A 144,179-nucleotide genomic window follows, 5' to 3' on the forward strand; every position below is an offset into this window, starting at 1 on the left:
ATCCTAGGAATTCATACCCCCAAAGTTACACATAAACATTCAAATTTTGCCTAGGGACAAGAAAAGCAAAGTGGCATGACAGTAATTGTTGCAAGGTAATTAGAAAGGAGAGGAAAGGTGGAAAGATGCAGGAAGAAGAGAATAGAAATGTTACCTTTGACCTCTCTCATCATCCCAAAAGCTAATCATTTACCAAGTCCATTCTATCTCCGCAACATCTCTCTCCTTTATCAGACACTCACACTGCCACCACTTCTGTTCAGATCTTCATCTTCTCTTGTCTAGTCTATTATAAAGGTTTCCTAACTCCTCCTGCTCTCCAATCCATCCTTCACACAACTAACAAAATAATCTTCCTTATGTGAATTTCTTACCATGTCACTTGTCTGCTCAATAACCTTTAGGGCTCCCTCTTCCTGCAAGGCAAAATGGACCTCTCTACAATCTGACTTCAATCTACCTCTCTAGCTTTATTTTACATTATGCTCCTTCATGTAAGTAACCTCCTTGGGCTGATGTTTCCTCATCTGTAAAATGAGGAGGTTGAACTAATCAGCCTTTGAGGTCCCTTCTGCCTATAAGTCAATGATCTTTATGCATACTACTTTTTTTTTTTTTTATTAATTTTTTTATTTTTTTTAATGTTTAACAATCACTGCCATACAATTGCGATTTTATCCCTCCCCACCCACCCCCCACTACCTCCCTCCCTCCCCATGACTGCATACAATTCTGTATAGATTCTACATAAACTTTCCTATTGAGTATATTTTCACTATCGTCATGCTGTGTAGTCAGACTAAGATAAATGAAAGAATCCGTATAACAAATCAGAACATGATACACAAACAGATACACATACACAAACATGATCTGCTACATTATGTGAGTGACTTCCATATTTCTCTCTCTGAGTGTGGAAGGCTTTTTGCCTTGAGGTCCACCATTGGGATTTTTTTTTTTTTTTCAGAAGTTCTTGTGTTATTACAAAAATCTAAGTCTACCAGAAAAAACTCTCACACACCGTGGTTGTTGCTGTGCATAAAGTTCTCCTGGTTCTGCTCCTTTCACTCAGCATCAGGTCATATAAGTCCTTCCAGGCCTCTCTGAAGTCTTCTTGTTCATCATTTCTTATGGCACAATAGTACTCCATTACATTCATATACCATAATTTATTCAGCCATTCCCCAATTGATGGACATCCCCTTGACTTCCAGTTTTTGGCAACTACATAGAGTGCTGCTATAAATATTTTTGTACATGTGGGACCCTTTCCCATTTTTATGATCTCTTGGGGATATAGTCCTAGTAGCAATATTGCTGGGTCAAAGGGTTATGCATACTACTTTTAAGCCAAACTGGATGGACTACTTTCAGTTCTCATTCTCTTCTTTCTCTGTGCATTTCCTCAGGCCACCGGCTCCCCATCTGATCTGCTGAAATCTTCTTACAAAACCCAGATCAAGAGAACCATGTCTTCATCTCTTCATTGTTTCTATCACATTTTATCTTGATCAAACTTATTTGTGTGCATGTTTTATTCCAGCAGTAGTATATAAGCTCTTCAAGAGCAGGTACTGTCATTTTTTCATCTCGTATCCCCAGTGCCCAGAGCAATATCCTACAATGTAGCAAGTACTTAATAAAGGGTTTTGGAAATAATTGATTTATTGAGTGCTTTCATGATTCAGCTAAGGGTATGATCTGTAAGGTTATTTTCAAGTGCAGGATTACATAATTTTATAATTCCACATTGTTATTCTTCTGCTATATTGGTGATATTAGAGTCATGAATTGAATTAGAACTGTATTGGATGCAATATGGTAACAGTGGTAACAGAAATTATGCTGGCTCTCAATCAGAGGACCTGAGTTTACATCCTGCCTCTAAATTTTACTGTCTGTGTCACCTTATGGTAACCTTCCTGGGCCTCAGTTTCTCCAACTGTAAAATGTGACTAGATGACCTCTGAGGTCCCTCCCAGTTCTTGATCTATGATCATATTAATTGAGACTTGAATCAAATTGCATTGAATTAAACCAGATGGTCAGTATATTAAATAAGGAGGGAAAGAGTGCCCTTAAGTTAGAGCAAAAAAAATGGAGAAAAGCTGAATATGGTTTGCACAGACAGGAGAGTCAAGCATCATCCCTAACAATAGTCAAACCTTGTGATCTCTGTTCATAAAAGAATCTGAGTGCTGCTGCTTTAGATAAATTTCATTCCTGCCAGCTTAAAGGATAGTTTCCCCAAGAAGGAATTTTTTTTTCAAAGTTTGCATTTGCCAGTTTTCAAAAGCATGAGAGTCTGAAAAAAAAAAACCCAGAATTTTTTCAGTTACTTATCTTGGCTAGTTTTGCCCAGAATCCACACACATCAAAGGAATCCCAACTCTGGGGAATGGAAACCAGGGTTATTTTCTCTCTTGTGTCATTAAGCCCCATGGATGGATCCTAGAGAATCAGTGGTGTGAAAAGAGGAAAACCAAAAGGCAATGGGAAAGATGCCAAGTTCCTTCTGCAGTGGATGGATAATCATTCCAAGTGAAAAGGCAGTGAGGGAAATAAACTTATTTGTCTTCAAGCCTAAGGTAAATACGTCAGAGCTGCCTGGTCTGCTTTATTTACACTTAGAAACAGTTATATCAGCCCTCTGGTAAAATAACATTGGAGAAAATGTGTGCAAAAGGGATATGTTTGCACTGCAATGTTCTGTTTGCTCAGATAAAAAGCATTCTCAGTACCAATTCCCCTTCGATGGCATCTCAAACCCTCCTTCTTTGGTTTTGTAGCATAACTTTCAAAGCCATAGAGACAAATAGCTGGTAAAACTTTTGGTAATTTTTCCAAATGATGCATTGGAGAAAGAAATCTGGGACTATTTGTTTGGTTGGTTTTTTTAATCCCCTGATTTTAGTAGTTGTAGAAACAATGTGTGCCAGAAAGAAACAAGGTGAGAAATGCAAGGATTTGGAGCCAAATGGTCTAAGTTCAAGTGCCAACCCCTATCCCTGTAGTCCCGAAGGTATAAGGATGAGCCAGTCCTTATCCAAGCTGTATTACCCAGGGCAAGCTAGGTTAATTTCTCTGTGCCTTACTTACCCTATATACAAAAACAGGCTAGTAATATTTACATTACCTATAGGGTTACTGTGAGGAAAGCATTTTATAACCTAAAAGTGTTCTAGAAATATGAATTATTATTATCAGTGGTTCAGATAACTCCAGATATGAAACATCCCTTTACTAAAGCTTCTCCCAGTCTGATATGATGCTCTGCATTTTATATGTAATAAACAAAATGGGAAGGTAATGCTACTAACCTACTGTCAAATGGACAGATCTTTGAAGATGTGTTTTCCAGTATTTTTGATGGATTTATAATGATCTATTTATAATGATCACTTTCTACTTCTTGATATCTTTTACTATTCAAATCAATAATAAGGCCATTCTGAATGAATTGAATGATTATTCAGTTCAATCCAATGAAAAGCAGTCAATCACATTAAGCTGCTTGAATCAATCTGTTCATAGACTCAGTATAAGGATAGTGTCTGGAATTCATGAAGGGCCCTGGAGCTGCAGCTGTCAACATGGGAGAAGCTGGTTGGTTTAGCAGGAGGGCATAGAACTCTGAGTGAGGAAACCTAGATATGAATCCTAAACCTATCACCTCCTAACATTGTGAGCAAGGGCAAGTAACAGAACCTTCTCAAGCTTTTCTCATCTCTAAAATTGTAACTATACATAGCAGTATTCCACTGCTACATTCAAGTTCCCAGTCCCAACCATTCAAATCCACTTTCCATGAGCTTCTGCTTTCCTATGAATGTTCCTCTTACCAGCCTTAATCAGATGTCATAAAGCAAGCATTTAATAAATGCTTATCCACTTGACTTGACTTGAAATGACACCATAGTAAGACAAAGGAGTATTTCCTTTAAAAACAATGCCAGTTAATGGCAAGAAATTGCAGTAACCAGCAAACAATCCATTATCTATTTCCTCAAACTACCTCCTCCTATATCTCTAGTCCTAGGATGATAATAGTCCATTTCCTCCCATTTCCCAGGTTATAATTCAATCTAACAAGCATGTCAAGCATCAGCTATGTCAAAGACACTATGCTAAACACAGGAAACACAAAAACAAAACAAACAACAAAAATCAGTCCCTGATCCCAAGGAGCTTACCTTCTACTGGAAGATACAACATGAAAATAAATCAACACAGTGCATGAAAAAAGAACACCAAGAACTAGCTCCACGAGAAAAGGGGACAGGGCCCCTGAGCTGGGTCTTGAAGAAAGACAAAGAGATGGAGATGATGCGTTTGTGAAATAGCGTTTTCAAATACATAGAGAAAAAAGATGGAGAATTAAGTTTGGGCAACAACTAGTAATCTATTTTGTCAGAAAGGTAGAGTTCATGAGGAGTAGTAATATGAAAAAAATCTAGAAAGCTAAGTGAGAGCCAAACTGTGGAGGGCCTTAAATGCCAAGCTATGAAATGTGTACTTTATCCTAGAAGCAACAGGAAGGATGAACACGTGGAACTCAGGAAGATTCATCACCATCCATGATTTGTTTCTTTTGTTTAGGACAACTTAATTAGTTTCCCCATAAAGTTAGCTGGGTCTATGTTTTGGGCAATTTCTTTCAGGGTCATTTAGAGATTCGATAAAAGGTGAATTCATTTCCTTACATTCAATGGCTTTGCATCATTATTTCCAGTGGACAGCTGTGACGTGGGTACTTCAAGGCCCATGGCTCTGGTCAGGAAGGCATACATAGAAAGGAAGACTTCCACCGTCATCTCTTTCCTGTCTTTCTTCTTCTGCCTGTCAGGAGTTACAAGCATGAGTTACACCTGTTGCAGGATTTTTGATACAGGATTTCTCACCTCAATCACCCTTGAGGTGAAAGAGGAGCATGCCCATTTTTTTCCTCTTTCATAATATTCAGGGGAAGATAAATCTGAGCCATATCAGCTTACAAACTGCCACAGCAAAGTAAGTTATACAGCAAAGGGAGAGTCATTTCCCTGTATTCTAAGTTTACTCGCTTTTTAAAATGATGATTTCCTTGTGCTGTTAGACTCCCACTAACGGAAGAAATTGGCTCTAGATTTTTCCCATTCATTTACAAAAGACTTAACATCTTAACAAGCCTTGCATTCTGTAAAACATATTTTACAGTGGGATCAAAAATGACATAACACATGTGGTCCTGGAACAAAAATATACGTATGCAAAAGTTAGAATCCAGAACCTATAAAATGTTGTGTCAAATAAATACATTTAGCTTTTATATCATGGCTAATAGAACACTAATTCCAAAGCAAAGCACCAGATGACTGCAATTACAGCTGAGCAGAGTGAGACTATAAGCAACCAGTGTAACTCATGTTTGTAACTCCTGGCAGGCAGAAGAAAGATGATGCTATTGAGGTTCTGCCATGATTTTGGAAAACAACCATTTTTGAGGCTTGTGACTGTCACACCTACTGCTCCTCAGTTCTTTATATGCCTCTCAACCGTAGAAGTACAAAACGATGTGAAATGGGAAACACATTGGCATATTAGATTCATTCAGTAATTCTCTTGTTTGTATCTTTATTTTTAAGAACAAAACAGTCCACTGGCCAAGCATTCTTCAATGGAATGAACTTCTACCAACTTCCTGTAAATAACATTCCCCAGCCATGGGTAGAACATGTCAGTACATTCCATGTTCAACGAACCATCTCTGATCTCTGTTTTCTCCCTATGATCCTGGAGGAGGAAAACAAAGAATTTATGTTCCCACAAAATCTTCTGTAGTATTTGTTGCCATCAAATATCTGCCACCTGACAAAGCAGCTGTCTGCTGATAGAGGGTTTCAGAAATCTGCTCCTTCCATCTGTGGTTGAACATGCAGACTGTTGAACAGCTCTCATGGTGACTATTGTGATCATTGAATCACAAGTAGGAGGAGTAGCCTGTTTCCTAGGACTTTATAAATGCATGACTGATGGTACTTTTCCCCCTCCCCCTACTCAGCATTCACAAGTTTACATGTTTGGTCCCCAAGGGAGTAACTGCTCTCCCAGGTTCCAGGGTACCTTGTGGGTCAAAACCCCATTAGTGAACTTGACTTTAATAATCTTTTAATAGACACAATTAGCTCAAAGCAAAGACATTTACCAAGATGGTATAATAAGAACAGGAGCTATAAAATATTCCCCCCTCAAACCTGGTGCACAAGATCTTCAAAAACACACAGTATCAGTGAGAAGAACAGGAATAAATGCAGGGCACATTAGTAATGAGGCACACATGTAGGGAACACATATTGCTAAGGAAAGTCATGCCTCCAGCTCCGCAATGCCATTCTCTCCTTAAAATGATCTCACCCTGCTCTCCACTGGCTACATCTCTGCTGGGCAGGTTGGTCAGCTAAGCTTCCTGGGTCTGCTCCTTTCCACAGGTAAGTTCCACATTTCCAAGGTTAATTGTCCTTTGGCTCTGTAGTTGATCTCTCTATTGCCAGGGATCATGCTCCTTGCCGCTGCTTCCTGCCTTGAATCATTCAACTGGCTCTCTTCGTCTATGTCTCCCTAAATAGTATGTCTCTGTTCCCTGGTGGATGTGCTGTCTCCTATTGGTTAAGTAGTTCTGCCGCAAGATGTCATGGCCACTGGGTGGGGATTTCTTGCCTTAAATGCCTCAACTGATGCTTAAGTCTGACAGGCTTGTCTTTTGAGGGCTATCTGGCCGTGGCCAAGCTCCAGTCAACCGAAGGAAAACATCCCATCAAATTCCATCAGAGAACTCTTTGATAATAAAGGGACAATAGGGCACAGTCCTATCTTTGCCCTTAGTTTAACACTTTAACACTCCATCTCCTCTGTTACATTTTCCTTACTTTCTGTGAAAACATCACCTAGTTTGGGAGAGGAGTGGGAAGGAACCAACTTCCCTCTCCTCCCTGGATATGAAATACCACCCTTGTTTAAGGCATAAGACAAGGGTGTGCTGCAAGATCCATTGGACTATGTTGCTCTCATCCACTTCCATACACACATACATACATACATATATGTATATATACATGTAAGTGTGTGTTACATGTGTGTACATTATATACACATATTTAATGGACTATTTGTACAGAATAATAACACAGGGTGTTTTCCTGAAACTGTTTGGCTTTCAGGTCTATTATGGAAGGTCCCTATGTTGATGACAAAATTCTACATATAACATCTGTGGGTATCTCTGTAGCTGTTGGATTGTAGCAGTCTTTCATCCTGAGAGCCTGCTGCCAGATATCCATTCGTTAAGAGAATGAGTTAATGGGTGTGGATGATTATAGGCAGTTAACAGGACTTTATGAGAGATTTCCCCTCTTGGAACAAACAGGAAGACAAGTCCAAGTCACCATTCAATGAAATTAATGAAATGCCGTTCTATGTCAAGCCAGAGCTAATGATGTAGGAAGTAGAATGCTCAACTTGGAGTTAGGATGATATATATTCAAATCCTCCCTCCAAATTTTACTTGTTGCTGGAACATAGGAAAGTAACTTAAAACCTCTTTGAAAATCAGCTTTCTCACCGTAAAATTGAATTGTTTTTGAGGCTCAAATGAGATAATTTATGCCTACTAACACTTTTTGAACTACCTAGGTTCAAAGTTCTATCATGGCATACTTTATACCATAGATCAAGCCCCTACCCATACTTCTATTTGCAAACTATGCCAAATAACACATGAATTCAAAAGTAAAAGGCATTTAATAAAACACAAAATATATAAAATTAATTGAATCAGATGACAAATAGTCTCTCCACTCACAAACAAGTGGCTATCATTTCCCATACCTCCAGAGGAGTACCATTAAACTTTCCATTTAATCTTTCTGTATCCCCAATTCAAAGCACACAAGTGAAGTTTAGAATTGAAGCCACTATGTTTAATTAACATGACATTTCATCTCAGTGTAGTAGATTAGAGAGTACTAATTTCTCCAGACTGGATGAATGCTGAAGCCCCTGGTCATAGCTCTCATAGCCATTATCATGGTGGTAACGGAATGCTGGAGGTGTACATACCGTACTATTCACTTACTCTTGAGGCAATTTCCTTTTTGCCTCTTCTTATATCTATACTGCTTCTGCCAGACTTTCTGCCACAACATTCTCACAGCATTTATTTTTAAATTCTCACAGCATGTCTAAAACCAGATTGCAGAGCGTCCTTTTCTAGTCAGAGTGGGTACCAAGTGAAATCACCATACTGCAGGCTAACACATAACCTTCTAGGAAACGTAGTCCTATGAATTCTCTCTGGGAATTCTCTCTCTTTTATATCCAAATGTCTTGAGAAACAGAACCTAAGAATACATCCTCTACATCTATAAAAAGCTTCAAAAATGATAAGGTGCTATATAATCTGGCCTCAGGCATTTACTAGCCACCCTGTGCCTCAATTTCCTCATCTGTAAAATAAGCTGGAAAAGGAAATGGCAAACCACTCCAGTATCTTTGCCAAGAAAATTCCAAATAGGGTCATGAAGATTCAGACATAACTGAAATGACTGAACAACATATAAATGTGATCTATTACCATTATTATTTATTATTATTATTATACTCCACAATTAAGGACTAAGCAAGAATAACAAGGATTTCATAGCAATTACCCAAAGCCAAGGAGGTCAACATGAAATGGATAAAGGGAATCTGCTGAGGTCTACTGCTATGAACAAAGCAGCAGACCTCAGGGAAATAATAGTTTATTTTACCCAGCTATTACCAAGACAGTATTTCTTTATGATGGTAACATTAGCCATAGCTCCTTCTTATTTGGCTGTGTTGGCAACACTGTTATCCTAGGTATATTTATGAGGTCCACCAGTCCATTATACCCAACAACATTCCTTTTAGAAGTTTTAAACTAGTTCTGAGTAAATGCTGTCATAAGCCATTCAAGGGTGGGGCGTTTTAACCAAAACCATAGTTGCAATATGACCAAAAGGCTGTATTTCTGTAAATAAACCACAAGTGAAGGAGCTGTGAATCAATCCAAATATTATGGAAAGAGTGACTTTTTACATAATTTGGAATTACACAAAGAAAGTGATTAAAGCGTCCATACTCTGACACAAAGACGTTGTTCCTAAGTATACACCCCAAAGAGGCCAATGACAAAAAGAAAAGCCTTACATAAATCAAAATACTTAGAGACATTTTGTAGTAGCTGAGGACTAGATACAAAAGAGATGCCCATTGATTGGGGGAATAGCTAAACAAATCATGGTATATGAATGTAATGGTACAGGCTTATATTGCAAGAAGTGATGAATATGACAAATATAGAGAAACACACTCTTATGCACTGATGCAAAGTGAAGTAAGCAGAACCAGGCAAACAACATATACAATCACTACCAAAAAATGGAAATAAAAAAAAAGAAACAAATGAAGCAAAACCGAATGCTGAAAAGTTTTAATGACCAAGGTAGATGCAAGATGCAAAATGAGACATACATTATTGGACCACGGCCAATGCCGAAACATGTTTTGCTTGACTTTGCATATTTGTTACAAGGATTTGTTTCTTTTTTTTTTTTTAATGGAGATGGAGGAGATGGTGGGAGGAATACAAAATGAATTTTTGTTCATTAAAAAAGTTAAACTAATTTTTTTTAAATATGGGTCTAGCATTGAGCCATAAGTTTGTTTTCTAAGGACCAGCCTGAATAAGATCAGAGAGTAACATCACTCAGGTGGCTACAGGGCAATGACATTTTCAGTCCCAACAAATCCCAAAGATCAACTGCTAAGTTATAAAGAGGTGGTGCTTTCCATCAGTGGAGGGCAGACCTTTACCAAAAGATATTGCAGGCCCTTAAAGTATTGGAGCAGTCTCTTCAGAAGTATTTGTTGAATTGATTTGAATTCAATTGATATTGAATTTCAATAAGAGAAAGAGCCAAATTTCATATCTTTTCCCTGCTTCCCTCTTCTACTACCCCACCTTACCCCTGCCCTCACATGCAGTTTCTCTGAAAGTTGGAATGAAAAATATTTTGCCCCAATTTCAACTGGCATTTCAACTGAAGGAACACTTTGCTTTTTCCAGCTTTGGGAGAACAGGCTACAACTACGTCAGACTCCCTGACAAAGTGCCCCTAGGGCTGGCTAGATTTCCCTACAACTGAGTGGTCAGCCCTCCTGATTTTTTGAGGATTATCTTGAGCAGGGTCTTAAATTGTATCAATTCTTATAAAAAATATATGAATAGTTTTTCTATGATCTTGGGGGAGGGAAATTAGAATCCTGTCTTCCCTAAGAAGAGTAATTGCCTATCTGTTGAAAAGAATGAATTATGATCTCTCTGTCTCTCTCTCTCTCTCTCTCTCTCTCTCTCTCTCTCTCTCTCTCTCTCTCTCTCTCTCTCTCTCTTTCTCTTTTTCTCTCTCTCTGTTTTTCTGTGTGTCTGTCTCTGTCTCTCCTCTTTTTCTTCCTCCCTCTTTCTTTCCCTCCCTCTCTCCTATCACTACTGTGCCAAAAAAAATAGATTTACAGGAGTCTTGGTCAACAGCTCAAACACAGTTCCTTTAAGGTCATTGAGATTAAAAAATTATTCCTCAATCCTTCATATCTCTTCTCACCAAATAGATCAAATGGCTTTGGTAAAACAATCTTCACTCTCAAACACCACTTCTTTGTCAAATCTTCTTTTCCAAGTTATTTTCTTCATGGATTCATGCCATCTTCTTAGCTAGGACCCAAAGTCCTAGGCCCTGTTGTCAAAGTCTTTAGACTTCAAACATTATCATCAGAAATCCATTGTGAATCCTTCCTTCACTCTTAATGCCATCCATTTGCCTTCCTCCATTAGCTGTTCAAAGTGCTTCCATATCTATCATAATATTACAATCTCACAACTCTTTTGTCTTTCCTACAGTTTCTGCCTGTTGCTTCTTGTCCTGTCTGCTTGCACCATGTAGAAAAAGTTAAACCCTTATTGACCCAATAGGTATCCTCTTCAAATTACTGAAAAGAGCAATCATGTCCTCCCCAAGCCATATCTTCTAAAATTGAACAATCCTTTTTTCTTTCAACAATTCTTTATATAGCTTGTTCTCCAGTCTCCTTCTCATCCTGATGACCCTGCTTTTGGTGTGGTCTGGCTTATCGATGCCTTTCTAAAGTGTGGTGTCCCAAACTGAAAATAATATTCAGGGTGTGATGTGACCAGGACAGAATATAGTGGCACTACCATCTCCCTTGTTATCTATGCTCTGCCTCTGAATAGAGCCCAGCATTAGCATTCTTTCCTATCATATCACACTGTGGACTTATTGAGCATATGGTCTACTAAAACCTCCAGATGTTTTCCATGCAAATATTTGTCTAATCATGTCTGTGTATTGTCTTCATGAAGTTGATTTCCATTTCTAGTTTACCTTTATCACTACTAAATTCTATCTTACTAGATTTGGCAACTGTTCCAAAAAAAAAACCAATTTTAAAAGGATTATCAAGTACTTACTACTATTATGGATAAGGCACAGTACAGAGGAGCAGATATTATCAAGTAGTAACAGTCCTGATAAAAAGTATCATAACTAGTGCTAGAACACAGCTAGAACATGACATTCTCCAACTGTGCCTTACTATATCCCACAGACAGCTGGAAAGTGTTGCCTTTTGTGTGCTACTTCCACCAGAGGCTTTGAATCTTCACTGTAACACAGCAACCTAACATCACAAAATGAATACCTACATGCCTTGGTTTAATGAAAACAAAAAAGTCCTATTAAAAAAGAAATCCTTCCTTTATCACCTCAGCTTATTTAGCCTCTACTCCTGTTTCTAGAAAAAAGAAGTAATTTAAGAATTATTGTATTCCCTGAAAACCATGATCACAGATATCATATTTCAAGAAATTATCAATTGAAACTGCCCCGATATCTTAGATCCAGAGGGTAAAGTAGAAATTGAAAGAATCCAACAATCACATCCTAAAAGAAATTCCAAAATGAAATCTCCCAAAAATATTATAAGCAAATTCCAGAGCTCCCATGTCAAGGAGAAAATACTTCAAGCAGCCAGAAAGAAATAAGTCAAATATTGTACAGCCACAGTCAGGATCACACAAGACTTAGTGACTTTCATGTTAGAAGAGCAGAGGGCTTGGAATATGACATTTGGGAAGGCAAAGGAGCTAGGATTACAACCATGATCTGCATCTGAATCCTCTCTGACATAGCTGTGGGGCACTGGACAAGTCACTTAACTTCCTCGTGTTTCCAGGCAGCTGTCTAAGTCTGTAAGTTGCAGCACTATGATTTCACTGTTGTATAGACTTTGTCACTGAATGGAAGTATGAAATTTGGTGCTTGCTTCTCAGTAGGGAACCCAAGCCTTACTATGACACATGAAACTATCAGCAGGTAAACAATTAGAAGGAAGCAATGTAACTTAATACTAAAGTGTTTGGTATGGGCAACCAAAGGAATTCACAGGAAACAAAAATAAACAAATTTCTGAAAATTGAACCTATGTGCATATATATATATATATATATATATATATACACACAATTTTCAGGAACTTGTTTATATACATGTATATGTATGTGCATATATGTGTATGTGTATTTCATTTTCAAAACTTGTTTATGCAAAGGAGTTTTATTGCTGTTATATTTGTTGGAAAAATATCCTCTTCATTCTGAGTCATCCTTGGACAGAAGTGTGGGAATCGAGATTTGACAGTGTCAGAAGGGATGATTCCCTTTTGTTGTTTAGTTGTTTTCAGTCATGAGATTCTTCATGACCCCATTTGGAGTTTTCTTGGCAAGATACTGGAATGTTTTTGCTCATTTTATAGATGAGGAAACTGAGGCAAACAGGGTTAAGTGACTTGCCCAGGGTCACACAGCTGGTAAATGTCTGAGGCCAAATTCAAACTCAGGAAGATAAATCTTCCTGACTGTAAGCCTAGTGCTCTAGCCATTGTACTACCTAACTGCCAGATAATTCCCTACCTCCTTCAATCATCTCTTTCATGACATAGTTTCCAGATCCTTTAACATCCAGACTCCTCTTCTCTGGATGTTCTTCTGTTTGCTAATATCTCTTTTAAAATGGGACAGCCAAAATCTAAAATGATTTTCCAGATGTGGTTTGCATAGTGGGGGCTCAGTATAGTGAAGGCACAACAGGCATCTAGAGAGTATAGAAGGAGAAGAAAAGAGGGCAAGGCCTTGGGGAATAGCAAACATTAGAATGTGTGATATGAATAATGTCCCAAATATGTGGTCAGATTTGTGTCTAGTATAGTATGGGCAATACAGACAATGCATTTCTCACACACACACACGTGTGTGTGTGACTTGTCTATGATCACACAGTTTTGTATGTATATAAATATATAGATAACAAATATGTGCATGCACGTACATGCATATGCATGTAGAATTATATCATGTTTTGTATAGATAATATACTAATTGTGTATAGATAACAATATATTATATGTGATATAATATATTATAGTAATATAATGTAATTACTATATTATATTGTATATAGATATGTGCATATATAGTATACACTCATAGTATATGTATCTTGCATATGTCAATCTAGATACATATACTTTATATGCGTATATGCCATACACAGATATACACACATATACAAACATAAACACTGCATGAACTCGTGAGTGTATATAAGCCTTATATCTATACATAGTATATATAGTCACATATATACATAAAGTATATTTGTATATATACATAGACATACATATGTGCTATATATAGTATGTATACTGTATTATAGTATATGTACATCTACATACCTGTATGTGTAGATGTGTACACACACACCACAAAACACTAGCTCTGTGATCCTGGGCAAGTCACTTACATACATAAACTGCATTGCCTACATACCTGCTACTGCACCACGTGCTGCTCAGACCACATCTAGGGCATCATCCATATCATACTTTCTAACTTCGGTAGTTCCCCAGGGTTCTCTTCTAGGCCCTTCTCTCTTTTCTCCCTGTGCTTTCTCTCAGTAGCCTTATCAGTTCCCACAGGCTTAGTGGTCACTTCTGTGCAGATGACACACAGGTCTATATTTCCAGCTCGTTTCTCCCCTGACCTTCAGTCCTATATCACCTATTGCCTATTGGGCATTTTAAATTGGATCTTCTGGAAACATCTCAAATCCAACTCATTATCTGTCCCCCAAGACCCCTACTCTCTTCCCAACTATCTTATTTCTGTCAGAGGTACCACCATCCTTGCAACTTCCCAGGTTACAAACCTCAACAGTATCCTGGACTCCTTGCTTTCACTCTACATATCCAATCAGTTCCCAAATTGCTCTGCCTTCTCCTTCTTCCTCTCCTTCTCCTCTTCTTCCTCCTTCATCTCTTTCTTCCTCATGCTTCTTTTCTCTCTCTTCCTCCCTCTCCTCTCCTCCCCCTTTTCCCTGTCTCCCTCTTTCTTTCTTCCTGTTCCTCTCTCTCTTTCTCTCACTTTCTGTCTCTTTCTCTCTCTCCCTCTCTCTTCCTCTCTCTCATCCTCTTCGCACCCCCTCTCTCTTCCCATCTTCTTTCTCTACACACAGTCAACCCCTTAATTCAGGTTCTCATCACCTATTGCCTAGGTTATTGCAACAACTACCTCATTAGTTTCCCTGCCTTGAGTTCCTTCCTCTCTAATCTGTCCTACACACTGATGATGCTAAAGTAGTTTTCTGACAGTGCAGATCCTTCTGTGTGACAATGCTACTCAATCAACTCTAGTCATTTCCTATCACTCCAGGATAAAACAAACTCCTCCTTTTAAAGCCTTTCACAATCTGGTCCCAACCTATCTTTTCAGACTGGCTGGATATAACTCCTGCTCTAATATTACCAAATTGGGGTTCTCTCAGTTCCTCACACGACAATCCATCTCCAGTTTCCATTCCTTTGCGCTGGCACTCCTACATGCATAGAATGCACCCCCTCTCTTCCTTTAAAACACAACTTACCTTTCCTGATCCCCTCCCCAACTGTTAGTGATCTCCCTGCCTCCAAAGTATCTTGTATTTAGCTATTTTTAATTTATTTGTAATAATTTGCTTTACACTCACACTGTATGTCCTTAAATATACTACTTGTCTCTTTTTTTAGAATTTAGACCAGTGGTAGGGAACCTGTGATCTTGAGGTCACATGAGGCCCTCTAGGTCCTCAAATGCAGTCCTTTGACTGAATCCAAACTTCACAGAACAAATCCCCTTAATAAAAAGTGAGAAATGAAGAGACGTTTGAAATGAGCTCTCCCCTTAAATGAAGGCTGGGAGTTCATGGCCCCAGTATCTACCTCTCTGATTGGAGGTTACCTCTCTGATACCAAGGCCAATGAAATCTTATAGAATGATGAGGTTACCCAAATAATGAGCTTCCCAGGGCATAGTGGAGAAGTTCCAAAGTAACATATTCACATAAGAATCAACTGTATAATATCCCTGACAAATGGGCATCTTGCTATTATTGGAAGACCTCCAACAAATCTTCCTTCAATGACAGCCAACTGATATAAAAACTGAGGTTTTCTGCTCCCCAAAATAACCTGATTATGCAACAATGCAATTGGCTAAAGAAACCAAAATCCCAATTTCTCATAATGTCCATTTGAATAGTAGGATCATGGGTTTCCAAAGCTCCTTTCTGCCTTCTCTATTACTAGCTCCTCTATTTGGCATTTAGAGTCATTTACAATATGGTGCCAGCCTATATTTCTTTATTTTTTTCTACCATTCTTTTTTTCTATTATATTTTATTTTATTTTGTTGCTCTGGGCTTAGCAAACATTAGGCAGAGTGGGCATGTCCATGTGCACTGCAAATGAACTATGAAAATAGAGGCTTGCTTTTCTTTTTTAAGTGTATAGTGAATTCAACATGTTGCTTTCAAAAAAATGTAAGTTTCTTGTGAGGAGGGATTGTTTCATTTTTTGGTACTTGTACTCCCACTGTCTAACAGAGTACCTGCCACATCATAGACTCTCAATAAAGGCTTGTTAACTGACTGACTGTTGACTTGGAGCATCATATTCAGTGCTAGCTGACACATTTTAAGAGGGATGTTAGCAATCAGGGGTATATCCAAGGAAGGGAAACTAGGATGCTGAAAGGCCTGGAAATCATGACATTTGAGGGATAATTGAAGGAGCTAGAAAAATCATCTTCAAAGCTGTCTGCCTCCCCCACAAAAGTTTCAAATCCCTATTCCCATACTTGTGTCAAAGGATGACTCAGCACAAAGGAAATCTTTGCCCATCTTTCCAATAAACATAAAAGTAGAAAACTTCCCCACCCTTAGGTGACTCACCAGATGAGGAAGTTTATTTGTGGACATTTCCAGGCACAGGCATCCTTCACAGCACCCACAGCATATCCAGAGGAGGCTCCCCAAGAAGATGGAATCTTCTTAACTTGTCACAAAACCTGGCAATGGTCACTGGGCATCAGAGTTTTGATTAGCACTTTTTATGCCCATGGCAAGTAGCATGAAACTTGTCTTCAAATAAGCTTTTTAAGATAAATTTAGTTCAGAGTAGAGACCATAAGACCCTGCCCTATGGGAAATTGGCAGGATACTGCTGAATAATCTACCTCAGTGGTAAGGTGATGATGGGCCTGAGCCATAGAGAAGATTAGGCAAATGGGAATATGAAGAGAAAAAGAGAAAAACTTTCCATTTGGAACCTTTCATAGCAATTAATTATTCTTGCTAATTGGATGCTAAACTCAGTTGTTCCTCTGTCACTGAAAGAATAGATGTGTTGCTCTAAATATCAGTGCCCTGGGGAAAACTCCCAGTCTCCCTATCCAAGTTAACAACACTGCCAGCAATGTCCAGGTTCATCTGAGGATTAAAGTGAGGGAAGGTGGACTACCTTAAGGCATCACAGTGAATAATGAAGAAAATTACTGCAAACCTCTTTACCTATTACACAGTACACAAGTTCCTGAACACCTGGTTATTTCCATAATGTTGCATGAAATATGATGCTTTCCCATAACAAAGCAGTCCATTTATTTTACCAGAAATTTCCTGAAACTTGCTTATCTTCATCTCCTATGAACTTCTCTGGGTTACCCATGCCACTTACTCAGCACTGAGTTGCATTGCTTACTTCAGATTATTTGACTTCTGGGAACTTTAGGCTTGAGGCCCCTCCTAAGAAGCTTTTTAAGAACAAAAACTAAGTTTTATAATTCAGTTCAGTAATAAATTCAATATTTATTCTAGTACCTCCTTTGTGAGAAACATCTAGCTAAGTGCTAAGGATATGAAGATAGATGTAACATTAGATCTATTCTTCAGGGGTTTATAATCTAATAGGGGAATGATGTGTATATAAATAACTATGATACAAGGGACAATGAGAGAAGTGAAAAGGAAGACAAGACAAAGGACTTGGAGAGTCATAAGAAATAGATCATTTTGGCCTGGGGTTTCTCAAGGAGAAGGCAGGATGTTAGGATGTGGAAGGAAGGGAGGGAAGGAATAAGGGAGGGAGGAAAGAAACGAAGGAGAGAAGGAAGGAGGGAGAGAGAAAATATGCATTTATTTAATACCTAGTATGTGCCAGACATTGTGCTAAGAACTTAATATTCATATTTGATCCTCACAACCATGAGGTGGGCGAGGCAGACAGGGATTAAGTGACTCAGCTAGTAAGTATCTGAGGTCAAATTTGAACTCACATTTTCCTGACTTCGGATCCAATATTCTATTTAATGGCCATCTAGATGTCTCTGACTTTACTGTCAGAAAAGACTACAGGAAGATACTGTATTTAAGTTGAGACTTCAAAAAAGAAAAGAGAGGGGAGAGAGAGAAAGGATTTCTTTATGTCTTCCCTTCCCCCCTCCCACAAGTACACAGCAAAATTCGAAGAACAGAGTATGAGCTCAGTAAAGACTTGCAGGTTATTTTATATTAACTGCTATTAATGTGATATTTAGCTGTTTTTTTATCCATCTTCTTTAAGAGTTTCTGCAATGTTCCATGGATCCCAGACATAATCAGTACCATGTTATCCACAAATAGGAGTACCTGGAAGTCCTAACCATCTAAAGGGAATCCCTCTTCCATTGAAACTTTGTGCTGAACACCCTATGAATGAAAAAAAATGCCTGTTGTCCAAGTTACGTTATGTAGTTCAATTCTTTCAAATCAATGAGCACTTATTAAGAATTCGTGCAAGCTGCTAGAGAATACAAAAATAAAAAATAAAACTGTCTTTGACCTCAGTTTACTTGTGGGAAACATACTGTATGTAGAAAAATACATCCAAGATATAGACAAAGAAATTGCTGGTTCATCAGTATATAGTTCATAAATAGACATTGAACATGGGACAATCTGAAGAGGAGGAATAGGATGAGCAGAATTGCCTTTGAGAAAATCCACCATGCTTTTAAAGAGCCCAAGTTGCTTCATGAGAAAAGGCCAACATTTTTTTAACATCAATACTCTTCTGTTATATGAATGTGAATCATGGAATACTGCAATTCCCAAAGAGTTAAAGTCACAGGCTATCCAAAGAGCTATAAAGAAATGTATTGTGAGTATGATTCGACTTCCCTTGACCAACAACAAAGAATTCAAGAGAAGTAGCTTCATAAAGGATATCACCAGAGATGTGTAACCAGAAAAGGAGTAGGGCTGGTCATGCAACAAGAACAGGAAATAACCAGTGAAAATTCTGCAGGATCCATCGGTATCTGCATGAGGTCAAGAGATCTATAGGAAGGTTCCCAGTATTCTGGGCAGATTCCCTGTGCAGGATTTTTGTGAAGATGAAGAGTTCCTAACAAAGATCCACCATAACCTCTCACAGGATGAGAACATGTAGATGTGTAGAGATCTAAATCATTCACTATCTTCCTTTCAGCCTTTGTCAACGGTCATTATAAATGCCAGCCCAGATTTCTAGAACGGGTTTATGAGTAGACAAAGAATTTTATATACATTTCAACATTTTTCCACAGAATTTCTTTTAAAGTGAACATATCCTTTGAGGCAAACTAATGTAGACATCGGTACTGAGGGTGAGCTGTCCATACTTTATGCTCATATGTGTAAGACAGTTGTTAAATACTAAAGAGCAAAGTTGGAGTATGTCAAGAAAAAAATAACACATTATTTAATGTGACCCTCCTCCTGACCTCTCAGGATAGAACTGTTTCTCTATCATATTTGACATCAGCTTTTCATAGAATTACAAAATTTCACATTTGAAAGTGAGGTCAGGGATAATCTTGTCCAACTCTTTTGTCACAAGAGTGAGAAAAATTGCATGTGGAGTAGAGGGAAAGCACTACAGACAATTAGAGGGAAGGCTGGATCACTGACTACCCATGTAATGACAAAAACAAAATCTTTTGATATCTCTGTCTCCCCCATTGGAAAAGTAGGCACAGTTCCACAGACTCCTCCCCACCCTGGACTCACAAAAATGACAAAGATTTAAAAGGATGTTATATGAAGTGTGAAATCCCTGGAAGTCAAGTCCTCAGTATGAACACATATGTAATTAGCTCTCAGTTCTGCATATGTGACCTTAGGCAAATCACTTAAATCTGGACCTCAACTCCTTCATCTGCAAAATCAGAGTAATAGATTAGAAGTTCATAGATAATTTTCCGACTAAAGCTATTATGTCCAGCACTGTCCAGCATGCTGTTAAATTTAGCTAATGCTAAAAGTCAATTTATCTTTGCTAAAGAAAAACAGAGTTAGGGAGATAAAGCTACTGATGCTTTCCAGGGTCAAATATAAATGATTTGAAAGAATTACCAATTATTTTCAGTTATCAACAATGCTTCTCAACTAGTGATAATAATAATAGCTCACATAGTGAGCTATAGTGCTTTTAAGGTCAAAGAATCCTACCCCTGCCACTAATTACCTGGGACCTTGGGTAATTCACTCCCTGGACCTCAGTTTCTTCATCTGTAAGATGAGAGAGTTGAACTAGAAAGCCTTTAAGGCTCCTTCTAGCATATCTACTTTCCTGTGATCATGGGCTTCAGAAACAGAAAGGACTTTAGAGATCAATTAATTCAATCCTCTCATTTTGTAGATTACGAAATGGAGTCCCAGAAAAATGTTCCTAAGGCTAGTGTTCATTTCATACCACTCTTACCTGTATTATTCTCTTTTTTATTACCTTAATTTTTAAAGGAAGTAGCAGAACCAATATTCAAAACCATGTCTTCTCATTCTAAATCCAGGGCTCTTTTCACTACATCACACAACTGATAAAGTGTTTTATTCATAACAATCCCATGAAGAGACTAATATAAGTATTCTAATCTCCACTTTACAAATTAAGAAACTGAGGTACAAAAAAGTTAAATGACTTACGCAGAATCCAGTTTCCAATTCAGGATTTCAGATTACAAGACCAGTGCCCTTTGCATGACATGCCTCTTCAACTAAGATTCAGCTATCATCAACAGTATATTTACTGTTAGAGGCACTCCTATCTAGCCAGGGAAATAACCCAGGTGAATGTTTTGGTGAAAGGAAGGATAAGATACTCCACCAGGCCCTGGCAGTCTGGAGTGCCTCCAGAGAACAAAAGCAAACCAGTATAGTCTTCTATCAGGATAAAAGACAAGACCCTCTTTGAAATGGGCAGATTGAAGGTTCTTATAGGAATGAGTTTGATTTCTTATTTCCAAGGAGAAAAAAAAAAGTAGAAAGGAATGAGATTCATTGAAAAGTTATCAAGCATGGAACTAAGTAAATAGCCTTGAGTGCTAGAGACAAAGCTCTCACCTAAGGAGCTATCCAGGGTACTAGACTACTTTTGTCTAAAGCTGGCTATCCCTTCTACGTCTGACTTTCTGCCCCCAGGTATTCAACTATTCCTATTATCAGCTACTTTTCCCCTCTTTGGGTTCCTTTTCTTCATCTGTAAAATGGAGTGATAGGACAAGATTATCTGTGAGGTTCCTTTTAATTTCGAAAGATTATGGCTCACTGGTTCTGTGGCTCTGTGACTTTAATTCATAAGTCAGTATTACTTTCCCCAGCCATAGCTCAAACTGGTAACATGGCTAATTCTTAAGTGGTGAATTCTTTAATGTAATTTATCATCATCATTATCATCATGCAATACTTGTTTCTACTTATTCTCCAGTAAAAACCTACTCCAATGCATCATGTGGGGGAAAAAATAACTCTGGGTCCCTGCAGGCTATGACAGTGAAACATAAATTCTGTCAGGTTCTTCCAAGATGAGAAGACTTCAAGCATAGGTCTAGCAAAGGACTACATACCTCTTGTCTGAAAACCAATTTAGCTAAGATCAGAAGATTGGTCGCCAAACAAAGAATTTTTTTTCAGCCACAATAATACAGGAACAGCATGGGGAGGTTAACAACCTGCATTAGTGTATAGAGTATATACAGTGACAATCACAGATCCCTGAAGTATTGAAATACTTACTCTTCAATGGTCAAGAAACAAACAAATTGTTCCATGGTAGGGGTGATTACATCAACTCTCTTCTTTTGATAGCTTATCTCTTGGTGCCAACTCTCAATCCCTAAACCCAGACAACTATCTGATCTAGGATTAGAAAATTTCTTTTAACTCTTGTTAAATTCCTGGTTTCAGCTGCACCCCCAAAACTATTTCATGAACTCACCTAACAAAACAAAATGGAGCCATGTAGAAGGGGCTCCCTTCTTCTCCCATGATGCTCCCTGGCTGGCATCTAAATAAGTCTGAGGCAAAAACAAAAGGGCTAGTTGGACATGCAAGGCCATCAGGTCTCAGCCTTTCATTCCATATGTTTGCATTTATTTTGTATGTCTGCAAGGATCAAAAGACCCAACTTTCAAGCTAGATTCTAATCAGTGCAAATCTCAGTGATCTTTCTACACAGTTATGTGTTAAAACTATGCACAGAAACTTTCCAAATAATTGGTCTATCTGCATGGTGCCCAGATAGTGAGAAAAGGCAACAATTAATCTAGATTTTAAACACTTTCATTCATTTCAAATGGGAACAGAAAATAGTAATAAAGAATAGACTGTGGTTCCACTGGTATAAGAACTCCCAGAAGAAGAAACTCCCTCTGCCAAGGGAGGTTTTTGAGAATTGCCTGGGGCATTGAGAGGTTAAGTCATTTTCCCAGAGTTATACAGACATTATATGTTAGGAGAGGTGTGTGTGTGTGTGTGTGTGTGTGTGTGTGTGTGTGTGTGGGTGTGGGTGTGGGTGTGTGGGTGTGTGTGCGTGCGAGTGTGTTAAAACAGAAAATAGTTTTATAATGCCTCACACAAATATGAGATATTCTTTTTAAAAAAAAAGTATTCGGCCTTCCCTGAGGAATACAGATAAATGACATTAGAAAAATTCAAAAGTGAAAATAACAATAGCACACATTTCAAAAGTACTTTATGGCTTACAAATCACTTTCCCAACTAGCACCTTGAGGAGGAGGTAGAGCTAGTTCTTATCCTTATTATAAAGGAGGGGATTATAGAGAGGCTGTGATTTAACCCACGGTCACAAAGCTAGTAAACTGCTAAGCTATAACTCAAATCCAAGTCTTCTAAATCCAAAGTCCAGTGTACTTTCCAATATACTACACTTACTCTCAAAAATCTTAATTATTATCTCATTTTTTTAAAAAAATGAAGAATCCAAGTACATATCCAGTGTCTTTTAGGGAGGGAGGGACAGGGCAAAGGGATGCAGATTTCCCAATTTTCTTCAAATTTAAAATACTTCTACAGCTGTAATTACATAACAAATTCACAGTTTAATGGTTTTAAATTAGTTGAAACATTTCTTTAAGAAGAAAATTTTTCCCCCCATTTCTGGAAAAAAGAAATCAAGAATAATAATATTGCCATCTGGTGGTAGCATCAAGTTTTATAATGATACTGCTGAGAAATCCAATTAATAAAGCACCCAATCAGCCATGCTCACTATATACCAAATATATTTATGTTTACTGCTAAAACAGCAAGAGGGTCTTATTAGCTGTCTGTAATCTGACACAATTTTTCAAAACCAAACTAAAACTTTTAGTAGCAGTAAGAGGATGGAATAAAAGTAATTCTCTATAAATGCAGAATCTTACCATAGCTTACTGCAAAAGACATTCAGTACTACTCCTCCCACACAGCTCACTTTTCTTCTCCTTAAAATTCAGGAACATTAATTGACCTGATATAAAGGATATTATTGAAAATACAGATGAGGTCTTTTTAGCCATGCTATAGGGGACAAGAAGAGCCCCGCCAGGCTGAAGCAGCAGCTGAAGCCGTCCTCTGATGGGGGATACCGGGATTGTACTGTCTGTACCTTCTGGTACAACCCTGAAGCTTTTGAAAGCATCATGTGCAATGTGAGAAAGGCTACCTCCACCAGAAAACAGCCTGTCTCCCAGGTGGTTAGACAGCATGTTACCCAACAATGTTTACCTCCCCCAACAAAGAAAGAGGGGATTAAAAAAAAAGATAAATTTAAAAAGGAAAAAAGTGAAGAAGAAACAACTAGTCAAAAGCACAGTCATAAGAAAACCAGACTACAACTGAAAAATGTGAATAAGAGTGGTACTCAGCATTTATAAGTGATTGCTGGAGAACTGTCACTATTACAGACTTTAAGGAGAATATTAAGTGATCCCTTGCATCTAAAGCTGCTTCGACACATCAGCATAGTCAGAGCGGCTCTGCCTCTGGTAATAGAGAGGAATGCTCACGTCATCTTCACCCAGAGAAGGTCTCTTCATTAAATGAAGAATCTCATTAAAGTTCACTTTTTTTTCTAGTTTCTTTAGTACCTTCTCTGTAACATGCCAATACAAAGATTTTGCAAGCACATGCTACATTTTCATGATAAACATTCGTGCACAGTCCACATGTTTTACATAAAATATAAGTATATTAGAATTAATAATTTTGTTGGAATCTACACTGAAGATCACATTTTCTGAATCAATATTTTGATCTCTGGAGTTAAAAGTGCTATGAAAACGTGGTAGAGCATTCATTATGCAGTGTTATGGATAACTTTTTATCATTTTTAGTGAATTCCAATATTTGCTTCTTGATTTAACTACTATTGGCATGTACCAAATTAAAATTTTTATAGCATGGTTGAAACTGCTTAGCTAGGCATTATTTGAGGATTATGAGTTTATATGTGTGTATACACATAAATGTATATGTGTATGCATATATACACATGTGTGTATGTATATGTCTATGTATACTTATGTGTATATGTACATATATGTATATATACAAGTCAGATCACTTTAATCAATTATTAGTGCAGCCAGATTTTCATAATTATTATCTTCTTAAACTTGCTGGTATTGATGTGAATAAATAGGAAAACTGTTATTAAAGGATTTGCATTAACTTTGGCCAATGTTTTTTGACACATTTTACTAGATTACTGTTTCTGAATTATGTTTCTAGTTTTATCAAGTTTTTTTTGACTTTTTAAAACATTGATTTATTATGTTCATTAGCAAAATACTAAACATTTTAAAGTACTGATTGTTTAGTTTTATACTTCAGATACATATTGTTATCGTAATATGCTGGTATTTTCCATATATACACATTTTCTATTTCAGAGGATTGTACATATTTGTCACACACAAAAAAAAAGGCAACACAGATTTCCACGTTTAAAAAGTTGCACTCCTGAAAAAGTTTTAATAAAAAAATAATTTTATTATTCCTTCTTGCCCCAGACTCCTTCTGTGCCATCAACATTTATAATTACTAGGAAAATGTGAAGAGCTGCACAGAACTAGGGAATAACTAATAATTTATCCAATTTATTCTCGTCAGTTTTTGTTATCTTAATTGGCCCTTGATTAAATATTTTTAACAATTCCTATAGAAAACAGGCAGTTTTCTATTTTCAGGCACAATTGTCATTTATGGATGTATCAATAAACAAATACAAACAAAAATATTCAGTCATCCAGAATTATGTGATATTACCAAAAAGTATTTTATGCTAAAAAAAATATACAGATGAATAGAAAAAGAAAATGAACCATTCTATTGTCTGGAATGAGAGAATTCATTATTGTTCGATTGAAAGATGTTAGAAGAAGGGAACCAGATCAGCTTAGACCAGCGTTCTTCACTTTTTTTGGCATAGATCCCTTTTGCAGTCTGGTGGAGCCTATGGATACCTCTCAAAATATGATTCTTAAAAGCATAAAATAAAATATATAGAATTATATCAAAATAAAGCTATCAAAATATTTTTAAAACTAAATTCATAGATCCTGGGTTGAAAATGTTTGGCTTAGATACCTAGCTCTATAACAAACTGAGCACAGATCCAAACACAGGAGGTACACAAGGCTAATAAGGAAATGCTTTTATCTGCACATCACATAGCATAGTATTTTGGTGGGCTAGTTGTTGTTTAAGCTGGTGGTAAGGAGGGCACAATAAATTGATACTTTACTGACTTTGTGATCATGAAACTCTTTCCAGAAGAGGATCCAGTGGCCATTCCATCCTTGCCTTCTCATTTTGGGTGATTCCTGTCTTTGTCACTCCACAAATTCCCTACAGGGGATCCACTCAGGGTGTGGCAGCCTTCCTGCATGGATATACCAAAAATGCCCACAGACTCTCCATTGACTTTCCCTTACTCCTGTTTACATGACCAACCCCCCTTTCTTCAGTGATACATCTCACTGACAATAAACTTTACTTCTCCAGAGTGACTCTTAGCTAATGATGTATTGCAGCCTACTAACATCCCACAAGGTGGCTCCCCAGTATCCTTTGAGTGATCTAACTTTAATTCTTTGGAGACTGTGACATTTCATGACCTGCCATCTATATAGCATCAACAGGTTGGTATTTAGGCAAACAAAGGTGGCCTTCTGTGGCAGGAAGAAGCTTGGGGATCATTAAAACCATGATATAAATGTCTCAATACAGTACAGTCTGTTTTCTTCCTCCTTTTCAATTCTAGGCACTCTTTATTGATGATTCAGTGCATATCAAAATAAATAAACTAATTAATGGATTAGCAACACAGGATGTCCATGGTATGGAAAAATAAGCATTTATCCTTTTGTTTTTTCCTATATGTGGATTATGGGATTAGATTACAGATAAACATTTTTATGCACTTACTACATGCCAAGTACATGCCACCACAGCGGTAAGGCTAAGAATATAAACACAAGCAAATATAAATACTAACAAAAAGAAAGATAATTCCTACCCTCAAGGAGCTTACGTTCTAATGGAGGAAAACAGCACATAAAAGAGAACTAAAATTCTAGGTGGGTAGGGGGTAGAGCAAGGTACCTATGTATGGGCAAATGGGAAAATTAATTTGGAGAATCAGGAGCTGAGCCGGGTTGGTAGTGAGCATAGCTGGAATGGGTACCTCCTCAAATGGAGGGTCTGGGGAAAAAATTCACCAATCAGAGGTTGTATTAGGATTGGAGGTATCTCCACTATGAGAAAACTAATAGAAAGGAGGTAGAAAAGTAGTCTAGGGAACCCGGAGTTGAGTTAGGTTAGGAGTGAACATGGATAGTATGGGTGCTTCCTCGGACTGAAGTTACAGAAAGGAACAAACTTTTAAATCATCATCATCATCATTATTGAAAATGACTATCAAGAAAGTATCAATAACTGCTGAGCTACGTACCTATCTTCCTATCTCTTATAACACATTTAAGGGTAATCTATGAATATAGCAAGGGCATCCTAAATGAAAGCATGAGAAAGTTTGTAAAAATGTGATCTTACAGCAGACTTTATCTTTCCAATCACACAGTCGATTGAAAAACATAGAGAATACAAGAACTTACTGTGCTTAATTTTTTTTGTTGTCGATTATAAAACTCATTTGATTTAGTAGAGCAAAATGCTGCCCTGAAGGCTCTCCTTCAACAAGGTAGCTCCCGTGTGTGTTAAAATCATGTAAGGTACCCTGAAGTTTAACAACAGAGAACACTTTGACTATTAACATCAAGTTAGACAAAACAGAAATATACACTCAAATGTGTTGGCCACGGTCATGGAAGATACTCAACATATAATCCAATGGAAGGATGATGCCCCATACATTATGAGTTTCTTCTGAAGGTCCAGTTTATAGATGACACTGTATTCTCTAAATCAGATCACATCAGATTCAAATTTAATTCAAGTTCCAGAACACTTAGAAGAAGAATGACATGGAATAAAAAGTTGTTCAACAGGAAACTCAGATGTTTAGGATCATGGCCAGTCCCACGGACTGTGATTAGAATGCAAAAGGTTTGCATAAATACAATGCTACTTTCCCCAAGGTCTGGACCTAATATTTTTACATTTAGTCTTGTTCCTTTGCATTAAATCAATGCTTCAGATCTCCTTTTACTGTGGACTCTGAATTGGACCACAATAAAACTTTTCTATGCTGAGGTTTAAAATAAAACTTAGAGAGACTGAACATAGTTCTCAGAACTCATGAAAACCACATCTCCTGATGACTATTATAATATAGAAACTGCCTTCTCACCTGTAGGCTGCACAAATGGCAAGTCCCAGGTTTGACTCACCTATGTATGTCATGAGTCAAGACAAAAAGCTACTACAACAGCAATAAATGTTACTTCTGTGGAACTAGTAAACAGCTGACACATCTTCCAGGTGTAATTGCAATAGTAGGAGGTCCCTCTGCTGACATCAGTGCTGCTGCGTGTGGGTGAAGGTTTGGTCCTGGAACCACCCTTTCCTCCTGGCTCTCTCTTTTGCCATTAAAAACATTTTTTTAAAAGCCTTCTTATCCACTTACCACTTTCCACTTACTTACTACAACAGCAGGACCTGGATAAACATGTAGTGATACTTCACTTGAAGCCAGAAGACTGGGACTGTTTCTGAGGCCTTTAATAGCTGTGTATTCTTAGCAAGTCACTTAAACTCTCTGAGCTTTGATTTCCTCCCTTGTAAAATAGGGGTATAAACTACCTCAAAGGGCTATTGTGAGAATCAAATAGAATATTAAATGATTTACAGAACTGGGTCATAGGATTTTTAGAACTGAAAGGAGAGTGTCTAGGTCAACCCCACCCCCTCCCTTGTTTTACATGTTGCCTTTGTGTCAGGGACTCTGGATTAAAATGAAAGGCCGAAGCATACTTTTGGGGCCCTCATAATTTCTCTAATTGATATGCTATCACCTAGCTGAAACCTAGGCATGTCAATATCTGACACTCCCCAAAAGGGTGGTCACCAGCTCCTCTTCTAAGTGTTCAAGCAAAGGAGTATCAAACACTAGACTGGTTTTATTTACACAATACAGAACACTAAAAGGATTCACACCGAAGCCTACTTGAAAATCAAGAATCCCTTCCCAAGGGTCTTGCCCTATCCAGGATCCTATACAGTCAGTCCTCTGAACTGAGCAGAATTCCAACAAAAGGTTAAGAGGGGCTTTCTCCTCTAATTCTCCCTTTTCCTTTTTCCCTCTTGACTTTCCCCCCACCCCATTCCTTATTCCTTACAGATTCAGACCAGAATCCTCAGCACATTCTGACCCCTGGGCCTTTCCCTCCCTCATAATGGAGGTTAGCCAGTCCCTTCCAGGCTCTCAACTTGTGGGGCAGATCTCCCAATGAACCCTTGACATCTGTCCTATCACTGACATCTTTAGGAACTCTAGTTTTCACATCTGCCTTGCAACTAAACCTTCCTATAAGTATTCTTCTCCCTCAATTAGTGTGAATTCCTTGAGACCAGGGACTATTCCAAGTGTTTACAACAGATCTTGGCACAAAGTGCTTAACAAATGCTTTTTCATTTATTTATTCATTCATTCTATGATGCACTGTTATTTATGGACCACATTCTTTCCTCCTTCCTTCCACTGTCTATATGGCTCCTGTCACCTGCTGTTTAGCTCTCTTCCCCCCATTACTAGCCAGAAGATTCTTCTCCCTAGGAAAAGGATGAGGAGGAGAAAGAGGAAGAAGAGGAAGAGAAGGAAGATGATGATGATGATATGTTATATAGCAGATACATTACATAGTGGATAAGTGACAGTAGATGTTACATAGTAGATATATAAATTCTTATTTTCTCCATCCAATCTTCTTATACCTTACTCCTCTCCACCATGATACAGTGACTCTGACCTCCCTGCTATTCCTCAAACAACATATGCCATCTCTCCTTACTCTATATATTTTCACTGACTGTTCTTCATGCTTGAAATTCTCTCCCTCCAGGCTTCCCTTCAAGGCTTAGCTAAAATCCCACCTTCTGCAAATAGCTTTTCTTGATCATACTTATCAACAGTGCCTTCCATCTCAGATTATCTCCAACTTATCTTTTACATGTCATGTTTCTACATAATTGTTTGCATATCTGTCCCCTACTTTAAATGACTGTAATCTCTTTGAGGACAGGGACTGCTTTTGCCTTTCTTTGTATCCCTAGCACTAGTGTCTAGCACACAGAAGGCATCTAATAAAGACTTGTTGGACTGACTTGCAATATAATACCATGCCCTCACAGATCCACGCTACAAACAATTTCTTCAAGTGCAGTGACAACCTTTATATATACTCCATTCAGTCAAAAGTCTCTATTTCCCTCTCCTAGTCATACTGGGTGAATTTTCCATGCACCTGAGTTCTTTCTCTATCCTGTGCAGTACTATAAGCCTGCGAGATTGTGTAAGTCATTGTGGAAAGCTGAAAGATTTCTGTAAATGTAATGATGGGGAAACAGGTTTCTGTAAATGTAATGATGGGGAAATAGGAAGTTCTTCATTATCTATATAGGCTTAGGTATCAGTCCTTTCTATGGTCTTTACAGTGTTGTTTAGAGGCAGTATACAGAGCACTGGATGTGGATACAGGAAGACTGAAGTTCAAGTCTAGTAGCAGATACTTATCAGCATATTGACCCTGGCAAGTCACTTAACCTTTGTCTGCCTCAGTTTTCTCAACTACAAAATGGGGATGATAAATAGCACCTACTTCACAGGCTTATTACAAGAATCAAATGAAATCATACTTGTACAGTGCTTTGGCATAGTTCCTAGCACATGGTAGGTGCTTTAAAAATGCTTGTTCCCTTTCCACTTTACTGTGTCAAAAAAAAAAAAAAAAAGGTTCTGTGTCTGATGCTTTGTGAGCCTGACTACTTGTAAGGGAGAACTGATAATACCAGGCATTGCCATTCTCAGAGTTTATGTGGGCTGTCCAGATGAGCCAAAGAAAAAAGGGGTCCCCAAAGTGCATCCATACTTTTGCATCAAGAAGAAGCCTATCACCCCAAACTACGCACAGATGAGGAAACTGAACAGTAATTTGCCCAAAGTCAAATAGGTAGTATTAGGCAAAATTCTAATCTTGATTTTCCAACACCAAATCCAGCTTTCTTTCTACTTCACTATGACTGTGTAAGCTACCCAACTTCTCAATTACCTAATCTTCCCCAAAGTGTGCTGCAGTGTCATCATCTGGCCCTGAATCAGCTCTACAAAATTTGTATATAAGCAACCTCCCTGAAAAGTTTTATTTATAATATTGCTCAAAAATATTCTGACTAAAAGAGAAGCAAAACAAATCATCTGAATTCAATTAAACGGACTCCTCAAAAACTAGACATTTCTTCCCTTCATTCTTCATTCTGATTTTAAGGGGGGGGAAAAGCAATCCAAGAGATAGAAAGTTCATATCAAGGGGTTATTTTAAAAAATCAGCTCCCTGTGGTGAGTGCAAATTCAGACTAATTTCCTAACCCTACAGTATATTCATAAAGTGGATCTTCATGGGGTAGCCTGGTGTGGTGGAGAAAATTTGGAATTAAAAGACCTATGTTCAAATTCTGCCATCACTTACAACCTGTGTCATATATCATTTCACGACTCTGGGCCTCAAAATACTAATTTGCAGAATGACAGTATTAGTCTAGATAATCGTTAGGTCCCTTCCAGACTGAACAAGACTCCTGTGATGCCCTACCACAGAGTACAAGGGACTTTGAGAATCTGGGTTCCTGTCTCAGTTCTGACATTCACTAGCTATGTTACTCTGAGCAACTCATAACCTGTCAGTCGTTGTTTTCTCATCCGGAAAATGAGTGTGTGGAGCTATATGATAATTCCTCAAGTCCCTTTCATCTCAAATAGTAGCCTAGGTTTAGGATGTATTCTCCATTCTCTGTGTACTCCCTCTCTTCTAGTCTCCCTCTTTGTTTCCAGGTGGAAAGCAGCTTGGTAGGGAGAAAAAGATTTTAAAGCCTAATAATTTGAAGTGGTTAGCATAGCAGTTAACATAATCAATACAATGTGATGATACTAGTAAAGTATCACTAAAAAGAGCTATCAAGTTGAAAACAATACCTATAAAAGAGACTGAAACTAAGAATACAGAAATATGTAGTTGAAGTAGGTTTATTCAGCAATCAACTGGTACTGTATGGATTTAAAATGAAATCAGTTATCATTATTTATGAATATTCCATTAAAATCCAAACAGATCTACTTCTAGGGATCTTAACAGGCTCATGAAAGCTATACATCAGGCCTTGATTTATTTTATGCTCTGGACTTGTGTTAATAATGCAGAATTAAATGTAAAAGTGTGTGTATGCATTTTTCCTCTCAGAGAGACAGGTTGTTAAATATTTACCAGCACATCCCCATACTGCCCTACAAACACTGCTCAAGTTCAGCAGGAGTGCAGTATAAGGCTTATAGAATGAAGTCATTGCCCGGCTAGTGACAGTAGGCTCATAACATTATCAATTATATAAAGTCATAAGGTATGCAGAATATTTTCTATTATCTCCTTTGGGCCTCACAATACCCTTGTGCCTACACCTCTACTATCTTATTTGATAAACTACAAATTAAGAATAGATTTATCTTAATCCATCTTTTCCAAGAAATCTCCACGGATAGTATAGTACGCAAGGTTATGAAGTTGGACACGACTGAACTGGGTAATAAAACTGTATACATTCACTGAGGTTTTTTTTTGTGTCATTCCTTTCTGCCTTCTTTGTAGAGGTGGGAGACTAATGGTATGGAACTACACTTGTGTCAGGCTTCTGACGTTGGTTAGTTTTGATAAACTTTTTTTTTTACTCTTTGTTACAAGAGATGGCTTTCTCAGGGATATGAGGGATACATCAGGAAATGTATGTGGCATAAAAATAAAAGATATTCAAAAAAGTCTTCAAAGAAGTACACTGTGATGGAGAGGTATGCATTTAGTCAAAAGGCCTGGATTTGGCCCTAGATTCTGCCATTTACTCAATTTATGACCTTCACTAAGTCACTGAACTTCCCTGAGCCTGTTTCCATTTCAATAAAATGAAGAGATTAGATGAATTCTAACGTCCCTGCTAATATTCTGTGATCCTGGTTAAGAAAACTCAAATTGCCCTGCCTCATGTGGACATTCACACAAAGGAAATTAAGCGGATCATTACAAATCACATTTGTTCCAACAACCTGTTTATAGGATCATGAGATATTCCATGTGATCTTTTATGAACAGTTTGGATGACTGCTCGATTTCACATGTTCAACAAAGTCTTAGTGACAAGAGTTCTCTATGACAATGAAATCACAGGTCAAGTGTTACACAGTAACTGGATTAAGGATAAACAAGAATTGCCTGTTAGAAGTTCAGTACAGGTCTACTAGTGATACTATTAATTAGTAAGATCAACTGTATGCAAAGGTTTTAGACAAACCAAAGGAGAGAAAAGGAAGCAGTGTTTTCTTAAAGGCATTCTGCCTTTTTTATGCTCTTCCATTTGTTTAGTAAGCTTTCTAAATGTATAAGTAAATTCAATTTCTTACATGATTAACTTTGCTCTATAAGAGACAGCTCTTCCTCTCATGTTGTACTGAGATTTTTACTACATTAAGCATTATAATGGTTCTTGGCTAATCTAACTTGCTATTATTTCATATTGAGAATTTCACTTTGAAGTTTTCCCAATCTCCATCTCTCTCAAGCTGACACTGAATCATCTACTCAACTTGTAACAGGACTACTTTAAACCAATTTACAAATGGGTTCTTACTATGGAGCCACATCACCTGTGAATACAAAATCTTGATGCTCAAACATGAGAGGAAGGAGAGGGGAGGGGAGACAAACCAGTATCTTAAATGCTAAAACCAATTACCTTTTTTAAGCCGCCTTCTACCTTTTTTCAGCCTTCTTCCTTGACTTCTCTGCCACATTTAACAGTACACTCTATTTGGGTTTTCAAGAAACTGCTCTGTGATCCCTGTTCTGGCCCTTGCTCCCTACCTGTAGGTTTAGCCTACGACTCTTATCTGGATACTCTATATAATCTTGATGATCTCATCAGTTCTCATGGGTTCCATCCATCTCCAAGCAGATGACTCCCAAATCTACATTACCTTGCCTCCTCTCTCCTGAGCTCGTCCCACATCTCCAAATACCTACTGGAAATCTCCACCTAGATGGCAGCTCAAATTCAACATGTCCAAAGAAAAGAACTCTTCCCTAAACCCATTCGTTGCTCACTTCCCCATACCTGTGAAAAGCACCACTATTCTTCCAGTTAACCAACTTAGGAATCATCTATCCCTCACCCTCCCAAATTGTAGACTCTACACCATCTCTCATCCATCATTCAATGCCAAATTACAATCACTTTAATGCATATCACCTCTACTGCAACTCGAGTACACAATTACTAAGTACTTAATCTCCCCTTTCCAACCCATCCTGTTCAAGACTAACAAATACTCCTAAAGGACCATCACTTTAAGAAGTTTCAGCTTTTCCCTCCTGCCTCACAGATAAAATACAAATTCCTCTAGCTGGCATTTAAAGCCTATCTTACGCCAGCACATCTTTTAGACTTACCACCTGCATCATTCTTTCACATTCTACATTCAGCCAACTTCGTCTTCTTGCTGAGCCTCACATGACGTTCAATCTTTATGGTTCCATATGCTCTCCCATTTTACCTCTCTTAGAATCCCAACCTCCCTTCAAGGTTTAACTGAGAACGCCCTACTACAAGAGGCCTGACTCCCCCAACTATTAGTACTCTTCTCCTCTAAAACTACAAGTGTATACATATATACGCATACGCACATGTATGTGTACATTGCATTTACTTATACATTTCCCTCAGTAGATACGTTTCTCTCAGTAGGATGTAGAAGCTTCAGTTGTCTTTGCATCCCCCATTACCTACAGTAGTATCAAGTATGTAGTGTCCTTAATGGTTTTTAACTGAATGGAAATGGGGGGAGTGATTTCTGGTTCTGCAGTCCACCATTTGACCTTTGATTTCCTCATTCACAAAAGAAGAATATTGCATTAGTATAGCACTGAGCAAAGTGCTTTATAAATCTTAAAAGTATTTCAATAATCATTTACTTGCAGTCACTTCCTAGTGCTGTTTTTAGGTCACATTACTAATCATGAGAAAAAAAATTAGTACAAATGATCATAAAATCATCAAATGTTTTATGGAGAGACCTTCAAAAGATTACCTAATCCAGTGATATGAAACAAATAGAAAGAGGCCACTATATAAGTATCCCTGCTGGCTACATACTGATTTAGAAAACTACACACACATAACACAAGCACATACACATCTTATTAACATCAGTTAAGAACTACATTCTAATCTAGTTTAGGACACACTTGGGGCAGTGCGGGAGCCATATGTGACCACTCTGGATTAGATTCCAACCCTTCTTTTCCTTCCTCTCCATTATTTAAAAGTGTTTCCAGAGATTCCATATCCTTCTTTGGTAACACATGGTACTTCATAAGTTAAGATTTTTTCTTTGGGATTGTTCTTCAGCATGTAGGGCTATTTGTTAATTTTTAAAGGGGGAGGGGGGAGAAGAGGGGAAGCAGACAGATAGAATGACAATTAGGGCCCAGTGTTCTCACAAGGCGAGAAAAATTATTCCTGCCTTTAGTTTGGAACCTATTGGAACCTAAAAGCATCAGAAAAACATGATAACTTGCTGCAAAAGTGAAAACTGATTTGAAACTAGAATGAAAAAAAAAATGCCATTTTAACAGAACCCAACATGCTATGGGTTAGCTTTAAAATCTTAAGTACCAAGTTTTAAGAAATATACAGTTGAGGAAAGAAACCTCATAAAAGAAAATAGACCCTGGCAACCACTTCAGTTTGCTTTTAGATTATAAGTAATAGTAAAAACAGTATTTACTGTTTTTTAAGTACAAAATACGGACTAGTATAGTTTATAGTATAAGTCACGAGTTTAAACCAAACTATCATTAACAGAAGAGCCTCGAATTTCTAACAGCCATCAGTGGTCACGTGGACATGATTTTCAGACAAGAAGCTCTTGAAAATGCAGCTGAGGATAGGAGTTCAGGTTGTGGATGGGGAATAAATGACAGGGGATCATCAGATCTGATGGCCTGAAGAGTGCAGTGGCGTAAAAAACTCTATAACAAGCCAATTTACTGGCTAAGTAAATTACCTGGGAGACCAAAACTAAGACTGGCCCTGAGTCACTCAGTATCATTAGAACTTGAACCCATGTCTTCCTGACTCCAGACACCTCCATATTAAATGAAAAGCTTTTATCCAAAACTTGCGCAGTGTCATCACTGAGAGGAGTAAAACCTTAAAAATATCTCTTAAAATGTCTTAAACATCAAAACTTACAAAAACTACATTTGAGTGTTTTGCCAAGTCTTACACAATTATTTTAGTAAGTTTCCTATGTTAACAACACAAAAGTGTCTCAACCAAAAATTGACCACATTCATCTCTATTAAAGCAAGGGAACACTGCTGATAAATGGAGGCCACTAAAGTTTTGCTGATGAAACAGTATCATTACACACTTGCACTAAATTCAAGCATCCTCTTCTCAGACCAACAATCACCATACTATCTTCATGAAGAGACTAAGCATTCCCAAAACATAAGATCATCGAATAGAAAAATATTCTCACAAGGTTTTCCTAAGACTAAAAATGTCCTCCATTCTCTTCTTTAAAATGCTCCGTCTTTCTCTCTCTCCCTTTGTCTCTCTCTCTCTCCCTCTTTCACACACACACGCGCGCGCGCACACACACACACACACACACACACACACACACACACACACACTCACCCTTTCCTCACTGGAAGATGTAAAATACTATCCAAACAATGGACACAAGCTATTCTTTACAGGAATGCACCTAACCAAACACCTTGTGCAGAACTGTATAATCAGGTTTTGTTCCATTTTTTCTCCAAAAAAGGAAAATGAGACTCCACCACTATTTTTAATACTTTATTTATTCACTCAGTTGTTTGATACCCCCTGGAAGCTAGAAAATAAAGATTCATTATCTATTTTGTTGTTTTTCCATCTGGTAAGCATTTATCTTTACCTATAATTCTGACAAAGGGCAATTTTGTTTTTTAAACTGCACACACCAAGATCACTTAATAGGTGTGAAAAGCTCTGGGCATACTATTAACTGAATGCATCTAAAATCATGAAGAGTACAATTTGCAGTGAATCTCACAAGAATATGATTTCTGTCTTGTCAAAACCTGTTTTTCTAAGTGGCACATTTCCAAAGATCACATTCTAAAAACATCCCCTTCACCAGATAATACCAATTTTAATGACAAGGTAAATACTGATCTAAACTACTTCAGGGATTAAGAATATATTTTTCATTTTTCCAAGATTTCTGAACCTTTTACACTACATTTTTTTCTAAGTGCCATTTCATCTTTAAAAAACTTTTAAAACATACTACACACTCAGAATACAAATCATATGTTTCTTGCAAATACAAGAAAATGGGCAAAGTTAGGGTACATTAGTTATAGAAAGAAAGTAGTGCATTTAGCATAACATGAACTTAAGGCCTTAAGTCACTTGGTTGTAAGTCTACCTATTAGCAATGATGTATTTCCCCATGCTTACATACACAAGTAAGCAGGCAAAGCAAAATAAAAATCTAAACATGTAAGGAACAAAGACAAACAATTTAATCCATATTTCATAATTCACTAAACAGTTGGACTTCTGCAAGTTAACTCCTGATAGCAAAATAAATGAGCATTACATTTTTTATACAGCTATGAAGAGTTTACTAGAAACTGAGACAGTCCCCCCCACATTATTAAAGCACCCTATGGTATATAAACTGGGTTAAGATGCCCATGTGCATTTATTTTGTTGATGCTTCCTAAACCACATAATAGTGCACGATCACTCACTGTGTAATTAATCTTATATAATAACCATTTAAAAATAGATTCAATTTCATGTTTTGATACCATGTCAGGTAGCCATTCCTAAGACTAAGCATTGAGGTCAAACCTTTATCTGAGACTGTTAAACACAAAGGTATCTGTAATACAATCCCACCATTAATGTGAAACTACACATATATCCATTAAAATAGAATCTCACACTAATTATTTTAGTTCTTCTCTCCCATTATGATGAAACCACTGTTTACTAAAGTACTGAAAACAGCACTGGCCTGGGAATCAAGAGACAGCGTCTTAAACACAGAATCCACCCCATTCAGGTGGATCTGATGTATGACCTTGGCAAGATTGCTTAACCTCCCATTGGTCTCAGTTGTCCCACCATAAAATGAAGGGATTGTGTTGTCCTAAATGATTTCTCTCTTCAAAAATATAATTGTATTCCATAACCGATAGAATTTCATTGCATTCTTTGTGACATTAATTTTTAAGGGGGGCTTGTGAGATATCAGGTGTTAGTATATAAATATCACCAATTTAAAGTTAAAAACAAAGAACTTTAGGCCAAGGGATTATGCTTTCAAATTTATATAATGAAAATGTAAGCCTCTTCAGCATGCTTTTCTAGTTATCAGAATGGGAGGAAACTTCTACAAAGACAGTAGAGCATACACCATGGAAGTATCTTGTGGTTGCATGCTAATGGTGAAAGGTAAGCATTACTTGTACGTTTCACAGTTGTCTTTGCACACAGTCAAGAAGTTACCAGAGAGAGCAGTAACATAATACAGGTGATCTATCCATTAAAGAAAACTAGAAATCAAAGGCAACCAAATACTGTCTTCTCTAGAACATTTCAGTCAACTTATAAAATGTGCATTTAGAATCAGGTCTAATATACTTCAATGTACCACTTCAAGTCCCAAAGGCCAGGAAGACTAAGATGCTTCACTTTCACTTAGGCACATTTTTAAAAAATCATCAAATATTCATTTAAGATTCAGATTTGCTATCTCACATTCAGTTCCAATTACTGTTCTCTTGCTCTATTATTACTTACAATGAGTATAAATGAAATGAAGCAAGACAGAAGACTAGGTGCAGAAAAGTATCAGACCTTATAAATGCATTCTTAAATTGAAAATGATTTTTACATGGTTAAGAAATAAATTTGCAAGGACTTGTTAACTCATTTTCAGGAAGAATATTTAAGACTTGCTCAGTAACATCAATTTTCCACCATGGAAATTAATTAAATTTGTAAAACTGGAGGGGAAATACACCTAGTTTTTAATATTTTAAAATAAGTTATAAAGTTGATTAAAAAAATGATTATCTTGGTTTAAAAGTATTTGAATAAAGGAGAATTAGTCTCCTTCAGGAAGACACCAGGAGAAACTGATAAGACAGTGGCACATTCAGTGCAATACAGACATTTAAACATATGCACAATTTTACTATAATTAAAATGCTTTTATCTCCACAGTTTTTATGCTTCAAATGATCATGGTAAAGATAATTCTGATTTATCATCACCCATAACACTGAAAGCAGCATCAAAATTTATAAACACTTTTCTTTCCTTATAAGAACAGGTTTCATTTTGTGGTTTTTTTTCCTTCAGATTTAATTACAAGTATCAGAATAAGCCAAATAATAAGGTTGAGTGCAGATAGAAGGCATTACTAATCTCAAATTATTATACACAAAAGACTTCTTAGGTATCCCCTTCTAATGATACAAGAGACACAAACAGGCTACCCAGCAAGAATCTGTTAACAGTTTTATTTTTTTTATGTTAAATACCATGGGAGAGGATTGTAAGGATGAAAAACTCGGTCAACAACTGCCTCACAAGGGATAAGAAAAATTCTGCCATGATATTAGCAAAGGTAAAGGAGAAAATTTACACTGTAAGAGGCACCATTTCCCCACAGAATACCTCTTGGCAAATTCCTGAATGAGTGGGATTAGCAATCTAAATAAATCATATTTCAAGAGGTAACAGCAACAGATAAAATTTAAAGGGATTATTAAAATAACATTTACAAGACTCTGAACAATTCTTGAACTCTTATTAAAACCACAAAGAAAGAACAATTCTTTATTTATGAATTTCATAAAGGACTGAATGTGCAACTGACACCTGCTATTGATGATCTGATAATATACAATTTGTCCAGTAGCCGAACAGTTTGTTTTTATTGTGTTTTCTAACCGTGAGAGATCATTAAAGGCAAAGCCTATTATGACGCTGTACACAAAAAAATGGTCACCGTGGGCCATACTACCAATGAAATGGTAGGTAAACAAATCTTTTCTGGTCAAGAAAAAAAAAGGAAACAGCACTCTGCATGCTTCACTCTACAAGATGAATTTCCCTAGAAAGAATCCAATGAAAATGGCTGCAATTACAACAAGAAGTGAAGGAAGAGGACTGGTGACATTCTCTCTGAAAGACATGGCTGAGCTTGATCCAGACTTATCCGCATGTGCTACCTTTCTGAGCCTTAAACCTTCATCCTGCAAAAAAAATACATTAAAAAGATGTTCATTAATTTACTATCAAACAACACCTAAACATTTTAGAGAAGTAATAAATGACAAGCAATTGGAAGAAAACTCAGTGCGTATTAATGGACCACGCCAAAATAATGAAAATAATACTATCTAAATAAATTTACAGGTTTGGTGCTATATCAAATCTAACTACTAAGGAAGTACTTTATACAGAGATAAAATAATAGAACTGATTTGAAGGAACAAAAGCTCTAGTGAAATGCTAAAAGAAATGAAGGGAGAATTGAACCGCAAATTATACTATAAAGCAGTAATTATCAGTGAATTAGACTAGACAAGAACAAATCATAAACAAATGGACCAGATGATCCAATGTCTGATAAACCTAGGAACATAAATTATATGGGGAAGAACATCCTATTTGAAAAGAACTGTTGTGAAAATTGAAAAGTAATTTGGCAGAAATTAGGATTAAACCAACATCTTACCCCTCATACCATAAGAAGCTCACAATAAATATAGTGTCATAACAAAGTGCCATAACAAAGATAGGTACTGTGGAGGAATGACTAGAGGATGAATTCTTAACTAAACATAGAAGAGAGGTAATGAGAAAAAATTATAAGTATTCATTTTGATCACACTGAAAATCTTTTTCAAAAACAAAAGCAATACAGACAGGATAAGAAGGAAAACTATCAAACTGGGGGGGAGAGAGAAAATCTACCTCAGTTATGTCTGATGAAGGTCTGATAAACAAGCTATTGGAGAACTAACTAAAATACTAAGCAATAATAATATTTCTCAATATTTAAATGAAAAAAAAATTTCCCAAAATTGAAAAATATCAAACTGTTAGTAACCAAGAGTCCTACAAACAACTTTTGAGGTTTAATGTCAAAACCAACAAACTGGCAAAAATGATACCAAGGGAATACCCACTGTTAAAAAAGGTTTGTGGAGTCAGGAATAGTAATTACATTGTTTGAGTTCATAAAGTGATTCAAGCAACTCTGGAAAACAATCTAAAATTATGTTAAGAAATCACTGATACTTTCATCCAAACTGCTAGAAATTTAAGTCCATTTACAATAAAGATACAAAGAGAGGTTCTTCGTGCACTAAGGTATGATATTACAGCTGTTACTTTATTAATAGCAAAAGAACTAGAAAACAAAGATTTCCATCACTTAGGGAATGGCTAAACATGTTATGGCATATGAATGTGGCAGAACTGTATTACGCTGTAAGAAATGATGAAGATGAAGAACAAACAGAAGCAGTGAAACTGAATGGTATATAATTATAATATAAGCCTAATCCCAAAGAATGAGAAAATATACTTCCTGCCACTGAAACTTTTTTTTTAAAGTACACAGAAAAGAAGAAAAACCAGACAAGAAGGGTTGGAGTTTTAAAAGTAATGGGTTCAATTTATTATATTATTTTATTAAGAAGCAAGCAGTATGGAAGATTCTTTTTAGGTTCTACTGTGTATATGGAAATCTCCCTTTTTTGGTATTTTAAGTTTAAATTTTAAAATTAAAGTTAAAAAATTCTCTCTCCTCTACCTTCTTAGCAGAGGTAGGAAAGGTAGACAGAGATATACAGATAGAGACAGACACACAGATACACATAATGTCAGACTCAGTTGACATATCAATTTAATTCTAGTTGAACTGCTTTCTTTCCTTCTTTTTAAATTTTTTAAAACTATTATAAGGTTGGCTCTCTGGAAGAGAATATATGTAGTTTCCCAAGAGTCTTAATGTAATTTTAAGTTTTAATAAATTCATAAGTATAAATGCTTACAAAGCTAAAAAAAGACTTGAAAATGAAGATGATTATGAAAAGATGTTTCATCAATATTAAATAATTTTTTAAAATTTACTACCAAAAATCCCTTTGACAAATTTCTTGAGCCTCAAGTCAAGTTGGAATTGAAATACATTTTGAAAGATCATGTCTTACATATAATCAAAAAAATCCTATTAAATGAACACACTACACTGCCCACCCACCGCCCAAAAGTTTCTTATATAAAGTTATTTCCCCGTCAATAGAAAGGTAAACATAACAAAGTATCCTAGCCAGTATTATCTTTAATTTTGCACTACAGATGAAAAGTTCTGTATCTTCTGAGTTGTGTTCTATCAGGAATTCTTTAACTTCCTTCAACCTTTACTGCAACAAAAATCTTTAGCCGTTCCAGAAAAAATGCACCTGAACCCCTAAATTACTCATCAGCTAAGTAAAGTGCTTTGAATACTTATTTAAGAGCTACCTAACTGGTAGCTATTATCAAAAAATAGAAAAATGATACAATAACTAACAACTACGTAGCTCTTTATAGTTAGAGTTTTATACCATTATCTAACTTGTTCTTCACAACAGCCCATGAGTAGGTATTATTATCCCTATGAATTGATTATGAATCTTCCTTTATGTGTCATTGCCCCCAATTAGAACATGAGCAATCTTAGAGCAGAGATTGTCTAGATTCTCTATTTGTATCTTCAGTAATTATTAGCACAGTGCTTCTCACATAGTAAGTATTTAATAAATGTTTTTCCTTTTCATTCCATTCCTCTCCCTTTTAGATATAGGAATACCAGCTCACTGAGCACCCCCCAAGATCTGAATTTCATTTTGTGATACGAATTAGGATTCACTGAGACCAACTATACAGAAAGGCAGACAAAGTCAAAGGAAATGAACAGGCAGTTCTGATGGAGAAATCAAAATTCTATATTCATATGAAGAAATGCTCTAAACTATTTTTGATTAGAGAAATGAAAACTGAAACACCTCACACTTAAGTACCACCTCACACTAATCACAGGGTTATAATATGACAGAAAAGGAAAATGATAAATGTTGCAGAGGATGTGGGAAAATTGAGACACATTAATGCATTGTTGGTGGAGGTGTAAATTGATCCAACCATTCTAAAGCAATTTGGAAGTATGAACTAAGGGCAACCAAACTGCGCATACCACTTTGATCCAGCAATACCACTAGAAGATCTACATACCAAAGAGATCATAAAAGAGGGGAAAGGACATACACATAAAAAAATATTTATAGCAGTTTTTTTGTGGTGGCAAAAAAATGGGAAACTGAGGGGACTTCCATCAAGTGAGGAATTGGGGCTGAACAAGCTGTGGTATATGAATGTAAAGGAATACTATTGTGCAATAAGAAATAATGAACAGGCAGATTTCAGAAAAACATGGAAAGACTTGTATTAACTGATGCTAAATGAAATGAGCAGAACCAGATACTGTACACAGTAACAGCAACAGTGTGTGATGATCAACTATGAATGATACAGCTCTTCTCAGTCATACAGTGATCCAAGATATTTACAAAGGAGTCTCTGATGGAAAATGCTATCCACATCCAGAGAGGAATGCAGATTAAAGAATAAATACTATTTTCACTTTCTTTTTCTGTGTGTTTTTTTCTTTTAGCCTACTTCTTTTCACAACTCTAAAAAGTCTGGAGATGGTTTTTAGCACTTGTACAAAGTGTAACTACCAAATAGAGGCTAATTCTTTAAATTGGAATTTAAGGCATCTAAATTATCTTTCAAAGCTGGTGCTCTGCAAAGTTATACTAATAACACTGTCACTACAAAAACATTTCTGAAAATGACTTTAAATTCTGGTTTTTAGCCACAAAAAAGAAAATAAATCAAGATGGATGGTGACTAGTGGTGGGATTTGCTGCTAATTTAAATAACCACAAACAGGAAGCTAGGTAGCACAGTGATGAGATTACTGGGTCTGGAGTTAGAAATATGTATTTTTTCAGTTTCAACTAAGCAACAATGTGAAGAAAATATTGGAAAAGGGAGACCTGAAGCAAGAAAAACCATGAGGAGACTATTGAAACCATCAAGTGGAAAGGTGATGAGGACCTAAAGTGGCAGTGGAAGCAAGGGCTATGGAAGCAGAGAGGAGGGGATGGGGATGAATACTAAAGTTACAGTGGTGTTAGTCTCAGTGCCACTTGGCAACTGACTAGCTATGTGGAATGAGGGTGGGTGAAGCATCAGCCAAGGAAGACTCAAGGTTGTGAACTTGAGTTACTAGAAGGATAGTGTTACTCTCAACAGAAAAAGAGATGTAGAAGCATTAGAAGACATTCAGTCCATTTATAGATAAGGGAACTGAGAGCTTAAGTGATTTGCCTAGGGTCAAATACCTGGTAAATAGCAGATGAGACTCAATCCCAATCCTAATTACAGATCTAGAGCTCTTTATACAGCACATTACCTCCTGTGCTCAAGAAGTTCTTATATTTCATTTACCTGCACAATGCTAATAAGAAACTATTTTTTATTTTTAACTAATTCTATGTTATCAGTTTACACATGTTTATTTTTAACTAATTCTATGTTATCAGTTTACACATGTATGCATGTGTACACATGTACACATTTATTCCATTAAAAATATTAGCAGATAAAGAGCTACTTGCCATAGCTAGAAGAACTAATTTAATCCAAATGCTTACACACAACTTCAATATTTTTCTTCCAAGTTCTACATTTGTAAATTAACTTTTAATTTTCTAATGCTTGAAGTTATAAAATGCAAAAGATCATTAACAACCTTTAAACTGAAATGAAAAATTCCTGTTAAATCCAATGAACCATGGAACAGTAACTCAAACAATAATACAAACTGCTGAAAATCACCTACTTCTACAAATGGCCATTAGAAGTGGCTTTCAGAGTATCAAAATCCAGGCTTAACTGTAGCCTATCATTGTGACTGCTAGAAGCATGCTTTTAGAACAAATGTGTCAAAAAAACATATTGCTGAAGGATGTAATAAAGACTATAGGTTCATAAAATTTAAGAGATCCCCCAGGACAGGATGTAAAACCTTGATCCAATAAAAATCTCCTTAATACAAAGATGTACTCAATTTTAAACTACTAAAACTACTGCAAAAGTGTGTCATGAAAAAGAAGACGAAAAATGAGATTACCATACCCTTAATGGAATCATTAGAATTACACAAACTCTTATATAAAAAAACACTCAAAATGTCAAAACTCTTTTAGATTAAAAAATATTAAATTTACTGCAGACTTACACATTAGAAACCTCAAGAAAAAGATTACAATAAAATGATTGACAACTTACAAATAATAATATCTAAAACAAAACTAAAGTGATCAGTATATCTTTAAATAAAAGCGACCACCTTTAACTCACAAAATCACAATTTATTTTAAAATGTAAAACTTACTCTCAGGTGTCGATTTTCTTCTGATAATTTCATCATTTCTCCCTGAAGTCTTTTACACTCTTCCACTAGTTTTCTTGTTTCAGTATCATTGAGTGAAACACTATGCGGTTTTGGCATGGGTCCATCTTGTTTAGATGCATTCAGTGGTAGAGCTTTGCTAGGCTCCATATCAATCTGTAAATATTACAAATATATTTTAAGGCTATACAATATCCACACATTTTCTTTTGTTTTGCCTTTTCAGCAAATATTCAAACTGAAATATTTAAAATTACCTCTGAATCCTTAATAAAAATGCCAACACTCCCCCCAATGAAAATTTATAAGCATTTAAAATAAGGTCACCCGCCAAAAGGAAATAAAAGTCCTAAGTCAAAAATAAGAAAAATTGTGCCCTCAAATAATAAGCCCATTGATATCTGAAACAGGAGGAAGACGGAGGGAGAAGGTTTAAAGGAGAAGGTTGGTTTCTTAATTGTGCCAATTCTGGAGCTTAAAATGAAGCTCTGGAGGGTAGAGGTTCCTTATCCTTAAGGTCTCCATATCATTCCCCACGATAACCCTGTAATTAAGAGAATTTTAAGAAGGTACAAAAGTTATGTTAACTGGGGTAAGACAGGGGATGTAAATAAAAAAGGGAAATCTGGGAGAGTATAAAAATAACCATCAACATGAAGCCAAAAAACAGGCAGAAAAAGTTAAATTAAAGGGATCCGAGAATTGAAAATTGAATCTACTCTAAGTCTCTCATTTGTCATATCAGTAAAATGAGGCCAAAGTCACAAAGGTGTTTTTAAAAGAGAACAATTAGAATCTTCTAACTCCAAATCCAATGGCTTTATGGGGTATAAGATAGTATCAAGTTCTTCCAACACTCATTAACAACATTTGCAATGCTGAAATTAAAGCAGCCTTGCATAAGGCAATGTTATAATGAAAAGAGATACTGGACTATGATGAAAGTTAGGAGACCTGGGTTCTAGTTTTGGTTTTGACCAACATGAAATTATACTAGTTAATTTACCTCTCTAAGCCTAAATTCCCTCATCTCTATAATGAGGGGATTGGACATGATTACAGGTGTACCTTAGAATTAATAGATTAAATGACTATGGTTCAGTCACTCAGTGCTTTTTAACCTATCAGGCTTTGTAATACCAATAATGTGATAAACACCTACACCCAGAAGTACAATAACTAGATCTCTAAACACCTTCTACCCTTGTGACCTTAGTACTTCACTCAATTCATCCTAAGATACCAAAGGACCTATTATCTTCATTTGTAGTAGTCTAAACTAGCCATGTTCTCCACATTAATCAGACTATAACAGTAAGATTAACTAAAAATCTTCCCTTTTCACAATGTAAATATATAAAATGAAGGATTTCCAGCTCAAAATCTACAAATCATACTAACGATAAAAAAATTTTTAAGTTAGGCCAAATGAGATTATACAATACTATATATACCACCAGATCAATTGTGGGAAAAAAAAATTCTGTAAGAGCCTAATAAAAAAGCTTAATTGCTGACAAACATTATGAAAGAGTTCTCTATAATTTTGTACTCATTAAAAAAACAGGATGATAAAAAATTCTAAAGGTAGAGGAAAACTTTAAGTCTTAGAAACATGTACAGCAAAATGCCATTTTTACAAAGTCAGAACCAAGATAACTGTATTAGAAAGTTCTTTCCATACAAATGAAAATGGGTAAGAATTCCAAGGAAATAATATACCAGTTAAAGAGAAACCTGAGCCTGCTTAAATTTGTGAAGTAGAACAAATTAAGACAAGATGAGAAAAAAGGAGAAACACTTGTGAGACTTAAGATGGCACAGAGAGAACAGAAAGAAAAGGAAAACTTTGTAGACTTTTTTAGCCTTCATATAAGCAACAGGATTAAAAACTGACAATGAAAAACTGAAACCTGAAGAGTACACAAAAGACCTTTTTTAAATTTATTAAATGCCTACTCTGTTCATGGTACTGTCTTAAGCTATAAGAGAATGAAGTTTTTAAAATGGTAGTAGTTTTTATGTTCAAGGAACTTACACTTACAAAGTGTGCAAAATGCATTTTAGTTGATTTTTAAAACTGAGACATAAAATTGAGTAATTATTTTACTATGTTTCTGTAGATCTTTTAAAAATCTTTTTAAAGGCCAGTATTTCCGTTCAAATGGTATTCTATAAGAAATGGTTCAAATGGTATTTTGTAAAAAGGAGAATTATACTATACACATCATAGCAGAACCTCATATGGAATGTTAATCATATCTGAACTTAATTTTGAGCAAATGATATTTTGTAAATTTTAACATCTGACAACATAGGCCTTAATACAGCAGATGATGACAATTGGGCAGACTGTAGGAAGAGACAAGATAATAAAGTGGTAAACTCATACTAAAAGGCTAACAAACAGAAGAACCATACATTCCATTAAAAAAAATCCGCAGCAGGATTTTAAAGGGAAAAGTTTATAAACTTGGCAGAATAGTATATAATATAGCATAAAACAAGTATAGTGGGAGGAAAAGCACTGAACTTAGGGGCTGAAAAACCTGGGTTCAAATTCAGGTTCTGCTACTACTTACTAAAGGTATGATCTGGGGGAAAGGCCACTTCTCTTCTCTGGACCTCAGTATTCTATTTTATAAAATAGGGGAATTCAACTATATATCCACATTTCAGGCCCCTTTTGGTTCTAACTCTTAAGACTTTCCTCTTTTTGACTGCTAAACCAAATATAACCTGGTATTCTAACATACAAACAAATCTCAAAAGGTTCAAATAAATGCCTCCAAAGTGAAATGTAAAGTTATTGGATGAGGTGTATAAAGTGAGCCTTGTTACCCTATACCAACCAAGTCACCACATACCACAAGTTAACAAATAACTAACCTTTAGTTGTGTTAAAGGTACGACTATTAATCTATGCACAGTATGTTTAAAATCTAAATCACCATGTCATTTACACAGCAACATCTTAAAAACTTGAAAGAAAACTTTAAGAGAAAGAAATTGTCTCCTCTGTACCATGCAGCTCAAGAAATCCATTCAAGGAGACTGCTTGGTTCCTGGAGGCATATTTTGCTCTATGAAGTGGGAAGCTTTAGACTGCTCCTAGAACTGAGAAGCAGACAATGTACAATAAGCACCCTGGGGCTCTTAATAACTTACTGAATTGTGATTTAATATTAATAGTGGTACCTATCACTGGAACACTGCTTAAAAACAGGAGAGAAAGGGACCACACACTTTACTATTTCCTTTGTATTGCTTGCTATTATATGGTTTATGATTGACCTATTTATGTTTTGAAAATGAAGTGTCTAATTTATTCCTTGGTATTAAAAACAACACATTTGAATATTAGCTTTAGTATGTATTACCCAGTTTTTAAATCCTAAAGGTGTATGTCTATGCTGCAATGCCTACAAATTTACCCAGACATGGAACTCAAAGTATTCTGGGAACAACAACCAGAGCCAGGGGCACAATCCAAAGGAGGAAATTAAAATTTTATTTTAGAATATCATACCAACTTCATAAAAATATAAAATTTTGATTTTTCTTGAATGTAACTATATTCACATTCACCAACTTGCATAAACTACCTACTTTACACTAGAAGAGAAATTACTGTAAGGAAAGCACTTCGTAAACAATAAAGCTTTTTGTTAATAAGTTAGAAGTTTTAGATAGTTTGGTTTATTTTTATATATGGTGAACTTTTTTAAGACTCTATAGTTTTATTAGCTGCTATTGTAAATACAAGATGAAAATGAGTGTATGGCTGTACCTGTTTCATTTTAAAATATATTCTGAAAACTTATTTTCCAATTACCTACAGTAACTTAAGTAACACCAGTAGAATCCTATAGCTGTTAGCTCCCTGTAACAAACCTTAGACTTTTGCTGTCTGAACATACTGTGTGATGCCCTGGGGTCAGTCTTCAGGCTATAACTGGCAGGTGTTGCAACTGAGGTGATGCTGCTGACTGGTGGAGTGAAACCGGTCCCTGGAGTAGATATACCCTGAGGTGGCATGGGAAACACACTCTCAGACTGGCATCAAACGCATCAGATTTTTCTTGCATGATATAAGGGAGTGACTAAACCACAGAGAAAGTATTAGTCTTTAGAACAGTAATATCACTACTTTAAAAAAAACAAGTTTTATGGATAAGCAATAATACAAAGATATCGACTACTAGTTATAACTTAGAAGACATGGAAGAAGACATGGAAATACATCTTAAGTTTTCTCCATCATCCCCTTAAAGTTATATCCCTATTGTATCACCCTTGTTTACCACATTTGTATGCATGTTTCTCCTCCAATGGTTTTAAAGATCCACCCCCCAGTGCATGACCTTTTACTCCATCATTAACTTCATTAACTTCATGAATTAACTTTCAGCCTAAAATTCAACGTGTAACTGAAAATAAAGACTTAATATTTTCTTACTCCTAATTATAATCTACCAGTAATCTACCATAAATAGTTAATGAGCTTTTTCCCTATAGGATTCAAACGCTTACATATCTACAAGGTCCTTTCATACTACTTCCTCTGCTCACCTCTCTCCTACCCTCGCCCTGGAAAAAAAAAAATAACTCCACCAAAAGAAAAATTTACAAAAATTATTTATGAAAATGTTATGAATATTACAGTTAAAATCTTATTACATTACGATTAGAAGACATCAAGAAACATCTGATCAGTCTACCATTAAGCATTTGTATAACAATTTTTAAATCATGGAAAACATCATTTGATGTAAAACATGTCACAATAGCAAGGTTCTTTCTAAAGTTTAACCTAAATTCCTTAATGTCATTGAGGGGCCATTCTCGTCTCAGTGGGAAATATCTGTTCACAGAAATCCAAAGAATAACTTTACAACCATGCCTACAAAATTATTGCACTGGTCTAAATAAGTCCAGTGTCTCTGGGTTGTTTTTTAAAAACTATTTTCAAAAATAACCCAATTTAACATATAGCCAAATGGCTGACTAGAGATGCCACACAGATAAAAAGACTAAAGTTAAAAAAAAATCCAAGTTTAAGAGGCTGATAATGAGATCAGCTTGGACATGTGCAGAAATCCCAGTAGGATGTCCAGCTAGAGCACAAATTCTCAAAGGTGACAGCTGAAAACAAAGGGAATGAATGAGATTAAAGGAGATAATAGAGACAATGGAAAGAAAGGGGAAGAAGGACTGAGAAGAAGAAAGGAAAGGCAGTCCCTGGGGCAGTACTTACAGTAAGAGATGAGGAGGAAGACATGGATCTAGCTAAAGAGAAAGAGAAGGAACAGAGAGGTAGGAAAACCAGGAGAGTTTGGTATCTCTGAAGTCAAAGGAAAAGACAGAATATCTAATATGAGGTTAATGAAAGAGTAATAAGAGACAGTGAGCAGCAAAAAAATTTACTATTGGTGCAATCCAGTGGATTTCATTACTTTCTCCAATGATGTTCGGTGGAATGCAAACAAGACCAACCAAAAAAAATTCTTTTTAAAGTCAGTCAAGCAGGGCCAGGAATGATCAGAGAGGGAGATGGGCAGTGAGAAATTCTAGGCCCACAGCAAACCATGGGGTTATAAAAACCATGGAATCCTAGAATTAGAAGAAATTTAAAAGGTCAATGTTACCAGAGGAATTTCTACAAGATTCCCATCCGTTCTGTATTTGTAGACCAACAAAGATGTACTAATTACTTTAAAAGCCCATTCACTCTTGGTGAGGTGTTATATGAGCTGAAAAGTACTTCAGTGAAAACTTTCATCTAATGTTACAGGGACAAGCAAAATAAGTCTAATCTCTACTTAGTGGAAAGGGCTTTTAAATACTTGAAAAAGACTATAATGTCCCATTCCTAAGCATATGAACTTTGAGCTGATGCTTTCTGGTCCCCCTCTATCTTGATTCATCTTCTCCCTGGATGAACTACAGCTCTTCAAAGGCATGCCTTTCATGGGTATGCAAATAAGTGAAGCCAGAATGAGGGAAATGAATAAGGAGAATCAGAGAGGTGCTAATGAGGATAAAGAATGAAGACATGAGAAATAAATATATGTGTATATATAATATAGTCAATAAAACTGTGATTTTGAGGTAGTGCAGTTTTGAGACACAGTAAAGTATAAGTACAACCATACTGGTATGTGGATATGGGTGTCTGAAGTGGGGTAGCAGAGGATCGTCAGAGTTAAGGAAGTTAAGAAATTGTGTGGTCAGTATATTCCAGTGGTTATCAACATGAGCATATTCCAGTGGTTATCAACATGAGCATATTCCAGTGGTTATCAACATGAATATGGAAGACCTCAAAGGAAGGAGTTAAAAAAAAAAAAAGAGAAAGATCATAAGCCAGGTATAAAAGTCACTGAGAAAACTGCGAAATCAACAGCTGACAACAACATTAAATGTTGTTGTGCTAATGAAAGTACTAATAAATGGTCTGCATGCATTTAAAATAAGAATTTTATTTTAATACTGTTAATATTATAGGAAATCTATTAGTAGAGAAACAGTCTGGCAATGGGAACTCAAGGCACATATCACCCACTCTGATTAGCCCTTGAGATCATTGATGGGAGTAGAATAAATGGCATCCAGTGATGAAGATTATCAGAGATGTGATGTCTCTTGAGGGAAAACCTAAATCACTTAAAGTAAGAAAGTAAAAATATTTGGAAAAAAAGGTAAAGGATAGACAGGAGTTTATAGTAGTTCTAAAAAACTCAGTGCTATGGTCCAGGGAAGGAGAACTGAGTTGGAATTTGCCAAGGGGGAAAACAGGACTTAATGAAACAGAGATAAGGATACAGAAAGAAGTAGTAGGGGCATGTAACTAGCTTCCATGACAGAAAAAAAATGCACGACTAGACTTAAAGAACCTAATGAAGGGGGAACTAAAGTATAACAAAAAGTAGACTAATATGGCATTTTGGCAACAGGTATTCTTCACATCACAATGTATTTATCAAGAACCTATTACCACTCAATGTGCTAGTTCTGGAAATACAAATACAAAGAATGAAATTCCTACTTGCAGTAAGCTCATATTCTAATGGCAGAGACAAGTCTATGAATGTGTACACATACATACACAAATTTATACAACATAAAGTTAATGAAAATATATACAAAGTTTTTAAATATTAGGAGGGAGGACACTAGGGGAGTGGAGGGGATAAAGAAAGGTTCATACAAAAGACAGTGCTTGAGCTTCATCTTCAAGGAAAAGAGATCCTATGAGGCAGAGGTGGGAAAAGGGTACAAGGAGTGCATTCCAGGCATTCAGGAAAGCCAATCCACAGGTACAAACATTGGAAATGAAGTATCATGTATGAAAGAGAGAAGATCAATTCATGTAGAGAGAGGGGAACACAAAAGGACAGAGAAATACCCAGTGAGGCTAGAAAGGTCTTTAAAAGCTAAATCAGGATTGTTTACATTGTATCCTAGAGCCCAGTGGAAGTCACTGAAGTTGATTAAAAAGGGGTATCACATGGTCAGCTTGACACTTAAGGAAAATTACTTTGGCAGTAAATGTATAGGCTGGACTGGAGATTTGAAGGAGTGAGACAAATTAAGGGTCTCTTGCATCATCAATAAAAGAGGAGTCCTCAACTAGGGTGGTGCTAACTATGTGAGTAAAGAAAGGAGGTAGCTTGGAAGAGATGATAAAAAGGTAGAAATGGCAAGATCTGACAACTGATTATATAAGGTGAAAAGAGTGCTAGAGATTCAGAATTTATGTTACTTGCCACCAAACCAAAAACTTCTTTCAAAATTATTGTTGATTTTTTTACATCATCTTAATTTACAAATATATACATCTACCAAGAGACTTATCCCTTAGATTTAAAAAGGGGGAAAAAAGTTCAGCAACACTAACATATTAGCTGAATCTGATAATCTGATATGTCAATGTTCAACAGCCACAGTCTCTCACTTATGCAAAGGGAAGGAGGTACATTTTCTAATCTCTTCTTTGGGACCAAGAAAACCAAGAATTTATATCTAGCCCTGAAAAGCATACAGATTCAGCTACAGCATCTCTGAAGATGGTTCTACTTCTCTTACCTAATAAGATATAACAATTCTTTAATAATTTCCTTTCTCATATATTTTCAATTAAAGAAGATACCATAATCTGATGTCACTCCCTAACAAAGAGAACTAAGTCTTGCCAACAGAACTTTACAGGCACTTAATTCAAGAGAACAGAACTAGAACTAACATGAAAAAGCTATGGGCAAGGGGATTTCAGCTCAATACAAGGACATGTCAAATAATCTAAGGTGTGTAGCTATGGCAAAGGTTACCTGCTTTATTAGAACTGCTAAAAGACTTCAATGTCATTCTAAGCTCTACCAGCCTAAATTAATCAAGCTTTTACTAATTGTCCAGCTATTTCTTTTTTACATGATTTACATTTGAAAATTAAATGTTAACTTTAAGACTATATATTGATACCTAAAACAAGATAATAATTTTAACAATTATTCTAAAATGACTGAAATTTCTACAATAGTCAACTGTTTTATTAAACGGCACATCCATATAAAGTTATTTTCTCTTTTTAAGACACAAATGCATTATTTTGGAGGAGGTGTAGATAAGTTTACACAAACATATATACACTCCGATAGTTTATTTGTTTCTTTTTTGACTAATCAATAATGTATGACTACATTCAAAGAGTTCAGAAATGTTCCTTCTCTTTTATATGACCCTTTCAGAGAAAGTGTGATCCTATAATAAATCTAAACAAATCCTTCAAAGTACTTTCTTTTACAGAATATTTCTACAGATAACTGAAAATAAGTTTTTCTTTTAAATACCAAAAATTTATGTAAGAATCTAGTTTTTTAAACTTTAAGTTAAACATAAAAACACACTTTCATATTCTCTCTTTCTCTCTCTCTCTCATACTGAACACCACAAGACACAAACACATTATAAGCAAAGGCAACTTGAAAAGAATAGAGAATTTTATCCTCTTACTTGGGATATTTAGAAGATACTGATGTTACTAACTATACTATCTACTTACCAATTTATCATTTTCATTGGGCATTTCAAATACACATCTCAATTTGGAATCCATGAGTTCATCAGGTTTTGCTTCTTTCCACTGAAAAGAAATTATTACACATCAAAAATCTAAATAACAATTCCCTCTTAATTCACACAGAATATATGTAATATATACATTATATGTATATATATATATATATATATATTACATACATAATATTTTTGAAAACAGTTTGGGAAGTTACTTATTAAATTTGAATCATCCTCTCCACCTCCACTCCCTCCAAAAAAAAACCTTGTCTGGTTACTAAAATTTTACTATATAAAAAAAAAAAAATCTGTATTTTCTTTCATCTCAAATTACATGTTTTTAAAGCTCCAAGGCAGTAAAAACATGAATTATTATGATCAATCTTAAACAGAATATGTATGCTGAATTTTTCCGCTATTCTAGGACTGAATTTGAACAAGCAAACAGAAAGTGCTACGTGCTGTTTTCTATAGTGCCAACCTTGCCTTTATTCCTGCTTCTTCTTAGCCTATAGGGCTAAAACAACACTAAACATTCAGTCAATCCTACAAGCCAGGATTTGAAGAAACAAGACAACAAAGCAAAAAAATGCTATCTCTTGGGCTGTGAGATAATATCTACTAAATCAGACAGGCTATAGGGTCAACTATAGTTTGTTTCCCCGAAAAATTTTTAAATTGTCTTAAATTCTTTGTAAAAGTAGCAAGAAATCCCAGACAATAAAACTCTCTTCCTTATTTTGGTGCTTCCCTACTCTTGACTAATTTGCCTAAGAAGCACACAAGGGGGGGTGGGGGGGATTTTTTTTTTATTAAATATTTCCCAATTGCATTTCAATATGGTTTCTTAAATATTTCCCAACTGCATTTCAATCTGGTTTGTTAAATATTTCCCAATTACATTTTCATCTAGTTTAAGCAACACCTGGAAGTGTTTCAAGCCACACATCTGAAACCACTGCTCTAGAGTACATGGTCAGGGAACTCTGTAAATACTTTACTGCAGGTGGAACCTTATTCCTCAGAGAATGCTATTAACTTTTAAGTTGCAGTAGGATTTAAAGCTTAGAGCTTCTTCACTTTTTAAAAAATAGAAGTTTAGGAAAAAATACATTTTGTTGATCTTCAGAGGTTCTTGTTCTGAGGCACTTCTCTTAGACTTTAATGACTTAATAATCAATGTAAATGACTTGCTTTTATAAAGGGCCTGAGTTTTTAAAGACAATATATGAGAAGGCAAATGCATGACGCTTACTCCCAAAGTTCAAAAGCTTCCTTAATTATAAGATAGCTTCAGCTATAAAGAGATATACAGATATAGAAAGATACAGATGCAAAGCCAGAGCTCTGTGTAAGATTACAGATTTTCTGAAAAAAAAATAGTATTTTTTAATTGCTCCTTTAAATTCTAGTAAACTTAGGACTCTACTACCTAAAACAGGAATACAGCAAACTGAGAACAATAAAGAACATAGAATATGATCATAGTATCATAATGTAGAGCTAAATGGATCTTCAGAGGACATTTAGTTCAACTTTCTCATTTTAAAGATGAGAAAGGCCCCCCAAGAGGGGAGCCCAAATGTAATTTGACTAATATCACAAAGGAAGAGAGAGTAAAAGAGGCAGAATTCAGATAGGTTCCCTGATTCTAAATTCTGTATTCTTTTCTCTGTACCACACTACCACCAAGAGGTCAGACATTAATAATTTGCTTCACTACTCTTTCTTTTTTTTCCCAAAAAGAAATTTCTGCTTTACATAGACATTTACTTTAGATAATACAAATATGTTTCTTATGTCATTCTAATCAATGATATTACAAAATGCTGTTCTGGAGCTGACAAAGAGAGTCAACAAATTTTAAAAATAATTTAGGCAACTCAATCATTTTACAGAGAGGAAACTGGGTACTGGTGAGATTAAGTGACATGCTAAAGATCAAAAAGAAACAGAGACAGCTTTAGCAATGGCCCACATATAAGAAGCAGTTGAAGGTTCTGGTAGTACTTGTCTAGCAGAAAATATCAAATTGGTGTAAAGGCTTTTGGAATACTTGCAAGTACTATACACTAAAAAGTACGAGTTAATACTTCAAATCTTAAAACAGGAAAATTTTTACATGAAATTAACATTCACATATGCACTGTCATTAATCAAAAAACTCTAGTAACTGAGACAAAATAAAATCAAGAAAAGGTTAAAATTCTACATTTAGATGGGTCACATGACATTATCTTTGATTTTAAAATAACTTCTATGGTAGTGATTACTGAAGTTTTTAAATAATCACTCTCTGGGATAATTACATAAGCACAATATTTCTTAATGCTCTGTAGTTTATAATGATTCCTAAAACTGAATTGATTATGGAATATACTCACCACAGCCTCCATATCTGAAGTGTTTGATGGAGCAAAAATCGTCTGTACCATAAACTTGTGCTTACTCTTCTCATTTGGATCGTAGTCAAAAGGCTGTAGCATTACTGAATAAGAAGAAGGAGTAGATTATACTGTATTCCACTTAAAAGTTACTCCACTTGTATATGCTTATCATGCATCCTAGATGTGATGTTTTATACTTAGAAAGGGTATAACAAGTCAAACACTTGTATATTTATATTAAATATCCTGAATCAATACCCTTAGGGAACAATTTTAATTTAACTAAAGTAAAATTTATTTTTTGAAATGGGAGGGAAGAGGGGGAAAATGACTAGTTATTAAAAATGTAAGAATATAGCTAACAAAAATTTAGACAATATTTCAAAATTCTACCTCATATGTTTACTTTATTAATTCCCATTAGTCTCAATTTATAGTTAATGAAAATTTGTGAAAAGTAAAAGTTAACTAAAGTCCCATTTCTGGTATTTCCTGATCAAGTACTATTTTCCCCCAAATTAAGTCAACTGGATTAGAAATGATGTACTTAGTAAATCAAATGCCCTTTTCTCTATCACTTAAAATTCTAATGTAATGGGAAGTATTTATAAGATTGTTAACACTTAGAAAAACTTGTTTGGTTAGAGAAATGTTTCAAAGAATTCTAATAAAGTCGCTACTCTAATGAAAATGTCCCAAAAATCAAACACATTTCCCAACTTCCCATCCCCAACTGTGCAGATATATTCTGGGTACATTGACTTCTAGAGCCACCTTGTGGTATAAGAAGGAACATGCTGTAAATTGTAAATGTATAACTTGTTATTTTCCCAATCACATCATAATTAACATGTGTACCTAATTTTGTCAGGTACATAACGAATGGAGAAGTATAACTAACAATGGCTGGCAAAAATGTATTTTCTTTGAGTCTTGCAAATCTAATCAAGGGACTGTGGATAGGGGCTATTATGCCTATGATTTCATTGATATAGTGAACTCCAGTTAAGGAAATTCCATCTACCAGTGCAGGTTGGTATCTCTTCAATTTACAATCTTAGATAGTTGCTGTAGCACTGAGGGGTTAAGGGTTGCATAGTTAATCTGTGTCAGATACTGCATTCCTGGCTCCAAAGCTAGTGCTCTCTTTACTATGTCACACTGCCCCAATAAATCTAAAGAGCTTTCAACTGAAAAGAATGAGAAAATAGCCCATTTACAACCACCATACTAGATACCACGGAACTGTGTATGTATGTAAAATGAATGTGTGTGAATATAAAATAAATGAATAAATAAACAAACAAATAACACTGAAGGTCACACACTCAGAAAAGACAAAGTCCTAGAATAGATCTAACAAACTCCAGGAACTCACGTCTCTAACAAAAATGTACCAAGGGCCAAGGACATCAAGGAAACAAATTTAGCCTCACAGTAGGGAAAGTATTTGCAGATGGATAACAAGAAACAAGAAACAGAGGAATATAAACCATCAGATTATACCACAGACTCACTGGACAGAATAAGAAAGCTTAATCAGGAGTTTGGAAAACAGATCACAAGTCGTGCATGGAGGCATGATACAGCAATGACAGGAGACTTCATTTAACACAGATGTCATCATCTGTTGAAACTCTCTGTCCCAAAAAGGCAACTGCTAATAATTTATTCACTTGTGCTGATAACTGCTATTCTAGATCAAATTCTCACCAGCAACATAAAAATAACTGCTCAGGTAGAAAGGATGGGAAACTTGGGGGTAAATGATCATCCCAAAATATGTAAGAGAGTTCAAGAAGAAGGCAAGGGACCATCTGGTATGATCTTGATTTTAGAAGACCAGATTTCAAACAAGTAAATTTAGAGAGAGGATCAATAGGATTTAAATAGAGTAAAATAAATTGTGAATGAGAGATATACCACAGGACTAGAGAAAGGTAAATGTCCTGAATTTCAAAAAAGTGGGGAGTCTGCAAGCTATACCAATGTTTGATTTCCAATTCCTGGCAAGATTGTAGAATATATTATAACAAAAGTGTATTTGGTTAGCATGTAGAAAATATGATCATGGCTTCTAGAACAGATCATATTTTTTAAAACTAGACTGGCGATCAGGTGAATACTGTAGACACAGTATTTGTCTTTTAGGAAAGTATTTGGCAAAGTCTATCATCCTGTTCTTCTCAATAAGATGGAAGACATACAATCTAGGTCATAGCATAGCTCTGTGGTTAAAAGTGGCCAGGTTTGGCACCAACTTTCAAAGTGGTCTACAGTGCAGTGTCCTGGACATCTGCACTTCAACTTATACTGTTTATTATTTTATCAAAGATTTGCTGAAAGGCAAAGATCATGTGCTTAAGAAATTTTAAAAGGTTTGTGAAACTAACATGTCAAACAATAAAATCACTATCAAAAATCATTAGAACACTGGGATAAAAAGGATTAAATTTAATAAGCAAAGATATAAAGTACAAATTGGATACAAAAAAAATTTATTTCACAAGTACAAAACAAAAGAGGTGTGGCTAAATATTAAGTCAAATTCCATAACAAGCTAAATTCAATTCATTTAGAGAAGTTCAATAACTTTACTCAAAGAATCAACATGCTTGTACTAAATATCCCCCTAAATAATTTGTATGCTGGTGCTTCATATGTTCTATTTGAATGGAGTATAACTCCAAATAAGCAAAAATGAATTATAATATCCTCAAAATAAGAAATAAGTCAAATTACAGTACAAGATATTCTTGGGTTTTACTGAATACTTAATACTAGAGCTGTATACTTAAATATTACAATATAAATTCACACTCATCTTCTCTGAGAACTTTGAGGAGAGGTCCAGAGTGAGCCAAATTTCATTCCCTAGCTGGCTCTGTTTCTACTTTCTGGCCTCAGCTGCCTTCTTATTCTAGAATGTCCCTCAACACCTGAGGACTCTTGAGCCTGTAAGATCTATCATCCCCTGCAACCTTCTCATCCCAGAACATCTCTTTACCTTGCTGACCCCTTCTCCCATTGGTAAGTTTCTCCACTGCCAAATACCTTGAGTTTTAGTATTTATGAAAAACTCTAGTTTTCTGGTATTCAGTCTTCTTCATAAATCATGTGGTTAGATAAAACTAGTATAAGAAGATAATGTACAAGCTTAACTGCCATTCTAGCTGGGAAAGCAACTGCCCTCAGACCACATTAATCAATCTTGCACATTCATCGTGTTTAACAGTAATCACACTAAGTGACTATTTGAAAAGACTCTACCTAATTATCAAAAATTCACATTTTTTTCTCTTTGCAAAGCACCTGGAAAACTCTGCTACAGGAAGATCCATTTTACACAGATTTAACTTTATTAAGTGAAGATCATGCTTCTATGATTCATGACACAGATCAGGAATCCCTTAATTTCATATTAGAATGGGTTTTCTTTGTGTCATGCCTATATGCTTCCATATGTCCAATGGGGTACATACACAAACACAATTCTACCACATATATATTTATTTTGCCAAATGAATTATCTATGCAATGTCTGACAATTAACAAAACATTACTTCTCATTGCAAATCAAGAGCCAATTGTATACTAACAAAAGGAACCACCCAATGCTGTCAAAATACAAATAAAAATTCTGCTTGAAAAGAAATTTAAAAAATTAATATCTGGAATTATCATTGAAATCAGTGGGAAAATACTAGGTTCTCATTTTCAGTTTCGTTTTCATAGTATGTCAGAAACACATTTTCAAGTGTTTTTAAAATTGAGATTATACAATAAAGGATTTAATTCTCCATGAAGTGACAATCAGAAATGATACTACAAAATTTTAATTGCTGTTGAAGAAAAGAATAGAAATGAGAGGATTAAAATAAATTTAAAGTCATATTAATAGTATTTTAGATTTCTTGGGTCTTTAATGAAAATCTTTCCCATTTTACTCTTTTGAAACTCCTTCCTATATAAAGAAAGTACTCAAAAAAGAGGATTCCAAGGTCGTGAAACAAGCTAAATATTCAAGCAGCAGCACCTTCCAGAGCTCTAAGCCCAGAGATGGTAAGGGGAGTCAAACAACTGGTAAGAAAGGTTAAAGGGAACCCCTTTCCTAACACTGGGTACAGATGATGCTGACTAGTACCTTTATTATTTATATGCAATTTTAGGTGGCTGCTCCCAAGGTGGAGAGAAGTATCTGTGGTCAGTCACAAGGGAACAGGGGCCCTGGTTGCAGTTCAGGGACAGAAAAGCACTAGCAAGGCAGTTAAGACAGCAGGGGGCCTGGTCATAATCCCAAAGCCACGAGGAGTGCTAGTACTTGCAACTTGCAACTGCAGGATAACAGGGGTCCTTTCTGAGCAAAGAGCAGAATTTAAACCATGGGAGCAGTGATCACACCTCTCCATGGATCAAACCACCTTGGAAACACTGAAAACTTGCAGACACACAAAACTAACTCTGAAAATAGCGGCACAAAAAAAGCCTGAAACCTGGAACAGTGCCTCCCCACCCCTAGGTGAGCAGAGCCCAACTCCAACATAAAGTTCAAAGTCAAGAAACAGTCTGGAAAAATGAGGAGAAAAAAAGGATTTGATCATAAAGAGCTACTACAGTGGCAGGGAAAACCAAAATATAAACTCAGAAGAAGAAAACAATCTTTTAAAAAAAAAAAAAGTTGCAAAGCCTAAAGGAAAATGTTAATTGGACACAAACCCAACAAGAATTCCTGGAAGAGTTAAAGAAAGACATAAGAGTGATACAAGAAAAAACCAGGAAGAAAAATGAGAATGATGCAATTATGGAAAGAGAATTAACAGCACACACACACACACACACACACACAAAATACTTTAAAAACACAATTAGCCTAATGGTAAAAGAGGCTGAAGAAAATAATTCCTTAAAATTCCTTAATTCCTTAAATTCCTTAAAAATGAAATTTGAGGAAGTAGAAGCTAATGACTCCACGAAACATCAAGAAACAATAACAGAAAGTCAAAAGAACTAAAAAACAGAAAAAGAATGTAAAATGTCTTATTTGAAAAACTGACCTGGGAAATAGATCAAAGAGAGATCTGGACTACCTGAAAGCCATGATTTAAAAAATAAAATAAAATCTATCATCATATTTCAGGAAACTATCAAGAAAAATTGCCCAGATATTCTAGAACCAGAGAAAAAGCAGAAATTGAAAGAATTCACCAATCACCTCCTATAAGAGATCCCCTAGGAATATTAGAGCCAAATTCCAGAGTTGCCAGGTCAAAGAGAAACTACTGCAAGCAGCTAGAAAGAATTTAAATATTGCAGAGCCACAGTCAGAATTACACAAGATTTAGTAGATTTTACATTAAAGAAGAAAAGGACTTGGAATATAACATTCCAGAAGAGCTAGGATTACGAGCAAAAATAACCTACCCCAGCAAAGTGAGTATAATTCTTCAGGGACAAAAAAATGAACATTTAATGAAATAGAAGACTTTCACTCATTACGGAAAATGTTATCCACAACCAGAAAAAGAACTATGCAGTCTGAATGCAGATCAAAGCATACGATTTGCTTTGCTCTTTTTTTGTTTCTTCTTTCTCGTGGTTTTGCCCATTGGTTCTAATTCTTCTTTACAACATGATTCATGTGAAAATATGTTTAATATGAATGTCTGTGTACAGCCTATATCAGATTACAAGCAGTCTTGGGGAGAAGGGAAGGGAGAGGAAGAAAGTTTAGAAGTCAAAATCTTATGGAAGTGAATGTTTAGAAATAAATGAATAAATAAGTGAAAGAGAAGACTTTCAAGCATTCCTCATGAAAAGACCCATGCTAAATAGAAAACCTGATGTTGAAACACAAGATGCAAGAGAAGCATAAAAAGATAAAGTACTCATGCTGAGTAAGCATAAGAGACTCAATAAAGTTGAACTGTTTACATCCTAGATGGGAAAATGACACGTGCAACTTCAAAGACTCCACTGTTATTAGGGAAGTTTGAAGTCTACATAGAGGCTGTGGGTATGAGTTGATTACATCAGGATAATCTCAAAAAGAAAAAAAGGAAGGGGTTGAGAAAGAAGGATGGACTGGGAGGAGGAGGAGGAGGAAGAGGTAGAATGGGAAAACTTATCTCACATAAAAGAGGTGTGCAAGGAAGAGATTTTATAGTGGAGGAGAAAATATTTGGGGGTGGATGGAAGTGGCAGGCAATGCCTGAACTTCAATTATATGTACATACACTACATTGAGTATAGAAATCTATCTTACTGAATGAAACAGGGAAACAGTAGGAGAAGGGAATAAGAAAAGGGGAAGGAAGGGATTATAAAGGGAGAGCAAATTAAGGGAGGCAATAGTCAGAAGCAAAACAAACCTTTGAGGTGAGACACAATAAAAACAAAGAGAAGGCTAAACAGAAGAAAATAGGAAAAGGGAAATATACATTTAGCAGTAATCACAACTATGAATATAAATGGAATGAGATAGCCCATGAAACATAAATAGATAGCAGAATGAATTAGACACCAGAATCCAACAATATGTTGTCTGCTAGAAAACACCTGAAGCAGAAAGATACACACATAGGCTTAAAATAAGGAAATGGAGAAAAACCTATTATGTATCACCTGAAGTAAAAAAGCAGCAATATCAATCATGATCTCAGACAAAGCAAAAGCAAAAAGAGCTAATTAAAAGAGATAATCAGGAAAACTAAATTTTGCTTAAAAGTATCATAAACAATGAAAAGAAAAAAATTTTACAGCAAGAATCTCTGATAAGGGTCCCCTTCCGCAAATATACAGGGAAATGAGTCAAATTTATGAAAATAGGAACTATTACCCAACTGATAAATGACCAAAGGATATGAATGAGCAGTGCTCAAAAAAACCCATCTATAGTCATATGAAAAAAATGCTCTAAATCACTACTGATTCGATACATTTGAATTAAAGTAACTCTGGTACCACTTCACACCTATCAAAAATGACAAATACTGGAAGGGATGAGGGAAAACAGGTATACTAATGAGAGTTGTAAACTATTCAACCATTCTGGAGAACAATTTGGAACTATGCCTAAAGGACTATAAAATTGTGCAGTACCTTTAACCCAGCAATACCACTACTAGGTGTGTACCCCAAAGAGATCAAAATTTTAAGGACCTTTTTGTATAAAAATATTTAATGCAACTCTTTTTGTGTTGGCAAAGAATTGGAAATTGAGGGGATGCTCACCAATTGGTGAATGGCTAAACAAGTCGCGGGATACGATTGTGATGGAGCTATAAGAAATGACAAGGGGGGCTGGTGTCAGAAAAACATGGCAAACCCTATTTAAACTAATATAAAGTTAAATGAGAAAAACCAGGAGATCATTGTGCACAATAACAGCAATGTTGAAATGATGATCAACTGTGAAAGACTTAAGCTACTCTTATCAATACAACAATCCAAGAAAATTCCAAAGGACTCATGTTGAAAAATGCTATCCACCCCCAGAGAAATTGATGAACTCTGAGTGCAAACTGCAGTACAGTTCTCTCATTTTTTTTTGCTTTTCTTGAATGATATGGCTAATATGGAAATTATTTTGCATTTCATATGTATAATTGATATATTCCTTGCATTCTCAGTGGCTGGGAAATGGGCAGGCCAGAGGAAGAGAATTTGAACTCAAAAAAATATTTTTTTTAATTTTAAAATTTTTAAAAAGAATATAATACCTATGTTTCTAAGTAGGGCTTAGAAAAATGAACTGTCAAAAAATACACTTAATAACCAAAGTGACAGAAGTATGGTTTAGCCATAAACTATTAAAGACTGTGTCCAAAACTTGTAAACTCAATGCCAAATCATGGTTTGTTTTTTTTAAATTGCCACAAAAGTAGATGTTATATATTGTTTTTTAAAGATGTAAAAAAACAAGCTGAAATAACTCAATAAATTTTATTATTTTACTTTGTCCCAGTTAATTCGTACAAAACTGTATGCCTGGGAGAAAATTACAAAATTACAAAATTAAAAGCTGATGAGCCTATTGAATGTTTGTGAAAAAAAAATTTTTAAAAAAAAGATGATAAAGAAGATGAGGAAAGAATTTGAAGGACATTCAAAATCAGAGGCATAATATGGATGATAATCCAGCAAAAGAGACTTGAGTTATTCAAACAGGCAGGTGGAAAACCAAAAGAAGTTTCACAAAAACCAGGGGAGAGTAAGAATTAAAGAGAAGAGATTAGTCAATAAGCATCAAATACTAGAGAAGTAAAAAAAAAAAAAGAATAAAGATTGAGACGAGACCATCAAACTAGCAATTAAGAAATCATTAGTAACCTTTGGAGAAAACAGTTTCAATTGTATCATGAGATGGGAGACAAAACTGAAGGGGATTAAGAAATCAGACAAGTGTAAATAGTTCATATAGACAGTTTTTACTAAAAAATTTTATGTGCGAGTGGAGAAATACAGGATAAGAGATCTTGACAATTACTGGGTAAGGTCAGAGTTTTGTTTTGTTTTTTTGAAAGATAGGAGAAACCTGAATGGGTTTATAGATAGCAGGAAATAAAATAACAGACAAACAGACAAGAAGAAACTGGAAGGTTGAGAGAAGTCAAGCAGATTTACTTGCCGGCAGTGTGACACTTGACAAGATCAGCAACCAAACTAGTGGACTGTTGGACAAGCTTGACAGAAAGACATGTTTAGATGTGGTGCAAGAAGGCAGCAAGTGAATCATTTTGAGTTCCTAAACAAGATGGTTACCAGAGGGAATATGGGGGAAAAAAACCATGAAGATAATTTAGTAAACAATTAGGTATATGTGGTTTATAGACTTTGAAAAATAACAACTGACTACCACCCCCTCCCAACTCTCTATCACACTGCAAGTAAGAGAAAAGGTGATTTTCTAGAATAATTTGTACCTATGTAACATAATTGTTTAAATCATCAGAAAAACTGGAAAGCTTCAAATGAACATAACTGAAAGTCATTCAAAAATTATCTGCAGAACCCACATTAACTGTTTAGTACCTGAAACAGTTACAGTCGACCCTGGATCAATAATTCCACTGTTCGGCCTCACACAGTACCGACGAGGTGCTGTTGTCTTCACTTTGAAACATACTTTTCTGTCTGATGGATTTCGAAGTTTAAGATTTGTAGTGACTACATCTGTGAACGGGCCTGTAATTAAAAAAAAAAATAAAAAACAAACCACTCATTGACAGTACAGCAAAAAAAAAAACTTTGTTTTACAACACTGAAAAAGTAAAATGAAAACTTCATAATAGAAGGAAAATTATTCTGTGTATGAAGATATGTATTACAGTCCTAATTTTGCCACTAACTGGTTATGTAACACTGGGCCACTCACAATTACTCTGGGACTCATTCTCAACTAATTTCTAGCAGTAAGTAATCTCCTAAGCCTCCTCAAAAAAGTTAACTGGTATTTACTTAGTATCTATTTTCTATTTCCCAATTTGTATACATGATTGCCCCACCTCCTAAACTACTTGAGGGCAGGAACAGTATCATTTTTGTCTCTGTATCCTGAGCACCTAGTAGCATTTACTACACTAAGAGCTTAATAAACATTTGTTGTTAGAATAAACTGTAAAAAGAATTGTTAAAATGAAGTGTAATCAGGTCCAGGAAAATGACTACAACAATATAAATGAAAGAACAAACAAAAACTGAAAAGAAATGTTATAAAATTATAATGATCAAGGTTAGTCCCAAAGAAGAGACAAACACTGGATTATACCCTCCCTCAATTCTTTGTGGATAGACATGGAGCACTATATATTATCCGACTTTTCTGATGTGTTGGTTATTTTTGTTGTATTATTTTGGGTCTCTTTTTTTTTTTTTTAATAAAATGGTTCTCTGTGGAAGAACAAGATATATATTGGAAAATGTAGGTAATAAATAAAAGATTAATGAAATTTAAATACATAACCCAAATGTCTAATATGGACAGTTATTTGGTTTAGAAATAAATGCTAAGTAAAAATATTTAGATACAATAGCTCAAAATTAAAATGTTTTATCTCAGTCAAGTCATAGAATCACAAGATTAGAGGTAGAAGGGCCTTTACACATCACCTAGTCAAATGCCTTCTTTTTGCAGAGTAGGAAATGGAGGTCTAGACAGGTTAAATGGATATATGTAGTAAATGGCAGAAATGGAATTTGAATATAAATCCTCTGACTCCAAAGCCAAGGCTCCTTTATACTACTATTAATTCTAATGGTGATTTTATTTAAAGTCATTCCAAACACTGTGTTGGCTAGTTTTACTGCAACATCTTTTTCCCTCTTTTGTATTCTGTTACAAGAAATGGCTTACTGGACAGGAGAGAAGTGAAGGAGATATTCAGAAATATAAGTGATAAAACAATAAAATACAAATACTTTTTAAAACCAATATGTGTCTTATAAAGAGATGTCCCAGGGAGTGAAGAGGAATAGCAATGTAAACATTATAACAGACCACAAAATTAGATCATTTCCCTTTATACCTTAACAGATCAATTGGGCAGCTAGCTGGTGCAGTGGATAGAGCACTAGTGCAAGAGTCAGGAGGACCTGAGTTCAAATCTCACCTCAGACACTTGACTCTCACTAGCTGTGTGACTTTGGGCAAGTCACTTAACCCCAACTGCCTCATCCTGGGCCATCTCCAGTCATCCTGATGAATATCTGGTCACTGGATTCAGATGGCTCTGGAGGAGAAGTGAGGCTGGTGACCTGCACATTCCTCCCTCACTCAAAACAAAATCAAGTGCAAGTCATGTCATTATTCTCTGATGGCATGGTCTTCTTTGGCAAGGAAGGATGAACATACACATAACAGATCAAATACCTGAAATCCTTAGGTGCTAGCAGTTTCTCCCTACTGCTGTCAGCAGTCTTTGCCCTAACCTATGGGGTCAAAATGCAATTGGGAAACATTTAAGAAAATAAAAAATACAATACCACACCACTAATGTTGATTTGTGGTAGTCTAAGTCAATATGCAGGCTGCAGGGATCCTTTTCTATTTGAGTTTCACATCACTGTTCTAAGCTATTCCAACTCCACTAAATCTCCCATAGAAGCCCCTCTTCTTCCCTTTGGTTCACCTGAGATAAGGTCTGAGATGATTTTTTTTTTAATTTTTACTTAACAAGCAGCTCAAGGTTAAAGAAAAAAAAAGTAACACCAAACAGAGACTAAATGAACTTAAAAAGCATAGAAATCTCATTTTCCAACATCCGTCATCTATGCACAGATGGCTGACAGTTTACAAAGTCTAAACAGTACCTATCAAACCCAGTCTCCATATCAGAATCACTCTCATAAACTTTGTTATTAGGCTGACATTTAGTAAAGCCTAAATCACTTAATGCCCTGGAGATAGCTCGCAGAAAGGTGCCAAGATCTGAAATCAACTTCCTCTCTTCCACCTCCAAAACAGACATCTTCTGTTGCACTACCACCAAATTCTGTGCCAGCAGAGCTTAGATAGACACAAGCTATCTAATTAACATTTCACAAGTGTTCTGAGATAGCTGCCAATTCCAACCACTACACAATTCTCAAGGTCAAAAGATCACAGATTTAGTGCTAGAAGCAATATGTGCATCATAGCATCCAAGCTCTCTCATTTCATAGATGAGGAAGCTGAGGCCCAGAGATGAGAGATGATGTACCCAGGATGATTTACCCACAGAAAGTAGCAAGGCTAGAATATGAGCTCAGTTCCTCTGAACCCCAAAATACAGCACTCTTTCCACTATAACCCTCTGGCAACTTATAAGTTCTTACCTTCCAAATCATGAAGTGACTACCCAGACCATACTATATAAATTTACCTTCTTACAAATACCCTAATACATAAAGGAACAATATACAATTTCCACTGACAAGAAAGGGTTATTTCATCACACTTTCTTTAGTGACTAGCTCCCTATTTGGATAAAGTGCTTAAATTGGACTCAGGAAGACCAGATAAGCGCTGGCTCAGACAGTTATTAGTTATGTAATCTTGGAAGAAGTCACTTGACTTCTTTTAGCCTCAGTTTCCTTCTGTATAAAATGAGGAAAACAATAGCCATGTACCTCACAGGGTTGTTTTGAAGATCAAATGAAATAATATGTTTTAAGGGCTTTGCAAACTTTAAAATACTCTATAAATGCTAGGTATTATTTTTATGAGACCTAAAAGAAAGAATACAAACTCCTTTAAAAGCCTCTAAATCTGACTCCAACAAACTTTTTTAGTCTAATTCAAGTGGTGCGGTGGATAGAGTTCAGGACCTAGAGTCAATTAGATCTGAGTGCAAATCTAACCTCAGATACTACATGTGATCCCAGGCATTTACCATATCTGCCTCAGTTTCCTCATTTATAAAACGGGGATGATAATAATAGCACTTACCTCCCAGGGTTGATGTGAGGATCAAATGAGATAATTATAGAATACTTAGCATAATACATGGCATATAATAAACACTATATAAATATTAGTCATTATTATCATAGTTGTTATTTTTAATCGTAATCCATATTTCCTTTCCCGCTACAGGCATTGGTGCAAGATTCTTCCCATTCTCCCACAAGTCTGAAATGCACTGCTGATTCTTCCTGTTTTGCTTGTTGAAATCCTCTTCCTTTAAGATTACCTCTCACATGAAGCCTTCCTTGCCTGATTTTCTTGATAAGATTCAAATTAAGTCTCCCAAATCCCACTGACACAATTTTCTTCCCAGTTCCTTCGCAAAGTGATCCTGCCCTCCTATAAAGTCAATGCACACTCTACTGTATAAACATTTCTTTGAACGTCTCTTTCCAAACAATTCTCTCAAAGATTGTGATTTACTAATCTGCATCACCCTTAGCACCTTGTGGATCGTTGTGTTCGTCCTGCGTTGCCTAATAAGACCATGCCATAAGAGAAATGGTGACATGACTTGTACATGACTTTGTTTTGAGTGAGGGAGGGCTGTGCAGGTCACCAGCCTCACTTCTCCAGAGCCATCTAAATCCAGTGACCTGATATTCCCCAGGATGACTGGAGATGACCCAGGAAGCACTGGGAGACTTTGGGGCCCTTTAGGCCAAGGTCTTTGCAGGTGCTCACATAGGGTGAACCAAGGCCCATTCACTGAATAGGCCTGTTTAAGAAGTAGCCAGGGCATGGTGCCTTTAATGAGGTCAAGAAAAAGAAAAACTTCAGACTGGGTGGGAACCAGCAACAGTTACTAATTGATAATCACTCTAAAGCTAGGAGAGTCCAGAGGAGCCCTTAGGCAGGGGCCCATAAAAGTCCCAGTTTCAGAGTACAGTATGTTTAAGGTTTTAGGACAGGACAGGAGCCATTAAACCCAAATCAACTGGGTAGCTTTTGGCCATTCAAATTTACCTTCCTTTGGAGAGGAGAAGGAAGGTGAGGAGGAGGCAGACAGGACAGGAGGAGTTGAGCTATCCAGCTAGCTGGGTCCCCATTCAGCCAGCTCCATCTACTCACAGGATTGTCTTAGCACCTACTACTTTGCACAAAGCAAGCACTAAATAAAAGTTGCTTCAGTAGATCATTTCAAGCATTAAAATTTCAAATCTCTAAATTGACTAATTTAAGAAATATAGTATGTTATCAAATGAAATAATTCATCCTAAGTTGGATTTGCAGCTAAGTTTATCACCCTGAAAGAAAATGGTATTTGACAAGTTGTCAAATTGGAGGGTGAGGAAAGATACAGTTTTTAATAAATTTCAATGTATTGGTCACAAGCAGAAATTACAAATATATAAGACCACACTAAAGGAGATTTACTGTTTGTAGACACATTACTGCTTTTCAGTAAGAGGAGTGGGTTTGTGAGGAAAGATAATGAATTCTGTTTGGGATATGCTGAATTCAAAATGTCCTATAAAAGTAAATGATGCAAAAAAAAAAAAGAACAGAAATCATCAGGAGACGAGGACAGCTAGGTGATGCAATGAAAAGAATAGGACATCTAGAATATCAAATTTCAAATAGAAACTAGTTGTGTGACCTTGGGAAAGTCATTTAACCTCTAATTCAGTTTCCTTATCTGGAAAATAGAATCATAATAGCACCTACCTCTCAAGGTTTTGTAAGGATAAAATGAGATAATATTTGTAAAAATCTTTCTAAACCTTAAAATGACACATAAATGCTAATTACCATTATTACTACTACTAGGGCATGTCATCCCTCTATACTTATTCAACTTCTGAGGTTCCCAATAACCCTCTGAATCAATAACCTGGCCCCTTTCCTTCTTATACTTTATTTATTCCTCTTCCCCCTATAATACAGTTGCAATAGCCCCACTTGTTCCCATTTCCTGACTTCAGATCTTTTCACTGGTTGTTCCCCATAACTCACTCCTATCTATCTCCTGGCTTCCTTTAAGTCTCAGATCAAATCATACTTTCTTCAAGAGACCTTCCCTAATCCATCTTAATTGGAGATTACCTCCAATTTACCTAGTATGTGTGTATATATACACATATACGTCTTATTGTTATTTGTGTGTGTGTGTGTGTGTGTGTGTGTGTGTATTCCCATTAAGATGTGAGTGTCATAAGGTTAGGGAGAGCATTTTTGTCTTTCTTTGTATCCCCAGTGCTAAACACAGTGCATGGCAGATAATAAACACTTAGTAAATGTTTGTTGATGTATTGACTGATATATAGGTTAGGGAATTGGGAGTTGAGGTCGGCAGAAGGAAAAACTGAAACCTTGGGAAGTAGGTGCTATTATTATCCCATTTTGCAGATAAGAAAACTGAGACCAATGAAGGTTCTAATCTTGGAATACACCAGCAGTTATGCATACAGAGTATGAAATTAAGAGTGATCAAACAAGGAGAAGAGCCAAGAAAGAGCAGTGTCACAAAAACCCAGGAAAGTATCTGAAAGAAGAGGATAATGAACAAAATTTCACTTACAGTTAAACAGCAAATAGTTAAGTTCATTTCAGGCAAGAGTCAATTATTATTGGATTAGTAGTAGTAGGAGGAGGAGGAGGAGTAATTATTATTACTTATTCCTCAATGCTTAAAGCAAAAAACTTTTAAGAATCAAGTATCAGAAGTTCATCTCTTTCTGTAAAATAGAGTAAGGAAGAAATAATCTGCAAATTACTAAAAGATGATGCTTACATTTATGGTCTTTTTGTCTTGGGATATGCTACAGGCAGTTAATGCAGCCTTAATTCACTACTTAAGTCCAGCACAAAGTTTTAGGTGCAATTAGCCCTTCGTCCTAAGAGCAAGGAAGACAGAAGTGACTAGCTTTCCCTGCCTACCTATTCAAGGTTATTTCATTTGGGTCCACCTTAGCAAGACAATGATACCTCCAACTGACAGCTAAACTTTCTGTTTTGAAATTTTAAAAGTGGGAAGGGCAGCAGCAAACAACACAAAGACAATTACCTAGGTATTTTTCATTTGTTCTAAATTTTGTTCTAAAACAAAATTTTTTTGTCTACTATGTGCCAGGAATTGTGCTGAACACTTTACAAACATTACCTCATCTCATCCTCATAACAACCTGAGAGATAGATGCTGTTGTTATGCCCACTGTACATATGAGGAAACTGAGGCAGGTAGAGGTTAAGTGACCTGCCCAGAATTACATGCCGGATCAAATAGTTAGTGTCTGAGAATAGACATGTAGAGGTTAAGTGACCTGCCCAGGATTACATGCCTGATCAAATAGCTAGTGTCTAAGAACAGATATGTACGCAAGTCTTCCTGACTCCAGCTCCAGGACACTAGTCACTATGTCACCCTTGCTACCTTCCAAAACATGAAGTGCCACTTAGTATATCGTCCTTCATTTCAAGCTGATGCAGGTTTCAAAAAGAATGAGACTGCAATCCTATGCTACTCCATTTATTTCTCTTTTAGGTACAATTACATCACACTAACCACTGTACTACTAAACCCAATCAATGGTATCAACAGAATCCAATTAACTAGCTTCTCAGGGTTCATCAGATCCTCCACAGCTATTATAACACACAAGGTTCCCAAAGCACATTTCATTAGCTGGCATTTCCCCACCTTGTCACTACCTACAACCCATGGCACAGATGATGATGTAAACTTCCATAATAATCAGAATACTGTACTTAATAACTGATTAAGTCACCAGGGAAGAAACTGATAAAACTGAAATCTGACATTAAGTTTGGAATACAAACACAGAAGGCAGGTGTATAGACAGACATGGCTTAATGGAGAATTTATGATCCAATCAAGGTCAGCTGACATACAAAGAAGCCAAAGGTTGTGATTTGCTAATGAACAGCACCAAAAAATGATGAGCTATGAAGCATGACCAATTCAATGGTAGCTAAACGTAACTTAAAACTACACCTCAGACAAAAGTAACAAAAATGGCCTAACACAGTCTATGGGGGAGGGGGGGAAGAGGACACAAAAACAAAGCAAAGTGCTGAGCTGATGGCAGTTGAAAAGTGAAAGTCCTCATTCCTACTTGAATAATTTTGTTACCTTTTATTAAACTAATAGCAACTGAAAATCTCTGGGGGAATGTCAGCCGGGTGCCAACTGTTAGCCACAACTTAGTATGCTTTCTGATTCTGCATCTATCTTCTTAATCAAGTAAAAAGCAACTTTAAGGTTTAGTTCAGATCACCCTTCTCTATGGAGCCTTCCCATTCAGCTGGTCAATTATATTCCCAAAGCACTCTGTCTTGTATTTCCTTTGCCCCTCCTTCAATTCCCAGTGATTAAACATGTTTGTGTTTTCTCCAAGAAGAATGTAACCCCCTAAACAGCAGGAATTGTAATAATAATAATTACAATAACTAGAATAGCATTTCAAGATTTGCAAAGTCATTTACAAATATTGTCTCCTTTTATTCCCACAACTCTGGAATGCAGATGCTATTATTATCCCCATTTTACCGATGAGGAAACTAAAACTAAAGTAGACAGAAATTAAATGACCTGCCCAGAGCCACATGCCTATTAACTGTCTTGAGGTTGAATCTAAATTTGGATCTTTCTGTCTCAAGGTCCAGAACTCTAATCATTGTACTTTCCAGATGACTATGGAGTGATAAATGTGTGAAAAGAATAAAAGGGGATGTAATTCTGTAGTTTGGAATAAGATTATGGCAAAACACTAGATACTGTCCATAATGTAAATTATTAAGAGGGAATTAGGAGTGTAATATGACACTGAATTTGTCTCACTTAGTAGAAATTATTAAAGGTAAGGTGAGTTAAAAAAAAAAAAACCTCTTTAGGCCATGTATTGAATCTTTGAATCCTTTTAAACATAATAAACTGAAATAACTGAACAATAATTAAATTACCCAGCATTTAACTTTACCAATCAACATGGCTAAAAAATGTAAACTTCTAGATACACAAATAAAAGAGTTTTAATCCCTACCTGTGCCAAAATTTTCCATCATTTGAAGGACCAATTTTTTTATAAAGTATTACTATTCTTTTCTACTTTAATAAAGAGCACACTGAACAGAAGTTAATCATTTTTAATGATTAATTATTATCAATTATTATACTATATTACAAATGAAAACTTCATGAAATGCTTAACTGAATCCACACTGTGTTCAGAATACACCTTGGAATTTTACTTGCCTGAATATATCCGTGAAATCTGCATAATTTCTAAATATCAGCCTTTCAATGAGAACATAATATACAAACAAATAGTCTACTATCCTGGTCCAAAATACTCAAAAGCTGAATTCTCTTTCCCCAAGTGGTTTTATTACACTTAATGTAATTCAATTCAATTCAGTATACATTTATTAAGGTCTATACTATATCCAAGAACCATATTAGACCTAGGAACAGAAGCAGTTCTGTCAGCAAAGCTCTTTCACTCTACTGGGTGGAGGGGGTGGGGGGGGAGATGGGGAACACTGGGCTTGGAACTGTTAACTTTAACTTTATAAGTAAAAACAAAATAATTTGAAAATGATGATAGAGTACTAAACAGCTGGGGGGATGAGAACAGGTTTATATAGGAGGGACCAGCACCTCTCCAAGTTACGAAGGAAGCCCAATAATTCTAAGAGACAGAAGTGAGGAAAGAGTGTATTCCAAGTATAAAGGATAGATGGTGCTTTGCAAAAACAGAGGGGGGAAATGGTATGCTAAATAAAGAGCAAGACTGGCTGCAACAGAGAGTACATGAAGGGGAACTATATGAAAAGTCTGCAAAAGTAAGTTAAAAGATAACCGTTTAAGACTTTAAATACCAGCCTAAGTAATATTATCCTAAATTTAATAGACAGCCATAGACGGCTTTCAAACTGAGGCAAAATGTAACCTGTGCCTTTCAAAGATGATTTTGACAGTTGTAAGATGGGATGGAATAGAGAGGAGAGATTAGAAACAGGGGAATCAGGAACACTACTGTGAACAGTCCAGGTAAGAGATGATGAGAGCCTAAACTAGGAAAATGGCTGTACCAGGAGAAAACACTGCTTGTAGTTTTTATATTAGAAAAAACTATTGGAAGAGGATAATGTAAAAGTACACTTCCCAACTAACAACATAAAAGAGCACAGCCCATCAGAAAGATTGTTGGATTTGAAAGCAAAGGACCCAGAGTCAAATCCATTCAGTTTCTCAAAAGTAAGTCAACCTCACTGGGCCTCATCATCTATCTGTAAACTAATTTCTATCAAGTATCTTCTAAGGTTACAGTCAGACTTTCTAGTTCTTAAATCTGTGAGTCTTATGAGGGGAAAGGGAATGGTCATGATGAATCCAAAGGAAACAAATGTCTTGAAACTCTTTCACATCCTTTCTTTTTTTTAATCTATTCAAAAGATAAATAAAATTCAACTCACTCTTTAGTTTCATTTACTTAACCACCAGGAAACACCACCAACTTGTGGATTTTTAGGATACTGTCATTAATGAAACCATGCTGCATTTTTGCAAATTTTTGGTTTCAACTTTTATGGAAATATTCTAAAATTATTCCATTTCCCTATCTCCCTACAGATTGACCAGAATACTGTCATTTTGAGGTTCAATGAGATATAAGATATATCTGAGCATAACAAATAATCAGGATTGTACTATAAATTAAAAACCCAACATCAGTCAATAGTTTCAACCTTACCTATAGGAAATTTATTTACAGGTAACTACTATATCTTTTTCTTAAATTTAAATCAACTACATCTTTAAACAAAAAAACTGCTGAAAAATAAAACTGGCTGGTTTGACTTATATGATCCCATGTTCATGAAGAATTAAAATGGCTAAAAAACAAATGTAGTCATATGATATAGTGGCAAAAGAATCTGGAGGATTTATAAATTAAGATAATCAGTTTTTTAAAAATCAAATTAATTGCTAAATATATAAAATTTGGGAAACAGAGATCAGTATTCTATCTTAATACTATTTTTGGGGGTAAAGGTTCAAGACCTCACTACAAGTCAGGCTGCATCAAAAAAAAATTTGGCATACATCTAAACAAAACACTGTACTCAGTAATTGCTAACCGGAGACAATCTCATTGTCTTTTAGACACTTAATAAAGAATTTTCTTTGGTACTGACCTATGATTTCCATTGGTTTGAAAAGTTCCTAAGAAGGAAATTTCCTTTGCCAATTAAGATCATTAACTACCTGGCAACTTAAAATCTAAACCTGACTCAAGACCAAATCTCATCCAACTCTAGAAAGCTTCATCTTAAAAACATATTTTTAATAGTTACACACAACACTTGTTTCAAAGTGTCATGTTAAGACTTAGGACAAACTTTCAACACAGAACAAATTTACTTTTAACAATTTAACACCTCCATTTCTTTAAAATTCAACACAACTTAACATGGAAATTTACAAAAGTGACAGGTTTCAATAAATTTAGGCTTAAAATCCAGGGTTACACATTTCAGAAACCATAATGTGGCTTTATATTAGCATTAACATCAAGGGAAATATGCACAGTAATTCGTTTTTACAACAATCTAGAAATAAATTGTCCCACTTATTAGGAAGCCCTTAGTATGCTTATTCTTATCAATTCAATCTTCATGTTAACTTCATTTTATTTCATAGCTACAGATACTCCTAAAACCCAGTTACTATTTATAGTTTTTTTAATTAACAAAAACCTCCCTTCTGATTCTCTTTCCCAATATCTTCTCTCAAGTGAGAACAAAAGAAAACTAATATTTATGGTCAAGCAAGACAAATTTCTGAATTGATCACACACACACACACCCCATTCTCCACACTATGGAGAGGTAGGTACCATATTTCATCATTAGTCCTCTGGAATAATGGTTGGTTATTACGCTGATCAAAAGGCCTAACTCTTTGAAAGTTTTTATCTTTAAAATACTACTGTCATTGTAGTGTTGGTATTCTTCATTACATCACACAAAATTTTGCTAGGTTTCTCAGAAATCATTCCCTTCATCATTTCTTAGATCATAAGAGTATTACATCACATTTATATAACATAACTTTGTTTGGCCATTCCCCAATTTATGGGCACCCCTTCAGATTCCCATTCTTTACAACCTCAAAAAGAGCCATGTTTGTTTGTACATCTTTAAGAATTTTATTTTGCAAAAAAATTTTTAAAAAATTTTAAGTTTTATTTTGCTTTCTTTATCTCACCTTCCCTCTAATTTCCTCTTCTCCCTTCTTCCCATTCTCTATCTCTCATTTCCCTGCATCCATACATTTCTGCATCTGTGTGTGTATGTGTGTGTATGCGTGCCGCACAAAATTCCATCCATCAAGAAGACTCTTGATTATTGGAAAAAGAACTATGAATCAGTATTATCAGTACATTGTTGATAATTTCACAAGCAGTAATGCAAGCTAGTGCCAATCTTCAAGTTCATTTGTACTAGTCCAAACAAGAAAACCCCACCCAATTCTATTTATCCTATCTCTAATAACAAGAATATCTCAGTTCTATCTCAATTCCAACCTTCAGATCCACCGCAAAACTCTAGTATAGAATGAGAAACCAAAAAATACAGCACAATCCACAACTCTTTAGTTATCTAAGTTGTTGTGGGTTTTTTTTAACAGATTAGAAATCTTTTTTCTTGTACTTCATCGTCTCTGAGGTCACAATCATCCCTTTCATCTTCTTTTCGTTAAGTACTTATCACAACTTCAAATTTTGTCAGATTCACCCTTTCTTTCACATCTTCGCTGCCAATTCAGGTCCTTATTATCTAACAACTGTATTACTGCTACAACAATACCTGTGTGGCATGTCACAACCTCTATTTGCTTCAGTTTCCTCATCTGCAAAATGGAGATACTACCAGTACTTACCTAGCAGTGTTGTTGTGAGGATCAAAGGAGATAATAGTTGTAAAAAAGCACTTAAACATAGTGCCTGGGACATAAAAGGCTCTATTAGAATGGTTATTCCCTTCCCCCTCATCATATATTCCAACTAATCAAAAAAAAAATTAAAATGACTTCTGCTACTACATCAAATGCAAACTCTCTGCTTAAGGCTGGCTTACTGTTATGTTATCCATAATTAAGATCTACTCTCTTTTTTCCACATTTCTCCCCCACTAGTCAATCAGGTTTCCTTAACTGTTTCTTTTCGACATTCTTGCCTCTCAATAATTTTGCCCATATTGTACTCTCTCCCAACAATAGCCTATCCTCCTCTATACGATCTAAATCTTATATAGGGCTTCAAAAAGCAATTGAATTCTGTTGGGGATGGAAGCTCAATTCCATGTGGACAGTCTCGGGCGGGTAAAGGTGGGAACTTCTAAATCTTAGAGTTCTCACGAGACCCCCCCAGGAAACGACTGGGAATCGAGGTGAACCGAGCTATCTCGTGTATTTCCGCCTCTTCCCGTGAGAAACGTGATGGGAGAGAGCTCTCCCCGCCCTCGAGATTGTCCCGGATCTGGGCACACCTAGTTACCTAACAGGCACGGTATTCAGATGCAACCTATGCCGCTGCAGGGTTTAAGTAGGATCAGGAAAGACTAAAAGTGCTCTTGGGCGGAGGGGCGCGGAGCAGACAGGACACAAGGCTCCGCTTTTCCTCTCTCTTCTCTCCCCTCCCCCCCCCCCTTATACTTCTACTTCCAATCTCTTATTGTAAGATCTTTGCCTCCTTGGGAGATTCTTCTATCCCTCCTAAGGAAGACCCCCCTGCACTTGTAACTAGACCCTGAAATAAAGCTCAACCCTTGTTCGACTCTGGAACGTCCTTTCTCTCATATGCGCACCCGGCGTGGCCAACCGAAGACCTCGGAGGTGAGGGTAGCCCGCAGGCCTCTAGGCCTGGCAGAATTCTACCTCCCCATTCTCTGATGATGAACTTAGAGAAAAATTTATACAGATTAACTTTCATATACATGGAGCAATCAAAAGATTGGAGAAGAAACATGATAAGTACCAGCAATAGCAATCTTAATATACCAAAAACAGTCTCACCAACAGCATTAGAAAACACAAACAAGAAAAATCTGGGAGGATTGCCCCATACTCCTGCCAGATTTGCTTCTGTTGCTAATTTTTTTTTTCAAATCTATCCTTAATTTTTAAAAAATATGTCATTTCAATTTCCATCAAAAAAATTCAGCAAATATGGAAATACAGAGCTCAGAGGCTACTCAGAGAAAACTTAGGGTTATAGCATCCTCAATATACAGATAAAGTACTATAATTTCGAATACACTAGATCATGTTGACCAAACCATAGATATTGGTTGTACATTTTTTTCTTTGATGTTAACTTACCCACTAACAGTTTAAATAATAACATGAAGGAACTTTCCCAGAAACTGGGAAACACAACCTGGGCTCCCGGTCTGATAAATATCCAAAAACATTTTTTATTTTTGCTACTAGATAAGAAAAAGAAGCACTTTTTGGCCAATGAAAATTGGCACTAGACAAAAACAAGATTTAATGGAGCTTGTCTGATACCTGTAAATTGCAAAACTTGTACCCAAGTTTTAAGGTACATAAAAAACCAAACAGAATCCTGAGACCATCTACTCATAGTGATATTTAAATTTTTTCTCATTTAATTCATGTTCCACAGTTCTAAGTACACAAAGAAAATTAACTTCACTGTATAATCCCAAACAGAGATTATCCAAAAAAATACCAAGAATGATGATTAAAGAAAAAACAAGATATTTGGAGTTAAAAGCTTCAAATCCTGCCACTGCCACTTACTACTACCTAGAAGACTGGGAAAAGTCACTTCTGGAGCCTTAGTTTTCTCATCTGCAAAATCAGTTGAATAAATGGCTTAAAAGTCCCTTCCAATTTTAACTCTCAGAATAAAAAATATAGAAAAGAAAAAAAAGCAGTTTGTTGGTCTTAAAGTGAGGGGAGATGAAGTGAATTGATTTGTGTTCAATTAGAAAAAATAAATAAGTGGGATGATGTTAAAAGCAGATTATAAGAAAGGTAAAAACAGTTGGGGAAAATAAAACAGGAGTTTTAGGCAGTACAAAGTAGGATGGCACCCTTCAATCAAAAGTTATAAAATGTTGAGTAACAAATTAATATAAAAATTATCAACATAAAAGATATTAGATTATCAAAGTTATGAGAGCAAGAGATAACCACTGAATATAAACAAAAAGTAGGTAACTCTTAAGTGAAAAGGTTTTTAAATTACATATTTACTAGGGGAAACAAAGCAGTTACTTCACTGTTAATATTAACACAAATCTTTTATAATTCCCTAACATTTTACTGAATGTTTAAAAATAATACATTAGCATTAGCAATAAAATGTAGAAAGCACTTAATAAATGCTTATTTATCAATGTGATTACAATGTAATGCTATCTGAATAGTTTAAAACATATGGAGACAATATCTGGTATATAAAGAAATTCAATATTTTAATCAGCCTATTGCCAATCAGGTTATCCTTAGGCTTAAGTCAGGTTAGTTATCCATAGGCTAATTATCCAATTAGTGGATTATCTAAAGTCTTGGCTCTTCTCTCCCATGGTTTGCACTTGTGACATTAATCACTAGTCATTCAAAAGCAAAAAAAGGAAACTTTCCAAGCTGTTCATTTTTCTCCCTAAATCAGAGGGAAAATTTTATAGAATTTTTAAATGACTAATGAGAAACAATTTTATTACAAACAAAATTAATTTTTCTCTATTCTCAAAACCTCCATTTATATGAATAGAGACTGTGGTATCTTCATTAAAATAATCTGATTAAGATTAAACACTAGGTAAAAAAACATTTTCTTATCAACACAAAGAAACAAAAATGCTATAAAATTTTTTGCAAACCCATTGATTCCATAATCAGTTTTCTCTCTCAAAAATTATCCTCAACTCTACAGGAACCTAAATAATTAAATAAAATGATTAAAAACCAAATTCATTTTACATTTCAAATTTCACTGCTACAAGTACAAAAGGAATGGCCAAAACTTTTGACTGAAATGAAATTGTTATACTGTAGATAAATGTGTACGATTCTTGTAGAACATTAAAATCTTAGTTTCTCTGCTGGGATATTATTTACCATTATTAACACTTAGTTGATATCTATGAAAGGAATATGTAAAGTGAATTGAGAGATTATGTGTATTATACTCAATTATTTTATTATATAAACATGAAAAAATGTTGCCAATCTTACAGTGTAGAAACTATGAATACTATCTATTCAGAATCAAGTTACTAAGGTTACCTAAAGACCTAACTTCATGAAAAATCAAATCCATCTTCATACTAGATACTACAAACAGTTGGCTACATAGAAGGGATTCCCAAACAGGGCAGGACTAAATAAACTTTGAAGCCCCTTCCAACTCGAAGTTTTTTTATATCTTATTGATCCCTCCTCCCTTGACTATGATCTCCAGATGTTTTTGCAGAAAAAGGAGAAAATACATGAAAAATTAAAATTCAATTAAAATCAAACAAGCATAAATTGAACACAAATTTTCTAAGGAGACATTGTCCTTCAGGCTATCTATATCTTAACAGCATTCTCCTGAATGCTACTACCTACTAATCGTATCAATCAAAAATGGAAATAATATTAATGGCAAGCAACAAGATAGAGTAGATAAAATAATGGACTTGAAAATCAAAGCTCCAAGTCCCAACTCTCACACTTCTTAGCTGTGTGACCATGGACAAGATATTTAACCCTTGGGAGCCTCAGCTATAGCACCTACTTCTCAAGATCGATTTGCGGTTGAGATGAGGATACAAAGCACTTTGCAAACATCTTTGTGTCAAAGGCAAATAAAACTTTAAAAGTGAGAGTTGGCGTCAAATCTGGATTAGTAGAAGGGAATTTTCCATCTACCAACGAAATCACAGGTCTGTTAAAAAAAAAACTATAGTCATTATTATCAAGTTATTTTTAAATGTTTTCTATTATGTTATTTTTTCTCAAATTTATCGCACCTCCAAACAAAATGACTTCCCTTGTAACAAATTTTATAAGAACAGGTAAAAAAAAAATAGTTTCACCAAATCAACATATCATCCGTATTTGACAATACATACAATATTCCACAACCATGGTCACCAATTCCTGAAACGAAGGAAAGAAGGTGCATTTTCTCAACTCTCCTTGGGGACCAGCTTGGTCATTATAATAACAGAGTACTCAGTTTTGCTTTATTATTCTTTCCATTTTATACTGTTATGCTCATTTTGATTTACTGTTTTCCTGGTCACTTTGCATGAATTTACTAAAATCTTCAGGATTCTCTGAAATTTCCCTGTTTATTCTTTCTAATAGCACAGTAATATTCCATTTCAAGTTGTTTCCAAGCATTATAGCAACACCCTTCTCCTTTAAAAAAAAAAAGCCACTCCATCACGTTTCAACAATCTACACAAAATAGACTGTATTCTAGTCAAATAAAATTAAACAATGTATTATAATTTTGTAACAAATCTTAAACATACAATATAAATAAAGCAATATATATTGTCACTTGACATAAGCTCAGAGAAGGGACCCTTTAATATCACTTTACAGCATCCTGAGGAATATCTAGTCACTGGATTCAGACAGCTCTGGAGAAGTGAGGCTGGTGACCTGCACAGCCCTACCTCACTCAAAACAAAGCCAAATGCAAGTCATGCCATCATTCTCTGATGGCACGGTTTTCTTCAACAACCAAGGACAAACACAACAACAGTTGAAGAGACACACAGGGCTTAAGTAACTTGCCCAAGCTCACATAGGTGAGGATTGGAAACCAGGAAAAGGACTCAAAATTCAGTACACTCTTTCCATTGTCACATGCTGTCTCTCAAAGTAGTCCCCAAAATCTTTAAACTTTCATCCACATCAGAATTCATTAGGGACCAGGGATAGGAAGAAGCTACAGGTTCATCACACTCCAGAAGCAGATAACCCTTTTCCAGTCTGGGGAACTTCAATTTCCTTCATAACAAGGTAGAGAAGAGAAGTCTTGGGTCCAAAACCTGGCAAGTCAACATGGGAGAGGAGGAAGGAGCCTCCACAGTCCTCAGTTCCAAAAAGTAGGCAGACAGCAGGAACTCAAGCTTTACCTATTTACAGGGCAAGGAAAGTAAAGAATATTCCATCTGCATGGGATAAACTAAACTTCCAATACCTTCTGTCCTCTTCCTCCAGTAAGTGGAGTGTCCCCAGCCTTTCCCCTGGGATAATCAACATTCCAACTTGCCACAGCCTATCACTACAATGCCAACAACAACAGCCTTCCTAATTTTGTCCCCCACAAACAGATCAAACCAATTAATCTACATCAGTCTTGCCTTTGCTGCTTTGATTCAAATTTTATCATGGTGGGGTGGAGGTGAGGGACTGGGCTGTCTTTAAAAATATCCAATCGTTTTTGCTATTGATTTGCCTCCCTACAGGACTACACTCCAGTTTAGAAAACTGCATCATAATGTTTGGCAATTCCCTAATAGATAGGCATCTATTCTGTTTCCAATTTTTGCTACCACAGAAAACACTGTAATTAATATTAATATATATGCATGCACTATGACCTCTTCCTGAAGAGGACATACTGGCTTCTTTGTGATCATCATTTCCTCTTCTAGATGTTTATTAACTGCCATTTTAATGAATTCTAGAATTTTGCCAAGATCTGGGGAGGGAAAGTGAGATTTTATATATATATTTGTAAATGAGGGTAATTTTTTAAAGGTATCAGTCAAATAATTTTAAAAGAATTTTGCTAAATAACAATGGTCTAAAAAAGTCTATAGTTCAAAAACTCTATTCTCTTCTCTCTTTTGAAATGTGAAATTATTTGCTATAGTCCAGTCCTCTTTAACTCCTATTCTCCATGATCCTTTCTAACTGCTAAGCAGCTAAGCATGCCAATTCTTTCAGTACCCTGAGAAGTAATTCATTTCAGCCTGGTAACCTGAACTCATCAAGCGAGGCCCTCTCTTATTACCTCTTTTAAATTCCCTATATAAGCTACTTTTATGATGTCCTAAACTAAAACTTGATTCGGAAAATAATGGACAGCTATTGAAGGATTTTAAGCATCAAAACAGACGATGTCAGGACAGCTGTGCATTAGCAAAATTAATCTGACAGCCCACAGTAGGCTGGATTATCAGGAACAGAGGCATTCCTTTCCTTGGGGAGAATCAACTACAATACTCCAGTTGAGAGCTAATGAAAGGCCAAACTAGGGTACTAAAGGAAAAGTCAGAAGAGTTGGGGCAATATTATGGCATTAGGATTAAACTTGGCAACTAATTTTATGTGTAGAGAATAACAAATTAAAGATAGCTTCCATTTCAAAAACTTTATGATTATGTAACATGTTTGTATGTACACACACACACACATATAATTCGCATAACTCTGCAGGTGGTTAATGATTGAATGACTTCCCTTGCTTGGCCCTAAGTAGCAAAATTTTGGAGTCGAAGTTGGAAAAAGGCAAATTTAGATTTTATGTAAGGAAAATTTTAATAGAGCCCTATCCAAAATTATAATCAGCTGCTTTGGGTAGAGATCTACCCTCATTGGAGGCCTTCCAGGAAAAGCATTTATTAAGCATTTACTCTTTGCCAGGTATCATATTTTCAGCTCAAAGCATATAAATACTAAGGCGAGACAATCCATGCTATCAAAGAGTTTACATTTTATTAGAGATAACAAGCTCTCAGGTCAGTTAATGAAGGACATCTATGCAAAATTAATACATAGTAATTTGAGGGCTATGGAGTTAACTATGTGCCAGCCTCTATATACTAGTTACTATGGATACAAAAATAAAAATAACAGTTCCTGCCCTCAAAGAGCTTACATTCCACCAAAGGGCACAATATGTATACAAATAAACACAAAAGTTATACAAATTTCTAGAGGAAGTGAAGACTAAGAATTAAGGGAAAAACTAGTAGACTCCTGTACAGAAAGACTTAAAGAACTTTCCATGCAAGGGCCCAGATGTGGGAAATTAAAAGAAGGGAACAGATGTGAGAAGTGTTATAGAAATCAGATCTATAAGAATTGGCAACTGATAGGATTGAGCGGGGAGAGAAATCAAGGATGGCTCCAAGACTGCTAACCTCAAAGACTAGAAGGATGGTGGGACTCTTAACAAAGATGCAGAAATTTTAAAGAGGTTTAGATTTGGGCAGAAATGCAAGCTATAATGAGTCTAGTTTTGGCAATGGTAGATTTGGGCAGAAATGCAAGCTATAATGAGTCTAGTTTTGGCAATGGTAGATTTGAGATGAGTGCAAAACTCAAAGCAGAAGCAATTTATCTAACAATGATACTCTAAAAGTTATATCCCCCACAAATGGAAAAGTATCCCAATTTCTTCTCTGCGAACACCTTATTTTAACAGCCAAGAAATAATCTGTACAGTATTTCAACTATGATTCAGTTTGTCTACAGATTTCTAGACAGTCTAATAAACTTTTAAAACACACTCCTACTTATTATAATGCCTTGCCATCAAGATCCTCAACCCTCACAACTGGACAATAAAGACTAGAAAATATATCTCTATTAGCTGGATAGTGACATTGGTGTTACCCAAACCATGTAGCCCTTTTTTTCACTTCATTTTATTATGTTCATTTGAGTTAGTAAACTTTTTTAAAATCTGAGAACCCAAAAATTCCCTAAGGGTTAAGTGGTTGTCATTCACACCCTGGTTTGAATCAATTAACTGTAATTGTTTTGCTTGATGTGAACTGAAGAAACAGAAGTTCTGAAATGGAAGGCAGAGGTGGTAATTTCCGAACAATTTCAAGGAGAGAGTGGGCCCAGAGGAAAGAGTAAGTGCTATGGAACATGAGAGTCCTAGAGGCTAGGTTTGGTACTTAACCACCATTTACAACTATGGCATTTCCCCATAAAAACAGACTGGTGTAAATTAAATTTAAACACAATCTGTTCATTAAGCTATTTGTTAATAGCAATGGTCTCACTATAAAGATGTTCAAGGAGTAGAACTGCTCCAACCTCTCCTCTCTACTCAATATAATATGATGTTTATTACCTGTCAAGCATACCAGATAACCTCATTAAGGAAAGGCAGTATAGTACACTGGAAAAAGCACTGGCTCTGAAATCAGAAGACCTGGGTTCTAAATAACACTCCTCTCTTTTGATGCCTGTATGGTCCTGAGAAAGTCACTTAATCTCCCTAGGCCTCAGCTTAGTTTCCTTATCTGTAAAGTAAAAGGACCAGCCTAGATGGCCTGTGAAGTTCCTTCAAACTCTAGAAATATGATTTTGTGATCCTCTGAATGAGTGTAAAATAAAACAGGCTCCAAAAAAAAAAAAAAAGTCTCCCATTAGTAAAATGGGATGAGCTTTATGGCACTAACTTCGATTGTGACTATTCAAAAGTCAGTTTTTATTTTCTACAGTGTTGGGGTTTTTTTTTAGAGGGGGTTGGCTACATTCTCTATAGTTCAAATTGCAAAATAAATGACCTCCTAATGAGCAAGATATTACTACCCTTTTAAGATAATGCATACTGTTCTTTTATATTAAACTGTAGTTAAAATTTATAATTTTCACAGTAATTATGAAAACAACGCTAAAGAAGGCTGCATGGTGTGGTACAAAGAAAACTACTGGAGTCTTATTACTTTCTGTGACCATCAACATTTCATAATGACAGTAGGGCTAAATTGTCTAATTTATTACTACGATAGAAAATGAAGCTATTCACAAACTGTAACATTTATTACAAACTGAAAATACTACAATCCTAATAATTTTTAAGATGACATTTAGACATTTTTCAGTCCTTTTGGTTGTTTTTTATAGCTTTACTTAACCTGAACATTTCTTAAGATATACCACTCCAGTTACATTAAAATTTAACAGCACAGCAAAGAGTTAGCTTGTTCTGAGGTTAAGAAAAAATTACTTTGGTCATTACCATCATCAAATTCTTCTGAAAAAAGGTTATCATCTGCAAGTGAAATACTTGAAAAATAAGTCACCTTGAACAACCATAGTTTAAATATTTTTATTTTTAATAGCTGGCAAAATAGCATGATAATTATACAGAAGTGACAAGGTCAGAGATGTATTTTAATAATATTAATTTGGCCGCTATAAGAAAGATGGAGAGAGCAGAATGAAGGCAGGTGAGATCAACTAGAATGCTATTTCTATAGTCTGGGTTTTGTTGTTGTGTAGTTGTGGTATAATCAGAGAGGGAAAATTTTTGAGAAAATAATCACAGCATCTTAAAAGTTAAATCTGAAAGATACCTCAACTTCAGATTATCTCTTCCAACCAACTCATTTTACAGATATGGCCTGAGAAGCCTGGAGAGATGAAATGTGACTTACCTAGGGTCAAACATAATATGTGGCAGAGCTGGGATCTGAACATAGGTTTTCTGACTCTAAAACCAGCACTCTTGCCACTGCAGCAAGAAATGGACATCAAAACTACAGGACTAAGCAAGTGATTAGACTAGGAGGAAGGAAAAAGAAATGGGAAAGGAGGTAGTGACTCAAAGGTTTGGGATCTGAAACATAGTACTGCTCTCAACTAGGAAGAGAAAATGTCTAACTTGTAATACATCAAAGATTTGGTCTTGTAGAAGGACCCGCATTTTAAAAATGCCTGAAATCCACAATACATGTCAATTGTACCATAGAACATCTACTACAATATTAGAAACACAGTAGATACTCAAAATTCCTGTTTAGTTTCTTTAATACAAAAAAATCTGATTTGCTGGAAGTTCAATCTACTTTTAATTTATAAAACACCAAACAAATTGTTACTAGACTAAGAATGAGGATTATGTATGCCAGGCCTCTGAACTAATGGGAAAGTGGAATAAATTGCTTCACTTATCTGTCATCTAAATCAGTTTGGTTCTTTTTAAATGGCTTGTAATTTGGTTTGGAAGTAACTAGTTCCAGGGATGCACAATATACACGCTCTATACAAAAATTAAGTTAAACTTGTACTGTATTTTTTTAACTGTCCTAATTTTACAGCCCCTAGTATATTGTTAATAACTAAACCCCAAGCTGAGGCCTTCCAGCCCTAATGCTAAATTCTGGGTAAACAAGCCCTAATATAACAGTTCAGTATTTTTTTTTCTAACTAGTGTCAAAAAGTACAAGCCTTACGATTACTTCTCACATTTGTCACAATAAAAAATCTGTGCTAAAAAGAAACTGAGACAATAAAGTTCCAAACAAGTCCAACTTATTTATTATTAGCAAGGCCAGCAAATGTCAATAATAGGGATCCAAGGCTCCTCAGTAGCCAAGGATACATCTGACAATCAAGACAGCTCTTTTAGTCATATAGGGGAACCCAAAAATAAAGTAGCATCAATCGGGCATAACAAAGGTATATCTCACTTCTGATTGGTCAGAGCTAAGGTTACTAACCCCAAGTTGTTATCATAAGTTTATCATAAGGTGGACTAACATCTTCTGGAAAGTTCTGTAGTTAACAATTTCTGAAGGAGAACAGGAAATTTGAGGTTTACATGTTATTAATTTCTGATGGATTCAAATACAGATTAGAATTTTGTGTCTGGAAAGTCCTGGAGAAGGGAACTTAGTGAGTGGAGTGTGGCTTGTGTTACAAACAGGCAATTAAGTGCTACACAAGCTTAATTAAGGAGTTCAAACTCACACATGAAGGGAAAGTAACTAATATATTACAACTTGATCATTAATATGTAGCAAAATAATACAAAATAAAGTGGGGTATCTATTTTCAATTGCACATTTCTCCCCCTTGAATCACCATGTATAAACCAAAGTAATATCATTAGACATGATCATCATTCACCAGAATTAAATTACCAATGGAAAACTATAGGTATATGTAGTCAGGTTGAGAGGAGAGATAGCATAAACAGAAAATAAAGGAAGCAATAATTAAATATAACATTTTACACAGGGCTAGAAGAATATTGTAAGATCCGGGGTTAGTGTGTCCCTGCCTCCTAGTCAGGAAAACATCAAAGGAACCTAAGAGTAAGGATCACATGAGAAATTGGCAGTGAATGGGAGTGAGGAGATCATGCCGTCATGTTTCAGTACCTGGACAGGAATAGGCATCCATGATTTGGGGGGTTTGATGGAGCTAGTGACATAACCATGGGGTCCTATGAGTAGATTAAGTAATAAGAGGGATATGGACAATATTGCTAAGATTGATGGCAGTGAAAGAATTTTAGCACCGTCTCTTTAAAATCAAAAACGAGTGGTCTGTCCTAAAGCTGGCATGTTGAAAAAACTTTTGAAGGGTCAGTCACCTTTGGTAAAAAAGCAGTAGCAAATGAGAAAAGAAATGAAGATAAAACAAAATCCTTTATTGAGTTCCACCAGTTTGCTGGGAATTCTTGATGTAGATGAAAAGCAACATAAATACATTTCTGAAACAAGCTAAGTCCCTGGACAGCTTTGAAGGGGCTCATCCTTCCAAATCTGCTTCTCAGGTTCCAAGAGCATGTAGGAAGACTTAACACAATCTTTAACACAATTCAGTACTATCTTCTAAAAACCAAATTTAGAAGGTTGTACTAAATTGTATTAAGTTTACATTAACAATAGAACTATAAGAAGTACATCACCTGAAACTTCAGATAATTTCAGTTGTTATATGTCACTTTGTTGTTTCTATCTTTACCAAAACCCTATATCTGATAAAAACACTGGTATTGAAAGGATAAAGAAGGAATCTTAGAAAGAATCCATGAAGGCACAAATCAGAAAAAGAGTTGTCCTTTCTCTTAGAATTATCAAAGACTTCAAAAAATTAGAAAAATAATTTCAATCATCAATGCAATTTTACAGGTGTATGTCTAGCATCTGGGAAAAGTTGAGGGGACAACCTTGCAAAGGTAGGATCCTCTTGACTCCGTTTCCCAAGTGTATTTTTTTCCTTTCTGAATAAATTTTCCCACCTGGTTAATTGTATGCCTGACTTACACCCCATAAATACTTTACTAAAAAAAAAATATTACCTGAATGACTGGCAGATATGACTGCTACATTCTTACTTTACATAAATTTGCATTATGCAAATTCAACTTTAGGTAAAGAAAATTCTGAAAGAAATCTACATTCCAAAAAAAAAAAAAAGCCTTCAACTTTACAGCACACTGTGTATGTGTGTCTCCTTCACCCCCTCCCCCACACACACAATCAAGATTATCCTCCCTAGCTCAGCACTCCCTGTCTTCCTATTCCTCCCCCACACCAAAAACAAAAACCAAAAAACAAAACAAAACAAAAAAAACACCCAAGTGAAAGTAGAAGAGTGGATGTCCAGAAAGACAACTACCACCATGACCAGATTAAGGGCTTGGCTTGAGACCACCTGCAGATAAAGCAAACCTTTGCCCCTTTCTATCCACCCACTTGAGTCTCCAGCTGCACCACGTCTTCTTCCATTCATCCAATCAGGTACTATGTGTCTGGCCCAGACCCTCCATATCACCCATCATCTCCTATCTATATCCAAGTCTTGTCCCCACCTACTGGTCCCCCTTCCCCCCAGTCATGTGTTCTTCCTCTTGGTGCCAGCCAGGCCTCCACATCTTTGACTTTGGCTTCACATGTTCCTTCCCTTAACTCTTTCCCTGGCCCCCACATGTCTCTTGAACCATGTACCATTTCCCCTTTCTCCCTTCCCCACATCCACAGGCAAACTCACATTATGTAAAAATTGAGGTCTATGGAACAGTTTACTTACATAAAGTGAGAACTGTCTGTGAAAAATCCTTAATCTAATTTTGAGAACTTGTCACTAAAATATACTCAAAGCCTGTAAATCTTATAAGCTAATTACATACATATACATATGTGTGTACACACACCCTATTTTTAGAGAAAATAACCTCTTGGATAACTTTTACTATTCCTTGAAAACTTCTGATATTCCTCATCTTATTCTACCCTTAGGAGGTTAGAATCCCCATATCACTCTGAAAGAATAAGATACTTCAAGAATTTCATCTTAGAAATATGAATATACAACTACTGGGGGCAAAGCTTGGAACTCATCAAATTCAGACTGAAAACAGTTAAGATCTGTCTTACTTGCTTTTCATGATATTAACTCAGATGTTTTGGTGTGGATCTATTAATTAAGAGTTCCACTGTTGATGTGCCTTGATTACAAAAATTTGCTATAAAGAGAAAAGGCAGGACATGGTTACAACAATTATCAAGACTGACTCCTTAAAAGCACAGACTGACTTGAAGTCAGAACAAGGGGAAAAAAACTCCCTTAGCTCTTTGACTTCAAGCATGAGTCCTATCTGCCAGTAAAATCAGGTAGCACAGTTTCAAAGTATTTAGGTTCACAATTAACCAAGTGGGAAAATTTGTTTCAGAAAGGAAACAGCATACTCAGGAAACTGAGTTAAGAGGATCCTGATCCCTAAACTTTTCCCAGATGCTAGACATCCACCTGTAGCAGTTCTCAGACTGCATTCCCTCTGGGCAGCACATGACACTCCTTTAGAATGGCAAGTTACTGACTTCGCAATTTTACAAGTATACCTAAAATCAAAAACTCTGAACTATATTAAATTATAGTCCCAACAGAGTTCACCTTAAATAGAAAATTTCATTAATTACAATTTAAAGCTAGGTTATTCTTCTCATGCCTTAGTATTTATTAAGGACATTTTACTGATCCTTCTTGTAAGAATAACTACATTCAGGAGTTATGTTCACATACACTTCACTTATATAGTTGACTAGTTGGTTCAAAAATGTATACTAATTATTAACAGATGCAATCTTATGAACTCACTCTTTAAATTAACTTGTCAGTTTTTCTACTTTGGCTGGGAGATCCTAGATATTCAAATTGGAGGACTTTCAGAGTTTCACAACATGCTATCAGCAAGGCTGGTAAGATCTTATGATCTAGATCAAGTAGGAAGTCCCAAGGAACTTCAGACAAGCATCTCCTAAGAGGATGATGTTACTCTCAGCTCCCAAAGAGTGAGTTGTTGTTGTTGTTGTTGTTGTTATTTTCTAATTTAAAACAAAATAAACCTTCATTAAATATTTAACAGTTTTCACACAAGTCTTGTCATTCTTTTTAAGCATTCAATTCATAACAAAATCCAGATAAAAAAGGAAGTTGCCTTTTTGGCAATTCTGACAAAATGGCTTCTCAAATTTCACAATATAAGAAAGATTTTAGAAATATAATGATAACATACACAATGTGGTATTTAAAACTTTTTACCAAACAGATGATAATGAGTCAAATGCATTTCCAAATTATCTTGCATAGAAAATCATTTATCTTATTACTCCTGGCACATTTTACACTAATTTTAATCTTAATCCAGTATGAAATAATTAAAACTCAACAATAGTGATACAGTGTTTATCACGTTAGGCTTTTTCTCATTTTTAAAGCTTAAAGAGTTTGTGTCATGCCTCTGTAGAACCTTAGAATGTTTTAACTTTTGATTTTTCAACTGTAATGTAAATTTCTGGTATGTATCAGCAATTTGCTGACTTTCAATGCTAATTTTAAAAAGCACTTTTCAAAGTGGCTGAGCATTAACCCCCCCCAAAATTTGTCCTCTGCACAAGCCAGGCACTATGTTAAAGCACTTCATAAGCATAAGCTTCACAATTATGTGTTCCTACTAACAACCCTGGGGGGTTATTTTATTAATCTCACTGTAAATGAAAATACATGGTTTTTACTTTCAGAACAAAAATTTCAACCAAATCAATTTCTGACTTTCTAATTACTAATGGCAATATTTAAATCTCATTTTTCCCAAGGGTCCACTGTTTTCAGTTAGCTCCTATTCAAAAAGCTAGTGGTAGCACTCCCAGCTTCCCGTACCTGTTTATTTCTTTTAAATCATCCAAAGAACCAAATCAATTCCTTTTATTTTCTTAAGCTAACCCCACAGAGATGCCTTAAGAAAGACCGCTCCCTATCCAGAGGCTTTTCAGTAGTAACCTCAGCAGGAAAAGCTACTTACTAAAGTTTTTTACAAAGGTCTTCAGCATGACTATTTACACCTGACCAAAGAAAACACTATTCTCTTTATAACTTATGTTTGTGAAACTTTTGCTGAACCTTTCAAATATCCTGAGTTTTCTTTTGTAAAACATTCATTATCTGTCCAAGAGGCATGTCTCAAAAAGTTCCACAAATCTTTCTTATCTCAATGGGATCAAAACCCTTCCTCAAAACTCCTTTATCAAAACTCCAAAATATTTTACTTTCAAACCCTTCATTCATAATGTGTCAGTATAAACAGATTCCAACTTTCTTTTTAACTTTCTACCCATCCTTCTCTCATCCCTACTTAAACTTTCTTCCTTCCTTTCTTTTTATATTGCCTCCACTGAACTCTGAACAAAGCCCTTCAAAACTGCCCTTTATTTTTTCCTTCCATATTCTGATATTCTCTTACTTTTTTCTACTTGCTTAACTTCTCTAGTCTTTACTTCCCAATCACATTTCAGATTGTCTACAGACAATATTCATTCTACTGAATTTTATCTTAAATTTAATACACAAAATCAATTAATTGCAATACTCTCTTAAAGGCTGAGAAATGTATAATTCATTCCAATTTCTTTAGGCGGCTGTAGTTGACCAGTACAGTTATCATTCACAGTACTTAACTGTTCAGGCTGACCAGAAGAAAACGCAATGATAAAACAAATGTTACCCAAAATTAAATTTTATTTAGGTAGATCCCTGAGATAAACAGGCCTCTCTCTGTGTTCCTGATTAAGTAAAAGTTAATTAATAGGCAGTTTTTTAAGTACCAAATAAATCACAACTCAAATGCTTTCTCTAGTCAGTGAAATCCTCCTTCCTTCCACTGTAACAATAAACTTGTTACAGAGAAAGAGTGATAAAGGTCTAAGCAATGTTTCTATCTTAAATTTGCACTTAAATTTGCTCACTAATTATTTTTAATACCAGAATCAGTTTTCGTTTTCTTAAAAACATTCAAACCACAATTTGGAAATTTACAGTAGAGAATTTATATTTGTAATAAAATTTAGTCTTTAATTAGTTTACAATGCCATAATCTTCTATACATTGGGAACAAAGATTCCTTTCCTCCTTAAGAGTCTCATATGCCCTTCCAGCTTGGCCAGAGTTAGAGGCAGAGAAAGATTTATCTTTTTTAAAAAATTTTTAAAGTTCCTTTTCTCTTTGGTTGATCAGGCAAGTCTGATTTACACAAACAACAGGATAAGACAGGCACATAAAACCAAAAGTCAGACAAAAGAGCAAAACATACCTAATGACTATGATGGTATGGTCTTTCCAAAGTCACTTTTGAAAAGTTCTATTTCTTAACCCATCTCTGACAAGGTGGCCTTACAATAAGAAGATATCCATGATTCCCAGTTTCTTAGTGCTTGAAGGGGAGTCAGAGTTCTCAAAGTAATTTTTAGAGGTTTTGGCTCAGTTATGGCTTGCTTTCCATTTCCACTTCCTTCCTCTACAAGGTTGTCTAAGACATATGCTGAAGGGAGCTGAGGCTGAGCCAAAACCTCTAAAAAGGCTATTTACTATTGAGAACTGCCTGAGTAGGGACCAAGATCAGAGGAGACAACCCAAGCCTTCACGCACCCAAAAAAGGGCTAAGGAACCTGCTAAAGTGGCACCCACTGGGGCATGTAAATCTCTTTCCATAGTTGGAGGAGCTGAAGGAAATTGGGGAGAAAGAATTCCCCATATTAAGGGGATTAGAAGGAAGAATAAGAGAGGATAGAGGATCTATTAAGTAATAAAAGCCAGTAATTCACTTCTCATTTAATCTGAATATTTATGAGGTCCTGGCATTTCAAATGGCAGGGTCTGTCACTTTCAGATCCCAAGTGTCAGATCTTAAGTGCCAGACAAGTTTAAAATGTAATTTTTCTACTGTGAAATTTCACTGATAGTACAATTCCTCCTTTTCTAGTCAGTGCTTAAACCATTGCTAGAAAATTCACAGCAGAGAAATGAAATACCTTTGATCGAGTTTATCCTCCCTAGATCTTAAAGTCCAATTCTGTGAGAGTAGGTCCCTGAGAACTGCTTTAAAACTCTACTCTTCTTAAGAAAGTCTTATCGCAGTTGAGAGTCCTTTCCTTTAGGTTAAACTTGGGGTTTACTGAGACCAATGTGCAGATGTCTATTCTTACTTATCCCCTTCTAAATGGAAGTTGTGATTTAAAACATATTTTACACAATTTAATAGAATTTTAGGTCAAAATAATTATTTTTAACAGTTTCAAATTTCACAGCATGCTTCTGCTCCTCTCTCCTTATCATTGTCAAATAGCATTCTTCCTTGTATTGCTATTATAACTCTCCTGAAGAGTCCCAAAGGGGAGTGTCTCAGCCCCAATAAATTACTAAAAAAGAATGCTCTTTTTGGAAATTCCCAGAAATCTACCAAAAGAATCCCCAAGAAGGGAATATGATAATGCCCTGGGAGCACACTCCCAAGAGGATTAACTAAGAACAAAGGCTTTTCAGTCCCTCTAATAGTGTGAAGACAGCTACTACTACAGGAAGTGGTTCCCCCTTGGTCCCTCTGACTCTTTCTGAAAAGAATTCCTATTATTCCCCTAAAATGATTCTCAGGGGAGTTCCCACAGGTAGGTGATTACTAGATCCCTGAATTCAATTAAAAGAATTGAGTGTTTAATCTCAGGAGAATTGGCTCAAACCTGAAGGGAAGTCCAACCTTCTCTAAGAAGTTCCTCTGACAGGCCAGCCCAGAGTGGAGGGTAGGTTAGGGTCCCTGACATGCTCGCCAAATGTCATGATAAAAAAAAAATTTACACAAAAGAGAACTATGAGGCAATAAAGCTCCAAACAGGTCCAATTTATTTATTAGCAAGACTAGCAAATGCCAATAAAAGGGATCCAAAGCTCCTCAGTAACCAAGGATACATCTGACAATCAAGACAGCTCTTTTATAGTCACACAGAGGAACTCAAAAATAAAGTGACATCAATCTGGCATAACAAAGGTATATCTCACTTCTGATTGGTCAGTGCTAAGGTTACTAACCCAAGTTACATCAGTTTATCATAAGGTGGACTAACATCTTCTGGAAAGTTCTGTAGTTAACAATTTCTGAAGGAGAACAGGAAACTTGAGGCTTACATGTTATTCATTTCTGATAGATTCAAATACAGATTAGAATTTTGTGTCTGGAAAGTCCTGAAGAAGGGAACTTAGTGAGTGGAGTGTGGTTTGTGTTACAAACAGGGAATTAAGAGCTACACAGGCTTAAGGAGTTCTGAGAAAGTTCAAGCTCACATATTATGGGAAAGTAATATATAGCAATTTGATTATTAATCTATAGTAAAATAACACAAAATAAATTGGGGTACCAATTTTCAATTTCACACATTACATGCATGTCATACACAAAATTTACTTTATAGATATGATGACTTGGTATGTATTTATGAAGCGCAGCTAGGTGGTCCAGTAAGATAGTGTGTCAGACCTAGTCAGGAAGACTCATCTTCCTGAGTTTGAATCCGATCACTTTGAATCTGGTTGTACTTTACTATGTGGACCTGAGCAACTCACTTAACCCTGTTTGCCTCAGTTTCCTCATCTGTAAAATAAGCTGGAGAAGAAAATGTCATATCACTTCCACTACCTTTGCCAAAAAAACCCAAATGGGGTGACAAAGAGTCAGACACAAGTGAACAACATATATTTATGAAGATAGAGATGAGACAGAGACCCATAGAGATATATAAATGGAAGAAGAAATGGAGAAGCTGTAAAGTCATAGTGTGAGAAAACTGATGAACGAAAGGCAATTCCTTAAACACTTATGTGGAAAGCACTAAGTTCTAGAGGTACGAAAAACAAAAAATTCTCATTGAAAACTGTAAGAATAAATGTTTGAATGTATAATTTAAATTTATTTTGAATACTTTTTCAGTGATTTGGCAGATAATTTAGAAAGTATTTTGCACTGACCCTAAGGATGGGGGAATTTTCTTGTGAATGTTTTTCAGTCTTTTCCAAACTTGGTAAGATACCAGGGGACATTTCAGAAATGTCCATTCCTTAGATTTTGGCCCTGAGGCTGGGAAGCAGCATTTGAATCTCAGACCCCAAGTGCTGGCTGGGAGGATCTGGAGGCAAAGTGGGTGTGAAGAGAATATTCAGAAGTCAAGTCACTGGCTGGGAAAAGAAATAAGACTATAGAAGTTTACTTTCTTAGTGAACAGGTATTTCCTCCCTTCCTTTCTGATGAGGAAGAACAATGCTTACCATCAGGGAAAGGCACAGAAGTCAAGGCTTCTGTATCCCAGCCCACTCAATGGGCTCAGGCCATGGAAGAGCTCAAAAAGGATTTTAAAAATTAAGTTAGAGAGGTGGAGGAAAAACTGGGAAGAGTAATGAGAGACATGCAAGCAAAGCATGAAAAACAAGTAAACACCCTGCTAAAGGAGACCCAAAAAAATGCTGAAGAAAATAACACCTTGAAAAATAGGCTAACTCAATTGGCAAAAGAGGTTCAAAAAGCCAATGAGGAGAAGAAGGCTTTCAAAAGCAGAATTAGCCAAATGGAAAAGGAGATTCAAAAGCTCACTGAAGAAAATAGTTCTTTCAAAATTAGAATGGAACAGATGGAGGCTAATGACTTTATGAGAAACCAAGAAATCACAAAACAAAACCAAAAGAATGAAAAAAATGGAAGATAATGTGAAATATCTCATTGGAAAAACAACTGACCTGGAAAATAGATCCAGGAGAGACAATTTAAAAATTATGGGACTACCTGAAAGCCATGATCAAAAAAAGAGCCTAGACACCATATTTCATGAAATTATCAAGGAAAACTGCCCTGAGATTCTAGAACCAGAGGGCAAAATAAATATTCAAGGAATCCACAGATCACTGCCTGAAAGAGATCCAAAAAGAGAAACTCATAGGAACATTGTGGCCAAATTCCAGAGTTCCCAGGTCAAGGAGAAAATATTGCAAGCAGCTAGAAAGAAACAATTCAAGTATTGTGGAAATACAATCAAGATAACACAAGATCTAGCAGCTTCTACATTAAGGGATCGAAGGGCGTGGAATGTGATATTCTACAGGTCAAAGGAACTGGGACTAAAACCAAGAATCACCTACCCAGCAAAACTGAGTATAATACTTCAGGGGAAAAATTGGTCTTTCAATGAAATAGAGGACTTTCAAGCATTCTTGATGAAAAGACCAGAGCTGAAAAGAAAATTTGACTTTCAAACACAAGAATGAAGAGAAGCATGAAAAGGTGAACAGCAAAGAGAAGTCATAAGGGACTTACTAAAGTTGAACTGTTTACATTCCTACATGGAAAGACAATATTTGTAACTCTTGAAACTTTTCAGTATCTGGGTACTGGGTGGGATTACACACACACACATGCACACGCACATGCGCACACACACATAGAGACAGTGCACAGAGTGAATTGAAGAGGATGGGATCATATCTTAAAAAAATGAAATCAAGCAGTGAGAGAGAAATATATTGGGAGGAGAAAGGGAGAAATGGAATGGGGCAAATTATCTCTCATAAAAGAGGCAAGGAAAAGACTTATTAGTGGAGGGATAAAGAGGGGAGGTGAGAGAAAAACATGAAGTTTACTCTCATCACATTCCACTAAAGGAAGGAATAAAATGCACACTCATTTTGGTAGGAAAACCTATCTTAAAATACAGGAAAGTGGGGGATAAGGGGGTAAGCAGGGGTGGGGGGGGATGATGGAAGGGAGGGCATGGGGAGGATGGAGCAATTTGAGGTCGACACTCAGGGAGGGACAGGATCAAAGAGAGAATAGAAGTAATGGGGGACAGGATAGGATGGAGGGAAATATAGTTAGTCTTACACAACACGACTATTATGGAAGTCATTTGCAAAACTACACAGATTTGGCCCATATTGAATTGCTTGCCTTCCAAAGGGAAGGGGGGGGGGAGGGAGGGAGGGAGGTAAAGAAGTTGGAACTCAAAGTTTTAGGAACAACTGTTGAGTACTGTTCTTGCCACTAGGAAATAAGAAATATAGGTAAAGGGGTATAGAAAGTTATCTGGCCCTACAGGACAAAACAGAAGATGGAGACAAGGGCAGAGAGGGATGATAGAATAGAGAGCAGATTGGTGATAGGGGCAATTAGAATGCTCAGTATTTTGGGGTGGGGGGAGGGGACAAAAGGGGAGAAAATTTGGAACCCAAAATTTTGTTAAAATGAAATGTTAAAAGTTAAATAAATAAATAAGGGAAAAAGAGAATTTTTTAAGTCAATGTAAATCTTGATTTATTCAGCACCTCTATAAATCATCATATTTCATAGAATTTCAATATAGTGTTATTCATCAAAAGTGGTATTAAGCATAAAGTTCTTCTTAACATAGAATAGAGAGATGGAGGGGGTGTCATCTATACCACTAAAATGATCTCATTTTATTAAAGTAGGTTTCATTTGTAAAAGCAAGATACTTCTATCTTGCCACAGTGCAGTCTATAACAAACTTTGCCACTACATTTGGTAGCATAGACCCTGAGAACAGCATTACACTGAGCTCTGTCCCCAGGAGCCTGAAGAGCCTTCTAGACTTAAAAAGCCTACTCCTTTAAGTGGGAAACTGAGGAAGATTTTTTCTGCCTTAGGGGAATACTTTTGCTGATACTTAGCTAAGTGAAGCCACTTTTCAAAAAGCTATTAAAATATCAAAAGAATTAGAGCTTGAATCTAAAAGAGCATAGAGAAAAAGACAGCACAATAACCAAGGACAACTCCAGCTGTACCAGAAGCATGATGCACCTGCCTACAGCCAGTTGAAACTACACACCTAGTGGTGAATACATACAGCATAACAGTTCCTGGCAGAGACAACGAATCTGACAGAGTGCTATTCATTAGAGACAATGCATTCAACAATGCAGAATATGTGTAAACTACTTGCAGCAGTCCTAGAGGGAGCAGTGTGATAACACATGCCAGAAGATATGACTGTCTCACAATGTAGGAGTTACAAGCTGCTCCATACACGTTTCCCTGGTCACATCTGTGCCCCTCTATGCATTTGCTCAGCATGTATCCATACTTCACATTGATGATTATGTGTAAGGTTAAGGGGGAAATGATTTTTTTTACTATGCTATTTCATTAAATGTCTTTGTTTTGGAAAGATAGATGAGATGAGAGAGGATATGAGTGAGAGAGAGAGAATAGCATTACAGCTAAGGCTCCAATTACTATTCTACTTGGTTTCTATAGCTAAAAACAACTTGATTTTCCTATTCAGTTCCACTGTCCCAAATCCAATAAACCCATTATTACCAGCAATTATTTATTAAGTGCCTACTATGGATCATAAAATATTTTATATCCCTTTAATATTATGACATTTCAAAACAGCTGAATTATTTAAATATTTCAGCATCATATCTCACTCTCCCACAGGGCTGAAGAGGGCTAAGCAACTAAGATTCATACAGCTAGTATAGCTGTTGGATGTGAATTTGGAGAATAAAACAGAAGGTTTTTTTACTAATTTGCTACTATAAATTACGGAAAATCAACACTAAATGTCATTTTTTAAAGTAAAAGAGGGGACTATTTTTTTTCCTGAGTATATATCAACCATATGATCAAGAAAAAAACAAACGACCTAATTCATCCAAAATATTTTTGAGACAGAACATGTGTACTACTACCATGTAGATTTCCAATAACAAAGTTATTCACATATGCTATTAGGAAGCAAGTTTTACACTGGAGAAATGCTGCTTACATAGCAATAGATTAGGAATTTAGTACTTCTGGGCTCTTTTCCAAGTTCTAGAATTCAGTACTTAAAACTTGGGAGGTTCACTTAAAACCTTGGAACTTCAGTTTCACAGTTTAAAGCAAGCAATGGTTGCCATCAGTCACTTAAGCATAGAAGAAATTCTGGTATAAAGAAATTTAAAGGTTCCTAAGTGAAAAGATCTATTTAAATTGCAACCTTCAGTTTCCCTAACTGGATGTTTGAAGGTACAACACCTTTTTGCTCTTTAAAATTTATACCCAACAGCCCCAGAATACTTTTCTTTACATTCAACTCAACAAACATCAAAAACTAGGATGTGCTAGGTCCTACAGGAATCAAAAAAGACAAGATCCCTGGTCAAAAGTGTTTAAATCTAGTTAGGGAGAAAAACCTGATTGAAATACCTGCATTTATAATCACCATTCTGCCACTTTAACAAATAAGATTACCACTTCCCCCCCAAAAAAATTTTAAATATCCCTCAAAGTAAACTGCTCTTTTGCTCCCATAACCTCCCAACATGTTTGCTCCAACAGAAAGGGAATTATGCAAGCATATGAGTCCTGACCCAAAACACCCTCATATTAAAAAGAAAAAAATTATTCCCTTGTGCTAAGTAAAGTAAGTCACTCAGTTATCTCAGCAGAGACAAAATTATTTAGCTTCCCTGTTTTTTAAGGATCTCCTGCACAATAATTCCTCCTGTTTTAATTGAGGTACCTGAATGTGTTGGTGAGATAAAAAAATAAACAAAGAGAGGAAGATGATTTACAAGTAACTGAAAGTTTGTGGCTACATCCAATATTTCCCTCAAGTTTCAGAATGAGGGATTGAGAAACTTTGGTCCAGACTAAGGGCAAGGTAGTGCTGGAACTTCATCAGCTCACATCCAAAAGGATCAAAGTGCACTGAGGGCAGATGATGGCAGCCTGAAGAAAAAAGGAAGGACATTTGAAAGATATATGGGTGATAATAAAGGGGTGATGACTCTCTCTCCATCTCAGTTTTCTTAATTTCAGTTTCAGCCTTTTAACCATTCTAATAGAAAAGAATATTCTGCTTAAAGAAAACCATTTTAGGGGCACAATGAAAAGAGCACCAGCCCTGGAGTCAGGAGGACCTGAGTTCAAATTTCACCTCAAGATACTTACTAACTGTGGGATCCTCAGGAAGTCACTTAACCTAAATTGCCTCCAAAAAAAGAAAGAAAAGAAAGCCATTTTTAGATGGTGAGGGAAAAATACCTAGAGAAAGAAGTATTTATAAAAACACATTCATATGGGCTTAAGCTTCTTCTGCAAAGTAAAATGTATGGATACTAACAATGACCAAATCCACATACTCTGTCACCATCCATCCAGTGACACTGGCCTCCTTGATGTGTCTCACAGAAGATATTCCATCTCCTAATTCTAGGCATTTTCACTGGCTGTCTTCCATGCCTGGAACAGTTCTCCCTTTTCATCTTTGCTTTCTGGATTTTGCAAGAAGACTTTTCTATTTTCCTTTAATGTGCCTTCCCTTTGTTAATTATCTCAAATTTATCTTGTTTATTTGTACATAGATGTGTGTATGTTGTCTCCCCCATTAAACTGTGAGCCTCTCTACAGCAGCTGTTTTTGCCTTTCTTTGCATCTCAAGCACTTAGCATATGCCTGGCGCATAGAAGGCAGCACTTTTCCTTTACAAATACGTAATTTTATTCTCCCAACAATCTTAAGAGGTAGGTATTATTATCACCTTCATTTTACAAATAGGAAAACTTGAAGCAGAAAACAGTTAAATGACTTGCCCAGGACCATACAGTTATTAAGTCTCTGAATCTGGACTCAAACTCAGATCTTAATTTTAATTGCAGGACACTATCCACTATACCATCGAGCTGCCTCTTGACTTGAATCCCAAATTCTGATAAACTCATACCAAGTTCTCCCACGTTTGCTTCCCAGAGTTACACTGTTTTATTAAAAAAAAAAAAAAACCTGCCTTTGCATGTTCAACTGCCATAGGATCTTAGGTCTTTAGAAATGCAAGGAACTTTTAAAAAATAATTTAATCCAATCCCTTCAATTTTACCACAGGTTAGGAAAACAGGTAGAAAATGATTCACAGGATCACATGTGAGTTGGATAGGATACCAGAACTCACCTAGTTCAATGTACAGATGAGGAACTGGGATTCAGAGAGGTTAAGAAACCTATATAGTCCCCTATATAGGGGATTAGTCTCCAACTTCTGGTCAATGTAACACCCAAGAGGGTCTGTAGTAGTCTCAATGAATTACTTCAAAGGCTCAAAGAGAGCTGAATCTAGCAGGGGATTGAGTACATTCTGGGCACAATATTGGGGGGGAAACCAGATAAAAAACCTAATGGAAATGCATCCCTCTTTTCCCCAAATGGTTCAAGCTTCAGCTACAGCATCATTTAAAAAGCGTATTCAAAAATACAGAAAAGATAAATTGAAGAATTGCACTTATTTTATCGATTTGTTCTACCCATTTCTTTTAATATTCTAATATACTGGTCAGTATATTAAGTTAGTTATGTGTATAAGTATTTGCCCATTTGAAGACAACTCTCCTATAAGTGAATACCCAAACAGGCCATCCCCCTATTGAGGTCAAATGTTACAATTTCTTTAAAAGTTCGTCAAAACTCTGACTAGTCCTCAAATTCACATCATTAATTCAAAGATCTAATGTTTGAATGGCCACATTTTCATAAAGGACAATAGTATAACAGATCTAGAGTTGGAAGCAAAGAAGAGAATGTTGAGGTCTAAAAAGGTTAAGTGATTTGCCCAAAATCACACAAGGAATAAGGTGCAAAGCAACAATTTGAATTCAGGACTAAAGATTCCCAGTGCTTTCTACTACATCAGAATTTCAATGTAGGTAGTAGTACTGCCCTCAAGGATGCAGATCTCAACCCATTCATAATTGCTATCCTTTATGCATAGAGACACATAAATTTACCACAAGGAGTCCACTCAATATGCTTTTCTTTCTCTTGATGTTGTACAGATACCAACTGAGCAGTCAGGCTGTCAATTTTTCTCTTGCTTTCACCATATAACTGGCGCTTCATCATCTGACAGCACACTTTACTCCTAGAATTCATTTATAATGTGCCCACTATTGTGCCTCTTGAATGTCCTTTGGACAAGCACTAAATTTATTCCATAATGTGCAGTTATATAGCATCATCACAATAGCTAATATTTATTACCATGACTGCTGGTGTCTGGCACCATGCTAAGTACATGCCTTACAGTTATTAATTCACTGATCCCCACAGCAACCCAAAGAGTTAAGTGCTATTGTTATTTGTTTTACAGATGAGGAAACTGAGGGAAACAGGTTAAGTAACTTGCCCAGGGTCACATGGTTCTGAAGTGTCTGAGTCAGGATTTGACCTTATGTCTTCACAACTCCAGGCTTGTACTATAACCCACTGAACCACTTACCTGCTTTACACTTCAGTGAAAAAGATTTGCCTTTGTTAAAGAGAAGCTTCAGACTATCAAAAGAACTAAATATATGACATCTCAAAGGTAATCTAGCCTATTCTCCTCAGTTAGGTCCATTTACAGCATCAGTCCAAAATATATTTATCTGTGGACCAGGTCTACGGATTGTATAGCAAAATCTAGACAATAGGCTTTCTCTATTTTTCTTGGTGTCCAGTTAAACCAAACTGAACGCATCCATCTTTAATGATTAATTCTTTTATTGGAGTGAAGGGTACAATGTTTTCCTAAGTTTGAAAAATAACTTCTAAATGCTCAAAACATTTATGATTACATTGGAAGCACAGGTCCAGTTTTGAATGCATAAAAGATAAGCAAGGGCCTTTCACCTCAGGTGAGAGGGTCCCCTTTCTTCATCCCAACAGCAACATTTTCTCATAAGAAACCCTCCAACTTGGCCAATAAGGCAGCTTCTCACCTAATACTAATTTCCAAGACTGATGGCAGCACAAGAGACTTTATCTTGTATAGACAATATTATTTCAGGAACACAGGCTACCAAAGCAACAGGATAAAGTAAAAAAACATACATACAAAAGTATTCACCACTATAGATTACATCAAAATATTTTAACAGCAGGTGGCTATTGATGTAATTTCAGGCTTTCAGGAAAGGTCTTTTTTTTTAATTAAAACCATATGAATGAATACAATATACATAACCTGGTTCTTTCCAGAGGTGTCCCATAACTCCTCAAAACAATAAATCTTCTCATACTTGCCTTGAAACAAAACTCTTACTCAATTGCTTACATAACTTTTCTATAGAATCACAGAAAATAATCCAGTGTAAAAAGCCAAGCACTAGTTGTGTAATAGTATCCTAACACCAAAGCTTCATAAAACGAATTTCCTGGATGTATAAAGCAACTTTGCTATATTAACTTTCCTGTGATGAGTTGCTGGCAGGAATGCAAGTATTTTCCTGTTGGCCTGACACTTCCCAGAACATAACAGATTCATCACGTTTCATTTTACCCTTTGAAATACTTTAATTTTTTTTTAAACTAAACGGAATTTTTAAAATTGAATTTTTAAAAAGACATAGGACTTAACTATTTAACAAGGTTAAGTCATGCCTTAGATGTAACACCTAAAATATACTTCCTTGATCTTAATGCACAGTGCCTGTGACACCAATAACACTTAATAACTTTTTTCATTCATTCATTAAGTCCCCTAAACAATGTTTGATATCCCAAAGAGCACCTAGATTCCTACAATAATAGCAAACAGAAAATAGTACCGGAGACATCACCTCCAAGATAATTCTGCCCACTCTCACCAACTTAGGTCCATTTACAGTTTCAGGTATTTTTACAACTTTAGGCTCATTTATATCTATCATCTCTACGTCCCTGTCCCAAGCATTATCGCCTTTGACCCTCATTCGGACTGTGAGTGATTTCCTGTATTAACTTGGAAGTGATTTGTTCAAGGCCATAATGCGGTAAAAGGAGACACTAATGTTAAGATGTATGTCTCCTAAGGTCACCAGAAAAAAGACGTGGAAGAACCCTAGCCACTAGTACCACTTTAGCATTGAAGACAGCAGGTGGAAGGAAGACTACCTAGTCCAATGACACTCATCCTTCTTCCTCACTTTACACACGAAAGTAAGTGACTTGTCCAAGCCCACAGCGGAGTTAGAGGGAAGAGGACGACCAAAACTAGGGCAAGGCGCCTATAACCACCAGGTCCTTCAGATGCCAAGTCCTTTAAGAGCGTGATGTCTCCCCTCTTAAGGTATGGAAGAACCAAAGGTTCTGGTACGAAATTACTTTACAACAAAGCCTCTGAACTAAGGAGTTTTCCTAAGTTTCCTTTCTGACTTTCTATGGGAACCGCAAACCCTGGAACACAAATGGGCAGGCAAAACCGCACCAGCGAGGGACACATGCGCCCCCTCCCCTGGCGCACTACTTACAGGAGGTCAGCAAGCCCCCCGCTCCTCAGCCTCCCCCAGCCCGCATCCGGGCGGCAGAGCGGACCTCAGGACGGGGCGCCGGGAAGGAGCCGAGGGGCCCGGCAAGCCGCCCCGGCCCGAGCCCGCGGGAGCAGCACGCGCTACCCCCGGGCCTGGCAGGAGCCCCCGGGCGCACACGCTCCGAGGTCGCCTCCCTCGCCCGCCCCAAGAAAGCCCAACGAGCCCCCGGCGCAAGGAGGGAAGGTCAGGAACAGAAGCGACCGCCGCGAACCCAAGACCCACAAGCTGCCTCCCGGCGGGATCCCAAGATGGCGGCCAAGGCGCCTGGTCCCGGCACCCCGAGCTCGCTCGCCTTCCCTTCCCTTCCCTGGGCCTCGGCCTCCTCCGCCCCCCCCCCCAGCCCCCGGCACAAGCTGGGCGTGCGCGCGCGTGAAACTGAGTGAGTGGGAACGGGCGGGGGAGGGGAGCGGAGAGGAAAGGCTGACGCCGAGAAAGAAGAGAAGAAGCTGGGAGACGCGGACAGAAACACGGCGAACAAGGCGAGGGGGGCGGACGACGCTCCTTCCTCCTCGTCAAACCTTCCACCCCCACCGAAAAAAAAGGAAGAGGGAAAGCACCCCAAGAGCGGAGCCGACGGCCTAGACCTCCCCGCTCCCCTCGCCGAGGCCCACCTCGCTACCTACCTTTAAATTTGAGGTCTGTGGGCGGGTCGAGGAGCAGAATCTGCTCGTGCTTTGCCATGGCCCCGGCAGCGGCCGCCATCGGAGAGACAGCGCAGGGGGAGCGGGGGCGCGCCCGAGGCGGCGGTTTGCCCGGTGGGGGGGAGGGGGGTGTCCGGGGGAGGGAGAGTGGGAGGAGCCCGAGGTGGAGGAGAGTGGGGGAAGCGCCGGGGCTGTGAGAAGGGCACAGTCACCAGCCTGGGCTCACCGCTCGCTCGCTTCCTGCTCCAGCCAGCGGATCGGGCAGTCTGACGACCAGTCGCTTCCCCCCCCTCCACTAACAACTGACTCAACCCCACACCAGCCACCGCGGCCACGCGCACTGCGATCCTCGCTGCCCCACGTGACGCTCCTCTGCGTGCAGCGTGCGCGCCACCGCGGCGGCCTGGGCCTCCTCTTCGCCCGTCCCGCCCTTGGAACCTTAATGTGACATGGGCCTTCACGCGCCTGCGCGCTCCCGCGTGTTCTATAAATTTCTTGCAGCCCGAAAGCTTTGCTGGGACTCTTGTCAGTGGAACTGGAAATGTCGCGGCGTGGGGCGGGGGGAAGGGAGGGAAAAGGGGGCGGAGTTTCCGCGGGACTGAAGATGCCTGTGCTCAGAAGCAATCCCTTCCCTCCCCTATCCGCGGGATCTGGGAGTCCGCACGGAGGTGACACCTTCTAGGGTTGGAGCTGAGGAACGGATGCGAGGGAAACGACTTGGGGCAGACGCCTTCAGAAACTACGACTCCCAGCATACAACGTTCCAGGCGGGCGGAGTGTAGAGACCTAGCCATTGGGGGTGGAGCATGCTGGGAGTCGGAGTCTTCCTTGGGGCGCCCGATGCGCAGTGCACCTTGGAACTTGTAATAGCGGCAGGACCGGCAAGCCGACAGGCCGGCGGCGGGCGGGAAGAGGAGCAAAGTCGGTTGGACAGATGTTGGGCGGGGCGCATCGGCCCCACGCGAGGCTTTGGAAGCCTTCGCGAAAACCCTCTGGCTGATTCTGGAGTGCCAGGCACCCACCTCTTCCAGAGAAGGAACTATATATAATTAGATTTGGGGGTGGATGCTTCTTTTGGCGGTTTTGTTGTTTTGGGGGGGGTGGGGGAGGGGAGATGGAAAGGCCTTACTTCTAATCCAACACTTTGTATTCCGAGAAGGGCCGCAGTACTTGGTGTGTTGAAATATGCCTTATTGTCAGTGACGCAAAAACCAGATAAATAATACTAGCATTGAAAACACGAACGTGGCATGAAGCCAGGAGCAAATATAAATGAGGGTTTGATTAGGGGAGGTTCCCGGAGCACCAGCCTTTCTCCTCAACGAAATAGGACGAACTTTCCCATGTGCTATTCACGCGGTGGGGTCTCTGAATGTGATGGCAACAGACCGCAAAACTTTTTTTAATTGATGATTTAACAACAAAGATAAGACAAGGACCCTCAAATTTAGCACTGGGAGAGTGTGGTGGACTGTCCTAGGGTAATGCAGTGTTGTGGGGGTTAGCAGCTGTCCTCCAAGTAGTGGCTCGGTTTGTATAGAAACCAAATACCTGGCAGAACTGGCACCGTAATAATGCCTAGCCCCACCAGCAGAGGACTTGGAATCAATGCCTAAATTTAACAAAGGTAGATAGCTAAAGGGGGCCGCTACACCGGCCAGCTAGCGTGCAGGATATGGAGTCAGAAAGACCAGATCCCTCCTCGCAAACCACTTCTGTTTGCTTTAATCCACTGGAGAAGGAAATGGCAAACCACTTGATTGTCTTTGCCAAGAAAACCCTGTGGACGGCATTGGCAAGCTGTGGTGACCGGACAACAACAAAGCTAGCTACAGCTGCTAATGTCGCAGTTCACAGAAGGTAGAACTTTCCGTCCAAGATTCTCCTGTTCGTCTTGTATATGTAAATGCTTGTCTGCATGCTGTCTCTTTTCCCACCCCCTCAGATTATAAACTCTTTGAGAGTAGGGTCTGTCTTTTCCTTCCTTTGTGTCCTCTGAGTTTAGCACAGTGCCTGGCACTAGTAGGTACTTAATGCTAATTGAGTGCTTAGCACCCTCATAGAAGAGGTGTCACCTTCAAACTAAAGAAACAAACCCCAATCACATAAGGCCATTGGCCAAAATGAATGTGTCTTTTATTTATGTTTAACTTGTCAGTAACATTTTGCATTTGGAATCATTTGGGAGATATGAGAAACTCTGGCACAGGGCTGCCCATCGTGGCATGTAGGAATCAAAGAAGGTACTGTGTGCTCCATGAGCAAAGCAGAATTGCAGTCACTCAAAGTGAGATACACAAAATTTAGAGATATCTCCATTACAAATGTTCATATGGACTATTTGTGCCCTACCTGTGGTAAAGTCTTCCAAGCTTGCATTGGTCTGATCAGCCAGTCAGACACATTATACACTGACCCTGACATAGTGATGTCATTCTGGTCCACTTCCATTGTACAGTAATCAACATATGTCATCAGGGCTTGCCTGGCAGGTAGAAAAAGTCCTTGCTTACATGATTAGATTTGGGACCTCCACTTCCAAAGTGCCTTTTATTGGTCTGATGCTGATTCCTGGACATCCAACATAAGAATTTCATTCCTTGTGCTGTCACTGGGAAGATATCCAGAATTCCTGGGAAACATGCAGTCCCTGTTAAAGCTTAGTGTAAATTAGTTTTTCAGGAACTTTCCAAGAGATGGCATGCTGAAAACTGTTTTTGACAAGGAAGTAAGGTAAAGGAAAAAATATCTAGAGGATACATACACACTAACATAACTTTTAATGAGGCCAAGTCTGGATGAGTGCCATGGAGAAACCCAGGTGGAGCATGAGGAAGAAAATGGTATTAAAAGAAAAAGAAAATACTTTGGGTTAGGGTAGACTTTTGAGGTCAGCTATTTTTAAGGTGGGCAGCTAGGTGGTGAAATGGATAAAGCATCAGTTCTGGATTCAGGAAGATCTGAGTTCAAATCTACTGTCAAATTGAACTAGCTGTTCAACCCTGGGCAAGTCATTTAACTCCTATTTGCCTCCGATCTTGGTTTGTAAAATTGGGACACATTGAAGAAGGAAATGGCAAAGCACTCCAGTATTCTTTGCCAAGATATTAAGCAACAGCATTTTTAATGTACTATTAAGTCCTATAATATTTATATCAGTATAAAATTTATACAAATATATAATATATAAATAATATTATACATAAATATACAAAAATATAAATAATTGTTTCCAAAAGCCTAAGAGCATTTTCTCTATTTTGGAAGTATGATAGATTATTCAATCTCTTGCCAGAGTGACACCTTACAAAGTTTCAAATTAAGAATTTTTCTACAATAAATATAACTAAAAGAGTTTAGGAAATATTTCCTTGGCCATATTGGGACTAAATAAATAAAATAAATGTTACCATTGTTTGCTTTGAAATACTCCAATGGTAAACAAAGTTTTACATAAATTAACCTTGTAACTATTTAAATACTTCTTAAAAGTAGCTGAAATTAGTCTGAATAGTTTGTCAACATATTCATTTGCATAGGTGTCAGGTCTTACTGAAGAACCTGATATTCCACAGAAAGTATTAAGATTTAACAAAAATTACACTCCTACTAAATAGAAAATTGTTGATAGGAAACAGCCTTCTGTATTCATGCTTGTTCTTTAGCTTGTTGAAATTAGAGAGGCATTTATGAGGGCAAAATAAAATTACCAAAACTAGAATTTGGTCAAATTGCTGTGTACTAAAGCTTAGTGGAGTTTTTCCTTGACTTAGGTTGTGTCTATAGGATGCCACCATTTACAAAAAAACAAAACTTAGAGGAGAGTGAACTTTTTTTTCCATGTAGATCTAGGTGATCCTGTCAATAATCTTGTAGCAATGATTACAAAACATTGTGAAAGACAAGATGTTATTGTTCCCTTCCTTCCCTAGATACTTTAGGAAATTGCTCCCAGGTAATTTGAAGAGACCCCACCCCCACCCCCTGACGGGGGTCGGTCCTAGGCGCCTGGGCGGATAGGGGCCTCCCCGGGAGTGGCAGCCCACCAATCCGAGGGGGACACGGCTTCCATAGAGGAGTTGTGAGCCCACGGGATTGGTCGGGTGGGCTGGATCCAATCGGGTGGTAGGCCTCGCCCTCGGGGCGGGTTAGGATGGCAGCCCGGAAGAACCTCCCTATATAAGACAACGCCCTGAACTGCTCGTGGGACTCCTCCATGCAATAAAGCTATGAACCTCCTGCGCATTTCCTGATTATTGCCTGCCGCCGTGTCCCCCGGGGTAGGTCCGGAGACGTCCGAAGCGGTGCCCACCGAAGGGAGATTCTCACTCGAAGGTCCCGGGGACAGACCCGGGACAACCCCCCACCCCCCACCACCACCCCTGACTACCCAAGGAAAATTGTCCCAGGACCAAAAGACCCTTTAGAAAGGAAATTGGAAGAAAGTTGCTTACTGCTAGGTATTTCTATTTTTCTATAGACTTTACAAAAGCATTCATTATTGCTTTCCATAAACTGCTAAAAAACTTTATTCATGTTTTGAGTTTTGTGAATCCATGAGCTAAAAGGAGAGTTTTTAACTATACCCATGGGCTTGGGGAGGGGCACTGTGTTAGATACTGAAGTTTTCCAAAATCATCTCTTTGGTAACAATAAGCAGAAGTGAGAAATCCCCCAAAGTGTGCCACTCAAAAGTTACATACATATGGTTATTAACTGACCTGTAGGCATGATTAGCTGCAGTTGTGAGGCAGTATGTGACTATAGTTTGAGTCAAAGAGCAAGTGACCATTGCCGATTTCTCCCACCCCCTTTGTCTTACGTAACCAAAATCCCCAAACCTATTAGGATGTGACTCTTCTCTTTGGTGGAAATCACTGGCCCTGTACCCGCAGATTTGAAGTGGGAAAGTAGAGACCTCATCAATCTCTTAAGTTTTCTCAGATTTTTCAGTCTCTTCAGGCTTTGAATAATTCTGCCTTCTAGGTTAGAGAGAGAAGATTCAAGATGCCAGCCCCACTTAAGGTTGCTGGGGAAAAAACAGACTGTAGGAGCTGTCAGTCTTCCTTATGTGCCTTTCCCCAATTTGCTACACTGAAGACTTCAAGGAACTCCCCTTTGGATGAAATCTAGGACTCTTTCTTAGTTGAACTGAGTTATCTCAATCCTAATGGGAGAATTCCTTCACTGTATTATCTGGTATATATTCTCCTATCTATTCTTTCTCTGATTTCTGTTTTTCTATTCACTTGGATAAATGAGGGTTTTGTTGGGGTTTTTTTTTTGTTTTTTTCTGTTTTGGTTTTTGTTATCTCCTATATGTATTCACTGTAGAATTGATATTTGGTGAGGAGTTAATCTTTAAATATAAAGAAAGCTTGGGGTCCTGCTTCCCACATTGATGAAACAATGATCAGAAGTTAGATTGAACCTGAAAACCATATCCCCTAGAAAAATAATTATTTGAGGAATCCCCTTCTCTGAGGAAAAGTAGCCAAGCTTTGGCTCCAAACTCCTACTTCTCCTCCTGGCAGGAAATAGTCTCCCTTGGAGAAGAGTGGGGGGAGAGGAAGACAGAGATGTCTATTTTGCCTCCCTTTAAACCACATAACCCTCCCAATTTACATGTAGGGTGATAGCCTTTTACACTGAAGACACCAAGCCCTAGATAGCTGGCACTACTATTCCCCCCTCACTCTTCTTCTATGTTCCTTACCAACAGGACTATGGCTAAGAGAAGGCTAAAAAGTTTCTTTCTTATCCAGTAATAGCACACCAACCTTTTAGGTTATTTTTAAAAAGGGCATATAATAAAGCACAAGAAAACTTACAAAGGAGAGGGAGAGTGTGTGCAATAACAGATGAAAAAGAAAACATTTTTTTAATTGTGTAAAGGAGATGTTTAGGAATTTTCCTGAACAATAAGGGGTTACCTAAACAACAGGACAATAAAGTGTGAATGAAGAACCAATAACACTACAATGTGTTGGCCTTTGGATGAGAATGACTAGTTTTCACCCCTGTGGCCTTTATAAGGAGCAAGCAGACCAGCTCTGGAAGAGCTGGAAGAATGGTCAAGAAGAAAGCTAATTATAAAAGTGGATTCTCCATTACTTTTTCCCTAATTATAAATTTTAACATGCTTGTGACATAACAATATTAACATATTCTCCATCACCCTCACCTTTTCATTCTCCGGTCCACCAGACACTGATTAGGTGGGACCATTCCGTCACACTAGGAGGTCTGCAATGACAGTGGTTGTCAGTCAATAATACTACTACATTGATGTAGCCTTTATAGAAACTGGAGTCCTTAACCCAGCTCCCATTTTAGGAGACAAGTTGGGTCCCTAAACAAGACTATATCTCCTCCTCAGTGTTCACAAAGTGAAGTAAGCAGAAGTAAGACAGCAACTTAGACAATAACAACAATGTTACAAAGAAAACCAACTTTGAAAGACCTAGGAAATCTTATCAATACAATAACCAATCACAATTCCAAAGTACTCATGATAAAACATGTTATACACTTCCAGATAGAAAGCTGATGCATTGAGTACAGATTACAGCATATTTTCATGTCTTTTTCTATTTTTCTTTCTTTTTTATTTTTTGGACATGGCTAATGAGAAAAAATTTTATGACTATATAAAAGAAGAGAACTAGATGAGTTCAGGAAGCAACTTTGTGGATATCTTAAGAACAAGAGAGATTACAGGGGGTGCAGCTGATCATCCTAGCCCAGAAGTAATTAAACTCAGTGATAGCTGGTGTTTCCCTCTTCCCAGCCTACAAGCAGGGGAGCAGCCAGGCCCAGCAACAAATGGATAGCAGAGAACTACACCTAAGGAAACCTTCATGAAAAATCTGTCAAGGAATAAAAAGATTCCTAGTGTCTCCACTTAGGAATTTACTGCTTTGCCCCATGTACACACCTAGTACATGGCACCCCTTTGAATTCTTTACTGGTATTTACATGTGAGTGGAATGGGTTTAGTGAAGACTTCTCAGATTGTAATTCTTCTCCCAGGGGTGAGGTAAGACCGAGAGGCTCAAGGTTACAATATTTTTAGAGTGGAATAATTCCATATAAGGATATAAAACCATGTAGTACATTAGAATCTCAATGATTGGATATGACTTACATAATTCTTCAATGTCTTCATTTCAAAAGGTATTGGTTAGATTTCGTGTCTAGAATGTAAAATCATATACTCAGCTAATGAGAATAATGGTCAGTGGGGGGGAGGGACTTGCATTAGAGTCTATATAAATCACTGCCTTTTCTTTGTCTTCACCTTTTTCCTGCTCCAGGTGAACTGGTACAGGAATTGCCCGATTCTCGAGAATCTAGTAAATAAATCTTTCTGTCATCACCTTGAGAGGCCTTTGAGTAATTAATTTAAGTTGGGATCCAAGCCATCCCACACATATGTGATCATTACTAGATATGTTCATATGTCATTCTGAATGTGAGATAAGTCACTTTTATCTATAGTAACCTTTTACCTGTGATAACCTCTCAGGGATGCCCTGAGAACCCTGAGGGTTCAAAGTAGTCAGATGTATTATCTTGTTTTTGAATGAGAGTAACTAACGGGATAAATGAACCCAGAGAAGGTGCTACAAATTTTTAAAAAGCTTCCTTAAAAATTATATCTATCTATACGGGGTTGATTAAGGGAGTTCCTATATGAACTTATAGGAGAGTAGCCTTTATTTAGGGTTTTACTTGTGTCTTGAAGAGGATGGATACATCCTTGATGCTTCCAGTAACATAGATTTCACTACTGGGAAATGAATTGGATGACTAGAAACTGTTTCTAACTTACTAGATCCTCACAACAGCCATGAAAGGTATATAATGAATGATTATCCTGATTTTACAGATGAGGATCCTGAAGCTGAGAAAAGGTGTGCCTTGTCCAAGGTCACAAAGTCAATAAGACTCACACCTAGCTTTCTTTATTATAAGCCCGCTGCTCTCTCCACACCACCATGGTGTTTCTTCAAAGCGAAGAAAGCCTTTGGTCAAACCCTCTCTCCCTGTTACCCCAATCCACCCTATGATGGGATGATAATGCCTTATCTGACCACAACAACCAGGAACTAAAATTTACTCATATCTGTCAAAATAGCTAGCATATATGGGATCTGAGGGAAACTTCAAATCACATTAAACAGAAGTAGCATAGTTATAGAGAACCCCAAATATAATGTTTATAACCAAATGTGGATACATTGGTTCCCAGGCTGAAAGTTGTTTAATATTCCCCTATTTGAGCTTATCATAAACAGTATCAACTAGACTTTTTCTTTTTTTCTAAACTTTCCTTTATGGTCATATAGATACTGCCTAAACAATTGTAAGATTTTTTGTTTCTGATCTTTTAACCGACTCACAAAAGTACTTTATGAATTATACCACTATTAATCTTTTAATAATAACTCAGAGTCCTTTTGAATTACCCTTTCTCTCCCCTGATCCATATGCACTCATACACACACACACACACACACACACACACACACACACACACACACATATCCTGCCTTGTTTAATTTTCTTTTGCATTTATTAAATATATCAATTCAATAAACACTTATTAAGTTGGAGATGCAAGGATTTTTCTTTTTAAACACAGTCCCTGACATTAAGGAGTTTTCACTCTACTGAGAGAGGAGTATTGGAGTATAGAATATACACAGATAAACATTACCCATGTTAGAATATGAAAGGGGACAAAGAAGAGATCCAGACAAAGTGTTCAAGGAAAATTTTAGGAGAAAGATAGTACTTTCATGGGGGTGGGTTTGGGAATGGGAGGCAGAAAAGTCTTTACAAAGAAAATGGGACCTGAACTGAACCTAAAAGAAAGGTTTTGAAAAGTGGAAATGAGGAGGAAGTACCCTGGAGACACAGGGGAGAGGCCAGAAGGAATGCCTAGAGATAAGAGCCTGCTTTCTCAGCTTGTTGAATTCAGGGATCAACTAATGGTATAATTTGAATGGAATATAGAGTGTGTGAAGTCAAACTAAAAAGGTACACTAGAGTTAGATTGTGTAGGTCTTAAATGTCATAATAAGAAATCTCTTTCCTACAGTCACTAGTAAGTCACGATAGTTTTTTTGAGCAGCAGGGGAATGACACAGAGACACACATCAATTTAAATCACTTTAGAAACATCATTTTCTAAAATTACATTCAGAAAACCTTTACTATAATTGGCAATGAATGATGCTTTTTTGGTAGGCTAAGAAGACAAAATCATATTCCAGAATACCACCGATTAGAGGAGGAGCTGAAAGCAAAAGTCTCCCAGTCTCTGACTTTTCCTATGTACTATGGCTTTTAAGTTACAAAATTATGACATCTCAAAGTGCTATAGTGACATATTAGAAAGCAATTGACTTGCGAATTGTTTAAAGTAAAAATTCTGAAATATTTAAGTTAAAAACAAATCCTTCTGTTAACTTCTTTTAGTTTGGTACAGAAAGTGCTCTTAATGCAATAGCAAACACACACCCTTTAGTATTTGACCTTAGTACCCATGCATCATGAACCACAACAATAGTTTCTTCCTACAAGGAAGCATTGCTTCATGCTGTGTAGGTCACTAATACTTCTTACATCTTGTGGCTTTGATGAGAGAGAAAAAAGAGAATGATTTCCTAGTAAAAAGATAAAATAGAACAGTGACTATTATATAGGTATATAAATGGCTTCAGAAAGCTTCCTTTCGAAAAGAATAGAAATTAACCATTTTTCTCCTACTTATTTTTAGCATCTTAACCATTCCTTTTTTTATTCTGTGGTTGGTGTGTTTGTTACCAATTCTCCAAATAAAATTGCCATGTTGATTTCATAGAAACTGAAGAAGAAATATTAAGATTCTAAGGGTAAGCAGATGGGATGGAACTTTACGATATTAAAAACAGGCTGGAAAAATAGATAGAATTATATTTTACATGTCAGATATCTGATAAGATTATTACATCTCTTCCCACCACCCCACTTCTATTTACTACCTCTTGTAACAATATTCTCTAAAGTTTCTGAAGCTTGGCATGTACCTCTCTGCTAGATCTCCTCCAGACCAGGAATGTTCTTCATGTCCTCTGCCTCCTAATTCCCATGGTTTTCTTCTAGTCTCTGCTCAAAGCCCACCTTCTGTGGGAGGTCTTTCCTGGTCCTTCCAGATCCAGGATTCATAACCTGGGGTCCATGGAATTATACCTACATACATAGGTAAATATATGTGTGTATGTATATATGCATACACATATGTATGTATATACATATATACATCCTGTGTATATTATTTTATTCATCTAAAACATTATTCTTCTGAGAAGGGATACATAGACTTCACCAGACTTCTAAGAGAGTCTATGACATGGCAAAGGAGAAGAACCCCTGCTCCAGGTATTAGTGTAATTCCTTTCCTTTGAGTTGACCTCCTATGTATTCTATCTATATGTTGTTTGTACCTTCTTATTTTCATGCTGTCTCCCTCATTAGAACATGAACTCAATGGGAGGTTGTTTGTATTTCCAGAACTTAGCACAGTCCCTGGTACGTAGTAAGTAAGGGGTTAATAAATGCACTAACATCCAAAATAGTGGAGTAGAAAGACTGAAGAGAGGCAAGAAAAACAACAAATAGAAACACTAAAGAGGAGAAAAATAATTTTAAAAGCACCTAAGAAAAAACTAATCAAAATTAAATGGAACCAAACAAAGAAAAGTACCAGTGCTACTTTAATTTTAGAATTCTATACAGCAACTGAGTGAGATAAACTACCTACTGAAAACAAAGGAGATGGGAGAAAATTAAGCAAAATATTCTAAAAGATATCCTCAAATGAATAAATGCATTCAAAGAAATTAAGCGGAACTCTCAGTACTAAGAAAATCACAAAAAAATAAAGAAAAGAAAATCTTTAAGAAAGTAAAATAAATCATACAATAAAACTATGAAGAAAGAACTAGAGAAAATAAAGAAGAAAATTACTAATACAGAGAATAAAATAGGAAACTTCAAAAAAATTCATAGAAAAAGCTGGCAGAGTAATCTTCTGGAAAGCATGCACTTTCTAGAGCGCTGTTCCCAAGCTGAGCCAAATACCTGTAAAAAATAACTAAACAAATTCTGGAGCTGCAGAACCCATAGAATGACAGAGTGAAGCAAATCTCTAGCCCAAGACAGCCTGGAAGGTCACCAGAAAGTGTCTATCATGTGCAGAGGGCACGGCAAAGTCCAGCATGGGCCCTGCTGGCACAGACAGGACCTGAGCAGGTCTTGGGGAGACTGAATCTCTCACACCTGTGACAGTTTCCAGACTTCAGGATACCAAAACATTGAGGACAAATTGGAAGGTCAGTGAAAAAAGGCTGTGGGACCAGTGTGGGAGAGTAGAGTAGTCCAGCCCTAGCCTCAAGGTGGCAGAAGGGTAAGGCGGCAGAAGAACCCATCGCAGCAGCAGCAGGGGCAGAGACAGCTACTGTTTCTGAAGCTCTAGACCCACAGATTGTGGGGGAATCATGCAACTGACAGTACATATCCCACCCCCACTGGAAGCAGAGATCTACCTTGACAAAGAGCTTAAAAGTCAAGTAAATGGCTGGGGAAATGAGGAAAAACTGAAAAAAGAATCAGACTATAGAATCTTACTTTGGTGACAAGGAAGACCAAAACATGCAAACAGAAGACAACAAAGTCAAAGCTCCTCCATCCAAAACCTCCAAGAAAAACATGAATTGGTCTTAGGCTATGGAAGAGCTCCAAAAGAATTTCAAAAATCAAGAGAAGTAGAGCAAAAATTGGGAAGAGAAATGAGAATGATGTCAGAAAATTATGAAAAACAAGTCAACTACTTGCTAAAGGAGACCCAAAAAAATACTGAAGAAAATAACACTATAAAAAATAGACTAACCCAAATGACAAAGGAGATCCAAAAAGCCAACAAAGAGAAAAATGCCCTAAAAAGCAGAACTGGCCAGATGGAAAAGGAGGTCCAAAACCTCATTGAAGAAAATAGTTCCTTCAAGATTAGAATGGAGCAGATGGAAGCTAATGACTTTATGAAAAATCAAGAAATTATAAAATAAAACCAAAGGAATGAAAAATAGCAGACAATGTGAAATATCTCATTCGAAAAACAACTGACCTGGAAAATAGATCCAGGAGAGACAATTTAAAAATATGGGACTACCTGAAAGCCATGATCAAAAAAAGAGCCTAGACATCATCTTTCAAGAAATTATCAAGGAAAACTGCCCTGTTATTCTAGAACTAGAGGGTAAAATAAATGTTGAAAGAATCCACTGATTGCCTCCTGAAAGAGATCCCAAAAGGAAAACTCCTAGGAATATTGTAGCCAAATTCCAGAGTTCCCAGGTCAAGGAGAAAATATTGCAAGTAGCCAGAAAGAAACAATTTGAGTATTGTGGAAATACAATCAGGATAGCACAACATCTAGCAGCTTCTACATTAAGGGATCACAGGGCTTGGAATATGATATTCCAGAAGTCAAGGGAATTAGGATTAAAACCAAGAATCACCTACCCAGAAAAACTGAGTATAATACTTCAGAGGAAAAAATGGTCATTCAATGAAATAGAGGACTTTCAAGCATTTTTGATGAAAAGACCAGAACTGAATAGAAAATTTGATTTTCAAACACAAGAATCAAGAGAAGCATGAAAAGGTAAACAGGAAAGAGAAATCATAAAGGACTCACTAAAGTTAAACTATTTACATTCCTACATGGAAAGATAATATTTATAATTCTTGAGACTTTTCTCAGCACTAGAGTAGTTGGAGGGATTATATCCATATACACAGAGGGCACAGGGTGAGTTGAATAGGAAGGGATGATATCTAAAAAATATAATTAAGAGGTGAGAGAGGAAGATAATGGGAGAAGAAAGAGAAAAATGGAATGGGGCAGATTATCTCTCACATAAACGAGGCAAGAAAAAGCTTTTTCAATGGAAGGGAAGAGAGAGGAGGTGAGAGGGAAAAAGTGAACCTTTCTCTCATCACATTTGGTTTAGAAGAGAATAAAGTGCATACCCAATTTACTATGAAAATCTGTCTTACACTACAGGAAAGTAGGGGAGAAAGGGATAAGCGGGGGTTTGGGGGGTAATAGAAGGGAAGGCAAATGGGAGGAGGGTGTAATTAGAAGTAAATACTTTTGAGGAGGAATAGGGTCAAAAGAGAGAATAGAATAAATGGGAGGCAGAATAGGATGGAGGGAAATATAGTTAGTCTTTCACAATATGACTTTTATGGAAGCCTTTTGCATAACTACACGTATATAACATATATTTCTTGCCTTCTCAGTGGGGATGGGTGGGGAGGGAGGAAGGGAGAGAAGTTGAAACTCAAAGTTTTAAAAATGAATGTTAAAAATTGTTTTTACATACAACTGGGAAATAAGATATACAGGCAATGGGGTAAAGAAATCTATCTTGCCCTCCAAAAAAATAGAGGGGATGGGGATAAGAGAAGGGAAGGGTATAATAGAAGGGAGGGCAGATTGTGGAGGAAGACATAATCAGAATGTATACTGTCTTGGAGTGGAAGGATGAGAGAGATAGGGAGAAAATTTGGAATTCAAAATCTTATGGAAATGAATGTTGAAAACTAAAAATAAATAAATAAAGTAGAAAAAAATTCATAAAAGCAACCAATAGCAGACTTCAGCAAAAGCTAGAAAAAAAAAAAGCTATGACCTTGGAGAAGAAAGTAGATCACAAAGAGGAGCAAAGAAACTAGGATATAATATTTGCAAAAATAAAACAAATGGGCCACAAAGCCAGAATTGTTACCCCTTTCAGCTCTAAATCTATAATTTTCCTCATCTATGACACAAAACTCTACCTGGTCTATGAAGTCAGGAAGAAAGTAGCTATGTGACATATGATCTGATTTTGAAAAGTATAGAGAACAGCATATTCACTTCAAGGAAGTCCAGCAGCAAACAAGCCTTTCAGCCAAAAAGATAAATATTTAAAGCAATGAAAATAAAACAGAACTAACAAAATGTGAGAACTCTCAGAGCACTTATATTGGTTGTTGTATAACATAGACATGGCTGGCCCACAAGTGGCATGGATGGCATGAAGAACTAGAAACCTGATCTGGGATCTGGCTCACCCCATTACAAAGAAGACTGATGTCTGACTTGGTGGGGAAAAAGAAGAGGCTTGTTACTGGAAGCTCACTCTTTCACTTGCTATCTCCAAGAGGGCTACTGAGCTAGAACAATGTATATCCAGCATACCTCAAATATTTCTGGGCTTGGAGTAAAATATTCTTCTTTAGGGGGTCTGGAATAAAAGCTACTTTCCTTGATCATGCTAAAGGGAAGGATGACAACTAACTCATTTTTGCCAGTTCAGCTTCCTCTCAGCCGTCCCATCCTTGTGGTACACAAACAATAATCAAGGATAGCTAATAAACTTGGTTATCAAAGTAAGCAGTAAATAGAAAATGGAAAAGTCACACATAATAAGGTAAACATCAGACTTCTTATTCAGTCGTTTCTCAATTATGTCCAATTCTTCTTGACCCCATTTAGGGTTTTCTTGGTAGAGATACTGGAGTGGTTGGTCATTTCCTTCTCCAGCTCGTTTTACAGATGAGAAAACTCAGGGGAAAAGGGTTGTGAGTTGCTCAGGGTCACAGAGCTATTAAGTGTCTGAGGCTGGATTTGTATTGGGGTCCTCCTGACTCCAGACCTCTATCCACTGTACCACCCAGCTGCCTTAGACAATGCATTAGACCAGAGTAAATGAGCTCTTTGATTTAAAAGCAAGGAAAAATCTTAGCTTCATCGAGGGAAGAATGATCTCACCAGGGACATCTACTCTTGGCATTCTCTAGATTTGCATCTGCTAGATATCAAAGGACAAATTAGGGGGCAGCTTTCCCACTGTAGGGAGATTTCCCTTTCATGCTTCAGAAATTCTATCTTTTACCCCTCTTAAGTTTCTGTCTGTCTGTCTCTGTCTCCATCTCCATCTCTCTCTCTGTCTCTCTGTCTCTGTCTCTGTCTCTCTCTCTCTGTCTCTCTGTCTGTCTCTCTGTCTCTGTCTGTCTCTCTGTCTCTCTCTCATTGGGGAGATAACATGAAAATAAACTTTGACTGGGGAAAGGGAGGAATTAATGATCTGGAAACACATTCTTTCAAAAGTGAGATATGAGCTGAGTCCCAAAAGAATCCAGAGAAGGTATAGGAGGTGGAGAAAAAGAGGGAAAATATTCCAGGTATGAGTAAGCCAGTCCAAAGACACAAAGTTGGGAGATGGAGTATTGTATGAGAGGAACAGCAAGCGTGCTGGATTGTAACTGGATTGTAAAGAGTGTGGAGGAAAGTAAAATATTAAAAAAAAAAGCCTGGAACTGCAAAAAAGAATTGAGAGATGGAACAATATAGAAAACTGATATATTGAAAGTAATGTTTATTTTAAAAGATTAGTGTTTGATAAACCCATACTTGAAAAAGAATGGGGAATAGAATCACTATTTTTAAAAAAAAAAGCTAAAACAACTAGATAACTACAGTAAGAAATGGGCTTGGGTCCATGCCTCACTCCCTATACCACAATAAATTATAGTTAGATCAGTAATATAATTTTTAAAAAAACTAGGAGAAAAAGGAGGAATAATTTGCCTCAATGATAGAAAGGAGAAACACTTTTATTTATCTAACAAAGAGAAGAAATCAATGAGGACAGTCTATGAGTTAGATTATACAAAGATAAAAGTATTTTGCAAAGCAATAAACCAATGTTTATAAAATTAAAAGAAAAGCAATATCAATAGCCAAAGGAAATATTCCATATATCTAATAATTGGAGAATTGTCAAGTATATTGTGTCATATTGATGTAGTCTTGAAGAGTAACCTAAGTCCACCAAACAGTTAAATGAGCCAGTGTGTGTTGAAATGATAGGTCCACATATACTTATATTATAGAATATTATGATACTGCTTTTTCTAAAAAGATAAGTACTAGGCCTTTAAAAAGTTACACAGAATTCCATCAGCAGAATCAGAACTTTACTGACATGTGGCTGCAAATGAAAAGAAGAAAGAAATTAAAAAGAAAGAAGGAAGGAAACAGTTCAAGGTTAGCAAAACTTCAGATAGATCTGAAAGGGGAACTGGAACAAAAGTATTCCCTTTGACTGTTTTTTAATTTATTTAGTTCTACAGTTTTACACACTAGGTTGTATACTTTTTTTTTCTTCCAGAGAGTAGGTAGAGCAGTGGCTAAAGTAGTGGACTTGGAATTAGGAAGACCTCAATTTGAATCCTGCCTCAGACACTAATTGTGTGACCATGAGAAAGTTACTTAAATTTTGTGTGATTCAGTTTCCTTATCTGTTAAATGAGTAAACAATAGCATATTATTGTAAATATGGTTGTTGGTTGTTGTCCTTCATTCTCGAAGAGGACCAAAATGACCTCACTATGATAAAGTAAAATTTCAGTGTGTCCAGCTGTGGCTGATCAGACCAGTATGAGCTCAGAATGCTCTACCACAGATTGGGCACAGATAGTCGGTGTGAATATTTGGGGTGGTCACTCCAAATATGCGCATCCTATGTTTCCTTTGTGCTGTCTCAATTCTGCTTTTCTCACAGAGCACAGCACCTTTTCTGATGTGGGCACTCCATGCTGAGCGGTCCTGTGCCAGCATCTCCCATGTTATACAGTCAAATCCAAAGTAAAATATAAAATAAATCCAAAATAAATATGGCATATCCTTGAAATAGAATAATAACATGATTCTGATAGAGTTCTTGCAAGAATCAAATAACATTTGTAAAGCTCTCTGCAAACCTTAAAATGCTTTATAAATGCTATTATATAAGATTTTTATGCTTTATATTATTTTTGATTGTTTTATTTTATTTTTATTGTTTTTGTTAACTGTTACAAAGTTTATGACAATTAAAAAATTGAGAATATACTCTGATTTGAAATTCAGAACATACTCTGACCCAGGAATCTCTAGTTTTTTTGTGGTCCATTGCATATTTTTCACCTTTAGAAATATATTTATTCAAACTCAAATGGAAAATGAGACGTGAGGATTTTAATGACTGTATTAGACATATGGATGTTTTAATGGAGAGCTAAAATCATTGATGATTAGCATGATCTGCCAAGAGAATTTATAAGGCACCTAAAAAATATTGCAAACACTTTGTTAATGTTAAACTCCATGATTGAGTTTTGCATAGGGTAATAAATTTCTACTAATTAATTTATAGAGAAAATAAGCTACTTATTTTTGTATGCCATTATAGTATTGGTGAATATTATTAGGTCTAAGACCTGTTTCTACATATGAAAAAATAGCTTGAGGAATTTATAGTCAAAAGATTCATTAGCTCTGTTAAAAAAAAAAAGTGCCCCAAGTAGCCATTAACCTATTTTCAAACTGTACATTCTCAAAAAACATTGATTAGGTCCTGAAGAAGTGGATATTTTGAAGTTTCCCTGGAGAAATGAAATTTTTATTTAGGACAATACTCTTTATTTTGTGAGTTCATCTCACATAATGGAGTTTGTGAAACTAATTTAATCAAAGCTAATACACAGTATATTTCATCATGCAATATGGTTTTCCTAGGAACCTTTAAGGTTATCTTGTAGATGAAGTAGTTGAGCCCCAGAGAGGTAAAAGGACTTGCCTAGTATCATATAGCTGACTCTGAGCCAAAATCAGTCAAAACCTGAATTGTTGTCAAATGATCTTTTTACTTTAGCCCTTACTGGGACCATTTTCCTATCTTCTACCCTCATTGAGATAGAAGACTGGCTGACTACTTTCTATTCTACTCAGGGTTCTATCAGGTAACCTTGAGGGGTTGTAAGTTTTATTAGATCTTATGTAAAAGTACCCACATGTAAATCTATTTGGTTATATAGGGTTGGATTCACATGAAGGATCCATTTGCATGCAGGTAACAAATACAGGGAACAGATTTCTCACATTCCCATGAATGTATTATGTGTGTCCTGTCCCTTAGCTCAGTTAGCAGAGACTGGGGCAGATTAAGATTCCTACAGATAAAGGTGACTCAGTAAAAATAATCTGTTCAGGCAAAGGTGGTTCTCAGGTAAAACCCTACTCTCAGATAAAAGCTGGTTGTTGGGTGAAGTATCTCTAGTAATGATCAAATGCAAATACTGATAAAGAATTCAAATGGAACTTATGGGTATGGTATACATGGAGCAAATGGGTAAATTCACATGTAGATCACTGGAAGTCCTTTCCTCCATTTGTGATGTCCTCATGAAGTTCCCCTTAGCTCTGCTGAACTCTGGGGATGAGCATCTTTATTCAGTCCACAATCCACACTTTTCTCTTTCACAAATATTGTTTCCTACAGCTATCACTATCTTTCCACGGCCATCTTCAGGCATTTCTTCTGTCGGTGGTCACTTCTACTACATCTTTTTACTGTGAGAAGTGTGACTCTCTCAAGCTCACCAAGTCACCTGGACACTTTTTTCCTTGGAATACTCATTCGTCTAACATCAAGAATGAATAAACATAAGAAACAGAGGCAACATATGCTCATAGCAACGTGGTGACTTGGTGAGGAGATATGGCTGATTTCCTCTCTCTCACCTAACAGCTCAATGCAGTTCTACTCACTAGAGCTAACGTTAAGGAAGAGAGAGAGAGAGATGAGTGGGTCACACCTTCTGTATACAAATTCAGTTCCAGCTCAGCAACTCCTGAATCATCAGTTCTTCTGGTTCCACAACCAATTAGAAGACATTTTGTCATCACATTGTAAAAACCCTTGAATCATTATGTCCAGAATCTGGCTCTCCAAAGATTCCATGTGGTCTCCTGGCCCAGGTTGGGAAATATATGCTTGGACTGAAAATAGGCAGAGAATGTGCATATGCATGCTTCAACAACTGAGCCCTCTTTGACCAGATCAGCTCTATTATACCATTACACCAAGAGCCCCTGGAAACAAAGACATAGCCCTTCTAATTCTCCCCACTCCTACTCCTTTGGAGCTCTCATAAGTTAAAAGAACACAAAAATTTGCCAAGAGGATATACAGTGTTTCTTCATAGGAAGTTCATGAAAATCAAAAAAGAAGAAATTGAAAGATGAGGCTGAGAATATTAACTTTCTCATTTGATTCATTGCCAGATTTCTTTTAGTCCTCAAGAAAAGAGGCTAGTGCTTATTTTCATGTCTTTCTAATACATGGAAAAGTACAGCATTAGTATAAAATACAGTAATGTTAATTAAACATAATTAATTAATGTAAATTAAATTCATGACTAGATTTAGTCTCTTTCATAAAAAACTTCTTGAATTGAAAAAATAATTTTGCTGATAAAATAGTTTAGTTTTTATGTTGAATGTCTACATCCTTGATGACATCCTTACTTCGCAGTGTACAAAAACCAAAAACAAACAAATACAAAAACCCAGCTTCTCTAAATTCACTGCTGAGGTATATAGAATATTTTCCTACTGTTTCAATGAAAACAATTTTTTGTTTTTTATTTTGATTACAGATGATTAATGATCTTAAACAGTGTCCTTGCACTAAACTTCCATCTTCATTAAACCTGTGTTAATTGCTTTAAATCTATTTATGCATTTGGAGACAGAACACCATATCTACTCTAAATTCTGCTTTAGAGAGGATACATTGGCTCAGATGACTGGAACAGAGGACCTATGTTTTGAAAAAGAGTGTCCTAGAACTGAATTGTTCCTAGGCATCCAGCTGGCCTTATTGGCATAATTTCATGAATAAATATTGTTGTTTCCTGAGGAAGTCTCCTCTGACATCTGGATAAGCCAGTTTTTGCTGCTGTCCCCACAGGACTGGACTTTTGTTATATTAGTGTGTCAGATAAGTCTGTCTTAATAAATTTTTAAGAAACAAGAATATACAGTTCTTGCATGAGCTGGTTTTTTTATTGTGTGCATGGTGGGTACTGCTACAGAGTTTAAACCAATGCTACAATTGGGAAGCAAAAAGAAAAATTAGAAATACAATTTAGACATAGTATTATAGCCGAGGAAAAGAGATGACATAGCAATATGACCTCACTTTAATTTCTGTTTTCAAAATCTCATACAAATTTGCCTTTGCTCTATGAACATGATCTGCTTCCTCTTATTATTTTTTCATTCTGGCCTCCCACTGTCAATATTACATGCATAATCTACATCTAGTTCTTAAATCTGTGAATCTAATCCCTTCCTTGACTGAGTTGAAATGATGCAATGTGGCATGTAAGGTTCTTCAGAGCAGGGACTGTCTTTTGCCTCTTTTGTATCCCCAGCACTTAGCACAGTGCCTTGTACATAGTAGACACTTAATATGTGTTTGTTGATTGATGCATTTCTTTTTTAAAATAAGAAACTGGAGAAATTTATAAGCATTAAATTGTAATTTCAAGTCATGGGTTTGTGCACTCATCAGTTTCTTTCTCTCTCTCTCTCTCTCTCTCTCTCTTTCTCTCTCTTTTTTTAGTATTTCCTAGAATCAAAGTCAATTTAGAACATAATTTTATGAATTAAACAATTACTCTCTAAACATTAAATCAAACTTTTTTTAACCAATAATTAAGGATATGGACAAAACTTCAAGTGAAGCTCTTAAAGGAAATATGAAGAAAAAATCATCATTATGAATTATTTTAATTATTCATATTAATAGCTGTAATGCTAGCTTTCATACATTATCTCATCTGTTTCACAACAATTCTGTGAAGCAGCTAGTACAAGCAGATATTACAGAAGACACACAAGTAATAGTAGATACTGCCATAGGTAATACTATTATTCCCATTTTATATGTAAAGAAACTGAGTCCCAGAGAGTTTAACTGAAGAGTCCAAGGTCTCACAGTTAAGTACTGAAGCTGGGATTTGAACCCAGGTTTTCTGATTATGATATGATCTTTTATATCTAGATTATGTGTCCATTTTGAGATTATCTTGATGTATGATGTGAAGTGTTGTGGGTCTAGTTTCTGGAAGACTGTTGTCTAGTTTTCTCAACAACTTTTGTCAAAAAGTGAGCCCTTCCCCCGAAGACTAGAGTCTTTCAGTTTAGCAAAAACTGTGATACTATGGGTGGTGATTGTTGTTTGTTGCTTTTGGTTTAGTATTTTGTTTCTGTATGTTGGTAACTAATCTGTCCCACTGATCAACCTCATTTTTTTTTTTTTGCCCAATACCAAATCATTTTTACGATTACTACTTCATTGTAGTTTGAAATTTGAAACTGATAGACCCCCTTCCTTCACACTTTTCTTTCATTATAACCCTTGAGATTCTTGATCTTTTGTTCTTCTTTATGGGTTTCATTGTTTTTTTCTAGCCCTATAAAATATTATTTTGAGAGTTGAATTGGTACAACCCTGAACAAGTAAAATCATTTAGGTAGCAAGTATTGTCATTTTTAAGATTACATTGGTTCAACGTACCTATAAGCAAATACTTTTACAATTATTTCAGTCTATCTTTATTTCTGCAAAGAATGTTTTAATTCATGTAGTCCCCATATAGATTCGTGTAGTCCTCAGTTGAAGTTTTTGTAATTATTTTTGTAGTTATTTTTAAAGAATTTTGTTAATAAAGTTAATTTTAAAGTTTAAAGTTAACGTTACACCATTTTCTCTTTCTAGCTGGATTCTTGCTGGATTTTGTTGTTTATGTATAGGAATGCAGATGATTTGTGTGGTTTTATCTTACATTCTGCAACTCTGCTGAAATTATTAATTTCAATTAATTTTAGTCAGTTTTCTAGGCTTCTCTAAGTAAACCATTATATCATCTGCAAAAAACCCAATAATTTTGATTTCCCTTTGCTTGTGCTTATTCCCTCAGTTTCTTTTTTCTTATCTCATTACTGTATTTAATATTTCTAACACCATATTAAATGGTAGAGGGTATTATGGACATCTTTGCTTTGCCTCCAATCTTATTGGAAAAGCCTCTAACTTTTCTCCATTAATTATAATGATTTCTTATGGATTTAAATAGATACCATTTACTATTCATTTATTCCTGTGTTAGCTGAATTTTGCAAAAAAAAAAAATCAGTATCTATATGCTAATTATATTTGTTTTATTCCTTGTGTAATTAACATAGCTTATTACATGTATAATCTTCCTTTTATTAAACCAACCCTACATTTTTGAACCTGATTCTTCTTACATCAATACTTTTTCCAGTACACCAGAATTACATTGCTTCTTGGATTTAAAGTAATATTATAATATAATACACTGGTTGAGTTGAAAGTACAGGCTTCACATACCAGTGAATAGATAAATAATGTAAATATTTGTGAATTTTATTCAGGATAATAAAATAGCTTAGCACATAATGAGCACTTGAAGCTTTTCATTCATTCATTCATTCATACTAAAATTTGTAAGGATGCTAACACAGCCCTTTTTTTAACAACCAGGGTGAACTGAGGTTCCTACTCTTTGTTAGTCTGGTCATTTGATCTTTATGGAATAGATAAAACAGAAGTACAAAAAATAAATTTAAAAGTTGCTTTTAAAAGCATAATAATACTTGAATATGTGGGCAAAATATCTATGAAATTATAAGGTCATCAACAATACTGGGTAGTCTCTCACATGCATTCAATTTTATAAGTACCTATTCATTGGAGATGATGTACTGGATTGATTTCAGTAGACTGACAGACTTCTAAGCATATTAATTATCTATAGTACATATATAGTATATATTAGTATATATAGTATAGTACATATATATTAGCATAATATAATGTATATTAGTATATATAATAGTATATATTACTAATTAATTAGTAAATAAAATTGTTAGGAAATACTTTGGTTTTTCTCCAAAATATTATATGTTGTCATTTTTTAAATATCATAATAGTGGTTTACTATGATGCTCTCCTATCTCCACATCCAAGGAATTTTACATATATAATAATATTTTTGAATATATTGCATACATTATAAATTTACATATTCCATTTTACTGGCAAGAATAAGCACTTGATGTATTATCTTGTTTTGTTTTCTCACTGTCCTCATAAGAAATATATGTTTTCCACCTGGAGAAACAAAGGCAAAGAATATTAAATAACCTATCATGACAAAGTCACTAGCTACTGAAATAGAACATGATTCTTAAGATTCCCGGGACATTATACTTTCCTGGAGTTCTCTCCACCTTTATACCAATTAATCAAGATGTCACATTCACTATGTAATATTTTAAAAATCTTCTCAAGTAAATAAAGGTATCTCATACTAAACTTTCTATACCATCTAGACATTTCAATATGTCCATTAAGATTTTTAAATTATCTTTTTTATTAGAAGCTTAATCATAAAAAACAAACATTTCAAGGTAGAAAGAATTAATGATTATGTAAAACTATAAGTGTCTTTTACATTATTTTAAAATATATGCACACACAGTTGTAACACCATTGCTTTGTGTCCCCTTCTGCAGTTTTTTCTTCTGTGCATTTTTAATGTTTTATTGATCTTTTTTCCATATTTATTATTGCCCACTAACTTCCTTATCTTCCTCTCCACTAGAAGCTTTCCCTTATAACAAATATGTACAATCCAGCAAAACAAATAAACACATTTACCATGTCTAAGAATACATTTCTGATTTAATACTTCTAGTCCCTCATCTCTGTGCTTAGATGTGGGAGGTAGGTTTCATCATTTATTTTTTCATGATTCATCACTGCTTTGTTCAGACTTTTGAGGTCTTTCAAAGCTATTTTCCCCTCACATATTATTGTCATCATTACAGAAATTGTTTTCCTGATACTTCTCACTTCTCTCTGCATCAGTTCATGAAAGTCTTTCCACATTTCTCTGAAGTCACAATATTCATGATTTCTTATGGTATAATAAAATTCAGATGTGTTCATATACCGATATTTGTTCATATTTTGTTTCCACTACTTTGTTAGAATAAAAAGTGCTAATCTAATGAGAGTTTTTACCCTGCAGTCTGTGAATTAGCTGGGGGAAAATAATTACATCTCTGTTTCAATGTAATTGGTTTCCTTTATAATCCTATGTATTTAATTTTATACATTCAAATACATTAGTCTGAGAAGGAATCAGTAGACTCCACCAGACTGTCAAAGGAGTCCATGACAGAAAAAAAGTTAAGAACTCTTGAACTATAAATATTCTTGTACATATAGTTCCTTTCTTGGTTTTTGATCTCCTTGGAGTACATGCCTAACAGAGTATAACTAAGTCAGAGAATATGTATAGTTTAGTGTCTTTGGAGGCATAGTTCCAAACTTTTTTCCAAAATGGTTAAACCAATTTACAGCTCCATCAAAAGTGTACTACTGTTTCTGTCCTGACACAATCCCTTCAACAATTGCTAGCTTCCTGTTTTGTCATGTTTGCCGGTTTTCTGGGTATGGAACAGAACCTCAAAATTGTTTTAATGAGTATTTCTTTTATTATTAGTATCTGAACGTTTTTTATAATGTTGCTGATAGTTCACTTTTTTTTCTTCATTTGAAAGCTTCCTGTTCATATCTTTTGATTTGACTAAATACATTTTCATTCAAGTGTAACACCCCCTTTGGAACTTTCCATCCTCATCCTAGAAGATGAATTTCTTGTGATGCAGAATTCAACTTCCATATAATCTTGGAAAGGTACCTATCTTAATATAATGAAATATTTGACATAGCAAAAATATTTTAGATAGCAATTCCCTGCAATCAGTAGTGATTTTTACTCTATCACTGTTTTCAACAGACCTTTATTTCATTTCTAATATCTGCTAATTTCTTTTCTTAAAGCAGGCACTTCTGAAAAAACCTTAGTAAATTTGACCATTGTCAAAGAACAAAAACAATTCTGGTTGATATATATTCACAGATCTCAGAGGGTGACCTGGTAAAGAAATCAAACTACTAATAACAACTAGGTGGCTCAGTGAGCACAGCGCCAAGCCTAGACGCAGGAAGACCTGAGTTCAAATTTGACCTCAGACACTTACTAGCTGTATTACACTGGGCAAATTACTTAATCCTATTTATTTCAGTTATAAAATGAGCTGCAGAAGGCAATGGCAAACCACTCCAATATCTTTGCCAAGAAAATCCCAAATGGGGTCACGAAGAGTCTGTCACAACTGAGCAATAACAATAAAATTAAAAACAGCGATAACTGTAGGTCTTTACAAAGCAAATAGCCTCAAGTTTGAGAGGCTTGTAACTAATTTCCCTCCTAACTTCCTTAGCTGTTGCATCCCGTTTCTGAATCCAAATCTAGCCCCTTCATCTGTTTCTACCATATGTTTGTTAATCAATGTTTATTCATAGAAGTGCTGCCAACAATTTGGATCATTACATCAATTAGATGAAAATAAGTCACACACATCATTCTTCCTTCCTCTACATGCTTCATGTCTGATTGAAATATTTTGAAACATATTAAGCGGTGACCATGCTTTGCTCCTCTTTTCCCCACATATTGAATGAATCCTCTACATTGATACTTGACAGTACAGGGAAAAAAGGAAAGAAAAGCAGCTAGACCTGGTACATTTAAGCTACCTCAGTTATCAAGGCCCACTCACTTCTGATCCAAAGTACCTCCTACTCTGTTTAATCCTGCACTCCCCACGTCAATAGGTAGGCTTCTTAGTTTTTGCTCACTCACTGAATATGAGATATCTCTACTCTTTTGGCACTATTTCCTGCCCCATGCCCCACTTCCATTCTTTCTATCTGGCCACAACTCACTGCTTCTCTTGCCTGTGTTTATGTGTGCCCCTAAGCACTATTGACTTACAACTCCACTGAGGCTAACCCCTTCATTACTAGCCAGAGCCCTGATTAGGGCAAGGCAACCAAGACTATTCTAGGGTATGGAAATTGAGAGGGCATTGAACATTTGCAGCCCTTCAGCAGCTTAGAATCATCTAGGTTTAGCACCTAGTTTGCTAGAATAATTACTTAAAATAGGAAGCTCTCCCAATATCAACACCTTGGGTAAGATCTTCCTAGACTTGGCCTTGGCTTTCCCATCTCTTCTTGCTAGCCCTTCCCTTCCTATATCATCTCTGAAGGTGTGTCCCCAACAATAGCCTTGTTTTGTTGTTGACTCATTCCTTCCCTGCTAGATCTGTGACTGGATTGAGAGCCTATTTCATGCCACTTGCCGTAGGCACAAAAATTCCTAGTTATAGCTCTGTTACTGACTTCTTTCCCTTCTCAGTGTACTAGTATGCCTCTTCCTCTGATCTCTTCTGCAATTCTTCCAACTCTTAACTACCTTCCTGGTGTCTACAGCTGTTCAGCGTCTAGGTCATGGAACAATTATATTTATGCTGTTATAAATAACATTATTGGGTTCAAATAAGCTTACTTCTTCAGAGGTTCTTATTTTTTAATGGAAGACAGTGTTATCACGAACTTTGAAACAGCCTGCTTGTATAATGGATGGTGCATTAGAGTCAGTATGATGAGTTCAAATCCTGCCTCGCATACTACTTGTATGATCTGAGCAAGTCACTTAACCTCTCCCAGACTCACTTTCCTCATTTGTAAAATGGAGAAAATAGTAGTACCTATCTCCCAGGTGACTGTGATAATCAGATGAGAGAATATGTGTAAAGTGCTTTGTAATTCTCAAAGTTCTGTATGAATGTTAGCTGTTATCATTTCCTTCTCTCATATTTTTGTTGATATATCGTTTCTATTATGATGTTATTATGATGAGTTTTTATACATTTACAATGCAATCATATCACTGAACTCAGTGAATATCCTTTGACCATCATCTTGCTGAATTATAATATCTATTAGTGGCTAAATGGAACTGGGTAGAGGGACCCACTCCCCTGCACTGGGGGGAACACCACTGGTGGCAGCTGGAACCATTTGCAGAGGGAGAGCAGGGGAAAACAGTCTTTCCCCTGTCATCAGTTTAATTCATGGTGTCCGAGATGTGGATGAAGGGAAATCTTTAACGCACTGGACCAGCACAAGAAGGAGTGTGAGCCAGCAAACTCAATAGAAAGAGAAATGGCCATCTCAGTCTCTCCAATTCTAAAGACAGCCATTTCTAGTTACACAGCCAATCAGAGGAGGCTATACCCACAGAGCAAGAGTGCTTCCATCTTAGGACACCTAAGTGGTCCCTCAGGATATCTCCATGTTAGATAACATGGGCATACTCCAAAGATCCGATCATTCTATGAAATTTACTCGATCCAGATACATCACCAGATCTACAACCAGATCTAGCAGTTATCTACCAGCTCCCAGATTATTCTCTACTTTTTCAAAGAGTTTTGTACCTGCCTCACAGACTTTCTCAGCCTCAGACCACCCAGTTCCTTAATCATCACAATTCCCATGACCTACTTCTTCACTCTCAGTGTGAAGAATTTTCAGAAGAATATATCTCAGTGATAGATATGCCCTTGATCTCACCTCACTCACTAGTGTTCCAATTCCTTGATTAGTTTTTTAAAATTGCATTAGCTGACCATATTTTCTATCATGCCATCTTTCACCATGCCAATTTCTTCCTAAATCTATTCTTCATCCTCACTTTGATTTCCAATTCTGCTTCACTCAGGACTTTATTAGGCCATGACCCAGACTCTCCTCTCTTCCTTATTTTGACCCAGTAATTGACCAGTTTCAACACTAACCTGTGTTCTACACCCAGATCTGTTGCTCTTTCATCATTCACACCTTAGCAAACCCCAACCTTGGATTACTCCCACTATCTATCTTTTCTGCTCCTACTCATTTGTTATTAAACAATGTTGGAAGAAACAATGCAAGGCAGCTGACTGGGTCAAGTGAAAATGATATAAGCATTATTATTCCTATTTTATCAATAAGAAAATTAAGTCGCAGAGTACCAACACAGCTTATCCATGCTTTGTTGTTGTTCAGTTGCTTTTCAGTCATGTCCAACTCTTCATAACCCCACTTGGGGTTTTCTTGGATGAGATACTGCCATTTTATTCTCTGCCTCATTTTACAGATGAGGAAACTGAGGCAAGTGGGGTTAAATGACTTTTCCAGGATCACACAGCTGGTATGTGTCTGATTTGAACTTAAGAAGATGAGTCTTCCTGATTCCAGGCCTGGAATTCTATCCACGGTGCCACCCAGCTACCCCATGCTTAGCCAGCTATTAAGTAACAGAGCTAGGATTAGAACCCATGAATTCCTCATTTAAGTGCAGGATTCTCTAATACCAATGATAAAAATGTGAATTTTTTATAGCATTTGAAGGTTTGCAAAACATTTACCATACATTATCTTACTTAATCGACTGCCTCCTTCTGCTACTTACCAAAATTTATATTATTCAATTTTAATTTTTTTTAAAAAGAGGTTTTCAACTTCCCATGCCCTTCTGAAGAGGCTTACTGGAACACAGCTCATAGATTGTGAATTGCTTCAAAGTGTTCTACAAGGGGTTCATTGCAATAGCTTGGAAATGAGCAGTCTACCTAAACACCCACATTTCTGGCTTTCTGTAGCTTAAAGTTTAATAATAACCATAGGCAACATTGCAACCACATAGAATGGTGCTTCCTTTTTTTTTAAGTAGTACATATGGAAAGATGTTCTGTTACAGGTGAATGCTCAGAAGGATAAGTGATAGCATCTGGTATTCAATTTATATAACTATGTATCATGAAAATGACAGCTCAAATGAGTCTGCATTGGATTTGATTATCATAAAGATTTGTGACATCTACAGATGCAAAATCAAATAGGAATCACTTGAAAGTAAGCATTTATATCTTGGGAGTTCATTTGAAGCCTATGAGAAAAGATTAAATTGCTTGAGAAATTGAGCACAGGAGGGGGAATCATCTAAATCCTTTTATGCTGAATTGAACTAGTAGCGAGAGAGAGTTTTCCCATTTTAGTTATTTAACTCTTTCTCATAGCATGACAACATACTTTCACCAATTGATGAGAAGAAGAATTTTAATAAAACTTTTTTGAGCCATTTTGCAAAGCCCAGAACCCAGATGGTAAAGCTAAGCTGCCATTTCTAAGCCAAGATTCATTAACTAACTGGTTATTTTCTCCTGCATATCCCTAATATTTGTGAAGGTTAAAGATCTAGCTATGGCTTTGCAAATGATTCTCTCCTTCAAGCTGAGGCAGTCACTAGCTATGTAGTCTTCCAGATATGAGAGGAAATAGAGCCTCTCTCTTTACTCTCTTCCAAATTTGCTACATGACAGTGTGGCTCTGAACTCAGGGGAAGCAGCTTTCGGACCAGTGGAATCTCTGTGAACACAGCCATGGGGCTCCAATGAACGCAGCTTCATTCTGACATGTACTGCTTCTGCCAGATTCCCTTCTTTCTCATAACTGCCAGGGATTCAAAAGACAAAGATTAGAATATACTTATATATATATATGTTTATGTATATATGTATACATATGTATGTATTTATTATCCATTTGAAGATGACAATGGAGTCCATGGAAAACTTATGACATAATCAAAAGAGAGAGCCTGGAAAGAGAAGAGGATTCAGGAAAGAAACTTAGGTTCTCATAACTCATGGTTATGAAGATGAATAATGATCCAGCAAAGGAGATTGAGGGAATGGTCATACACTTAGAAGGCAGGAGACAGGAGAGAAAAGCGTCATGAAAGCCAAGAGAGGAGAAAGTATTCAGAAGGAGGTAGAGCTCAACAAGTATTTATTAAGTACATATTAAGAAAGCACATATATGCTAGTCACTGTGCAAAGTGCTAAAGATAGAAAGAGAAATAAGATACAGTCCCTGCCTTCAAGGAGGTTACATTTTATTGGAGGAGACAACACATGTATATAAAGATATGTATATAACCAATACAGAGGTAAAAAATAATTTTAGAGTGTGAGACACTGGTAGCTGGGGGACCAAGAAAGGCTGCGTGTAGCTTAAGCTGAACTTTATGTGAAGTTAGGGATTTTAAGAGGCAGAGGTGGGGAGAGAAAGCATTTCAATCAAGGAGAAAAGTATGGGCACAGTCCCAGAGATAAGAGATGGAATGTGTTTTATAAGGAACAGTAAGAAAGCCAATTGGCTAGACCACAGAATGCACAAAGGGGAATAATGTATAATAAGGCTCAGAAAGATTTTTGGAACCAAGTTGAAAAGGGCTTTCAATGCTGTACAGAGGAGTTTGTATTTGACCTTAGAGGCAACAGAGAGCCAATAGAGTTTATTGAATAGTAGAATGACATGACCACACAAGTACTTAAGGAAAATCACTTTGACAAGTAAGGAAAATCAAAGGACTAAGAAAAGGTTATTGGAATTAATACTAGAAAATCATGAGCCTGAAATACCATGGATTAAATCAGCCACCACTCTGCCTCTAAGCAAATCAATGATTTTTTTGAGGCAGGGGGGGGGGGGACAGAGGGGGGCCAGAATTAAACTACAAAATAGGGAATTACAATCATGCTAACAGACAAAATAAAAGCAAAAATTCACAACATGAAAAGGGTTATGGTGGGTGTAGAGGTAAATAAGTCAGAGAGATAACTAGGGGTTTTTCCAGTAGGACAAGCACTTAAACCATACTCATCCTCAGCTGGAGGAGGGGGGCAAAAATTACCCTGTGGAGTGAGGCAGAGATTCTGAGAAGTCCCAAACCTATGCCCATGCCACCACCAGAGGAAAGAAAATACTCAGTAGCTTCCTATTTAATTATTCTCTTTTTATATTAATTATTCTTGATAAGTAGGTGCTAGGGTCAGCTCCACGCCCAAGAGGTCGCTGGCTCAGCAAAATTGGTCAGGGCTTAGATTATTTTTCCCCCTTCATTTTCTAGCCCAGGTGAATTTTGAGCAGCATGTTATCTGAAGAATTCACCTCATTCATCACAATCCACTCCCTGTGGATCCCTGTTGCTTCTAGGATCAAATAACATCCTCTATTTGGTATTTAAAGCCCTCCATAACCTGGCCTCCCCCATCTTTCTAGTCTTCTCACACTTTACATCTCCTCCCCATACACACACACTCTGCAATCCAATGACACTGGCTGCTTAGTTGTTTCACAAACAATACACTCCATCTCTCAGTTTCTGGCTTTTTCTATGGTGGTCCCCATGCCTGACATGCTCTCCCTACTAATCTCTGCTTCCTGTCTTCCCTGGCTTTCTTTAAGTCTCACCCCAAATCTCACCTTCCACAGGAAGGCTTTCCCAATTCCTCCTAATTCTAGCACCTTCACCCTGTTGAATTTCAAATTTCAAATGTGCCCTTACATAACTTATTTGCACACAGTCAATTACTTGTCATTTCTACCATTGGACTGTGAGCTCCTTGAGAGCAGGGACAGTCTTTTCCCTTTCTTTGCATCCCCAGCACTTAGCAGAGTGCCTTGTCCATAGTAAGTGCTTGATAAATGTTTATTGCCTCACTGACTAGTGGCAAGCACGGCTAGATCAGAACAAAGAACCTACCAGGTCTGCAAAGATATCAAGTTTCCTGCACTGGGCAGTTTTATATGTCTGAGAGACTGTCAGATGCCACAGTATCAGAGTAAAGGCTTCTGCTATACATAAAACAAAGAAACCTTTATGCTCTAGCTGCCTACGTAGCAGGAGGTTACAGTGTATCAGCACCCCCAGCCCACCTTGCTTTATAATCCTATCTGCCCTACAATCTAGGGACTTCCCCTTTGAAATTCTATCTGTATTGCAGCCTAGGAACTTCCTTCTTGAAATTCTAGCATCCTTGAACCTACTTCCTGTTATAATGCCTGACCATAGCCTACCACACTGACCTAAGAGATTAATTGGATAAATCCACATAGAACACACCCCTGGATTAATGAGATGAGCTAAGACATTCACAAATGTTACTGGAACCTCCAAATCTCTGAATAAGTTGGAGATATTGGTGCTTACCCCAATCACCTTCTGCTATTATATGGAGTATATAAACTGCTGGAGTAGGCGCAGAATAACTATCAAGGCCTGAGTCTTACTGTTAAACAGAATCAGGCTACTGGCTAACAGCAACCCCTTGTGGGTTAAATATGCATTCCATGCATGTTCACATTCATAGTTTTATTGTCTCACTAAGGCACCACTCTGAATTTAATAAATATTTGGAGGAAAGAAGGGAGAATGAAAGACAATAAATTACAAGAACTTGGTGCTACAAGCAGCATTTTGGGGGAGGGAAAGGGAGGCACCAATTTAGAATTCAGGGAAGATAGGTTCTATAAACAATTCTTTCATTAACTTGAGTGACACAGCAAACCATTTCTCCTTTCTGTACTCAGTTTCCCCATCTGCAAAATGAAAGGACTGGATGATCCTTAAAATTCTTTTCAAGTCTGATGTTCTTCTACAAGTACAAATTGGACCAAGGCTAACCTAAACTATAAAAGCCCCACAGTTTTGGGGGGAGGAGCCAAGATGGAGGAGTAGAAAGACACACATATACTAGCTCCAAACCCACAGCCCATAAAATATCTGTAAAGAAGAACTCCCAACAAATTCTGGAGCAGCAGAAGCCACAGAACAATGGAGCGGACAAGATTTCTGTTCCAGAGAGCTCTGAAAACCTGACGCGAAAGGTCCATCGCACATTGGACCAGAGCGGAGCCCAGCCCGGCCTTGGCCACGCGGCGCTGAGGGGAGCAGATCCAAGCAGGCTTCAGGGACGGAATCTCCGGTGGCCATGCAGGTCCCTCCACCCACGGGCGCCGGGGGTGATTGAGTCTTTTTGGCTTGCTGAGAGGAGAGCAGGGTGTCTCCATAACTCAGGCCCCCTTGTGAGGCAGCAGTGGGGGCGGGGGTGGACAGGGGCTCCCCAAGCAGGCAGGAGATTGGATCCATTGTTGAAGGTCTGCACATAAACCCCTTGAGGGAACTGAGCCCCCACCCGAGCACCTGAACTCACACTGAATAGCAGCTCCGCCCCCACCCAAAGCCCTAAGGCTGGGAAGCAGCATTTGAATCTCAGGCCCCAATTGCTGGCTGGGTGGATCTGGAGGCAAAGTGGGTGTGAAGAGAATACTCAGAAGTCAAGTCACTGGCTGGGAAAATGCCCAGAAAAGGGAAAAAAAATAAGACCATAGAAGGTTACTTTCTTGGTGAACAGATAATTCCTCCCTTCCTTTCTGATGAGGAAGAGCAATGCTTGCCATCAGGGAAAGACACAGAAGTCAAGGCTTCTGTATCCTAAACATCCAAAATAAATATACCATGGGCTCAGGCCATGGAAGAGCTCAAAAAGGATTTTGAAAATCAAGTAAGAGAGGTGGAGGAAAAACTGGGAAGAGAAATGAGAGAGATGAAAGAAAAGTATGAGAAGCAGGTCAACACCTTGCTAAAGGAGACCCAAAAAAATGCTGAAGAAAATAACACCTTGAAAGATAGGCTAACTCAATTGGCAAAAGAGGTTCAAAAAGCCAATGAGGAGAAGAAGGCTTTCAAAAGCAGAATTAGCCAAATGGAAAAGGAGATTCAAAAGCTCACTGAAGAAAATAGTTCTTTCAAAATTAGAATGGAACAGATGGAGGCTAATGACTTTATGAGAAACCAAGAAATCACAAAACAAAACCAAAAGAATGAAAAAATGGAAGATAATGTGAAATATCTCATTGGAAAAACAACTGACCTGGAAAATAGATCCAGGAGAGACAATTTAAAAATTATGGGACTACCTGAAAGCCATGATCAAAAAAAGAGCCTAGACACCATATTTCATGAAATTATCAAGGAAAACTGCCCTGAGATTCTAGAACCAGAGGGCAAAATAAGTCTTCAAGGAATCCACCAATCACCGCCTAAAAGAGATCCGAAAAGAGAAACTCATAGGAACATTGTGGCCAAATTCCAGAGTTCCCAGGTCAAGGAGAAAATATTGCAAGCAGCTAGAAAGAAACAATTCAAGTATTGTGGAAATACAATCAGGATAACACAAGATCTAGCAGCTTCTACATTAAGGGATCGAAGGGCGTGGAATGTGATATTCTACAGGTCAAAGGAACTGGGACTAAAACCAAGAATCACCTACCCAGCAAAACTGAGTATAATACTTCAGGGGAAAAAATGGTCTTTCAATGAAATTGGGGACTTTCAAGCATTCTTGATGAAAAGACCAGAGCTGAAAAGAAAATTTGACTTTCAAACACAAAAATGAAGAGAAGCATGAAAAGGTAAACAGCAAAGAGAAGTCATAAGGGACTTACTAAAGTTGAACTGTTTACATTCCTACATGGAAAGAAAATATTTCTAACTCTTGAAACTTTTTGGTATCTGGGTAGTTGGTGGGATTACACACACACACACACACACACACGCACACACAGAGACAGAGAGCACAGAGTGAATTGAATAGGATGGGATCATATCTTTAAAAAATGAAATTAAGCAGTGAGAGAGAAATATATTGGAAGGAGAAAAGGAGAAATGGAATGGGGCAAATTATCTCTCATAAAAGAGGCAAGCAAAAGACTTTTTAGTGGAGGGAAAAAGAAGGGAGGTGAGAGAAAAACATGAAGTTTACTCTCATCACATTCCACTAAAGGAAGGAATAAAATGCACACTCATTTTGGTAGGAAAACCTATCTTACAATACAGGAAAGTGGGGGAGAAGGGGATAAGTGGGGTGGGGGGGAGGATGGAAGGGAGGGCAATGGGAGGAGGGAGCAATTTGAAGTCAATACTCTTGGGGAGAGACAGGATCAAAAGAGAGAATGAGAAGCATTAGGGGGCAGGATAGGATGGAGGGAAATATAGTTAGTCTTACACAACACGACTATTATGGAAGTCATTTACAAAACTACACAGATATGGTCTATATTGAATTGCTTGCCTTCCAAAGGGAACGGGTGGGGAGGGAGGGATGAAGAGAAGTTGGAACTCAAAGTTTTAGGAACAACTGTCAAGTACTGTTCTTGCTACTAGGAAATAAGAAGTACAGGTAAAGGGATATAGAAAGTTATCCGGCCCTACAGGACAAAAGAGAAGATGGGGACAAGGGAAGGAGGGATGATAGAAGAGAGGGCAGATTGGTGATAGGGGCAATTAGAATGCTTGGTGTTTTGGGGAGGGGAGAGGGGACAAATGGGGAAAAAATTTGGAACCCAAAATTTTGTGAAAATGAATGTTAAAAGTTAAACAAATTAATAAAAAAAAAAAGCCCCACAGTTTTTCCTACTCTATTCTGCCAGGCCTAGAGGCCTGTGTGGGCTACCCGAGTCTTCTTACCTCACCTCCGAGGTCTTCGGTTGGCCAAACCCGGATGCTTATATGAGAGAAAGGACGTTCCAGAGTCAAACTAGGGTTGAGCTTTATTTCAGGGTCTCGGTTACAAGTGCAGGGGGTCTTCCTTAGGAGGAAGAGGGGGAGATTTCCTAAGGAGGCTAAGATCTTAAGGGATTGGAAGTAGAAGTACAAGCGGGGAGAGAGGGGGAGGGGAGAGAGGAAAGAAGAGAAGCGGAGCCTACTGTCCTCTTGGCTCCTCATGTGCTAAGAGAGCTTTCAGGCTTCCTCAATCCTACTTAACCTTCAGCCGCACAGTTTGCATCTGAATACCGTGCTGTTAGATAACAATAGTGTGCCCAGATCCAGGACCATCTCGAGGGTGGGGAGATCTCTCTCCCATCACGTTTCTCACGGGAAGAGGCGGAATTACTCGAGATAGCTCGGTTCACCTCGATTCCCAGCCGTTTCCTGGGGGGGTCTCGTGAGAGCTCTAAGATTTAGAAGCTCCCACCTTTACCCGCCCGAGACTGTCCACACAGAATTGAGCTTCCAATCCCAACACTATTCATAACTGATACAGTGATAATAAAATTGTAATTTTCAGACCAAAACTCATTCTTTTGGAAAGTGAGAAGATTGGGGGTGAGGATTTGGGGCCTGTATTATTGCATAATTACATTGTTCATGTTACTCAGAAAATTTCTCCTTACTTTGATTCCTTGGAAACAAAGTTAAAAAAGTAATAGGCTTAATTAGTTAAGACCATTTCTAGTTTTTATTTCAGCCCAGGTCAGTTTCACTATAAGGTGTTGAACACAAATTTCATCAACTTCCTTTAAGGCTCCCATTCCCACATCTTTAAAAAGAAAATAAAATTATTTTCTGGTAAGATCTTTTGTAAGTGATTTTTTCACTCAATGCACTCTACTTTAACCTTTCAGAAGAAGATTACTATGCTAAAATATTCAGTTTCAGTTGTAATTTTTCAAACGTGAGTCTAATATGAGTGCTTCAGTACCATTGTAGTCTAGAGTTGAGCCCCCTCTTGCATTAATGTGGTGTGGTCTTTGATGAGGTCTTCTGTTTGTGGAAGAGCAGCAAGTTAGTGGGGGGAAATGTTTTATACCTATTATTCTTCCTATTCCATCATAGTAAATGTCTTTGATAACAGGTAAGAGTGTCTATTCACTGATTTTCAAAGTTAAAATACCCTGATAGGAGCTCACAAGCTACAATGTCACCTAGTAGCCACCTATAGGATTATCCTCTGTAACTTTAAGTATGAACTGCATCACAGGGATTCAACCCAGTGCAAGTGCAAGTTTGGGAAGGAAAGTAGGAGGGATGTTACACAATCATTGTCCCCATCTTCATTAAATAGTAGGGCACTAGAGAAAAAAAGTTGAATTACAACATAGTTCATGTAAATTATCATGAATATTTTCTATTTAGAATAGAATAACCCAGTTACATTTTAGGTTTGGCAAAGTTGCTGAAGGCTTAGATTGTTTTTTTCTCCTTCATTGTGTAGCCAAGGTGAATTTTTTTTTTTTATTAATTTTTTTATTTTTTTTAATGTTTAACAATCACTGCCATACAATTGTGATTTTATCCCTCCCCACCCACCCCCCACTACCTCCCTCCCTCCCCACGACTGCATACAATTCTGTATAGATTCTACATATACTTTCCTATTGAGTATATTTTCACTATCGTCATGCTATGTAGTCAGACTAAGATAAATGAAAGAATCCGTATAACAAATCAGAACATGATACACAAACAGATACACATACACAAACATGATCTGC

General features: G+C 36.7%; 1 protein-coding gene and 1 pseudogene across 2 annotated transcripts; one reads left to right on the forward strand and one right to left on the reverse strand.

Moving 5' to 3' along the window:
• Positions 1-2,931: 2,931 nt before the first annotated feature.
• Positions 2,932-23,859, forward strand: LOC140502458 (YY1-associated factor 2 pseudogene; annotated as a pseudogene).
• Positions 23,860-39,100: 15,241 nt separating this feature from the next.
• VAPA (VAMP associated protein A) lies at positions 39,101-107,495 on the reverse strand. 2 transcript variants are annotated; one of them, XM_072604228.1, is made up of 7 exons: positions 107,056-107,446; positions 65,625-65,777; positions 56,592-56,695; positions 54,194-54,274; positions 49,027-49,158; positions 45,115-45,288; positions 39,101-39,853 (listed from the first exon to the last, which is right to left on the reverse strand). In XM_072604228.1, exons 1-7 carry the CDS (start codon positions 107,132-107,134, stop codon positions 39,695-39,697), a joined length of 882 nt encoding a protein of 293 aa, XP_072460329.1. In that variant the 5' UTR covers positions 107,135-107,446; the 3' UTR covers positions 39,101-39,694. The 2 variants fall into 2 exon arrangements, with proteins under 2 accessions (XP_072460329.1, XP_072460330.1); XM_072604229.1 differs by lacking the exon at positions 49,027-49,158 and having other exon boundaries at positions 107,056-107,495.
• Between the last annotated feature and the right edge of the window lie 36,684 nt (positions 107,496-144,179).

This window comes from Notamacropus eugenii, chromosome 4 (assembly GCF_028372415.1).
Source record: "Notamacropus eugenii isolate mMacEug1 chromosome 4, mMacEug1.pri_v2, whole genome shotgun sequence".
NCBI classification, from domain to species: domain Eukaryota; kingdom Metazoa; phylum Chordata; class Mammalia; order Diprotodontia; family Macropodidae; genus Notamacropus; species Notamacropus eugenii.

Bases quoted from the DNA above. Each gene is read 5' to 3' on its own strand.
- VAPA (XM_072604228.1), bottom strand. From the start codon at position 107,134: ATGGCGGCCGCTGCCGGGGCCATGGCAAAGCACGAGCAGATTCTGCTC. The intron at 56,696-65,624 runs GTACTAAACAGT...CTTCTTATTCAG, and splicing joins GTCGACTGTAACTGTTTCAG to TAATGCTACAGCCTTTTGAC. The intron at 45,289-49,026 runs GTTTGTTACAGG...TAATATTTACAG, and splicing joins TCAGACAGCAAAAGTCTAAG to ATTGATATGGAGCCTAGCAA.